Source organism: Perna viridis, chromosome 4, assembly GCF_037379345.1.
Source record: "Perna viridis isolate PV_CMFRI_1.1 ecotype Kerala chromosome 4, ASM3737934v1, whole genome shotgun sequence".
Classification (NCBI taxonomy): Eukaryota; Metazoa; Mollusca; class Bivalvia; order Mytilida; family Mytilidae; genus Perna; species Perna viridis.
In genome coordinates, this window is record NC_142448.1 from 18,697,772 (window position 1) to 18,841,950 (window position 144,179).

General features: G+C 33.3%; 7 protein-coding genes, 1 long non-coding RNA gene and 2 pseudogenes across 17 annotated transcripts in view; 3 read left to right on the forward strand and 7 right to left on the reverse strand.

Moving 5' to 3' along the window:
- The first annotated feature begins 22,817 nt into the window (after positions 1-22,817).
- Positions 22,818-35,849, forward strand: LOC148619169 (uncharacterized). 2 transcript variants are annotated; one of them, XM_088578786.1, is made up of 9 exons: positions 22,818-22,870; positions 23,877-24,470; positions 25,241-25,309; positions 25,946-26,124; positions 28,003-28,059; positions 28,597-28,737; positions 33,409-33,496; positions 34,780-34,892; positions 35,108-35,849. In XM_088578786.1, the coding sequence occupies exons 1-9, from the start codon at positions 22,828-22,830 to the stop codon at positions 35,612-35,614; spliced, it is 1,791 nt and encodes a 596-aa protein (XP_088434912.1). In that variant the 5' UTR covers positions 22,818-22,827; the 3' UTR covers positions 35,615-35,849. The 2 variants fall into 2 exon arrangements, with proteins under 2 accessions (XP_088434912.1, XP_088434913.1); XM_088578787.1 differs by having other exon boundaries at positions 28,612-28,737.
- A 7,262-nt stretch (positions 35,850-43,111) lies between these two features.
- On the reverse strand, positions 43,112-46,463 carry LOC148619170 (uncharacterized). The gene is made up of 3 exons (XR_015921303.1): positions 46,018-46,463; positions 44,410-44,612; positions 43,112-43,252 (listed from the first exon to the last, which is right to left on the reverse strand). It is a non-coding gene; the product is annotated as an uncharacterized LOC148619170 (long non-coding RNA).
- A 3,779-nt stretch (positions 46,464-50,242) lies between these two features.
- LOC148619171 (NADH dehydrogenase [ubiquinone] iron-sulfur protein 6, mitochondrial-like) lies at positions 50,243-59,205 on the reverse strand. 2 transcript variants are annotated; one of them, XM_088578792.1, is made up of 4 exons: positions 59,022-59,189; positions 53,143-53,196; positions 52,623-52,742; positions 50,243-50,437 (listed from the first exon to the last, which is right to left on the reverse strand). In XM_088578792.1, the coding sequence occupies exons 1-4, from the start codon at positions 59,145-59,147 to the stop codon at positions 50,312-50,314; spliced, it is 426 nt and encodes a 141-aa protein (XP_088434918.1). In that variant the 5' UTR covers positions 59,148-59,189; the 3' UTR covers positions 50,243-50,311. The 2 variants fall into 2 exon arrangements, with proteins under 2 accessions (XP_088434918.1, XP_088434919.1); XM_088578793.1 differs by lacking the exon at positions 53,143-53,196 and having other exon boundaries at positions 59,022-59,205.
- A 16-nt stretch (positions 59,206-59,221) lies between these two features.
- On the forward strand, positions 59,222-72,497 carry LOC148619172 (solute carrier family 15 member 4-like). Of its 2 annotated transcripts, none has more exons than XM_088578789.1 (12): positions 59,222-59,373; positions 63,605-63,693; positions 64,424-64,708; positions 65,637-65,735; positions 66,798-66,883; positions 67,104-67,243; positions 67,974-68,143; positions 68,999-69,165; positions 69,664-69,850; positions 70,185-70,385; positions 70,841-70,984; positions 71,257-72,497. In XM_088578789.1, the coding sequence occupies exons 2-12, from the start codon at positions 63,687-63,689 to the stop codon at positions 71,493-71,495; spliced, it is 1,725 nt and encodes a 574-aa protein (XP_088434915.1). In that variant the 5' UTR covers positions 59,222-59,373; positions 63,605-63,686; the 3' UTR covers positions 71,496-72,497. The 2 variants fall into 2 exon arrangements, with proteins under 2 accessions (XP_088434915.1, XP_088434916.1); XM_088578790.1 differs by having other exon boundaries at positions 59,248-59,306.
- Positions 72,498-72,721: 224 nt separating this feature from the next.
- Positions 72,722-85,887, reverse strand: LOC148619173 (solute carrier family 15 member 4-like). 3 transcript variants are annotated; one of them, XR_015921549.1, is made up of 11 exons: positions 85,637-85,887; positions 84,005-84,103; positions 83,491-83,561; positions 82,254-82,378; positions 81,013-81,176; positions 79,618-79,772; positions 79,206-79,401; positions 78,233-78,421; positions 76,800-76,943; positions 76,264-76,514; positions 74,095-74,233 (listed from the first exon to the last, which is right to left on the reverse strand). XR_015921549.1 is itself a non-coding variant. In XM_088578791.1 (10 exons), exons 1-10 carry the CDS (start codon positions 85,842-85,844, stop codon positions 73,998-74,000), a joined length of 1,587 nt encoding a protein of 528 aa, XP_088434917.1. In that variant the 5' UTR covers positions 85,845-85,885; the 3' UTR covers positions 72,722-73,997. The 3 variants fall into 3 exon arrangements, 1 of the variants encoding a protein (XP_088434917.1); XR_015921550.1 differs by having other exon boundaries at positions 74,134-74,233; positions 76,335-76,514; XM_088578791.1 differs by lacking the exon at positions 76,264-76,514 and having other exon boundaries at positions 72,722-74,233; positions 85,637-85,885.
- A 2,419-nt stretch (positions 85,888-88,306) lies between these two features.
- On the reverse strand, positions 88,307-89,477 carry LOC148619174 (uncharacterized; annotated as a pseudogene).
- A 13,387-nt stretch (positions 89,478-102,864) lies between these two features.
- On the reverse strand, positions 102,865-112,306 carry LOC148619175 (solute carrier family 15 member 4-like). 4 transcript variants are annotated; one of them, XM_088578795.1, is made up of 10 exons: positions 112,013-112,303; positions 111,585-111,683; positions 111,260-111,327; positions 110,238-110,377; positions 109,668-109,834; positions 109,166-109,341; positions 108,275-108,470; positions 107,294-107,446; positions 106,212-106,355; positions 102,865-104,911 (listed from the first exon to the last, which is right to left on the reverse strand). In XM_088578795.1, exons 1-10 carry the CDS (start codon positions 112,212-112,214, stop codon positions 104,766-104,768), a joined length of 1,491 nt encoding a protein of 496 aa, XP_088434921.1. In that variant the 5' UTR covers positions 112,215-112,303; the 3' UTR covers positions 102,865-104,765. The 4 variants fall into 4 exon arrangements, with proteins under 4 accessions (XP_088434921.1, XP_088434920.1, XP_088434924.1 ...); XM_088578794.1 differs by having other exon boundaries at positions 107,294-107,485; positions 112,013-112,300; XM_088578798.1 differs by lacking the exon at positions 107,294-107,446 and having other exon boundaries at positions 112,013-112,306.
- A 7,637-nt stretch (positions 112,307-119,943) lies between these two features.
- On the forward strand, positions 119,944-128,054 carry LOC148619176 (solute carrier family 15 member 4-like; annotated as a pseudogene). The gene is made up of 9 exons (XR_015921345.1): positions 119,944-120,038; positions 120,506-120,561; positions 120,716-120,855; positions 122,623-122,792; positions 123,181-123,377; positions 123,562-123,780; positions 125,969-126,119; positions 126,470-126,612; positions 127,795-128,054. The product of XR_015921345.1 is annotated as a solute carrier family 15 member 4-like (transcript).
- Positions 128,055-128,448: 394 nt separating this feature from the next.
- LOC148619177 (uncharacterized) lies at positions 128,449-131,650 on the reverse strand. The gene is made up of 3 exons (XM_088578800.1): positions 131,582-131,650; positions 129,762-129,900; positions 128,449-129,145 (listed from the first exon to the last, which is right to left on the reverse strand). Exons 1-3 carry the CDS (start codon positions 131,586-131,588, stop codon positions 128,497-128,499), a joined length of 795 nt encoding a protein of 264 aa, XP_088434926.1. The 5' UTR covers positions 131,589-131,650; the 3' UTR covers positions 128,449-128,496.
- Positions 131,651-139,677: 8,027 nt separating this feature from the next.
- The window catches only part of LOC148619178 (uncharacterized), an 8,319-nt gene continuing 3,817 nt past the window's right edge, over positions 139,678-144,179 (reverse strand). Inside the window, exons 2-3 of the mRNA XM_088578799.1 lie at positions 140,742-140,880; positions 139,678-140,356 (exon numbers count right to left, since the gene is read on the reverse strand). Coding sequence (XP_088434925.1) covers positions 139,708-140,356; positions 140,742-140,880 — 788 coding nt within the window. The 3' untranslated portion in view covers positions 139,678-139,707. The remainder of the gene's footprint in view (positions 140,357-140,741; positions 140,881-144,179) is intronic.

Consider the following 144,179-nt stretch of genomic DNA (forward strand, 5'->3'; position numbering starts at 1 on the left):
GCCACATGTTAATTTCTGTTTACTATGACATTTTAAACAAGATATCAAAAATAAAAATATGTAGGCTTTTCAACCATGAATCACATTTTGCATGATTCTTATGTGGAGTGCTACTTAATATACAGTTTATCAGGGGTTTAAAACAAAATTACCGAACTCGTAGACAAAAACTCCAGACAAAAGAAAAGAAGTCTATATAAAAAATGGCAACTCAAAGGCAAAAATTGGAAAGTTAAAACTGTAGTATTGAATTTTCTTTTTTTTTTTTTAATGTCTGTTTTGTAGTTGTTGTTCCAAATCTGACTATTTACTTATAATAATACAAACAAAATTTTCACACACAAAAAAAATTATACCTCAAATAGTCTAGATTGTATAACCACTATCAAATTTCGTTCCTTTGTTGGGTTACATGTATCAAGAAAAGCAAAGGCTGAATCTCTTACATGGATTCATGATTGCATATTCACTATTTTTGTATTTCTTTTTTAATATATTTCTGTGGTTTTTCTTTGCTTGCTTCATTTTCATCCCCCACTTTCATTTTTTTTTTAAATTTAACTTTTTTAACCATTATTTTCAATTACTGTGTATATAACTGCATTGATGTTTCAAATAAATGTCCTGCTAACGTTTTCAAAAATTACGTTTCTAAACCTTTTAAGATAAGCAAAGCAGAACAATTACTAAGTTCATCTTTCGGTTTCCTTCTAATATTGCCGAAGAAATTGATTGATATATCGGAAAGCTATTATTGTTCAAGTCATGAAGTGTACTTTTGAATAAATTCCATATCATTTTTTTTACAATCTACCTGTCCATATTTAACATTTACAAAACAATTAATTTTTATTCACAGAAGAACATTGATGTGTATCTATTTATATTTGTTTTATTTTTTATTTTACGATAAAATGTAGTACTGTTGAGTGTTTTCCACAAATAATGTCAGCAAATAAATCTGAAGCATAGAAAGAAATCTTGTAATTACTGATATAATCTTTCTATTTTGGTAGGATTTTTTCCTTAGTTTTCAGTTAGTACAGATTACAAATATTTGAATAAAAAACAAATTAGTTGCAAAGTGCGTTGAACTCTTCGAACGAAAACAAGTCCCCGAGGTATAGTGGAACGTTGTCGTATGTGTTAAATGACAGACCAATAAAAATCAAAGATTGAAGTCTTCAAAGTCACTAATCGTAAAATATTCACTGTCTCTGGCTTACTGTTAACATGCTCTAATATCGGGTGACTTCCCTTAAAATCTTGGTTTCCTTGATATGATTATGTACTTTTTCGTGACCTTGATGGCCCGAATGTTTTTAATCATCCGGAACCAGATTAAACAACTGGCAATTGATATATAGGATCCTGATAATATATATGTGACCTTTATATAGTCAATTGTAACGGACGCCTGTGTTTGAGTCCAAGAAGTCGCTAACAATATTAGCGACTTTTAAGAATACTCTTTACAGTTGCAAAAAAAAAAAATAAAATAAAAATTGAAATCTTCAAAGTCGCTAATCGTCAAATATTTTATGCCACTGATTTTGGCTTACTTTCAACATCCGAAATTGCACAAATGCGATATGCTCTTAAATCGGGTGACTTCCGTTGAATCTTGGTTCCGTTTTTATGATTACTCTTTCGTAACCGTGATGACCCGAATGTTTTCAATCAAAACAACTGGTTACCAGGAACCTGATTAAATTGGCAATGGGGCCCTAATGATGTATATGACCTACAGAGTCAATTGTAACGAACCCCTGTTTCTGAATGGGAAACTGGGTAATATTCAATGCTTATTGATCATTTCATCTTCTAATGTAAACTTCCCGTTCTCATATAAGCAAAAATAACATACGTAGAACACATGTGTATTATATTTAAGAGGTACATTTTGATCTCGTACAAAGCTACATGTAGATCTATGAAGCTATCACAGTAAACATGGCACCGATCAGCAGCTTAATGTGAACAGTAATTATATATAATTATGCAAATCATATGCGAATGTAAAGCACTGTAATTATGGGTGTAAGAAGTCGCTAAGAATATTAGAGACTTAATAAAAATAATCAAGAATAAGCACGCTTATAAGAAAATTCAATGGAAAAAGACCAATTATCGGGGACGGATTAAGGAAAAATATATATATAACACTATAGTAATCTGTCTTATGTCATAACCTGGTTTCCTTCTAAACGGATTCTCGTGATTACGCTCCCCCTTTCACAAAATCCTTGACCCCTCCTGATTACATATAACAGAGAAATACTAAAGCAAAATTCGGGGACAGAAAGTAACCGATCGCAGAAATTATTTAATTTCAAATAATAAATGAGGATTCCCCAATAAGATTTCTGCATGGGCAAGAATTATGGACAAGGTAAACGTCATCCACTTTCCTTTCATTACACAGATTGATATGAATAGTATCCAATACTAGCAAAAATAACCTTCCCTTTGTTTCGGAATTAAAATTTAGTTGTTCTATCTTCGCAATTCGTTTTAACGCACGACTAAATCTAATGACAGAACGATAATTGGCTAGTTATACAGTTCGACGATACACAAAGAGAAAAAAAACTGTGATTGTGTCAATAAAAATAAAGCATAGAAACATTTATGTACAAGTCTAACATTTAGATGACAGAGTTGAAAAGGTATTTTCTAAATGAAAAACATAAAATGTTTTGTGCGTTATTACGATGACGTTGCAATTTAATTCATATATATATATGTATGTTGACAAAAGAACCGATTTTTAGCCTTTCACACTTGTGAACCGGGGATACATTCGTTACCTAAGTTATTACACGGAAAATGTATCACATGAATGTATTTCTGGACTGCTTTCGATGCGCTTAGGCTGATCAGAATTACATTCTGGTGGTACAGTTTTCTTACACCTAAGTTATAACGTCGGTAACTGATAATACTTGTTATTGACTTAACAAATACGGACATTTGATTGTTTGGTTACCCGTCGGTACAAATCCCATTATCCCAGATGGCTGCTTAACGTCATGTGAGTATTGTTTGTACGTTGGTAATGACGTCAAAATGACATGACTGTTGCTTTTATTTTTTTTATAGACTTTTGAGCTCACTAATGTTTTCAGTTTTCTGAAGTCTTTTTTATTCATATGGAAAGTGTGCAGCTGCCCTACTTTCACAATGTCATACGCATTTTAGGAATGAAATCGGAACTTGACGTCATTGTCTGTTGACGTCATGATAACGTAACTTCAACCACCAATTAACAAAAAAAAATGTAAAACAGAATAACAACTATAAGAACCCACTTAATCTGAGGTTGGTACCAATCCTCGACCCAGTAAATAGGGTATGCTAGCATTAGAACATATAATTTCTGGTGTGCAATTTCGATGACATTGAAATTTAGTTCATTTCTAATGACAAAACAACATATCTTTTGGTCAATCGTTTAAGCCGGAGACAAATCCGTTTTGTACGTTTTAACCAGGTGCATTGAGATTGTCACACCCGAAAGTACTTTGGACAGCCGTCGCTTCAGTCTGAAAAGAAAAACTTTCAGGTGGCACAATTTCTATACATTCGGATAATAACGTTGGTACATGTAATATTCATTTCATATTTCTGGTTTATATCTGTTGTATTATTTATTTGATAATTTTTTTTAAAGGATTTGAACATTTCTTTTCTTACCTGGAAAACAAAGCATTTAAAAGATCACGTGGAAATTCACTTGAAATCAATATTTTCACTAGAGTAATGCAATGCTTTGAATTTCTGTTTGCTTAACAAAACTGGTTTAAGTTCTCATTTTCGAGTTTATACCATAGATAACCTCGAATACGCATAGTAAACATATTTCTGTATCTCTTGGCGTATAATATTAGATGTATATTTACTTCTTGGGCATGATTCTTCATGACTGCAAATATCATTAAAGAATCAATGTTTAGGTTTAGCTAAATTTTGCAGTCTACAGTCAAAAATGTCACTGTTTATTTTGTAGATACTTTAGCAATTGGTTTTAACGCTTCTCTTAAGAACTGGGGATTTTGTTTTCCCTTTTATCTAGATTTTTTGTGAATGTCATCCGTTTATTTTCTTTGTAAGCAATGAATAATTTCCATTTTATTGACTGTTTACCGGGATGTAATCTTGGATTATGTTCTAATCTTACAGATTGCGGGTATATTTTGTGATAATAGACTATTACGTATATCGTGGTAATGATGTACATTTTCGTAAAGAGTTGCAGTAATGTGACTTACTTGACTTAGTCTTCTCCGTTCCTTGTGGAGCATGGGTTGCAGCAATGTACTGCTACATAATTTTCATGTTTCTCTTATATCGCAGTATTAATTGATTAATCGTTAAAGAAAAAAGGTAAAAATTTTAAAGGAAATTTCAGTATCGAGCTCTCAAGTTTCAAATTATCGTGGTAAATAACACAAAGACTGAGTAAAGATTTTACTTGATGTAAACAAATTCTTTCGATGCAGGTCATTTTATCAGTAACTTGATATTTCAAAGAAACCCTGCAAGGTTCGTGAATAGTATAATATTCAACATGACCATTTTAAGGATTGTCAAAAGATATTACATAATTTGTTTAAGAACTACTTAGTTACAGCATTCCAATATTCATTGATTTAAGAAATATCAGGATAGAATAAGACGACATGAATTGCCAGCCTGAGGTAAAATAATGCTAAAATATAGTATCTGTGAATTATTTTGATTCTTATAGAACTAGTCTATCATATTTATGAAAAGACTGAGCCTCTGTGTTACACAAAATGGAGACTTTTGGGGAGCGAAATTGGGTGGAACAAATCTTTGATTTCATAACACGTCAAATTGAATGTTATGAACGGCAAACTATCTATATTGACTTTTTTATTTTTATGTCAATAAGTGGTAAATAGTTGCTTATCTAAATATACAGTGCAGGAAAGTACAGAAGTCCAATACTATAGTGGTTTTATGGTTGTGTCCGTGTTGCTCATTTGTGATTCATCGTTCTGTTTCCAAACATTGTTTTCATACTCTTCTATTTACTTTTATTTAATGATAACCGTGGTAGCCTATGGTATCACTAATTATTGACAGGTTAAGAATATCATTAAGTGAAGAAAACTTTCCCTATTTGATCAACTATTTCAATATTGTTTGGCAAAATTAAAAGGACTGTTCATGAAAGAATCGAAGAGACGGATGATTCTAATAAGCTGTACTGTGGTTTGAATTAAGTTAATAGAAAAAGAAACAATTTAAAACAAGAAATCCATCAGTTGACACTTATTTATTTCATCTTGACTAATCTTTTCTATCATTAGTAAACATGCTTTCTCTTGTGCAGACCTCGTCAATACTGTGGTTTCGTAAAGTAATATTTTAAAATCTTCCGTTATTTGTTAGTTACATGTGCTGCACGCATTCCCTTTGTGATGATGATGAAAATGTAATATTACTCTAATAAGGGCTCGCTTGAAGATAAATCAGTGCATAAAACACCACCGAGAATGACCGAAACAAGACCAAAAGGCAATTAACAACTACAAACATCTATCATTGAAATCTAACAAATTCTCGATCTGCTATAACCAAAATACATCCCCAATGCACCTATGCTGAACAGCTGGGTAAATTTCTAAAACTTATCTTCACTTTATACTGGTTACATGTATCTAAAGTCTGACTTACTTTATATACCATGCCGGAAGCTTAAAGTCTTTAGAGAAAGACATAACTTTAACATCTTGTGATGCAAATGGATTTTTTTAAAATCTTGAATAATACATTTAACGAATATACAGATTAGAATAGGTTATATCTGCTTTCACTACAGCGTAATTAAATTGTGACCAGCATTAGATTGATTCTTGATATATGCATTCCTAATTGTTTTGATTACACTGATTTCAAAGTACCCAATCAAGAATTGCCTTATACAAGAATTATAACAAAGTATTAATTTTACAAATAATTTGATTTTACTATGTTTACAGCAATTTCATTACACTGTTGGTTATGTGCTGTTGTGATTAAAAATCTTGATTTTTATTTAAATTTATTTAAATAAAATCAAATTAAATTCATTTCTTTAGAATACAAAATTAGACGCTACGCTAGGGAAGTGATCTATTTCAATCTCTGATTGCATCCGATTTGTGTTAGGTTTATGCTACACCAATAAAAGCACCAAAATAACATCGAAATAAACAAGTCTTATGAGTTCAATAAAAAACTCAAACTAGAAACTCAATACAATATATTTATAAAATTTCAAAATAACCCCTTTTTTGTCTGCTGAGTGCAATACTAAATCCCTTTTAAATTCCATTAGTTCGTTACTCGCAGTAATAAAGGGTGAATTCAAGAATTACTGTTATATAGCCTACTCTTTGAGTGTAGTAAATCAGATGCAAAATATCGAAAAATTTAAACTACTTACAGGATGGTTTCTCTTTTGATAAACTTACACTTCCACATGACAACCTTAAGCCAGAGCTGTGTGATCCTTTTCAGCAATGTTTCTATCCAAAATAGGGAACTAATATACTCGATTAGTATTAGGTCGAGAAAAGGTTTAATTTTCAACCATACTGATACTAACAAGAAGTACTCTGATAGTGATGTCGTTAAATGTTGGAAATTCTAGTAGATAATATTTTCGTTCAGTTTGTAGGACAGATGTTCAAGCAGACTATTGGAATAACCATGAGAACAGGTTATGTGACACTCTTGCCAGATATTTTTATTAATTCATATGGAACTCGGTTTTACCAAGGACTACCACGGAAAAAAGGAGGCTGTTAATCCTTCAATTTCTGAATCCGCTACATAGTTGACGTATTAAATCTGATAATCCTAATGCTCAAGATAATTTTATTTTGCCTATCAAATTGAACCTGAAATGTAAAGAGACAACTGATACATATTCTTCTGTTTCATTCATAACTATACAGCCAATAAATAGTGGACACAGGAAGTTAAAAATCGAAACTTTATCATAAACGTGATAATTTTTACTTTCTAAGGTAAACTTCCAAATTTTAAGTAGTATATAAACAAATCAGCTGTAACTGATTTGTACTTTGATTGTTTTTAGTAGAGTGAGTAAACCGTTTCCTCATCAAAGACCATACAAAGCACACGAAACTAAGACAGAGAATAATAATATAAATGGATCAAGAATTTAATTTGAAAATCGCATTAGATTCGGAAAATTCTAATATGATGTGTTTGGAAGCTCTTTAAACCACAGCCGTGGTAAAAAGTGATAAACATATGATGCTGGTATTTAAAAAGGGAACTGGTGTTACAGAGTAATTTCAAAACTCAGATATTGTGATATGGATAATGTTATAGGTATTAATAACGTTTTTAGTAAAAAACGATATTAAACAGTTAAAAAAGTTATTGTGTTTTTGAAAAAAATGTATCCGATTGGAAAAATAGAAGTTATTCCAAAATATTGGTAAAAACTACGTACTTATAAATTGTTTTAAAATAGCTATGGCACAGCACTTAATTTGATGAAGAATATTTTATAGAGATACTGATGTACGCTTGCAAAATTTCGTTGTGGTTTTGCGCCGTTGAAAATTGAAACGAGTAGATATGAAAATAATATGAAAATGTTGATGATAGAGTGGGTTTTATATGTAGTAATATGTTATAATCTACGTTGAAAGAGGAACCAAGATTCTAGCAGAAATGTAATCCAGGGGCAAAGACAAGACATGGAAATGAGACAAACACAACAAAGAAAAAAACTGAGAGCATGGACCATGTTCACCGGTAGGGTAAGCGTCCTCTGTTTATCTAGAAACACCCCCGAGCTCTTCATAAAATGTCAAGTCCCGGTTAGACAAAAGAGGAAAAGAAAACTATGACACGTTGAACTAATCAGTTTTCATGGTGCAGATGGATAATGGAAAACTATTCATTAAAGCTTTAAAATATGTTCACAATTTTAATGTTTTATCTGATAATGAAAAATTGAAGTAAGAATTTTATGATATGGTGCCAAGGCCTAATTTGATATTTTAAGTAGCAAAAATGCCTTTTTATATGTTTTAAATATTACTGTATTTTATTGTGATAAATGTATATATTTTTATATTTTTAAAGTCTCTCTTAATTCTTAATAGAATGGCACTTTTAATTGTTGTTATTATAATTGTATATTTGTCATGTTTTACATGTGGTGAGACATATATATGAATCTGAATCTATGGACATCAACATAGACGTACATGTATGACAGTTTTTTTACGGTCTATTTGCGGCGTCATAGATAAATTTTACCCAATTTTACCGACGCCACAATATAATTTTGCTACATAACGTCCGCCATTTCGTGCATCGCATAGGCTGCGTCTTTGAAGAAATATGAAGAAACTAGTCCTATCAAAATGGAAATAAATCTTGAAAACTGCATTTTATCATTGTTTTATCACGGACTGACCATTTTTGTCGCATTATTTTACCTTACATTGTTTTTCTTAAAGGACCATTTACTTATAGGATGTTGCAATTTTTGTTATCGTCATTGTTTTGATTGGTACTATTATTATTATTGTTATTATTATTATTCACAAATTCCCCCGTTATTTACTACAATATACTCTTTTTCAGCTCTCCAGGCCAAAAGCCTCATGAGCTATTGCTATCAATTTGCGTCGGCCGTCCGTCGTCGTCTTCTGTCGTCGTTAACATTTTCAAACGTCTTTTCCTGAGACAATTGCAATCAAATGGTATAAATGTTCCCTATGGTATCATCTATAGAACTGACTTAAGGATTTTTTTAATGTTACTCCTATTACCCTTTGGTTACTGTAATCGCATAATATCATAATATTGTTGAAATAAGGCCGATAATTTGGAAACGTAGCGATGTGCTAATTGGTGGTAAAACGACGCAAAATTTCCCGCATGACTGTTAAATAAATTTTGGAATTTGGAATATGATTTATATTTGATACAAAAACTCTTGTGGAAGGTATTATTAAAATGTGAATATTCTTAATTTGTTATTCAATTTCAACCTGTATAAATTAAGTGTGATCGTGAGCTGCAGCAGGCGTTGAAACAGACATCCATCGATCGATTTGATATACGTCACAACAACAATCAAAGGATATACCACGTCAATCTGGTCACCGGTTAACATCCAATCATGTTACTTTGTTTAATTCAATGAGCTAATTATAGTTTATGCATAACCTTAGCGCGTATTCAAGGCAAGTGAAAAACAAAATCGCTGACCAGATACATTCCACTAAACAAAATCAACACAGAGAACAGTTTGACAAGCATTATAGAATTTCAAGTTAAAAGTGGTAATCAAGACATTAACCTATGTTTGGGAAAGGATTATTTAAATAAAAAATCGACAAATAATACTTTATTCAATAAAAAAAGCAATAATTGTAGTACTGCTATAAAATCACAAATGTTTCAATCCACATCCGAGTTATAATCTATAAAACAATCACTTGGTCATCCGATGTAATATCTTTGCGAGGAATGGAGCAATTTATCCTTATCTGACTTCGATATGGAAAAGAGAGAGAGAGAAAAAAAAAACAGCTTAACTTAGATACATTTTCAATGTTCATACCATATCTTCTGCTGGTGAACTAAAATAAAACGCTAACGTAACTTCTAATGTTGAAAATTGTCACTGAACACTCAAGCACCCTATTACCGATTTCACTAACGTCATGAATTGCTATTTCATTTGCTGCCTGCCTAATAGCCAGTTTCAAGTTGGACGTTATGACGTTAAAAAATCTCCTGTTGTAAAAAAAGTAAACATAACATAAAGTGTAACATAAAGTAACTAAAATCATACAAAATAACAAAGCAAATGAGCAACTCGGACTCCACTAAAAATTGGGAGCATGGACCAGGTGCACCGGTAGGGAAAGGAAAGAGTTTTCAGCAATGTTTAGTTCAGGGCTGTAGCGAATTAAAAAAATGTAACTAGTACCCATCTAAATAAACAAAATGCTGACACGAATTTCTCCGTTGAAGCGATAAATGGGTTAATTATCAACAATAACAAGATCTCCTGGTTCCAGAGCTGAAAATCCATTTTCAGAAACACTGTTTGCGGTCTTACGAAATCAACAAATATGCCTTTGTTTGCGCCATCTGCAAAGTGTAAATGATTAATACCATTTATTGACGCTATCAAATTTAAAGTTGTATTTGGCTTTTCAATTAATCTTCCTACTTCAACACACCTTTCACCAGCCTGGTCGTAGTTTCTATGGGTATTTGTCAGTTTGAATACACTTCCATCAAAATATTTACATTTACATGGATCCATCTTGCTGATAAAATTTACAAATTCTTGATAGTAATTTACATATTTATGATTGTATTTTTCTCACATTTGTCAAGTTATTCTTTTAAAAGTAAATTTAATGGATACTGTTGAATGTTCAAGTTTATCTGCTATTTCACTACATGATGTTGATTGTTTTTCTTCCAAGACAGATTGTATAAAAACAAGATCACCATCGCTACGTTTTCTCTGTCTACCTGCGCCAGAGCCTTTTTTGGGTTGCAGTTCTAAATTTCCGTCTGCACAAACTTTAAACCAAACTGATCTAATGCAATTTTTGGACACTTTTAAAATCTTTTGCTTAAATTGGGACATACCCCACGTAGAATTCCCACTGTCACTGTATTCGCTCCATTTTTAATTAAATCATCAATAAGCAATTGTCTAAAGTCTAAGGACAGAGCAGATCTTTTTCGTTAAATTCTTCCAAACGGGTTTGTCCAACCTGAAGAATGACTCGACATTTCACTTGAACTGTAATCAAAATTAAGGATAACTGTGAGAATAAAAATAATAATGATTTAGCAGTGGTGGATTTGGTGGTTCCGTGAGTATGGCTCTCATTTGTATCGGCGTTTTTTTAATTGCGTGCAAAATGTGAACCAAAATAAGTACATAATACCCTTAAACCCTCTTTTTATGAAATCTCTGAATTTGCCACTGTATGTAGTAGAGAGCAGTGGTTTATTGGATATACCGGCTTAATATATAAATTATAATTAAAATTGATTCACAATAGCATTATGAGGTATCTGGACTGAAGTAGGAAAATTTGGTGTAGACAAAATATTTATTTTTTTACCTTTGTTTCATGGTTGGATTTCCAGAATGTTTATCAACTTTTCAAAGCCGGCCAGAATATTTGTTTTAAAAACTACTAACCCCTCCCCCGAGCCAAATGGTCGTCCCCTTAGCGTTAAAATTTTATTTATGTTTACCTTATGTGTAACATTATTTCTTCAGAACAGCCGCGTTTTTCGAACATGGGATTTAGGCGCTTAATAGTAAAGTATAATTGGGGTAGGGTAAAGTTAAAAGTTTTTCGTTATTATAGTTTGATTAGCTAGTTCAATTTCGTTTAATATTTGGCAAATCATTTTGAGATATAACTACATATTCAAGTACTACAACGCATCCGATGCATATTGGGCCCCGTGCAGGTCCGGGTGTTAGAAGAATAGGTCTGCAGCAGCGCAATGCTTGTCGTAAAAGGCGACTAAATAGTGCTCAGAACTCTAGCCGAGGACTAGGGCGCTCCGCGCACAGAGCAACTGGGATATGTGCCCCAGGTGGTTGAATGGGGTACCCCTGGCGTGTTACATGCTGGGGTTGTCAGGCTATAATACGGAAAACCTGACCGCAAACCATAGTGGTGCACCGTGTTGGGAAAGATGCCACGTTCCTCGCACGTTAAAAAAACCCTACTGTGGTATTCTCCCGGAGTAGGAACCATAGGGCTCCGCCACAGGAGGCTAAATTGCCCGACCCTACCCACCTCTCCCTATTTCCAGTGGCAATCAAAATTTGTCGATCCCATTGTCCTTGTGTCCCATCCCTCTTTCATTTCATCATCATTTCATGTTCATTTTGTCATCTTTTTTAATGTTCATCGTCTGAATATAGCTGAAATATTGCTGCTCAGACGTTTAACCCCAACAAACCAAACCAAACCGATGCATATTGGTAATTTAAGCAAATTTTAGCTAAACCTATGCCCTCTAACAAAGGGAACTCAACTTATCCGGTATACATGAACTTTCAATCACACGAACAATCAAATACCGTTATGAACATGGAAACGTCAGTAAAAATTGTGAAATCAGGGTTGAAATCCTTAGACGATTCTATGCATCGTTACTTTAAGAATAACAGAACTTTGAAGTTCTTTACGGTTGGCATCTTTGAAGAGTTCGAAGCTTCACCCAGTACTGTACAGCGCCTAATGATAATGAATGCTACAGCTAAACTTAAGACACCAAACTCAAAATTTGGACTGTACTGCAGAAAAAGGACAAGAGCTAAATAATCTTAAACGAAAATTATGCTGTGTTGGTAGTGAGAATTTCGACATGATTGACGATTGACCAGCAGGACGAGCAGTTCATGTATGAATCTCCTGCTTAAGTAATGCTAGATGAGCTTGAGGTAGGCATACATTCGGGTCCATTTTCGATTTCTTGTTTACGGCAGTATATTTGTTAGATGTCTCATGTTTTTCTTTTCCATTTTACTTGCTTCGAGTTTTTTGAAACAACAAAAGTGATAGCCGACCCTTAAATACTTTGAATGTTATATACAGGAAATACATACTGTACTGTTTATACATGTATGTAATTTTGTATCTCTTAGGTTGTATGTACAGAAAAACTAGACGGACCTGACGTATGAACATATGAATAAATTTAAATACATGTATCAAATTTGATGATGGTTTGATTTTTTCTCTTATATTTTCAGCATAAGGTCACCACTTGAAGAGAATAAGTTGACAGCGCTAGAATTTATGCAGATCAACTAAAGTACAAGTATGCAAATCATTTGATGGGAATAGACAAAAAAAAAAAGTGATGTACATGTCCTTTACGTGAGGGCCACAAGAGGTCATTTTGTGCTTAAGGAGATTGTAAAGGCCCAGATAATTGAAACAATATTGATAGCACCCGGCTGAGGAAAAATAACAGATGCTAATTTAAACTACAAAAGTAAAGAGAAAGACTTATCCAACTTTTTATCTGCTAAAAGACGAGCTGTTCATTCAATACCAAATACAAGGTGATTTGATCAATTCAAATCTGGATAAATACATGTTCATGACCAGAAGAGGCAGGGCACTACGTCAGCCTGCGATAAACAGTGACACGTTTATTTTACAGAAGCATTACAATAATAAAATTCCAAGTGACATCAAATCTGAACGAATGAAAATTCTAGAAAATTATTAACAATTTTAACAGGTAGTACAAGTCATGTAACACTTCAAACAGTCAAACAAGTAAAAATCAATTGATCCAACAAGAAGATTGCTGGAGGCTAAGGGTTTGAATTTCAAAATTCCGTAATTGGCTCTCCGCTCCAGAATTAGGACAGCAATTTCAAATGGTGAAAGAATCCCTATGATGATATATTCAGTATGTTACCACAGCCAATTACGGCTGCAAGCACCCAGACCCTGCTAGTAGTAGCGCCAGCAGCTATACTGTTGGATTGAAATATTTGTGTATACAAAAAATATTGATTTTTTATTAAATAAAGTATTATTTGTTGAAGTTTTTTCTGATAAAAAAAATTTCTTTTCCCAAACGTTTTAAAAAGTTCGTATCCTGATTGCCGCTTCGAACTCGAGATTCTCCATATGTATATTATTTGTCAAACTGACGTCTACATTAACTTTGTTTAATGGAGTGTAGATGGTTTTCCCTACTCTTAAATTTGTTTACAGTTATGGGTAGACTGTAATTAGCTCATTAATTCATTGAAATCAGGTTGTGCTTAACCTAAGTAATATGATTGGTTGTTAACCGGTGACCAGAATGACGTGGTACTTTTTCGGCATTCAACTGGGTTCTTGGATTGTTGTTGTGACGTATATCAAGTCGATCTTTGGATGGTTCCATTCATACGCCAACTTGCAAATGCATATTTTCTGTCTTAGACCAAAATATACAATTATTAACATGACTTGGTGGGAAATCTACACACTCTAAAATCTTAATCTTTTTGCCAAACTTGCAATTAATGATGTACTTTCCTAAACTATTGTAGTGAAATTGCTATGAATTTCAGGCTGGTATTTTTTCGCGTTGCTTAATGCCTCCTTTTTATTCTTTTAAATATAATTGTACGTCAGTCTATAAACACGTAGTTTGCTAAATTTTCTAATAATTTAATTACATGCTTCGCATTTTTGATTGATAAAATGGATGTCTTCAAAGCTTTTACATCTCTTTGTTTGAAATGTTCCCTACAATTGAAACAGACATATTACATTGTAAATTATCGAATAAAGATGATAAGATATTGTTTATGTTTTTGCAAATAAGGTCTATTTGACGCAAACATTCTTTCTTTCTGTCTGTGAATTAGACATTTAGATAAATCCATCTTCTCTCTGCTAGATTTACTTTGAATCTGAAATAAATTATTTCTTCTACGAGACAAAATACCCGATAACATCACTTAATACTTTGTACAATTTAGAATATTTATCTATTTTTATTACTACATTTAGATGTAACATGTGACGACGCAAAGATAGTAAAATTCCATCAATCAATTAAATGGAACATAAACAAAGCAAATATGTTTTGTATCCAAATGAAAACCAAATAACAAACAGAAATAAATATATGTATTTGTCACCTTCAGGCAGTAGAAACCTTCTTTATATTTGTAATGGTAAAGAGGCGCTCCTTAAAATAACATCGAGTTTTTTTTTCAAAAAATTCTGTGGGAAAACATTAACATAAAAGCTTTTGTGTCATATTTTCCATAACATCTTTTAATATTCATATCGCCTTTCTGTAATTTTTATGTTGAGTTTTTTTTTAAAAGCGGTCTGGTATTGTAAGTAATAATGGAAGCAGTATGTTCGTGTCCTTTATAGCCTTGGTTTAAATTTCCATGAAAATTATTTGTACCAATCCAAAACTGTACTGCTTCTTTTTTATTTTAATTATTTTTGCTATATCACATGACTTTGTTGTAGCGTGGATTGTTTTCCTATAGTTTTGTTTGCTTTTAAAAATTGCTTTTGAAAAAAAGAAAACTACGAAAGCCCATTAGTGCCAGGTCTTCACTTATATTTAAGTCGTTATAACGACTTCGTATCTCGTTTAAACGACTAGCTAACTTGTGTAAACGACTTAGTATCTCTTTATATAACGACATAACTGATGCTGTTAGCTATGTCGATAAAACGAGGTACTAAGTCGTTTAAACAAGTTAGCTATGTCGTTATAACGAGATACTCGTTTAAATGAGTTCGCTAAATCGAAGTCGTTTAAGCGAGATACTAAGTCGTTATAACGACTTAAATATAAGTGAACACCTTGCACTAATGGGCTTTCGTAGAAAACCGTAGTAATGACGGTTACCTTTATTAAATAATCATCAAAAAATAATCTTAAAGTACTTAATAAAATATCTCATTTCTGTAACTTTATTTCGAACAAACCTAATTACAATAAATAGAAAGATACTTAGTAAGAAGAATGTATACCTCTTGAGGAAGATAAACAAAATGTTCTTTGAATTATTGTTCCTGCTAATATAGATGAATGACACATTCTGTTTGGAGGTGATTACTGGTATGTTTTGAAAAATCAAAAAGTTAAAAAATAAGATGAATATTGATGGTTGTTTTATAAGCACATTGTTGTTAAATGAAATAAAGTGTACCCATTTTTGTTTGGTGCATTCAAATACTTTAAAATCGGTGTAATGAATTCGTTTTAATAATGGTTTTCACAAGTTAATTTTTCATGTATTTTTTTTTTTTTTTATTTTTTGATTTGGTTTGGAAAATAAAGAAAGGAATGTCAAGACACTATTATAAAGTTAAGGTTAAAGGTCAATGTCTCTTTTTCCGTTGGACAACAAATGTACAGTTCAGATATTATAGGTTTGTCGCAAATGAAAAATAATGGATACTTTTTCAGTAAAGGCCAAACTTTTTTATATTGCACTTCGTCAAAATTTGTTTGAACTTTGAAGTTTCAACTTCATTCTCAGGTTTAGCAAATAAAGAAAAAAACTCGAATTCTATTTTCATGTTTTCGCAATGTTGAAAATAGAATCACCAACTGAATGATATACAATTTTTTTTTACGTTTAGAACAACATCTAGATGCGAATGCATACTACTTTCTAAGGAAAATATCACAGTCTTTCAAATCGTGTATTATATATCGACAGAACCCGAAAAATAGTATTTAAATACAACTATGCAGTAAATACCAAATATGCAATTGTTACTAAAATATAATAGAGTAGTTTTTAATTAAAATGCGGTATCTCCACGGGTAGCTGAGACAATTGGCAAACTGGGAAAAACCCATTTACGATTTTTTATGAAATTTAGGAAATAAAATGATCAATTTGAAAAATTGAAAACCGTTTTGTTTTTAATTTTGGCCTCGGTAAGAAATTGAAAGTGGGCAAGGGTATTAAAATGTTTCAGCTTTATTTCTAAGGATAAATTGATTCATAAATAGGAGTATAATTATACCTGAAATTCATTAGGGATTTTATGCAGTGGATGCATGTGAGTCATCTCTGCCAACAGATAAGTGTTATTGATAAAATACAATAACTTTTCATCGATTCTGAAAGAAAGCTATTCTTCAAATCAGTAGAAAATAAGTGACTTGTTTTCATTGCCACTCACATATTCTTCAATTTCTTCTGTTATCAATATTTTTTATCAAATATTGTCATTTGTCATATCAAAAGTTGATGATGGTTTTTTTTTTTTTTATTTTTAATTCCTAATTTAGATAAAGATACCTATACGATGCATATACAAATTTATCATACCAATTTAATAATCCTATGTAGTGAACATTAACTTCGAAGAAGTATTATACAAATTATTGGATAAAACTGTGTATTTTGCGTTGGAAATTTAGATAAGCAAAATAGTTGTTAATTTGAATTTTATAGTTTTATTGTCAAGTACCGTATACCGAGTAATTTTCGAGGGGTGCTAATTAATGACGTATTTTGGCAGCCTCTCTAAAGGCACCAAAATAAATTCCGCCAAATATTTACTCTGGGTTTAAGTACTTGGTGCACCACTGATCATCCGCCAAAATTAAAAACTCCATAAGTTTTTATATACCGTTTAGCCTTAAATTGCAACATTTTACATCCGCCAAAATAACTCGCCATACGGTATTACCCTATTAAAACTTCAGGTATCTTTCTATTGTATGTGTCATTTTTGGTATTTGTTAGTACTAAATTTAGTGATCAACCACATAATTCACAATATATACGTACTTCTCGATTTATTCATATTTACGTGTCAGCATCAGTTTGTTTGTTTGTTGTTTGTTGGGGTTTAACGTCCGAGCAGCAATATTTCAGCTATATTCAGACGATGAACATGAAATTGATGATAAAATGAATATGAAATGATGATGAAATGAAAGAGGATGGGACACAAGGACAATGGGATCGACAAATTTTGATTGCCACTGGAAATAGGGAGAGGTGGGTAGGGTCGGGCAATTTAGCCTCCTGTGGCGGAGCCCTATGGTTCCTACTCCGGGAGAATACCACAGTAGGGTTCTTTAACGTGCGAGGAACGTGGCATCTTTCCCAACACGGTGCATCACTATGGTTTGCGGTCAGGTTTTCCGTATTATAGCCTGACAACCCCAGCATGTAACACGCCAGGGGTACCCCATTCCACCTCCTGGGGCACACATCCCAGTTGCTCTGTGGGCAGAGCGCCCTAGCCCCCGGCTAGAGTTCTGAGCACTATTTAGTCGCCTTTTACGACAAGCGTAGCGCTGCTGCAGGCCTATTCTTTTAACACCCGGACCTGCACGGGGAGTCAGCATCAGAAAATATTCATAACATTGTAACATTCTGTAAAAAATGTATCAATCTACGGACACTCAAAATATAAATATGCACCTATAGCATGTTTGAAATTACAAATAGCTCATCTATTTGTTTAACATTGTAAGATGGAGACATTCTTGTGTTCACCATTAACGTCAAAAGTAATTTTCACTGTACTATGTTATTGTATGAATAACATACTGATGAGAATAAAAAAGATAATTGTAGAGACAAAACCAAAATCTATTTCACATAACTATTTATAATAAAAGCCTAATAAAACGCATTATCCTATATTTTTTTCCAATAGATTGATTGGTTGGTTGAGGTTTTACGCCCTATATTGATGAATTTCGAACTTGAATGTTTGATAAATCGAAAAGCTTTGTACTAATCATACACATTAAGTCATATCTTTATTGTGCTAAATCACATGAGCATCAGTCACCGATAGCTATTCCAATTTACTTGGACACATAATTCTGACTCTGGGTTAACCAGTCGTTACTCTGCTATAGGGTAGGGGCACGCTACCACGATACCATTGAGGAATAGTTTCAAAAGAATGAAAATACACAATATCATTAAAACAACATTTCGCCTGTAGTTCTCAGTTTTGAAAACACAAATACGTCCTTCTTAAAACCATTTTAATCTGCAACCTACTTTTATTCCAATTTAAAGAAACATTCCTACTAAACTTGTATCCATGGTTATGAAGTTTGAATTCAAAAGAGATATTGAAATTGAAGTATAAAACACATTCAAGCGTTTTAATTTCTAGATACTCGTCTGAAAGAAAAGACTAGCTTAATAATGGTTGAAAGAATATTCAGTGCCAGATGTTCCTGTAATTTACCGTTACCATATCTAATGAATGCTACATTCAATATGAACATGTCTACGTGATTTATAATAACACATGGAAGATCACTGAAACTTCTTTTTTTTACATAAATTAGTCGAAAAAGTGGCGAGCAGCTGAGCTTGAAGGAATTAGACATTAGTCTTGCGAAAACAAGGAATAATTCTCTGCTAACTTTCATTTTTTTTTATTACTTTTTGTTCTATTGTGTATCTTATATCTTTATATTCGGTTAAAATATATTCACTAGTTGTATTATGATAGAAAATAATCTGTATTTCGCTATAACCACAAAGGCCTCAAGTAGTATAAAAAGGCAATGACATTATTAATGGCACATTTATACCTATATTTTATAAGTTTTATAAAGCCGCCAACAAAACAAAATATAATTTCCTCCTAACTTTGGAAGAGAAGATTTTTTTATATACAAAATATATCCCTTCACAATCATTCTGATTTGATGTAGTATGAGACTATGGCATCGTTAAAATTAAGCCATCATAAAACGATTTCTCCTTATAATCTAATGTGTATATGATTCAATCAAACATATTCTATTTACTTTTCCTTTTGGGAGTTTCAGATTGCTCCTCGACACGTGCCTGCTCTTCAAGGACTCAACACCTACACAGTACATCGTTACTGTATCGTACAAATGTATCTAATAATCCACGATGTTTTATACTTCTTTATTTTATCGAAGATTCAACTTGTTAGAAATTTTATTCAAAGTATGGGGCTTACACATTTTACACTAGAAACATTGGTCAATAAATATATTACTACTGCCATCGTTCTCTTATAAATTGTATTGTGATTCGAAGTACAAGCCATAAGTAACCCTACTGGATCTGACCTCTTCATATTTCTTGCTTTTAACTTAGTCAACCATATTATTATAATCAAATTTGAGGCATGGTGCCAAAAATCGCTATCATCTTTATGAAACACCCAATAGTGTCTTCGTGAAATATTGTAAAAAAATGAATTTAGGGTGTAATTCTAGTTCAATTGTTCAGACTTTTGTCAGTTCTATTGAATTTTAACAGGCTGATTAAAGTTGTTTGACATCTGATGTCGAGGGAAATTATAAACGGATTGTCGTTTCTCTTTCGAGAATGATGATGTCAACGATTTCTATTTGCACAGCTAGCTTAAGTTCACTGTCTTATTACAGAGACGTGTAAATTATACCATTCAAATAGTCTTTTTTAAGACTGCGTTTACGGAGTTTAACCAAATATTAATCAATAATTTGTCATGAATGTTTTTTCTGGATTCGTTAAAATGAAAAATATATGCTTACTTTTACTCCGAATTCTAATTGAAGCTTCAATAATCGTTCATAGTTTATAATTCCATTCGGTATTTCGCATAGCTTTATGAGCTTAATGGTCTAAGTTATACACATTTACAATACACATCCAACAGCAAGTCTGTATAATTTTAATTAATTTGGTATGAAGTCATACATAACTATAGGTAGGAAAAAAAAGAAGATCAAACAAAACCTGATTGAATTTAATTTGAATAGACAGCATATAACAAAATAAAATTTATTTTGAATTTTATATGCATTAATTAATGTGATGCATGTTTTGTTTTCCTTTGTAATGTTTCAATTTAAATGTACGTGTAGTATAGGAAGTATTTATACTGTTGTAATATGATTATTCGGTGTTAACTTGGAGTGGGAGATGGGCCTTGTTATGATTATTTATATAATAATTGTAGACTTTTAACAATAAGAGTCAGAGCTATTTATTATTCAAATAATGACTCTCTTCATCCTGCACTATGTTGTTATGAGGTATGTCTCGACAGACGGAGACATGCAACACTTCCTGTAAATAAGCCGCTTTGCGTCTGCATTTATAATTCAAACAATCACTTCCGAATTATGTATGTCGTTTTAAACAAACTAGTTGGTACGATTTAATGTTTTGACCCTTTTCGTAGATATACACAGGAAAAATCATTTCACGTGATTTTCTAATGAATTTCACATGATTTTCATCTGAATTGAGCAAATAAACTTCGTGATAAATTTCACGTTAAATTCAGGTGAATCGAGTCTTCACATGAAATTCACTTGAATTGATAACATGAAAGTCATGTTAAGTGAATTTCACGTGAAAATCACGTTAATTTCATGTGAAATTCACATGAATTCACGTGAAGCTCGATTAACATGAACTTCACATGAAAAATATTTGCCAGTGTAAGACATTGTTTATTAGGACAATACATTTTACGGGTTTCTATGTACCATGTGTGTGTGTGTGTGTGTGTGTGTGATGGAAAGGGACAAGTAAATGTATTTAGAATTTTAATCCAAACCGAAACGACACAAAATAATAATATAAAAACTATAGAGATAAAAACTATACTCAACGACAAATAAAACGACATGTGCGCCAGCATCTGAAATTAAATTTTTTCAGCGATATAAACCTTACTACGAACAACAGGAATAAGAATGTTGACTGAGTCTTTACATGGAAAGAGAGTTCCTAAAGAAACCAAAACAATGATTTTGAATTAAAATGTTAAAAAGTAATACAACGTTTTCTTTATATATCATATAAGAGTGACTGTAATCCATGTCTTTGAAATTCAGATGCATATATGAGTTTTTTTAAATTGTATCTAAGATTTATGGCTTTACTTTTCTCATCTGGCATTTGCGGAAGTATATATAAATAAGGCATGAAAGCAGCCTATGGAATATTAATAATTATATCATCATTAAAGGACTTATTACCGATTCTAAATTGCGTAACATTAGGTTTTCAATACAACAGCAACAGTCTTCCTTACAGCATTGCCTTTGCAAAAGGAGAGTCTGTTTAAGGGTAATCAAGGGAACAAAAATTCGATCGATAATCAAAAGAGTATATTCCAAGGATAAAGACTATACAAGAAAAAAGACACACACAGCAAAGAACATGAAATAACTAAAACAACACGTACACAAGAAAGTAAATGAGCAAACGGGGCGAGACTAAACCAGGTGCACCGGTAGGGTAAGCGTCCTCTGCTTTTGTAGAAGCATCCGTCAAGTTGCTCATTAAGAGTCACGTCTGGGGTAGACGAACGTAGAAATGAAAACTGAAACACGGTGAACAAATCGATTATCATGGTCAGACTGATACTATAACCTTGGTTCCCTTGATTACTCTTTTCTACCATCACCAATCTTATTCAAATTAAACATTTAGTCACTCCATCTAACAACACTCCATTTTACTTTCTGTTCTGATAACCTTTCTGATCAGTCAATCAAATTTCATCTCCAATAATTTTGAAAGTATTAATCGAAGCGAAAAACCCGAGGATTCTGTAAAGGTCAACTAAACTGAAAGTAGAATGGAGTGTTGCAATGACTGAATGAAACAATAGCTTTGATTTAAATTATGCCATCACTGATCAGTTGATGATAGGTTAAACCGAGTTTTATAGCGCAATAAACCTCCAGTTTCCACTGCAGTTAATCATTTCTGGTATATAACAATACAAACAGACAGCATAAAATCAGAATAAAATTAAGAAATTAAATTTTATAAACGAAGTATGAAAATATAAACATTAACCGAATGGGCACTACCATCCTTGTGTAGTTTGACTAGTTCACTTGATAAATATACTCTGTTATCACACCAAAATAAACACAAGTTTGTTTATCGTGAGTATATGTACTTATTTAATACAATGTTAATCTTAACTGATTGTTGGTAATTTTCAATTGACGATTTAACAACATTATCACGTTTTCTTGTGAGCTGTATATAAAATGTAATTAATTTTAAAAAGTAGAAGGGTTACATGGGTAAATAAATAGATGCTATATCTTAATTTCAATATTTGTAATTTCTAATCAGAGAAATTTACATTACCAAGAATACATTTTAAATTGGAGCAGCAAAAATTTCCTATTATTTTCATTTTCTTGGACGGACAAACTCATAAATTCTCCTTACGTGTCCTCTTTGGCAAATCATAACAACGAAATTTCAAGCCTTTCCTAATGGACGCCCATAGAGGTTTTCTTTCTTTTTTTCTGAATTTTGGTAAGTTAATGCTAACCACTTTTTTTAATCAAATATGAAAATACAAAATATATTTTTTTTTCAATCATACAGAAAATTTCTTGGCATGTATAACGAAATATTGCAACATTCATTATGATGCATGTAATACCTATTTATATTTCTGTTGTTATTTTGCTTTGTATATATCTATATTTTTCCCAATATTGAATACTACCTTTCCATTATAAAGAATTTTGTATACTACTTTAAGTCACATCATTCAACTAATGTTACTCTGTTGAAACCAAATTGCTTTTCATCTTATATACTGCCTCAATTGCATTTCTATTTTTTTAAATGTATATTAATTGTTGTATGATTTATATATGAAAGCATGTTTGTGTTTCTGTAGTTGAACTGATATATTGTTTCGTTAATTAGATGATAAGCTTATAATTTTCCAGCATTTTCGTTTTTGTATGTGTATCTACATGTAGCTCAAGGGCTATATTCAAATGCATATATATATATATTCCTTTCGATATTTACAGTCAAGCCTTAAAAACATGATGACTAGTATTTAGCTCGACAATAAGATACAAATTCTGTATGATTAAATATGGTTTTAATATATGCTATATACAATACTTTGGATACTTTGCGACCTAGTAAAATCCGCCAATGTGTCCTCCCCTTTCTCTGGAAAACATATACACTCTATGAAATGCAGGTTTTTTAGTGTACAACACGAGCCAGCATTTATGTAACTTCAAATAATTTATAGTCATATCTTAGAATTTGATTAGAGTGCAAAAATTTAAATAGTACAAAATTATGTCTCAGAGAAGTTGATTTCCATCAGAAAATTCTAACATTTGAAAATAAAATACAAAAGTAACAAGCATATATTGAAAATGTCGATATGCAGTACAGGTGTTCTGAGGAGTAACCTTTCATCCGCGGCATTAAAATTAAATACAATTAAATACAATTCTATGTATTTTGAGGTTTATCCATGGATTTATTTGATATTTTTACATTACAGCGTGTCTTCATCTGACACTGGGACTTACATTGTCACCATCTTATTCAGTCATTTCTGATTTTACTCGTCATGATACCCATGATCTGGATTCAGAAACGAGGAAAACTCTGTATATGAATGCATCAAAGAATGAAATTCTATCGACAAAGTATGCGGTTATAAGTAGTTTTTTATCTTCTACGCAAACAGTGATGATACTAAATGACCATTCAAAGTCAAAAGTTTTGGTTGATTCAACCGCTTATGCTCCTAATTTGAACTCTTCAAGACTGCGTACAGGCGAAATGTTGTCCACCCCTTCCACCACACCAAGTTACGCAAGCTATGTCCACCGTTCAAATAATTTAAAATCCTATGAAATTATGGATACAACAGCATCACTGCCTATAAACCCAACTTCTTCTAGTATTTATGCAACAGAAGGGAGAAGTCATAGTAAAGACTTCGGTTTGTTTTCTACGAGTTTAACGACACAGCAATCGTCGCAATGGCTTGGACCACCTCAAACGTCTGCCTTCCCAACAATATTTTCCCCTTCTTTTTATCATACAACGAAGGGACGTCACTCTGGACACAGGCTAACTTTATCAAAATGTAAGAATTTTATTAAAATTAAATTTAATGTTCTTGCTAAACTAAGATATCACGGATATAGTTCATAACGTATCACATTTTCAAGATTATATGTAAAAGCTTTTTAATGCAATAACAAAATGCAAAGAGAATGTCTTGAGAATTATTAAAATTCTTCTAACGATTTTTGCTAGTAAACCTTATATTAGAAATTCTTAATACGATCTTTCAGAAATGTCATGCATTAATCATGATTCGATTACAAACTTATCAACGGTGCACAGAGGACATATTTGGAGCAAGATGCGTTGATTGGTTCCTTTCAACATAATGCCTTTATTTTGCTAAATTAGATATAATTTCAAGTGGATAATCTTTATCAATTACCATTGTCATGATATCAAACACTGAACATGATAAACCGTTTTTTTTTCCAAACGTATGTACATGTAACTACTAACTGAAAAGTAAGTTTCAGTCTTTAAACTATTTGTCAGTAATATTGAAAGAGATGAAGCATTGTAATCAATTAGCAGTGAACAAAATACTCTAAATGTACCATGTGTAGTAGTTTTTCATTAGATGCTTCGGTGAAGTTTGTAATTCTATATTTTCCAGCGTTTTTATTGCTTTCATTTACCTTGATGTTTTTTTTTCCATGTATTTAAAACTGCTTAAGGTCTACGTTACATTATTTTATGTTCTTAAAGACTTCGGTTGATTTTTGAAATTTTGTTAGAAGGGCAAATAATGTTAAAGTAGTAAAATTGTCTGTGATAATTCCGTTTCAGATGAGCCTGATTGTAATAAAGTCATAAATCAGATTCCAAGCAGCGTACATATAACAGAACACGATTTTGGTACGTTATCTAACTCTATAACATGTTGTTTTTTAATTATTAACAGTTAAATGTGATGTGCGTTTAACTATGTTTCATGTAAATCGTTATGGGATGTCAGAATATAAATAACATGTATTTCAACATATCATAGTTCTTTGGTTACAGATAGCATACCGATAACTACATTATCAACATCACGGGGTAAACTGTCTACATACACTTCACATGCATTTACGCAGGTTTTCAACAGGAAAGTCTTGATAGTGTCAACTTAATAAAGTAATATGAATAAGTATTCTAAATTAACAGTTATTCAAATTCATAAACAACGGAAAGAGCACAAATGGGAAGTTATCACTATCGTCATTAAATTTATAAGTTTAGCAAAAATGGAAAATTTGTGATGCAAATGTGGGAAAATAAGTTTTATCATGTAGTCTGATAATTTCGAGACAATTCTCTGGGTGTATAGTCGCTTCATATGTTTAAATAGAATCAGTGGTGGTTGATTAAACTCAAATGAGGTTATTTAAATTACGTGTTTATCAATATATGCAGCAAAAATACAATTATATGAAACCATGATTCCAGCCAGTCAACCACACATTTTTCATTACTGCAAATTGAGTTAAATCTCAATTTCTTATATTCTAGACAAATTATTGTTTACAACATTGCATGGTACTTCAGTCAACATAAGCATCGGTGCAATTTACCCAGAGAAATTGTCATCCAGTTTGATCAGACACTTTAGACTGTATTCACCAAACAACTATACCACTGACTTAATACTAAACAAAGCTGTAGATATAGAACAGATTTATCTTATCCACGTGAGTACAGTGGAAAACGTGATTTTATCTTCAAATGATATACAATATACAATATCGTGTTCACAAGGTGTGAACAATAAAACGCTATAACCGAGTTTACCAACTGTGGACAGTAAAACATCCATGTGTAAACAGTACTGATTGTCTGGAAAACCTTGTTTTATTTCTATACACACATATTTACAAACCACATGATATACATTTCTTTTGAACTCATTCAGAACAGAAAATGTAAATCTGCGTTTCTTATCGAGTCTGCTACACTAGGAAAACCTAGGTTGACACATAATGTCATTAATTATTCAGGTTACAACCGCCAATCATCACTTTACTTCCAGATTTAAAATTGACATGAACAAAATGCAGATTGGCGATTCAGATAAACATTTCACATTTTGAACAGAAACGGACGGTTTTGTTATCATTTTCTCATTTAATGTAAATAAAGTAAAAACCTGAGACACTATGTAGCATAAAAAATTGTTTAGCCAGATATGATAAACCAAATAAACCAAATGTTTTTGATCAGGTGTGAATAGTATAACGCTAAATTTAAACCTGTCTCGCTCAGACCTAATGAATCGAATTAGTAACGAAGTAACAGTCGAGCATGTGTTTTAACAGGGTTATTTCATGGCTAACGTCATAAAAGTTAAGTAATTCAAAAATGGTCGGCAAAAATATTCGAATAAAGGTTACTTAAGTCGCGACAAAGTGTCAGTTCACCACAGGTTAAATGCACTAAGTTAATTTAGTTCAACCAGTTCGCCAGGTAAACAGTTTGTTACCAAATCATTTCTTTTATCTCTAAAACAGTTAATAAACAAGTTTCGAAAAATGTACACGCGGTTCAAAAAAATGATTAGTCAGTAGAAAAATTTGTGTCTTTTTTCTGTAAAGCATTGGTCTCTTCCCTGGCTTTAATAATTTTACGTTTGAAACTTGTTTCTTTGTAGAAATGACAGAAATATCAGTTTAAAGTTATAAACTTAATTTGTTCTCCTTTAATCTTTACAAATTCGTTGTTATTATCGCACATAGGTAAGTAACCTAAAACTACAAAATAATGGCTTCGATTTGTATTATCTTCGTAGAAACTTTATGTGTCAAAAATTATGAAGAGGGCGCGATTTATTTGTTTGTTTTTTTTTCCCGTAATATAGCAAGGAAAAGGTAAACCGGTGAGCGCCAACTTTCTTTTGTCAAGAAAAAAAATGCAACAAAAGAAATATTGGCACAAACTAGGCTGCATAACACCAATATTTCAAGTCAACACTCAAAGGCTCTATTGCGGCCGTCTAGATTGATATCACGTGTCAATCATGAGGAAATTTTGGTCAATCCTCATACAAGACGCTTGTTTATGCTTTCATTTTTCGATCGGATCGGATACAGTTTCGGGTACATACTAGTAAATATAAATATAAATCAAAAGCATTTCCAAAAGCATAAATACTTTACTTATTCGGTGACTTTTGGCTGCATTACACCCAGAATTGAATAACAATACGCTCAAAAGAAAACATGCACCAGTCTTTTTCTAAGTTGGTTTAAATTGGTGTCAAATTTACAACTCTTAAGCATTCTTATTTTTGTAATTATATTGAGTAATGTAGTCGTGAGAAATATTAATTTATGGAATCCGACTTTCTTTCTCTATATTTTGTGTCATATGAATTATTTTTCCAGACAAAATGCACACAAAGCATTTACCGTTTTCGTGGTAATTTGGGCTATGTTGCTAGTTCGTGTATAATATAATAAACTTTTTGTCTCCTGTTCAGCTGTTTATATAGAATAATAAGAACATTAAGGATAATAAATGTCCCAGGTTAAAAACATAAATGAATTATAATTTTATCTAATTTATTTTTATAGGATATAGTCGTAAACATAATAAGAATTCAGATCAAATGCCGCGATCATGGAACAATGGTGAGTTCGACTTGTACAGTGTATCCTAAGGTGTTACATTGTAATTATATGTCAGAACAGTAGCAAATTATTTTAACATAAAATTATTTAAAAAGGGAGGGGCGATGAGTAAATAACAGTGTCTACATTACCGATCTGCTTTAAAGTGCACTCACCAAGATACTTGGATGTGTATATACATTCAATATAAATAAATCTTCAGATTCAAAATATATGTTTGTTGAATTATCATTACATATTGTAACTAAGCTAATATTAGTTCTTGGTATCATTCTTATATATACAGAAATGATATACACATCGACACATCCTTTGGTAATCTAAAAATCAAAGATTTAATATCAGCATTATGTCAAGAGATTTTGAGTTCTCGAAATTAAAGCATAGAGATATCAATTCAATGGTTGTTTGTTCATTACAAACATCGTTTTTGATAAAGACTTTTTTCTATGATTAAATAGCTATTGATGAAGGCGTGCTTAATATTGAATTTCAACACTTGTTAATGACAAATGCAGTCTTAATTTCTGGTGTTAGAAACACTTTTTGCAGCCTTTAACAACATATATGAACATAACAGTTGAAGACATTGATGATAACGGTCCTTCATTTGAAAATGCTGACAAAACTACATGTGTCATACCAGTGTATTCTGCTGGGGCTTCAGAAGAATTTGTCGTTTGTATATTTGATTATACTAGATTATTAATCTTAATACATGCTAAAATTGGTTTAAACCTTAGTTGTTTACATACTAAATTTGTGAACTTATGGACAGATACAACAAGTAGCAACAACAAAAAACCTAGGTACTTATAATTGTCAACTACGATATACTTCCTACTATATACTGTTGTGGTTGTTAGTCTTAAAACAAACTGAGCATCTCTAGTTCCGCATGGTGTCAATAGTGATAATACCTGTAAAACATCTAATGTGGAAATTTCACCCTTTATTTCTTTATAATGAAAAGTACTGAACTTAAATATGTCTTTTTATGATACTTGATAACCTGTTACTAGTGTTTTGCTGTTAAATATTTATTTTAACTCCCAGTAGGCGACCTGTTACAATCTCGAGTAAGCCATTCGCACCAGATTTTGAATAAGTAACTTGCACAGTTATTTATCGTATATAACTGCTTAACTCGGATGAATAAATGTCATTGTATACTAGACATACAACATCTATTAGACCCATCTTTATTATCCGAGTTATTAGACTCACCTTTGTTATTCCTTTTAATGAAACACGATGCAAATGCTTTTTCCTGACATGTGCGCATGTACTAATATTGATAGCAACTGTCATTATCGTTTTTGTTGTTCTCACCCTTGTCTATATGTATCTCTTGTTGAAATATACAAAACGTGGTTGTTTCCTGACAAATTTCTTCGAATATTTCTATTAGACTAAGTAAATTTTATACTAAGTATTGCTTTTTTTCTATTTTAGGTGTTTCCCTTTTTAACTAACATCGTCGAAGGTCACGTGAGCTATTGCTATCACTTGGTGTCCGTCGTCGTCGTTAACAATTTTTGAAAACTCTTCTCCTCTGACACTACTTAACCAATTGAAACAAACTTTGGTATGAATGTTCCTTTGGGATATCGTGCATAGAACTGATGTGGGGATTTTTGATTATCCGAAAAACATGGCCGCCGTTACTAAAAATAGAACATAGGGTTTAGACAGTAGTTTTTAACATATATCTCCAAAACCGTTAGGTTTAGCCAAATTCTGACGACGGTAATGATGAGATCTATCTGTAGTCAAATCAATCTATTAAGCCATGTTGGATTTTTTTTAGGTATTTTGGCCTTTTTCGACGTTTTTTTGTTTGTTTGCTTGGTTTTTTTTTTTGCTATTTTTAATATTATTTCTTTAAAAAATCTTCTCCTCTGACAGTACTTAACCAATTGGAACCAAACTTGGTATGAGTGTTCCTTTTGGTATCCTACATAGAACTGATGTGGGGATTTTTTATCCGTGGAAAAACATGGCCGCCGTTACTAAAAATAGAACATAAGAGTCAGACAGTAGTTTTTCGCATATATCTCCAAGATCGTTAGGTTTAGCCAATTTTTTTCAATTGCTGAAATAACCCTTATTATAAGGTCTTCAAAAGTCTTCCGCGATCAAAGTTGTCTGGTAGTTCCTTGTAAGAGTTATTGCCCTTGAAAGACGATAAATGACGATTTTTTTTTCACAGTTTTCAGCCAATATCTTGAAAACTTTTATAGACAGAAAGAAAGTTGCTGACCTATTGCTTCACTCTTTGAGGCTGACATTATGGCTGATCTGATCCGAAAGAAAGAATTTCGTTTAGTAGATCCTTTAATCTCAGTTTCCGCTATATAGATGACGTATTATCTTTAAACAATCCTAATTTTGGGAATAAATCGCATCTACCCCAAAGAACTTGAGATAAAAAAAAATACTACAGACATGGTGAAGTCAGACTCATATCTTAACCTACACTTAGAAATCAATGGTAAAGGAAAACTATTGACCAAACATTACGACATACGTGATAACTTTTCATTCAGAATTTTACCTTTCATCTGTGGCAACATACCTTCAGCACCTGCGTATGGAGTGTTCATATCGTACGTTATGCCAGAGCTTGACGAGACTACGCAGACTTTTAGTATCGGGCTATAATTCTAACAAATAGGCTTCTGGAACTGGGTTATGTTGCTACAAGATTGAAGTCATTACTACAGAGGTTTTATGGTCGTCATCATGAAATCCATCTGCGCCATGAAAACTGATTTGTGCAACGTGTTATAGTTTCCCTTTCCTCTTTCGTCTACCCCAGACTTAACTTTTTATGAAAAACTCGGCAGATATTTCTAGAAAAGCAGAGGACGCTTACCCTGGTCCGTTCTTCCAGTTTTTAGTGGAGTCAGAGTTGCTCATTTGCTTTTGTTGCTTTGTGTGTATGATTTTGGTTGCTTTGTGTTTTTTGTTGTTTGCGTCTGTTTTCTATGTCTGGTCTTTGTCCCTTGATAGCATTCTTTTGATTACCGCTATAACCTTGGTTCCCTTGATTACTCTTTCAGTCGTTGAAATGATCCTTATCATAACTTCTACCAAAGTCTTCTTGAGTCAAAATTGTAGGACAACTCCTTGTTAAATTTATTGCCCTTGAAAGACAAACTTTAACGAGGTGAACGATTCAGGCTCCTGGGAGCCTCTTGTTTTAGTAATTTGATTCCTTTTTTTATGTCTCCTTTGCTTTTATACGTACTTTTTATGAATTTCTGTTAATTTCTAACCTTTGGTTTTAAATATCAAGACACAATTAAAATGGAATATATTGGAGGTTTGCTCACCGTTTTTAGTAGGTTTTGTCCATAAAAATTGCCATGATCATTTTCAGTTGCATCATTTTAGTGTATAGCAATCTGGCATTTTGAGAAATTCTGGCACCGGTATTATTCAAACATCGATTGATTTCCGTTCTATCTTTGATTTTTGTACTTTCCTGTACTGTATTAACTGGTACATCTCGGTTTAGTACGTGAGAAGGTATTTTGATACCGATAATTAAAACAGTAGTACCCAACATGACTATTGTACACCGTTTATATGCCAAAATTAACATTTTAGTTCATGTTAAGGCATTTTTTTCATGGGTAGGGGTGGCAATTTTCCACCTAACTTGACTTGGAAAAGTTCAAATATTTATTACGTAGGCTTATTTTGAAGCTAAGACACTATTTTAATGTACCGTATCACAAAAAAGCTTGTTTAAATTACGGTAATTTAATAAAAAGACAATATCGGGTGATATAAAAGAAAATTCTGAAATTCTGAAAATTCTCATTTTTCCGATTTTATAGTAATTGTCACACCAAGAGCAAAATCTTAGCGCCTTAATTGATCAGATATGTTGGGTACATCATTTCAGTATGCTCTGAATGAGAACTCTGTTTGGTACTGAGACCAGTTTTCTAGGGGTAGGGGTAATATTTTTAAAATTTTGGGAAAATCCTTTCTTAAAAATTATTTTTTCGTGGTTTATGTATATAGAAAATTAAATTATCTATCGAATGATACCAAATGTGAGACGTTATAGTCGAGAAGGGTCGAATTTATGTGACTTTTTACCGAAAAATCGAAAATTCCATCTTTTGCATTTTTTGATACATTCTGACCACGAAATTCGCCATTTTTTACATAAGCATTATTACTCTAGGGGGTTTGACATTGAAAAATATGTCAATTTAAGCGATTTTTTTCGGCGGGGTAGGGGTACATTTTTTTTTTCATTTTACCGCAAATCCTATATGTTACTGCAACTTTCTTGGTACCATTGTAAAGCTGGAACATTGGGCTATACGATGATACCTTAATGTGTTTAGCTTGTTCTCACATGCTATTCCAGGAAGGCTTAGACGCTCAAACAATTGAGTCATAAAAATCTGGGCTTTTTGGGGTACAAATATAGGCTTATACTGAAAAAGAGTCCGAGAATATTCTTTGGTGACAAATTGATTTGGCAATGGGAGGTATAAATTTGCCTAAAAATCACCATAAAGTTGATGAGTGGGGGTGCACGGTGGACCGTGTTGGCTATCTTTCTTTCTTGAGTAGCTATCTACATTTATGTTAGATTGTTGTCTAAATGCTGGAATTTTTCATCGACAACATATTTGCCCAGTGCGGAGGACGTCTTTTTCGGCATTCCAATGAGATGAAATTGTTCTCAGCTACTCGTTGACCTATTCATTCACTCTTATGAGGCTGATTTTATTGCTAATCTTATCCAAAAGAATGAACATCGTTTAGTCAGACATGATCTCAGTTCCCACTACAAATATGTTGTCTTTAAACGATCCGAAAAGAGGGATTGTATACATCGCATCTATCCAAAAAACATGAGATAAAGGACGCTACAGACACTATGAAGTATCCTCACATCTCATCCTAGAGATTAATGGAATAGAAAAACTCGTGACTAAACCTTCAAGGGTTGTTTTAATTTTTGTTCCAAATACCTCAGCGACCCCTTATGGAAAAGATTTGAAATTCGTATGCAGCTACAATATATTGGGTTGTACTGTGTGCAAGCTTTAAGGCTTGATTGCGCCTCAACTTTATACATGATGTGTTTACAGTTTATTTGTTGCTTTCATAATTTCGTAATTAAAGTATCGTCCCAAAATTCTCAGCAACACTCATTTTAACGATTTGCAATTTGATATGCAGCTTCCGTTTGAATACTTATAATACTTTCATGCTCGGTCGCCTTACAACTTTGTTTGTTCTTTGGTTTCTATACATTATTTGGGATATGCCTCGGATAGTTCTAGTTTTTTTTTATTATTATCATTATTCCAGGGTAATTTGACGTTGTCGCCTCGTTCCATCCATGCAGTCGATGGAGATCTCCTTAATTCCAACATCATTTCTTACTCCTTTATCCACGGTATGTTTAAATCAAAACTGAAAATCAGTTTTGAAAATATACTTTAAATTAATGAAAATAATGAAACGTTTTAGTATTTTAATATTTCCCTAAAGCACGTGAATTAAAAATTAAAAATGTGTGTCAGATACATCCCAAGTCAGATAAGAAATTGTAACTCGCAATTTAAGAACTTCTAGGATGACGGTTTTAAGATTATGACTACTAAATTGTTATTATCACATATCCGAACGATAATGGAAAAATACTTAATCAGTACAGATCTACGTCAATATAAATGGCTTTTTGTACTTTTGAAATATATACGAGGGGCATACAACTCACGTGTATATTATATTAGTTTCGCTGTACATTCGACGTTTTGCTGAATGTCTACTACCATAACATACATATGTAATGTTTATACATTGCTATAGTTTTATTATATATTTTATGAAATTAATGATCATTTTCACAAGTTTCGTTCAACAGATTAATATTTGATTTTTTCATCATTTTTTAATCACCGAAGAATGGTTCCTGGTTCTTTTGGTGCATAGCTTTGCTTGCTGAATAATGATTTGCTCTCAGAGGGATTTAGAATAAAAATATGATTCACAGCGGTAAAATTTAGCAGAGATAAGAAATAAAATTATACATTAAATCAAATTAGATTATCCTACTGCTGTTAAAGCTGTAGTGCTGCAGATCTACTCTTATTCGAATAATTCACTTTCGGTACATGATATGGGTACGAGTTCGGAGTGACATGCAGGAATTAACATTGAAGTTGTTGCAAACTTGCTTTAATGAACCCACCAAAAATTCATACTTCGTCGTCTGAGCACTCGCCAAAGCATCCCTTCTTTTTTATACAAATATGTTTTGAGGTGTCTTTTTAAGTGTTTATACAAATGTGTTTTGAAATGTCCTTTGAAGTGTTTATTGCGTTTAGGTATAATTTTAGATATCTCCATTACAATTTAAACTGGTCATGACTTGTTAAAGAAAGTATTTTACCTCTTTAAAATCATGATAAATCATTTTTATTGTTCCCTTTGGGATTGTGTAGGTTTCAGCACATCTGATATTGGCCTTATTACAAGATTTTAAAAGCTTTCATACAGCTGATCTGGAAATATTTAGGTACGTCTAATTGATATCGTCTTTGGAGTATACCATCACAATTGTATTCCAATTTATTCTTTGTTCCCTGAAAAGCATAATTCTTGAAGCCTATGTCTTGTTTTGAAGACGTACTCTCGCGACTTTGAATGTATGTGTTTGCTTTGCTTTTATTGTAGGCGAGCCAGTAAATTATCAACAATACTTTAAGATTGACAACAAAAGTGGGAATGTGAATAAAACATCCAACATAACGGCCGATGATCCTCATGATTTTGTCATGATTGTGCAGGTTTGTTAAGTAACACTGAATATTGAAACTTGTTTAAAATTTTGTCAAAACCTTTAATTACAATCTAAGAACAATTATAATATTAAACCACAATCTTCGGGTTAAAACATTTTCAAATTTTCTTGAAACATGCATGATTTGACTTTGGTCTTGCAATATTAAAAGTAACCCAAATATGAAAAAAAATTGATGTTACTTATATTTTCTATTCACAGGCTACGGAGACATCTTCGAGTGGTCGCAGTAAAGTTGCTGTCTTGACGGTTTCAATTGCCCCACCTTATGAAAGTCCAAAATCCAACATTTATCGAGCGAATAAAACTGTCATTACCATGCTACAAGTTCTCAGTGTTATCGTTATTTTGGGGTTCACTTTAGGATTTCTTTACGTTATACACCATCGTAATAAACAGTGTAAAGTGGAAAGTAAAAACGAGAACTTAGAATTACAGAAAATCGACGATATCGAGGAATACATGATAGCAACTTCAACAAACCAAGTGACAACACATATTCAGACATGTGCACCAAACTGTCCAGAGTCTACAATTTTACAAAAACCAAGTCTTCTTAGTGCACCATCCCCAGCTCCAAAAAATACTCCAATACAATCACCTGTGTCTCCAAGAAAGGTCCAATTCGTCCTTCCAGAAAAGACATACAGAATGATATATGGCAAACGAGCAAGAAACGTCATGAGGAAATCCGAATTTAAAAAGTGACCATTGAATATGGTGTTAAAAAAAGTTTGCAAGGATAATTTTTAGTTTTTTTGGTTAAAACCCATTTTATTTAACGCGTATAATGACACTTTTGTGGTTTTGTTCATCCCGTATATCCCCTACTAATTTATTTCTCATACATGATTTGTATTTCTGCATTATCAGTCTGTAAAATCTAGCGTTAATGAAATGCTGTAGTAAAAATGTTTTGAACTTATTAAAGAGAAGTAACTCAGATTCCGTTGTTGGCATACTATACTATGACTGGCAGTTATCTATTTAACAAGAAAAACAAAACAATCAATTCTGATCAGTAAGGAAAAAGAAGTTTATTACAATAAAATAATGGGGAAAATGAATTAGTTTAAATGTATGCGGTGGTTAATAAGTAGTTATAGTAAGATAAATAGAGGAGAAAAAACTTTGAATAATTTCGCGTAACTATAAAAGAATAAAAGACAAAATAAAATGATGTTCCATGATATGCTCGTCCCAGTAATGGAGTAACAGTGTGACATGTGAAAAACAGATACCATTAAAAAATATGGAAAAGTCTCATAACTCTAAAACTAAAGATAAAATTATCCACAAAGAATATACAGACCATCAGACAATGATTATAGCAAACATTTGTGTATAAAGTTTGAAGTTAATTATGCAAGGGTTTCTCATGCTATGGTGCAATATGTGAAACAAATCTACAAAAAACTTGAAAAGTTCCCATAACTCAAATAAGTTGCTTCGCAGAGCGAAACTAGATACATGTACGTCCGTTTTTTTTTTTTTTTTTCAGTCAATTTTGACCGAGTTTAAATGTATAACACGGGATTATATTTTGATTACAAGGAAAGGGTCAAAAAGCTTAAATACTTGCAATAAGACTTTTAAAAGATAACATGAACAGACAAACAGATGTGTTAATAAAGTGTTTTACAATAAATCCTAGAACTTGTTTAAGTAGGGTATTATAAATAAAAATTAAAAACCTAGAAATAAAATGAACAATATCACAGCATTGTGTGAATGGGTTTCTAAGTTCAAGTCCAAAAACAGGAAATTGTGCCATATGTATATGAATTAAGTCCGATAACTAAAATAAAACGTACACCAATCCCTTACCATGAGCTAACACTTAATCAAAGAGGTCAGACACATAATTTTGTCAAGCAATGGTATGTGGCATGATAATTTTGATAGTATTACCAAAAAGGCTTACAACCGTTTGAATATGATATGGGAACTTCGCTTTTAGTAGAGAGATATACTTTGGAAAAATTATATATGTCCTTCGTGCGACCTATCCTTGAGTGATATGGAATTGACAAAACCAATCATCGGTTGGTCAACTCGAAAATGTGCAGTTAGATGCTGCTAGAATTGTCTCCTGCGGTACAAAAACTACCTCCTTAATTAGACAGGCTATACGATATGATGGGTTGGGAGAAATTGTCGAAAAGGAGGGAAAAATCACGTTAATTTTATTTCATATAATTCTGAACATGGAAACTCCGGAATATTTACAAAACTTGATCCCGGATATGATCCAGGAACGTCACTCCTATAATACTGGCTAGACTCAAAATGTTATTGGAACACGCACAGATACAAACTTTTGATTATTTTTGTCGTCTAGAATTGAGTTTTGGAATTCAGTTCCACTCGCAATCAAATCATCAAGTTCTCTAAATATGTTTAATATTTACTTACGTCGTATTAATGTAAAGTGCCCTTCGTATCATTACTGTGGCTGTAGACAATACTAAGATTACAATGCAGTTCTTTAAAAAACACTTATTTGTAATTGAGTGGCGTCTCCTTTTAGTATTTATGGTGCAGTCGAATCTGATGAACATTATTAATCAATTGTAATATATACATTGTTTAAGAAATGAAACTATTAACCAAATTGATGTTCCTGTTGTAAAAGATTTGCATTTGCTGTTATTTGGCTCACAAAATTTAGACGATTATCAAATCAGGAATCGTTTTCTCACTACTAAAGTTAATATTGGAAAGCATAATATTTACTAATTAAAATTGCAAATGTGAAACAATGAAATATGTAAAAAAAATCATTTTGGTTTTTGGTTTTGGTTTTTGTTTTTGTTTTGTTTTGTTATGTTTTTGTTTTTGGTTTTGTTTTCTTTTGTTTTTTTTTATTATTATTATTTCGTTTTGTTTGTTTGATTGTATGTTTGTTTGGGTTTTTGTTGTTGTTGTTGTTTTTTTGTGTTTTTTTTTTTTTTTTTTTTTTGTTTTGTTTTGTTTTTTTTTTTTTTTTTTGTTCTTCATTTATATATTTTTGTGTTATTTCATTATTGGTAGTTTTTCTTTTTCCTTTATTACAACTTTTCTTACCTAATTTCAATTCTTTGATAATTGTTCTTCATAACATTGTCTAATTTTATCTTACAAAAAAATAACATTTATCAACCTTTATGTCATATTTTATTGTTTAAGTCCTTTATTTATCGAGCATTGTACAAGTAAACGAAGTCGGTAGAACATGAAAAGGAGATGTCCTGAAAAAGCTTGAACAATATTGTTGCGAAATTCTATTGATTTTTTTTCCGTAAATTGTATATTCTATATTGTATTTTCAAAAGTGTGTGTGTTTTTTTTTCAATAAAATGTGTTTAAACTAAATATAACTGACTTTTTATTCAATAAAGTTTTATTACTTGATGAATTTTAAATAAAAATCCTTTCACAAACGATTGTGTTTTAAATCAAATATATAATACATGTTTTGATTGACACTTCGAACTCGATATTTTTTATTGTTTGTAAATTTAATCAGCGATTGTGTATACCAACGTTAATTTCCCTACCCTAAAATACATTAAGTCATTTCTATAAAGTTATGTGTAGATTAGCTCACTGATGGTGTGTTTAAAGTGGGTAATTTGATTAGTTGTTAGCCGGTGATCAGACTGTCGTAGAACACATCCTGACATTCGGTTGGGTTCTTTGATTGATCCCCGTTGTGCATTGTTAGTTTAGACATATTTTATTTCAAATAAATACATCAATTATAATCAATACAACATTAATACATCATAAAGATTGGGATACAAGTTTAAGCTTATGTTAATCCGTCTCCTATCATCTGACAAATATAAGCACATTAAAGGAGACATGACACAATTTTTTTTGTCAATTTTGGGTTTATTTGATTTATTACACCTAATCTATATCATAAAAAAACGTCCCTTGTAGTCACTTACGTCGTTTAATTAAGGATAAATTGATTCCAAACCGACGATGGCCCAAGCCATACGAATTTCAATTAGCCGTGACCATGTTACGTCATCGTTTTATATATATTTATAGACATTTTTCGATGACGGACAAGTCATATACATATTACAATGCTTCTCTCTTGAAGGTGTACTTGCATGTGTTGAACTTGCCCATTTCACTTCATGTAGGTTAGCTTGGTAAAATTTGTTGCTCTAATTCTGGACACTCAGTTTTTTGGGTTTTTTTTTTTTTTTTTTTTTTGGTTTGTTTTTTGTTGTTTTTATAACTCCACATACATTAAAAAGGTGCCTTCCTTTAGTAGTTATAATATTACTTTCATAAAAAATTTCATAACACTTGATCAACTGTAACTCAAGTCCTCGCGCGAAAACCAACTGAATATGGACGACGACGACTCGCACATCGCCGTCAGCACCATGCCAATATACATGTACGATCGCAATTTTTTACGTTGACACTATTATATTAAATATATACATATATATCGGCAAATTCCGGGTTTGGACATGCTCCATTTCCAATTCCCCAAAAAGCCTGTCAATTACTCTTCCTTAGGACCAAATTAGTAGTGTGTGATTTGCTAAGAATTTACATCTATAAGGTCTTTGTTCTTACATTCGTCCTAGTTAAAACATACTCTAGCAAAAGAGAATAAAACTGCATGATGGATAAATTTCTCAGTTACAGTCATGTACTCAAATGAAAACATTCGAAATTCTTATGAAACAAAATTACAATACCGGTATACGAAGGGCTTTAAGGCTAAATCCATCCATACTGGCTCACAGCTAACACTTCAAAATCAATATTTCATCTAAATCTTGTATCAAACAATATCATCAACTTCTAAATAGTTATATACATTTGTAACCTGAAAAATGTTTCCTTGGACAAAAACTGTATACTACATACTTCTTTTGCAGCTGTATACAATATATCCAGTAGAACTGCCACTATTATTTGGTTTCAGAACCAACATAACCTGCATATACATTCAGCACTTCACAACACTGTCATTAACCTTTCTTTATAATCTCTATTTTATTAAATCCTGTAAATCTTCTTCACAATTTAACCAAATTTACTTATTTTTACGCGTACAATTTTTAAGTATGAAGGAGACTAAATTAATTTTTTATGTATATGTACAAATTTTACTTGATTGGCACGAAGTCATAAACAGAAAATGGTTAAATTAAAAATCATATAAAGAGATGTCAGTACATGCCGTCCGCCATGTACATATATAGCAAAACTAAAAATCGTTGGAGCTCCTTCGGAATATACTTACATGTACAATATACTTTTACGTGTACATAATCTCTATATGTATAATGTAGAGTCCCCGAAACTTCACGTTACAGTAATGGGCAGCTAATGGAACTACCCCAACTTAACAGATTCCTCAATGCCATGTGTTTTGCAACAAAGCGTCAAAAAGTTCATATGCATGATATACGCCTACGTGTATGGAGCATAAACACATAAAAGATATGTAGAAGGAAGGTCCTATTTAACCTTGGACATGTACATTGTACTTTTACGTGTACATAATCTCTATATGTATAATGTAGAGTCCTCGAAACTTCACGTTAACAGTAATGGGCAGCTAATGGAACTACCCCAACTTAACAGATTATACGCGTACTTGTATGGAACATAAACTCATAAAAGATATGTAAAAGGAAGGTCCTATTTAACCTTGGACCCGAAGTTTTTCCTCCAGCAAAATGTGAAGAAATATGGACCATATTCAACTTAATAAAATGCAATTTTGAAGAAGAAGACAAAGCCAGACTTTTTTCTATCCTATATGGAAACAGAGTTAGAAACACTGGTTGTTTATATTTATAATTGATTGTTAACACACATGCCGGGAGTGTGTTCTTGGTCGTGGATAATCCCTTTTTAGGATTCGGCGCTGAAGATATTTTTTTTTGTTTTGACCAACACCGTCAAAACAAAAAAAAACATATCCAGCGCCGAATCCCAAAAGGGATTAGGCCGTGGACTAAGTCTATTACATGTTTAATCTTTGTAGATTTGGTTTTCATTGTATTCTGATTTGGTGTCACTATGACTTATTTCGTTTCAAAATTTAAACAAAAATGAAAATAAATCCCTACCTTCCGACTCTACAAAATTTTAGAATGGTAATCGGAAACACAACGTTATTTTTTGCACTGGCAAGTGTTGATTTTATCCCAAATAGTATTTCGCTGTGTCAAAGATTCAGCAAATACTGTAGGCTGTACAGCGTGCAGATCACAAATTGGATCCCTAGATCACGGATCGACATTAAATCACCTGTGATGCTTTTGATAAATTTAAAGAATGAACGTGGTCACATGAAAACTAATTTCCCCGAATACACCATGACCTACATTCACGGGTATGACTTGTAAACGATTTGATGCTTTACACCATCCGTGTGGGACCCTAAATGATAGCCAATGACTTTAAGAAACCCCTCAGTCCGGTCATGTATTACAAATACCACTATAAGTGCAAACCGGGTCTAACACTATTAAGTATATATGTTAGCACGAAAACGAGAATTAAACAAAGTATAGGATCAGTCAGCTGATGGTCAGCGTCACTCATACCGTGCAATTGAATGGCTAGCACTGTGTTACGAAAGATTTTGGGGGATTTTAGTGGTTTATATCTAAAAAGACGGTCAAAAAATTATCTGCTCGAAGCCACGACATCCTAGCTTTATAACGCAGGAAATGAAGGGTGTTACGGATATACGGAAAGTGCTATCATTTTCAACTTTATTGTTATAGAGTTATTTAATAAGATTGCACCTTTAAGAATAATTCAGGATTTTGTTCTGTTGTAAGAGCATCAGATCCTTTTAGAAGGACATTACAGTGACTTTTCTACAACCATGACACTCTTTTGTTACCAATCTGCTGAACAATACAATGGATTGACAAAGCTGTTGGGACATTTAAACTGACCAGTTGCTATTGAAAGAGATGATGAATACTCACCTATGAATCTTTTCATAGCTAGCTCTTAGTTATTTAAATCTGAAGCAGCTACCTGAGATATTCTATTTTTCATTGGTGAGGGGAGTTCAAATTTAATCAATTGGAATAGTATATTAAAGTATTTGATAAATCTTAACTGCATTGCACAGAAGTCTTATACATTATTACAATCAAAGTGCTGAGGCACTGAGTCAAGGAAGACCTCATAAATATTCATGTAACCTAATTGCAAGCTAAAAAAAACGATAAAAATAGTCATTTTAAAGAAAACCATCTGTTTTTATGAAATGCATATCAATACCGCTTGTTTATTAATGAATTTATGGATCTTCTTTTCTTTTATTGTTTTTGTATTTCTGGCTGTGTATGTCCTCAAATTTCTTGACACTTTACACCTAAACTAGCATTTCTTCAAAAATATGATCTCCACTGTGAATCACTGACTATCAATATTATATGAATTTTCAAAGTAAGAAAAAAATCCACACTTTGAAATTTTGGGTTGGAGATGCATGAAATAGAAATGAATCCTGTGGACTAGGGGAGCCAGGTTGACCAAGGACCTAATTTAAAGGGAGAAATGAGCAAAACAACTTCTCCTTGTTTGTGCTCTCTTTGACAGTGATTTGTAATAGATTAAATGAACAAATATGTCAATATTGTTAGTTTTCAAACAGAATTTACTACACCTTGTCCTTATCATTGTTGTCTAATTAGGCTCTGAGTTGAAAATGTCAAAACTATACACTTTTTTACCATAAATAATTACCTTTCTCTAGGATTTTTTCAATTCAAACAAGGATACAAGGATACAAACTCTTGTTATCAAAACTATTATGCAGTTTAAAAATCTTTACACTAAAACAACTTTGGTTGTTCCATGTATATTTTAGCAGTTTAAGATTTCAATCCAGATGGAAAGTCAATGATAATGAGATGTAGTGAATACAGGAAATATTTTGTCTTTCTTCATAACAAATGCACTTTGAATATAAATCCATCCTTTCTACTTTCCAGAACAAAAAGGTTACTAGTGAACCCATATCCCATGAGTACCACTTTTTATGATGAATCATTATTTTATACCTGTCTGCCTTCAATAATGTATGTGCATTTCTTTCATTTTTTTCGGAATGATTGTTTCACCAATATGTATTATATTAAAATACAAGTTACTCTTATGTTTTGACAACAAATAAGTGCAACGAAATCAGACTTCATATTTGTAGTTTTTATGAAGAGATGTTGACATGTACCAGCACTTGAGAATCATGAACTTTGTTTCATGCCTAAATTGTGTCCCAGCACAAAAATAGTTCATTTTGCTTTTGCTTTCTTCTCGCCACATCTAGTGAAACTTTAAAATGGATTACCACTGAAAAGAAATCAAGGAAAAGATGATAACAGTGCCTTTGATAATTGCAAAATATTACAATATGTAAATGCATGAAAATATACATGTATTTTAGCCACATCCTATAGAAGTACAGAAACCTCCTCTTGATGAGAAATATTCTTACATGTACATATAATTGTGTGCAAAATCAGGCTAAAATAGAGGTTGGGTGGTTATCATTGTCCCAAGTTTTTACTGGTTTTTAAGCCACCTAGTCAGTACTGGTTGATTGAAATTTTGCAAACAGTATTTCTGTAGCATTATAATTTCTGTCCTACATTATAAAAAAATACAATAAATATATATATTTTAGTGTTCTGAAATGTTATTCTTAAAATATCTCTATCAGCTGTCTTAATTAAGAAAAAATAAATACTCCTTTCACTAAAATAATTCAAATTGATCTTAAATAAAACATAACAAACTTTACAAAAATATAGTACAGTGTACTTCATTAGCACATCTTTGTTTCAATAACTGTTAATAACAGGTAACATAAGTAAGAGTAGAATAGGTTACTTTTCACCTGACTGACAGGTGGTCAATGTTAAAACAACATCTCCTCATAACCAGGAAGATCATTAAAGTGGTTTGAAGTGGTGAGTTTAAAACAATAAATCAAAGCCATTTCATGTACTAGACAAAACTTCTAAATACAGAAACTGGAAAGTTTACTAATGATATTACTTTAGGGCTTCTCCCATGTGTGGTTTCTAGTTACCTGATGATTTATAATGATGTGTGGATCCCCCATTTCAAAATATCTGGATCCATCCCTGTATGTTGATTAATTTATGAGTAATTAATGTTACACTGTAAAGTAAATAACAAATTTGATACATGTACATGTATTATTATATTACAAATATCATAATTTCATATATGAAATCTCTAATTAATACTGTACTGCATATGCCAGTAACCACATTTAGAGAACATGCACATGTATTTTTGAAGTTTTCAGTATAAATTTCCTGTTCACAGACATACAAATGTAAACTGCAAATTTTGCTAAGATATATGACAACTGTTCTACACTAGCAATGTTTACAGTAGACCTATCACCAGTTCTGAAAATTTTAAATCATTGTGTACATTGGAACTATATGAACAAACTTATGTATACCTTCACTTACCTATACATTGTAAATGTATGAATGACCTTGAAAATCAGCTCATAGGAAAGGTCTGCGTTTGGGTGTCTTGATATCCATCATATTTTCAATCCACTTTCATGAACATTGAATTTCTAACCTAATTGACTGTGTCCTTCATGTGTCATGAAAATCCTGTATCTAACTTTAAGATCTGCATTCTAAATGTATATCTTGACAATGCACTAAAAAAAACATATTGATAATTATGACTTACATGTATATGGATATAATACACATGTACATTCCATACTGAATATTACATGCCAAAGTCTATATCACATGCGGTATCAACACAAAACTCCTATGTCAACCCACTTAAGGCTATTGGTCGCCGGGTGATATAAGTCGAGGATTTTGATACCCCATCAGATACAGATTTTGGCATGTCATGTTCATCAAATATGTATTTTAATTATACTTCAAGTGTGTTCTGTGTAGGGTGTAATATACGGTATGCAATATAGGTCTAGGAGTATGATATAGGGTATGCAATGTAGGTCTAGAGATGTGATATATGGTACCGGTATGCCATATAGGTCTAGGGGTGTGATATATGGTATGCCATATATCCGGTAGGTCTAAGGGTGTGGTATATGGTATGCCATATAGGTCTAGGGGAGTGATATAGGGTATGCCATATATATATGTAGGTCTAGGGGAGTGATATGCAGTATATGATGTGCAAATTATGTATGACTAAGGGTGCAATCTAGTCCAGCGGTGTGATATAGGGTATGCGATATGCATGGTCTAAGGGTGTGATATACAGTATGCCATATAGGTCTAGGGGTACGTGAAATAGGTCTAGGCTTGCGATTTAGGGTATGCAATATACCCGGTAAGTCTAGGGGTGTGATATAGGGTATTTAAATCACAGGTCAGCCACAATGATAATGATTGAAAATTTGAGAATGGGGCAATTTCTAATACAATAAAAATGTAATCAAATTTTTTTAACGTATTTAGGAAAATTTTCAGTAGTTATGTAATAAGCGGGGACTCTTTATGCTCTAATAGTTTGTTTGGCTACATGTAAATACCTAATTTTTACTAGATATCCCTCTTTTTGATAGATCAACATCAACTACTGAATGTAATAAAGATGCCACATGGCTTCATTTCATCCCAATCTAATTCAGATTAGATTTTAATTGCTCCTCCTTTTTCCTTTGTCGCATGACTTCATGTGACCTAGAAAAAAGGGGGAGCAATTAAGATCTAATTTTAATTACATTGCCTTTCATTCTTACCTTTGAAGCAGACATTGCTTATGTTTCTGCTTTCGAAATCATATTAATTTAACAATTCCATGATTCGAATGTTTATTTTCTAGTTTAAATACTTCATATTGTTTGCTACATGTACATTTGTATGTTTATTCATGTACATGTACACATTGCATGCATTTTGGACCCATCTGGCAGAGGCGGATCCGCACATTTTGAAAATGCTAGGGGTGCTAGGTCATTATTGCCATTTTTGTCAATTTTACACATGAAAATTATAATTTTCCCATAAAAAGGAGGGATGCCAACTCCGCCCTCCCCGTACCCTCACTGTAATCAAAAACATTAAAACTATACTTACGTTTTTTGTACATTGTACATCACCAAAAAGGTACATTGCAGCCCCGAAAATCCGTTATTAGAAGCTCCCGACATGCGCAATAGATTTTTACAGTCATGATACAGTAGTCTACATTTAACTCCTTGGTAAGACTGACAAACAATTAACACGTTCAAACCTACAAGGCCCATCTTGTAATGGTAGACATTAACAATATACGAACAACTGAAAGAGTGTACATTGCATAGAAAAAATCCGCCATTAAAAACTTCCGACATCTTCTTGTGAATGTTTGACCGGGTCGCTCGAATAACCAAAAACCTCGGTGTTAACCGAAAACCAGATTGAAAATCTCAAAACCTCAAAAAAAAACGCACGTTTTTGGGTGGTATAATTGTTCACTGTGTTATTTAAACACACTTGCAAATAAGTTTTTTTATTAGTATTCCAGTACTTTCTAGATATCTAACGAAAGTCTGTAATTATCACTATGGCGTCAATACTTTGAAATTAGTCACTTGTCCTTCCGACGCCATATTGTTTTCGCTTATTGGAGGTACCGTGTTTGACCTGCGTCAGATCAGTTAGAAAAAATAGTCCTTCTCGCTAAGACAAACTTTCAAATAGTTTAAAATAAGCACATAATCATAGAAATATTGCAGTTCCAACAAATATTACAAAAGCTTTGATGTCATAATACTTCCATCTCTTACGAAAAACAAAGCATCACATATTGATCGGCGGCGGAGCGATATACTAACGTAAATTTTCAAGGTGGAAGTGGGGTAAAGAGAACAGACCGCGGAATATTTAGGCAGATCCATGTGGCAATATCCACTTCCCGTTGATTCCCCCTTGCCGACGATCTCTACGTCAAGTTCAGGCTATAAATAGCCTTCCTTGACAAAAATGAGATCTCAATCAATATTTATTCCCTTCTTCATAAAACTGGTGGTGCCCTTTTAGTGGAAAGTATGTGATTCATACTATAGTTAAGTAACACGTATTATACAAAATGAAAACAGTTTGAGGTTCAAGTGAATTACATTTTTTGAAATAGTGCTATGTGTTTATTTTATTCAATTTTGAGTATGAGTAAGCTTAAGAGTGAATTAATTGCTTCATTAATTGTGAAGGATTTTCATTTGATGTTCCCGATTAACTGCACTGGTTTTCATAGTTTGGGATTAAGTATCATGTTAATAATAACTTTCATTTGCGTTATAGTTTGGGATTTAGTGCATTGAGTTTGATTGAAATTATGATTTGGGATTATAAGTGCAATGATTTTCAATAAAATTAAGATTTGGAATAAGTGTTATTTACATTGAAACTTCTTTGGATTAAGTGCAGTTCATTGAATTCATAGCTTTGGATTTAAATGCTGTTTTCCTTGAAACTTTTGTGGATTATTAAAGTGCAATGATTTTCATTAAAAATATAATAGTTTGGGATTTAGCGCATTTTATAAAGTGCAATGATTTTCATTACAGTAAAATGTAGTTTTGGATCTTGTGCAATGGTTATTTTTAAATTAAAGATTTGTATCATTTGTTTTTGTTTGTTTTTTTTTCATTGGAAGTACAGCTTTGGATTACGAGCAGTGATATACATGTATTAAACTGGAATTTTATGGAGAATATTTCTTAGTTTTAGTTTCATTGTAATTGTTGTTCTGGATTAAGTGCTATGATTTACAGCTCTGATTTGAGTGTTTCATGTGAAAAATGATTTTATTGGAATTGTACTTACTGCTGAAGTGCATTAAATTTCATCAGAACTATATATACTTTTTGTACATGTATATTTTAAATAATATGAAAGCATGTGCAAGAAATTTATAAGAATCCGAACTTACTTTGAAGGAGTATATATCAATGCATATATTTAAAAACCAGTACTCAATGGATTCAGCTTTGAGATGGGACAATTCAAATAAAAAGTGGCATAACATTGTAACTTCAAGTTATTGTTCATTCCATGAAAGTGTTACTCTTTTACTTTAATTTGTCATTTCATATTTGCTATCCACTAGGGGACCTGTGGGTTTAAAGCTCTTTTTTCTAGGAAAAATATTAACAATATTCACAACCAATAGTTTTCCACATTAGTACTTTTCCTGTGTTAGCGAGTACATAAAAAAATACTAATTGTTAAAAACACATTAAATTCCCACGAAACACATTTTGAGTAATATCCACAAGCTGAGAAAATTCCATAGGATGTGAAACATAGCCAGTATTGGCAACCTTACAACTGACCAGGTAAATTTTCATGGGTGAGTGGCTACCTATTCATCAACTCACACAAAAGCAACTGGTCAGCTTAAATGTCCCAATAGCTTTGTCAATCCTTTGTTCAGCAGATTGGTAACAAAAGAGTGTCATGGTTATAGGAAAGTCAATGTAATATCAATCTGAAAACTCAAAGTTCGGAGAGTTTTAAGCCGGATTTCTGAGTACTTGTTGCATTCAAGTAAGAAATGATTGCTTGTCTCTACTTGGTCACAGGAACAGTTCGGACTGGCTACCAGGTTAGCCTGAATAAAATGATGCTCGTTAAGAGAGCTGCTGTTCATGCGCAACCCGGCATGCAAGATCTGACCGTCTACTACCAATGTATTAGTACGATATTATTAGATTCGTTAATACGCGATCTAAATATGCTCAGTGAACTCGAATTGAATGGCCACGAGGGGTGGGGGGGGGGGGTCATTCCACATCTTCATATAGAGTAAACGATAGGAAATAGTTCGAATAAAAAGACGTCCTTGTACGTAATTCGGATAAGTTGAATTACTGACGCGAAAAATGGCTGTTGAAGTCTGACCGCGCATTGGTACCAGGGTACTTATATACTTGGCGGTATCACCGTTCACCATTTAAAACATCATCACAAGTTTATGTTTTTGTCCTTCTATTGACGAGTTTTCCAATCCGTTTGTGCATTGTTGTGAAGTACATGTACAACTAATTCCATTCATTGCGAGGTACGATGTCTGATCACAGGGGCTTGCTTGCACTACCAACTATGCAACCCCACTAGTATAATAACCTTTATACTAGTGGGACTGCATAGTTGATAGTGGGTGCAAGCCCCTGTGGTCCGATTCCATGTCTACGTAGTTCACTTCACGCGACAATGGAACGGTCACATTAGAGGAAATAACAAAGGTTAACGAAACAAGCATTCTGGTAGGTTTTCTTCGGACTTAAACGTAACAATGTTTTTACTTGCAATTTTTCAACCAAATATGAAGTCTTATTAGTGAATTCATTTTGGTAGTCAAGGGCATTTCAAAAATCATATTCTGAAAGTGTGATCGAAAATATTTCGGAAATCTTACATGTTTGCAAACTGTCAATTATCAATGATTATTTTAACGAATCCATATATGTCTGGACCTTCATCTGTCAGCACATAAGTATTTTCAATACGTATATAAGCACTACGTTAAACTACTTTGTAACCTATTTCGAGGGATACAAATTTCATAAAGGTACCGACGATAGCATATACTGCTGAAAATGCCAAAACCGAACAAAAAATTACTCATTTTTTTCCATAATACGAGGTGTACATCTTCAAAATGTGTATAAATGTAGTGCAAAGTTTGAATAATACTGGACGGAAAAAAAGTCACAAAAAGTGACATAAAATGAAGAAGTTAAACATGCTTAAAATGTATAAAAAAAGTTGTCAAATTTCTCCATAATCAAAGGTGCACATCTTTAATATGTATATAAACACAGTGTTAAGTTTGAAGAATATTTTTTTATTCTATTTGTGGTACATATTACACTAAGTAGGTACCCACTACCGAGGGACAGACAGAGTACAGCAACTAGTAGACCTGCTTTCAATGTTGGTAAAGAACGTACAAATCATATGACCACTCAGTGTTAAGTTAAATACCAGCATTAGGTTCAGAGATAGTTGAGATATAAAATAAATACACAAGGTGTTGCCCATTTCATTATTTCAAAAGTTTGCAATATATTTATAGCTTGAATATCATAAGGATACTGAATAGTTTTTGAAGCATTTAAATTTAAGTACCTAAGTTTTTTAAATAAAAGACATATTGTCAGATATATAGTCTTTTCATATCAATTCAACAAAAATGTTAACATGGAGTGTTCATCTGAGTTATAAGCAAGCTTTTTTGGCAAATACCAGTTTTTCTGTAAAGAACAAAATTCAATACCAAGGAAACGTGTCCTACTTATCAATGATAACACTTAAATAAAGCATATCATTTATTTCTGCCAGCAAACAAAAACAATTTATATGTATAAGTACTACTACATTGTGGCTATGATTTCATCTCCTGTAGATATTGTTCGTATGTTATACTAGGTCCATGCTCAGCCTCCTTATAATACTTCTTCTGGATGAATCGACGGCCAGAATATCCACAAACACCAACTTCTGGTTTATCCTTAAACATAAAATACAAGAATCATCTTTATAGCATGGCATTTGTACAATGAACTCTCAAGATATCTAAAGGTTTTTCCTCTACATATTTATTAATTCTATTACAGGGTCTTGAAGGAAAAAAACTACATGCAACACAGCAATTTGTAAGACAAAATTCATAAAATGACTTCCCTTATCATGCAATAAAAAGCTTTGCCAAGTGCAGCATGATACGACTGCAGTGTTTGAACCTAAACAGTTTGGGAGAGTGTGGCCAAAATACTAGCTTTTGACACACTTGAGCATAAAGACCTACAATCCATTCGGACACATTAAATGGTTTGGGCACTATCTTGCACAAAATTTTTAGATTCAATCAAAAATTTTCAAAATCAGACCAAAAATAAAAAAGTTGATTTTTTCAGGTGTGGCCCCTTTGACCCCTTATGACTAGAAAACCGTAAGAGATAGCTGAAATTTGATAGATTTCTGGCAGGGATTTGTATGTGGATTAAAAAAAAGATTTTTCTTAAATCAGACCAAATATAAAAAAGCCAATTTTTTGGGGGTGTGGCCCCTTTGACCCCTTATAACTCCAAAACTGTAACAGAAATCTGAAACCTGATTGAAAAACACAGGCAGAGATTGTTATGAGATATCAAATAAAAAAAATTCTAAATTGGATTGAAAAATAAAAAAAGTTTTTATGGGTGTTACCAAACTTTGACACCTGTGAAACTTGAAACAGTCCAAAACACAAAAAGTCTATGATAAATTTGTTTATCAGAATTAAATAAGGAACACAATAAAAAAAATAATTAAAGTTTAAAAAAAAAACCCAAATATTCTACATGGGTTTTAATAAAGCATCTATTTTTACCCTTTTTGGCCCCTCATTCTTAAACTGTAGGGGCCAAAAAATCGCTATCTTCCTTTAGTAGTTCCTTCAGAACAATTGGTCATCAATAATGAAACTGAAGTTATCATGCAGAAACAAAGTGTCCCCAGACGACAATGAAGACAACGACTGCGCATAAAAATGAGTTCTCAGTGCTAGGCATACATATACATGAACAGATAAGCATGTGCATCATATTTGTATAAGAACTATTATTGACCATTTGTGTACATTACATACTCCATACCTACACATATTTCATTTATTTTTAATTATACATGTACAATATACATGTACTTTGTACTGATTTGAGGAAATTTTCACATCATATGTTTTTCCCAAAAATTATTTGTTGACGTACATCCTTATGTTGACAGCACCTCATCTCAGACAAACAGCCCTTCATAAAACTGAACAAAATTGCAGGACATTTAGGCAAAAATGCCAAAATTTTAAAACATTTAAACAAAAAATTAATATGAATTGGACATTTGAGCAAAAAAAAAAGATCAAACAGTATATCTCCCATTAGCCATACAGATATAATATGCACTCCTAACAGGCTGCTAACAACAGGCAGGGAAAGAAAGATTTAAGGAATTTATAGTTTATAAAAAAGTTTTCTGTTTAGTAATCAACAATGCGTATCATAAGGTAAAACTGACGTGAAGTCCTGAACAAAATATACCACTTCCTCTAAGGCCAAAAAAACCTATTCCAAACATTCCTTTCAGCCATTTATTAATAGATCTATCTATAAATGTTCAATGTACCTCTTTGTATTATTGTTTTAAAACTTAATCCAACTGTCTGAATTTTTTGCCACTGAAATAAGTACATGTAAGTGGATCCTACAGTATCTGATCTCAACTAACTGAAAAAAATTCATCAGAAGTTTCATAACCCTTTCTTAAAAATCTACATGTAATGCCCTCTGTTGAAATGTGTGTCCTTCATTGTAACATAACTTGACCATTGATGAAAATCACTGGAATGAGCACCCTCCTCTTATGGCAGTTGGCGGGCCCCATATTGGAAAATTCTATAATCCCCACTGAACACTACCATGAACTGGTCATTCCCAGTTGAATTACTCAAGAGGAAAACAAAAAAAAACAACACTTACTTTTATATATACTTTGTGAATTTATATAAAAATAACATAGGTTTTAACTCAAATGTCCTACGAAAAACGCAAGAACGGTTAATATTACATCACTCAAATTACCCTATCAGCATTTTTATTTGCATTCATTTATCATGTGCCCCCTTAAAATATGGCTATGCAAATAACTATACAGCTTACCAAGTTAATGTATACTTTAGGATGACCTAATGCCCCTTTACTGCTTGACCAAACATGGTTTGTTTCACACACTACTACAGGATCTTCAGCAACTAAGTCGATTGCAAATCGTGTATTGACCTTTAATTAAAATAAAAGGCAAAATTTTTATTACTATAATTCTATACAACTTACACTCTGAACGTTGCTTTTCATACATGTACATGTAGGTCCAACAGGCCTGAAGATTCAATTCAAACCAAACATTTATTTCATATAAAATCATTTTAAACACCTGCACATTTAGAAAGGCAGCATATGATCTAAAACTAAAATAAATTATGCTTATTACTGAAATTGGAACTGGTCCTTTTCAACTCGCTGTAAATAACAGCATTAGGTTCTGAGGTAGTTGAGATATATAAAATAAATGTACAGGGTGTTGCCCATTTCATTATTTCAAAAGTTTACAATATATCTATAGATTGAATATCATAGTTTATCCAAAATTATGCTTAAAAAATTGTAGGTGTTGTCTTACCAATTTCACCCTATCAACAAATCGAGCTCTCCTCCAATCACCTGCTTCCATTACCTGTGATGATAATAGACAATTTGAAATATAATGCTTCACAGTACACAGCTTGGCACAACTGTAGAGGTCCACCTCGAACAGCTGGGACAAGTATGGACACAACAAATCACACTTGATACTTCTTTGAATTTGTATTCGGATAAGCTATTTGACACAAGATATAATTTGACCAGAATCCAAGTGGCCCTTTTTTATGGCTCCTCATTCCTTAACGGTTCAGGTCTCATCCCCCATTGAAAATTATTCACAGCCTTTCTTTGGTGGTATGGCACCTTGTGGTACAATTTCAAAGAGATCTATTTACTCAAAGATAAGTTTTTGTCCTAACATCAGGAAAATGCAAGGCTCCTTTTTGATTCCTCACTCCTAAACCATTCAACTTTTAAACCCAATAATCATACCCTGTCTGACCTTTGTAGTATAGAATATTGTGGAGAAATGCATGCACCATAGACATCCATATGCTGTTACAGGAGTTACATATTAAATTCTATGGAATGCTCAGTTTAGCCCATAATTCTGAAATGGTTGAGGCTGTCACCCCCAAAATAAATCCAACATCACATTTATGAATGAGATGCTTCACAGGTGAACCCTAAATGATTAGTACATGTATATGTTTGACACAACATTCAAATTAGATTCAGCCCTTAATTTGTCTGTCATACAACGTTTCAAAAAGAACCAAACAATTCTACTCTTGTAATTGTCTGCGCGACATACATGTACACATACAGTTTATGTCTACGGACAATGACAACAATATATGATTATAACAGTATGATACTATTATCTACATTGAATTTTTTTTTTGTGGTTATACAAAAATATTTTCTCAGACAATCAGGTATCCAGTCTCCAGATATGCATGGAGATTACCTGAAGATCAAGAGTGTCAATAACACATGATAAAATGCTATGCAAGTTGCAGCTTGATATGACTGCAGAGGTCAAACCCTGAACAGTTGGGGAAAGTAAGACTTGATACAGCTATGAAATTTGATTCATGCACTTAATATTTTATACAGGAAAAGAAATTTTATCCCAGTGGCCCCTTATTCCTCGATAAGCACAACCCCACAAATAATTCCAGCCTTCCCCTAAGGGTATGAAGAGATTTCAAAGAGATCCATTTACTTAATGTTATAGTCAAGTAATTGTCCTGACATCATGAACATAAGTAGTAACATCCAAAATCAATGCAAGCTCTTTTGGTGGTATGGCACCTTGTGGTACAATACCAAAGAGATTCATTCGCTTTAAAGTCAAGTTAGTGTCCAGACATCATGAAAAAGCTGGTTCCTGGCCCCTTATTCCTAAATACTTGAGTAACAACCACAGCCTTTCTTTTGTATGAAACCTTGAGGTACAATTTCAAAAAATTCCATTCAGAATTGCTCAAGTGATTGTCCGGACTTCATGAAAATGCTTGTTTCTTGCCCTTTATTCCTAAACAGTTCAAGTCACAACCACAAAAATAATAATTCCACTCATATCCAGACTTTTCCTTTTGTGGTATGGCATCTTGTGGTATAATTTCATAAAGATCTATACACTCATATTTAAGTTATTTTCCAGACATGAAGTGTCTATGGATGATGATAGCATGATACATTGTACCTTTATACAACCACAATTTTTTTTTGTGGTAATATAAAAATTTGTGTCACATGGTGAAAATTTGATAGTCGAATATTTTGTATTTAAGAGCATTCTCCTCTCTAATTATTGACACAATTTTTATATACAGTTGGATATTTTTATGTGATCATTCAGAATAAAATTACATTCCTCATTTCAAGGCTTAATTTTAGTAGTTTTAGACTCACCTGACCAGTGTTTGATAATTTAGTCATGTTTATCCAAAATTTTAATTACAGTTTTAATTTTGCTGTTCACATTATGTTAAGTTGCAGTAGACAAAAGTTTCATCTGTTTTAATGAGAAGAAAATTTTCAAAAGGGTCTTCATCATTGGGGAAAACCTGTAAAAAACCATTCGAAAATTCAAAAATTGGAGAATCCCTTAACCAGTGCTTCTTGTAGATAATAAAAGTAAACTGTGAAGATGGTAACGTTAGAAAATTGTACTTTTGTTTGTCGTTCATGTATCATTATCAGTAACCATACTCAGCTGTAATAGAATTATCACATTAACCTATCACAACTTTTTTTGTTTTTAAAGATACAGGTAATTGAATATAATCTTCAGTTTCCCATTTTACAACTGCAGGGCGTTCGATTCAATTTATTAAGATCATTTCATCAAAAGGAAAAAATAAATAAATGGAAAGGTCAGGGAATCTTGTTCTCTGTCGCTTTATAATTTTATCCCTAAACTAGATAACAAAGTTTTTTATCTCTTTAATATAGGTCTCTGGTATGGTAAGGCTAGTGGTGCTCACTTACATAGGCAATGCCTGCTCCACATTAATGTACATGTATCAATTTTGATTTTCTAAATACTAGACATGAGACATAATACACATTTTGCATGTTTAATGTACAAGCTTAGCTTGTAGCTACCAGGGATTTAATCTGAGATTGCTCGGATTCCAACGGCTAATTTGCCAGACAAGCTGAGGCTGTGGGATGTCAGGGTTCGTCCCATATCAAAAACACAGGGTTTAGTGCATTAACTTTGATGTGCACTTCAAGACAAAAATTTTCTACTTTCTTGGCTCTTGAAAACTTAAGAGTGGGTATGAAATGAAAGTTAATAGTCAGCACTGTGAAGCAGTGTGAGCTCTACGGTTATTACATGCTCTACCTAAATTTCCCTTAACGTTCCCAACACTCCATGTACATGTAACAAAAAAAAAGTCATGCCCCAAAAGTAACAAAAAGTGACTGTCCTTACAGAGAAAATTCATCGCTTCCTTAAATTAAACAAATGAAAAATATAGGCAGGGCATAATCTAGGCGGCAAAATGGAGATTTAAGTTGCCAAGAATTTTTAAAACTAGTTAAAAGTCGCCAGCTTGTGTTCTTTTAAGAGAAGTGAAGTCACTGTGAAATTTCACCAAAGAGAGATAACTCTAGCCCTTTCGGGTAATAAATAACCAAAAATGACGGCAATTTTCGTAACAAAGAGAAAACTTGAATTAGAAGGAGTTCACTTAATTTTCATCAGTTCCAAGCAATCCAGGGAATATTTCACCCGTTCTAACGACTTGGATAATGGATAAAATCAACAGAACTTATTTGAATGAAACATATTCAACTTATCGAGTTCAAAATCAAAAACAATCACAAAAGGTAAGGTACATGTGTATTTTGTGTTCCTTGATTAAACACTTAATTTGATGACAACAATTAATTTATTTACTCAATGAGAGACTCTTACAATGATTTCAGTGGTTTCAAAAGACAATTAATAATTGGTAGGTTCAGCTTGAATAACAGTTATGTGTATGAGTGTGTGGGTTTGAAGTGACATTTTGTTTTGATCAGGCAAAAATAAAGATAATTAAGCTAACTATTATCACATATAAAAAAAATCAGGGAAATTTATTGGATAATAGACTACCATTATGGCATATCAACAAGCAGTCATTCCTTTATCAATTTAAATTATAACTATCATTTATTTGAAAATAATCCCACTAAACAATGTACATGTAAACATACATGTACATGCATGTCTGCACAGACTGATTTGTGCTTTGGATCAATTACAATACAAGTGTACTCATAATGTCAGAACAGAGATGATTTACAACAAGATACCTTTTTCTTTTTCAGGAAGAGACCACATGGAGGTGCAGACCATTCTTAGACTTTTAAGAACATGCTATTATAAGAAACAAGTTGTCAATGACAATCTGATTACTTACTACTTGTATATTCAATTAAAGTTACTTATTATACATGTACATGTACTTATTCATTTGCAAGTATAGAAAATGGAACTACAGTGTTAAACATATCTTATTTTCTTATTTATTACTTATTAGAATAAATGTCCTTGAGATACAACTTCAAATCAATGTGATAAAATATTCTAGCGGTGAAGAATGATTTCTCCCCATTCCACACTCACTTCTCCCTATCACTCCTGGAAGGGAAATCACTTCTCCTGTTCACTGAATCCTAGATTATGCCCTGTATAGGTTAAGATTACCTTTAGCAAAAATAAAACAACCTTTTCTGATAGTTTTCAAGTCTTTTTCTATTTTTTTTTACTTATTAAAAGAAGTGAATACATTTGTGCATGTACATGTATGATGTTTTTAAAAACTTTGTGAAAAATGTGGATGTAAATACATGTATCTCCACTGTTCCACTGTTACTGTTGTCAAGAACCTAACCCACCTAGGAAAAAATATAACTTTGATTGTATTATCCAAACAAAGTTTTTAAAGGCAATCATTTTCTTGTTTGGAATATGGAGCTGTCAGTTGCATCTGAATATAGTTTACATCAAATGATATGTGTAAAATATTCCCACCATCAGTGGAAAACTGTAATACATTTGTATTTCCAGTATCTACAAATTGATCTGACCAGCTTAAACTGAAAAGGATGTTGCTCGAGATGCCCTTAAGGGTTAAAAATTGTAAAGTATGGTGAAGTGCTATAAAGTTATTAACCATTTTGAAAGTCAGGGAAAGGGGGATAATGTTCATTGAAAAAAAATCCCCTCATTATTTAACAAGGCAGATTTTCAAATAAAAATATCGTTTTCGCTTGAAATGTAAATAAAAATATTGCACTTGTGAAACAATAATTTTCATCCGACCCCCCCTTTTGTAATGTCCTTTATTATTTTTAAGAGTCTTGCACAGATGGTATACGTATGGTAAAGCTCAAGGTGCTCACTGATTTAGGCAATGCCTACTCCATATTAGGAATAAGTATATAATTTATGGCAGTGGCTCCTCGTCCACGCATTCATGGACGGGCCTATTCAGGCTAATCGTCCACACATCTGGTTTGTGTCAAAAACATATCGAATCGTGACGGAAACGCCCAATTCGTTACAGAAATGTTGTTGAACTTACCTGCAAATGTACGACTATTAATGTCATCACAAACAGTGTTCATATTTAATCAGCTGAACAGTTTTCTGTTTGTGTTAATTATATACTAGTTTGATTGCATGTTTGATAGTGGAAGCAAGCCCCTGTGCTCGAAAATAGACGGTTTTTAAGTCAGACATAGAACAAGTCACAGAAGTCATGATGACTTGTGCCAAAGTCGCTGCATTGCATTTACCAGATGTTTAAAAAATAAAATCTTGGTCGAAAATTTAAATATCCTACGTATTAAAATACCCATGGAATGTTCTTAAAATCTTAGTTTCTACAAAGAAGGGCCAGAGTGAATGGATATGTTTCACATCTGCCATCTGGAATGACAGTATTATGATATAAGATGTGATGGACTGAATCATAAGCCAAAACAATCTTTGTCTTTGATGTGCAAACTTCGTTCAAAATTGTCTTTCAAGTTTGTTAAATGATGAACTTGTAAAGTTCAAGATCACGGAGTCAAATTTTGTGTAATTATGTTAAAATTAGCAGGGCACAAATTTCGTTCTAAGTGAAAAAAAAACATGTCAATACGACAATAGTGTTGCCTGATGTACTTACAAAGTTACAACAATAAATAACTGCTTTCTCTCGATTTTACAGAATTTTGATACTCTATCAAAATCACGTGTTTTTGAAATGGGACAAGCTCTGATGTCCCACGACCCCAGCTTGCCTGGCAAATCAGCCGTTGGAGCAATATCAGACTACCAGGGAATTTGAACGAACCTTCCAATGGCAATACGCATGTACATTTTTTTAATTATCCAGACGTTGTAAGAAAACAAAATACCTCGCCCGTATGTGTAATAGTATTCACATTCTGACCATCAAACTTGCCGACAGCTGATGAACTGTAAGAACAAGATTTCGGCAAAATTTTAGGCAATCGGACAATTGTCCTTCCAAGGGCAGCCATGTTTGTTTTCCTTCAAAATGCATGTAAAATCCGGACACGATCGGGAATGAGGTAATATCCGCAATTACATCGTACTTGCACTAAAAGTTGGCGGATCATGTGATGTAAACATATTGATCGGGTGTCAAATTAGAACATTTGTTAAAAAAATTGAACAAGGTAAAAAATCGCAATAACCAGTTGGAATAATCCAGCTCCCATATGCATCAATACAACGCGGACCAAGGTAAATCACTAAATGTTGAATGCTTAATTTCTATCGGGTCGACTTCAGCACTGAAAGTTTGAAAAAAAACATACCCTATAGACGTCCGCCTTGAATTTTTTAAAGTCTCAATTTCTTAACAAGTTTTAATATTCTTTCACTATTAAATTTAATTTATGTTCCAATATTCTAAGCATTTGGAATCTCAAATATATCCCTATACTAAAGCAAGCTAGATTATTTTTTTAAGTTGAGGCCATCCGCTTGGCCGTTTAAAAAATGCCTTATTTAATTGTACAAGATTGGCAAAATTATATGAATCTCACACATTCAAGAGATTTTTGCATGCACATATAGTGGTTGTTAGTCGTTTCTAATGATATTATTTATTTTGGATTTTCCTACTCGGTATCTCTTAGTGTAGCCGTGAGAGACCCGACAGGGACCCAGTCAGTAGTACCATAGACCTATACAGTGTACGGTTGTACGTCTTTAACGAATGAAAATTATTATTCAACTAAACGGTAAAATCGAGCAGCGGAAATTTAGACTATGAAAGTTCTAGATACAATCTGACATAAAGTTTACAAAATACATTCTCAAACTAATTTTACATTTTTTATTTGAAAATCACGTTGTATACATGTACCTCAATACTGTACATATATCCAGGGACTTTAAATGACATGATATTTGTACACTCCCTGATACATCTAAATATTTCATTAAGAACATTATTCAATAGTCAAATACATACATGTATATATTTTCATGCGAATACTATCTACTACATTTTAAATCATTTTCTCAGCGACAAATTTAATTTTTAGAATGAAGGGGGAAGATTGGATGACACATTGTATCTACGTCTTTTCTGGTATACATCAAATTTCTATTGATAAATTTCTATTAATTAGGTCAGGATACTGTCAATACACAATTATCTGTGTCTGAAAGACAAAGTATATATTGGAGATATATCTGACCCAAAATTAGTTTAATAATCGTTTACAAATAGATAAAAACTTTTTAAAAAGTTTGGTTAAGATTCACGCTTTATAGGTCCTCTCTTAGTATTATTTTATATAATTTTCAAAGGTCACGTTATCGAATTGATTTCGAATAATTCATTTTGAGATAATCTTTTCTCATTTAAGGATGGGCAATATAATATAAACTATAAGAATTTGTTTAAAAACCATGTACAAGGCATTTTATCAATATAAATAACTTTTGAACTTCGCACTTTTTCAAAAATGAACACTTATTATTTAAAATAAATGAATTGCTGTACATGTGCCGCATCAGCACATTAACAAATTAAGGAAAATGAAATTTTGGGAAAAAGCGCTACAAAGGCTAGAAACCACTAATTCCACTTCCCATAGGCTTCTATGCTAATTTCACAATATTCAATGGCTTCTCTGGACTTTACCTTAACTTTAACCTGCAGAGGACTATATATCAGCATGATTCTACATATGTCAGCTCACAATCCTTAGAATGGCATGTGGGGTTAGCAGACTTGCAGTGCAGTACTGGTCACCGGAAGTGAAGTGTCTATAAATAGCATGGGAAATCCCAGCGTTTTCACAAGATAGGGGTATATTTAGAAATCATTATGGAGATTAGGCTTCACATCACAAGAAGCAAAATGCACCTATAAAATGTACAGAAATGTTTTTCCTTTCAGAATCTGTTTAAATTTTTTAAATGAGATGAGAACTTTTTTCACAGCACTATGAGGAACAGGGGTAATTTCTGCGTAGGACTATTTTTGCGTACGTTCCAAATGCTTATTGGTTGAATTAGTGGTCTGTATCCCAAAGAGCGAAAGGGGTTCTTACTCTGTAACGATTGGTCAACGAACTGGGAACGAAATGCAATTTTGTTAAACGCTCAGCGAACGTACTTACGTCAAGAGAACGTAAAACGTCTAGTTAACACTAGTTCTGCGTTCGTTCTTTTTAAAATATTCGTTGTTTATAATAAGAAAAGTAATCCGTTATCCCGGTTACGTATGGCGTTTTATGTGGGATATACATGGTGTTGTACTTGTTTACACGTGGACTGGATCTTTATCTACAATTATTTTATACCAATTTTAAGCGCTAGCGATGTATAAATACTAATATAAAGGCCAATCCGAGTGTAAATGAGTATAACACCATTTCTAACATGAAATATTTCTATTCTTATACGACATAACTTACACTTTCTGCGCCTGAACCGCCCACATGCTGTGCTGGTTACGGTGTTATGAATTGTTTATACTCTGGAAAAGTGAGAGGTATAATTCCTGTTTAGCATAAACTTATCAATCAGATAACAAGCTATGATTTCTTCGCTGGTATGCATAGGGGTACTAAATAAAAGTGACCATTAAATAAATGAAGACATTTTAAATCCAGATGATCCACAGTCGCAAATATGAATTGTCTGTTGTTTTGTTTTTGTTTTTGTTTTGTTTTGTTTTGTTTTGTTTTGTTTTGTTTTTGTTTTGGTGTTTTATAGTAATGAGTAATGAAGGAATATAATCACTGTTAATTTCTTTCAAAAAATATGTATAGCAGGCGGAAATTGTGCTGTAAACTGATATTTACTTTTTTATCAGGACATTACACTTATAACGTTATTTTGTATCAATATCGTGCGTAACGGCTCTGCATTCGCTATAGCGCTCGTTTCATTCGTTAATAACCAGATCTTCAATGCGCTTATATATAACAAATCGTTAGCGATACGTATAAAACGTTCGGGTTTTTCTGTATTCGCTTTCATTGCAAAAAAATATTTCAGAATGCATATTCGTTTTTAGCTCGTTCAAAACATCGACTGGTGATTGGCAGATGACTTCTATACTTCTATTTATATGTTTACGGTCATTCATTGCCTTTTTGACTTCTTTAGAAATTATCTGGTCTGTTGCATGGTAAATTGTGCTAAATATAAATGCCTTGTAGCGCCTCTTTTTATTACAACTCTAAAAAAAATCTGCATACAAAACTATCTGAAACACACACACACATACATATATATATATATATAGAAAGGTCTGAAAAATTTCCAACGATGTTAGAACTGTCAAATTTGCGATGCAAATTTTTTGGGCGTTCCCTCCGCGGGACTCGAACTCATACCGCTGTGACATCTATGGCAACACCGCCTGCACGAACTCCAGCGCCCTAGACCACTCGACCAGCTAGGCTATATAAAATATAGCTTTCGCTGACCGGGTCATTCCTCCTCGTAGGATTAATCTAGGGCTGTAACTTAGTACACGATGTATGGTAGTACGGGACAGTTCATTTAGATGTTATTATGTAGGATAGAGGATCAAATTAATGATGCATGTCACAACAAATCAATATTATACAACGTCTCAGAATGTGACGACTCTATTCGCTACAATGTTCCATCGGATCAAATTGATACAGGGAAGATACGTAAACGTATAGAAAGGTCTGAAAAATTCCCAACGATGTTAGAACATGCGTTCCCTCCGCGGGACTCGAACTGCTGTGACATCTATGGTATGGTAGTACGGGACAGTTCATTTAGATGTTATTATGTAGGATAGAGGATCAAATTAATGATGCACGTCACAACACGTCCCGTACTACCATACATCGTATACTAAGTTACAGTCCTAGATTAATCCTACGAGGAGGAATGACCCGGCCAGCGAAAGCTATATTTTATATAGCCTAGCTGGTCGAGTGGTCTAGGGCGCTGGAATTAGTGTAGGCGGTGTTGCCATAGATGTCACAGCGGTACGAGTTCGAGTCCCGCGGAGGGAACGCCCGAAAAATTTGCATCGCAAAGTTGAATTTTTCAGACCTTTCTATACGTTTACATATCTTCCCTGTATCAATTTGATCCGATGGAACAGTGTAGCGAATAGAGTCGTCACATTCTGAGACGTTATATATATATAGTCGTATATTAGATGGTTTTGTCTTTAGCGGAAAAAAAGTGTTTCAAGAATATCGTGACATTATTTCGCCTACTTCCAAACTCATACATTGGCAAACGAAATACAAACTTAAATAAATCAACAGCCAAAAACATTTTAATGACTATATGAGCAGATAAGTTTAATTCTGATAGACCAATGTTGATACAATTTTAAAAGAACATATAATAAGATGGTAATTACGTTGCATACGAAGTTTATGCAAAATTGACCTCAAGAGTGAATATTTTATTTACTGTACGAGATATTTCCATTACATATGAACTTCTTCTTTAGAACCAAAAACGGACCAGAGTTTTGTAATATGTTACCATTAAGGAAGACGTAATAGTGGATTTTGTCAAACTGAACCCCAGAAATGTCGGGTATGTTGTTTTAAATCTCAGACTCGTGTTGAAAGTTATTTGACGGAGAATAAGTTATTTCTGTGTGCACGATCACAGGCACTCGAGGATTTTACCTTTTTTTATAAATGGGTTAAACATGCTCAATAAAACTGTTTATGTGGCCAATAAATAAAAATTACGAAAATATTCAAAAATAGTTAAAAAAAAAACCGTATAGATCCTTTTGTGTTAAGTTGATGAACATGATCAATATTATACACTTCCGCGTGGTAGGGCCTTGGTAGAACAAAAATATTTTTTGTCGCAGAAGTGTGTATTGAGCCGATCTAATTAAAATTATTTTTTTAATTACGCTACCCTCCATGCTCATGTCAGATCGTGTATTTTAATCAGATTGTACATGTATATTGAGCATGTTTCAGGCATGCTCATCGACTGTATCCAACAGTTAACACACAAGGGTCTATCTCGTCCTAGCCATACATATTAGTGGTAGCACTGTTTATAAGTGAAATAAATAAAAAAGACGATTTTTTTAATAGCAAAAAATGCTATTAATATCCTGGCCTCGAATGGTGTAGTAGTTGCTGACACCATACTGTGTTTGATTGCAGTATGGTCTACGATGTGTACTAAAGCAATAGAATCGACTTTTGGGTTATCACAAGCTTGTAAACTAATCTACTTCTATGTTATCTTTTATGTTGACACCCGCGGTACTTTAAAGCCGAATGCTTATCCTTCCCAGGTGAAATATATACGTCGGGTGACGAGGAGGAAACATCTCGACTTCTCTCCGGCCACAGTATGGTTAAGTCAGACATGGATAACCCAAAGGACGCTACTGTAACAGTGATTACTGAAAAGAAAAAAATGAGTAAAAGTAAAATTTTGGTTGTTGTCTGTATTCTTCTGTGTGAGTTATGTGAGAGATTGACATACTACAGTTGTGTTGCTAACCTGGTACTGTATTGTACGTCCAAGTTAGAGATGGTCACAAGTTCAGCCACCACAGTCAGTCTTGTATTTTCTGGTAAGTCTTTTTTTTTTTTAAAGTAATGTAACTTTGATATGAGCATCGATTTTGAATCGGAACCACAAAGCGAAATCTTATTTTGAACAGAAAGTTGTTTTTTTTTTGCATAATTGTACCATCCACAGCCCTTGTTTGTTTCATTCTTTCATGTTAATAATATATATATATTGGGGAAAAACTTCGACAAGTAACGGGACTAGTTTTATTTACTTAAAAAAATATGACATTCCAAATGTGACATCAGTTGATAGCAACAAAAATATGCGTGCTTGTTTTGAATTCGATATAAAGATATTTAACTTCAAACTTTATTTACACTTTTTATCTGTCCAATACAAGTACTTTCTTTACATGATAATACTTATTAAGGACTTCATGAAATGATTTTAGGACGAATTGAGCCCAATATGCTTCAATAACTTAATGAATACGACATGTTAAGATCCATTTTAAACGGACCATTCAAATACAAAAGTGTAATTGAACAGTCTTCAAGATGGGCCTAATAAGTGAACGGAAGTTTCTCAAAAAAATGAGTATAGTTTACTGGCTTTGTCCAATATTGGTGTTACATCACACGATGGGAACAGAACTAAGTGGAAATTAGGTGATTTAGAGATTGACTCGCCAATGAGCCGTTATCTGGTGCACTCAGGACACACGTCTGTGTTAGAAGAGTGCTTAGACTACAACTTTGGAATTCTACGGTGGAAATCAAAATACTTTATTCCTGTGACCACATCCATTCCAAATACAAAATATAGCCTTTTAGGTATTTTTGCACGAAAAACATGCATTAAAAGTATAAATAATATATCCACAGACCTTTATTATAGAAATCGCATTTCTATTATTTATTTCTATAATTGCATAAATATCAAAATAGGAATACCGCATCAATGTTTATGGTTTTGTTTTATTACAGGAACTGTGTTCATCATACCAGTGGTAGGCGGATACATAGCCGACACTATAGCGGGAAAATATAACACCATACTAGGTGCAGGATTGTTGTATATATTAGGTGAGATATACGAAGAAGTAGTCCGACCCAGAAATTTTGAAAGATGGAATACAAGGGGTCCAGAAAAGGGGATGTTTCAGGCTATTATTTGCTCATTTTTGCCCAAAATGTAGCACGAAATCCTCAAAAGTGAGATTCCAATACTCGAAACCCCCACCAAACCTCGGTATCTGCCGCTGCAGCCATATTTTATCAGAATTGCTTTATTATTTAATAAGGTAGCACTTGCTACAGTAACGATTGCAGAGATAGGGTAAATGGTGCTCCAAGAGAGACACTGAATAATATATAGCTAAAAAAAATCAAACCGAAGATAATATTATCTTGTCCATGTAATTATGTTTAATGTTTTCGTCGCTCTTTTCTAAGCAAATAAATGTCATCGTGATGGCTGTTTGATACATTTTGCGTATTATATATAATGTCGGCTGGGGGTCCCATACCGCGCTTATCAAATTGAAACCTTTCGCAAACCTGCTTTCTGTTCACTGATTTTTCACAAATTATCGTAGCATTCTCCTCAGAAAATACTTGTCACAGCCACTTGACATTTTGGCACAAGCATTATAGAAGTATGCTCCTTTGTGGGCTTTGACATACAAAGTAACAAAAGTAAATGAGCAACTCGGACTCCACTAAAAACTGGGAGTTTGGACCAGGTACACTGGTAGGATAAGCGTCCTCTGCTTTTCTAGAAACACCCGCCGAGTTGCTCATAAAAAGTCAAGTCCGGGGGAGAAGAAAGAGGAAAGGAAAACTATGACACGTTGAACGAATAAGTTTTCATGGTGCAGATGGATACACCGTAGCGATCCACGAGTTCATGATGACGACCATAAAACTTCCGTAGTGATGACTTCAATCTTTTAGCAACATAACCCTGTTCCAGACACACGTAAAACCATTTTGAAATGTCTTTAATTTTCGGACTTCTCATCAAACTCTGTAGAAAAAATGTTATTGCTACTATAACCCAAATTTGTTAAAAACTATGATCGGAGGAAGGAAAACAAAATTAGAAACTAAATTTCAAAAATGCATTTTTATTTTTTTACATTTTAGGTCTATTTTTACTACCAGCCTCAGCAATAGACTACAGTAAGTGGTTTGGGCAAGATGACGACGGCGCTAGTTATGACATGACCGTGGTATGTTTCACCTGTCTATATGTCTGTTACACTTCTTATATTAAATGTTCGTAATCAATTACTGTGAATCTTTAGTTAAGTTGATATTTTTTTTAATCAATTAAAAGAAATCTACAATTTAAATGGAAATAGTCCAAATTATCTTCTTCTTTTAAAATATAAAAGAAGCAGATTAGATTGACATCATTTATGCTTTCGCACAACACATCTTACTTGATAGGAAACAAGGAGAGAGTTTTTCTTTGGTGGTCTAGTCTTCATTGCCTTGGGAACTGGTGGGATTAAGGCTAATGTTGGTCCTTTTGGTGCTCAACAAGTCGATGATATGGGACCAGAAGCAGTACAGTCCTTCTTCAATTGGTAGATATTTGCATGGCATTTATATCAATGGCTTTTTATTATATATCTCTTAATTTTAAGTAGCAGTCTTTACAAATATCAGACAGGAGATGATTTATGCATACCAAAATCCACCGAATTTACTTTTAAGTTTTAATCTAGAAGCAGTAACAGACCACAATACCAGTATTAGTTTGTTTTCCGGTTATTGCACTTTCGAGATAAAAATTTAATACTTGATTGGTTATGAAATAGGCATTTTGCATAAGTTATCATTCGAGATTTGGCCTGATTTGGTTAAATAAAATGGCAGATGAATATATGGTTTTCTCAAAATACAGATCTGAATACAGAAATGACTATAGTTACGTAAAAATATGGCATGTGGGTTTGTCTACACCATGAATCACCTCTACCATAAACTGTGTCTGAATTTTATATGAACTGATACTTAAAAATACCATACTTGCTGTCATTGAATTCATTTTTTGGAAGCAAAATTGGGTCAGTTTTATTTTTTCACCTTATTGATATTATGCATGCTTGTTATTCAAAAAGAAATTCATAGCATGGAGTGCTTACATGTTTTGTTTCATTTCATTGTACATACATGTATTTATAGAATTGATTCCTTGTCAATTTGAAACAATTAAACTTTTCGTTGCACGTTTTATGTTAAAATTCTATCGTTTTGAAGTCTTATATCTAACATGTGAACATTTTATATTTGCATTAAACAATTTACACACAGGTTCTACTGGTTTATAAATGCTGGTGCACTGGTTGCTTACTCTGGTGTCGCTTACATCCAACAAAATATCAGTTTTGAAATTGGATTTTTGATTCCACTTATCAGCATGTTTGTCTCCCTTATTGTATTTGTTGTCGCCAAAAAACAGTATGTTATAACACAACCTGGTGGTAAGTCTAAAAAAGTTCAAGAACAAAAATAAGTTTTGTTAAGTAATGCATCACAATTATAAAGAGTTAACTTGATTACGTGTAACTTTAATGCCTGTGCCAAGTCATCACCATTGCGGTTACAACTTACCTGTTTTCACTTTGATATTGCCATTAGTGATATGGACTTTCCTTCTTTTGTTATTTCCTTTTGACTATTTCCTACATTTTTAATTTCGGTAATAAATTTTGTAAGTACCTTTTATTTCTCACCTCCTAATTCCTAACTGGTACTATAATTTTCAATTTATGAAAATACATTTTCCCTCAGTATTTTACTCACGTGGCAAAATAAACTGCCAATCATTTTTTTTTCAATACATAATACAGTGACACATGATTAACAAAATTGAATGCGTATCTCTTTGTCATTAAATGTGTACATATGGTATGAAAATCGGATATTTTCATGGATTTTTTTTGTATCGTTGAATTTCATTTGTTAACGTCATTAAACGTTTAAAATACAAAGTTATAAGTCCATTCTCTGAAACCAAGATCCAAAGTAGCCATTGTAAACTTAAAATTACATCGAAATAACAGAAACCAACTAATGACAGCATCCATCCAACTCGAGGCACCTATGCTTCCAACCCATTTCACAAAATTATAACTGCCAAAAAATATGTACTTCCAGTAGTTTCTGCGAGTTCAGCTTGAAAGTGAAGGACATTAAACCCAAATAATCTTGATTTGTAAATTTGCGCAATTTACTTATATTTTTTACGCCAATGATACATTTGTAATTAAAAAATTGACGGAAATGATGCGTTTGAAAATCTTACATTTATGGATTTCTACACTGTATTATTATAGGTAGTATAATACGAGATTCTGTTGGTGTATGCTGTGCCACGAAGTGTCAAGGGTTTAACAAAGCACGTGGTCCATATAGCAATGAGATGGTGGATGGTGTCATCTCTGTTCTCAGGATTCTACCAATCTTCTTACTAGTCATTATCTATTGGGCTATTTATTCACAGGTAAGTAATGCTTAGAGTTCTTCTTTTGTATTAGTATTTCACCTTTGTATGTTCTGAAATGCTTTTCCCTCACTTGAAGTAGACGTTACTGATTTGTTTATTAATCCCTTATTTATAACGTATTCAAAACATTCTATTCATAACTTCACTCAAGGTTTGAACACAAAAGTTCATATAAGAAAATGTTGCGAAATAAAAAGTCTGCCATCATTGGTCTTTCAACCTGTTTGAATTGATTTCTGTTTCTGCACCTTATCAGGAAAGTAAGCTACTATTATACGCGCTATAAGTGTGTCTTATTCCGAGATTAAGGCTAGATGGTGCATTCCTTGTGGATTTTAATTTAATTATCAATTCTTAACTACTTGGATAGTGGTCTCAGAAATTTTGTCCATATATTTACTTTGCAATACCATATATATTACATTTTTCGTATTATGTAACTTGGCAGATGCTAGCATGAGTATCATCTCAGTTGCTTTTTTTTTTGGTTTCCAGATGCAGTCCTCATTCTTCCTCCAGAGTGAACGAATGAGTGTTTACGTTGGTGATGCAAAGATGCCAGCAGCCTTATTAAATATATTTAATACAATCATTATTCTAATCCTTATTCCAATAATGGACCGACTTGTCTATCCTGCACTGGCAAAAATGAATATTTACCCAACTCACCTTCAGAGAATAGGTATGATAATTAGCGTACTCAAAATTAAAACCTAAATATTTTATAATAAATGCTTATTTTGATACCATATTCGTGAACAAATCAGTGTCTGATAGAGCAGTTTGAGCCTATGTAGTCGCATAATGTATTGCATTATCGGTATTAACCTGTTGGTGTATACAACAAAAATATTGATTCTGATATTCAGAGTTTTTGTAGGCAATGGAAATGTTTCTTCAAAACAATATGTGAGTTAAGTTAATAAATTTCAACGTTAACACAAAGCAATAAATGACAGAATTGAACTTTCTGTGCTTCTATGAATGAAATATTTGATTGACTCTTTTTACTTTAGGTGTTGGGTTTATTTTGGCAACCCTTTCTGTTGTCGTGGCTGGTATTTTAGAGATTTACAGAAAGCAAAACTTGGCTGAGACTGGGGGCGTAATCCAAGACCTTGCTGGGGATACATTCAATGCATCCACTATTTCATTCTTTGCTCAGATTCCGGAATTCGCCCTTGTCGGAGCCAGTGAAGTTTTCGCCAGTATATCTGGTTAGTAGTTTGTTTAAAATACTGTTTTGGTAAGCCAATATTTATGGATTAGTTATTCCAATGTACATGTACGTCATCTAGATATAATTATCAAACATTTACAAATACAGTCAGTATATATATGTCGGTCCCAGTAACCGACTTTTTCAAAGTCAAACTATATTTTTTATGCACTGCACAAGAAAAAGTATAAAAAGAGGAAACAAAGCTTTTATGTACTATACATGCTATATGTGTTGTATTAACCAGAATACATTTAGATGTGACCTATTCAACACTCTTGTGGTAAAATACTAAAATGCTGCATTGGTCGCTAAAAATGATAATGCTTTGTAACTATGAACTATCATTTCTAAATTAAAAAAAGACAAAAATTGGCATGTGATGCTACTACTATGTAGTGCGAATTAAAAAAATATATGGTTTAAATTACCTTTATTTCTTTTGATATTTAGGTTTAGAATTTGCGTATTCACAAGCACCCGACTTTATGCAGGGTTTGTGTATGGGTTTGTTTTTGATGATGTCAGGTCTTGGAAATTATGTCTCTGAAGCTATTCTGAAAATTGTGAGATCGGCGACAGGGTCGGAACCACCAGGTAAGAAACTGCCACTGCGTTTATACTGAAAAAGCCCACAACTCATACTACTTCATTTTGGACTATAGTTGTTTGAAATGAAATCGAAATGTCTTCTTTTTCCCACGCATTTTTCTTTTATGTAAGATGCATGTATGTACGTGCCCAAATTATCGAAAAATGTTTCTTTTTCTATTTTATCAAAAAACACATTGAACCGATTAGTACTACTTGACATGATATGAATGATATTTAACTTCGTTACCGTCACTTCAGTTACTTTTCTTCTTCAGATTCTTGGTTCCCGGATGAAATCAATGAGGGTAAAACAGAATATCTTTTTTTCATGCTTGGAATACTTATGTTCGTCGACTTCGTTATTTTTGTCTTCGTGGCAAAGGCTTACAAATACAAAAAGAAGGAGGAGGTTTATGAAACAAAACCAGCAATTGAACCATTATCCGAAAAACAAGGACTTCCCAGTTATGATAACATAAGTTATTCTGATGAAAACTATACAACAAAATTTTGAAGACTACATTTCCTACGGTTAAACAGTATAATTTCGATCTGTTAGTCATCACTATTAATTATATGTAGTAAAGTCAGACGATTGTATTATAGTAAAACTTTTGTGATAGCTACTGTTATATTGTACATGAAAAACAAATATGATATTTTTTATAACAAATTGCATTTTATGCCAATTAAGTTTCGTGTAACCAACTATTAAAAAAACGGTTTGGTTTCTTGGTGTCACAGCGTCGTAGTTGACGTAATATTCCATTTTTTTTATTTCTGTATTTCGAAGTTTTGTATATGATACCGAAGAATAATATTTATTTGTTTTATGTCTTTTGTCCAAACGTTCGGAGTCAGGTGCCATAACAGCGATCATTATAAACTTTAGTTGTATAAAAGATAGATGAAAAATGTATAAAAGATAGATGAATATTTTGTGAATATTTTTTTCTAGATCCCGACAGGATGGTTCTATAAAGCAGGCATCAATACATTTTCATATAATGAAGAAATTGAATCTTATGACATGCCAGTCTCCTGAATATTATGTCCAAAATCTGTCTGTTTCTCTTTCGCTAGCTTATAACCCTATAACCCTACCGATTTTCTAACAAATGACGTCATTTCATCTGAACCTATGAATTATTTATTAAACTTAGGTCCAATGTACAGTGTCAAGTTTATCAAGGTTATCGTTGTTATTATTTTAAAAAAAATGAAGCATTTCCTTCATTATATAAGCATATTAAATATACTGTTGAGAGACAAATTCTTCGATTAAACTATGTTCTGTCATACATTGAACTCCTCCTTTTTTTCCATGCATACAGTCATATCATGTCGAACTCAACAACAACGGGTAACAAATAAATCATGTTTACATAAGTTGGAAAACCAAAGCTAGTATAGAAATAATGACTGTAGATTTGTTTTAGTGATGTAATGTTCAGGAATGAAAGGTGGTATTTGTTATCTAGTTTGAATAAATAAGTGAAATAAATGTCGAAATCAATCTTCATATGTATATATGATCAAACAGGAAAATCATTTCAACTTTTTTTCGATTCAGTTATGAATTTTGAATTAAAAGTAAAGTTAAAGCTGCATTAGCGTTCATTTTCGTAAATTTTTGTTTCTGTTGAAATATACCTTAATTTGAATTATTTCTACTAAATTGTACTTTTCCTGTATAACTTCATTTGATATCCACAGATGAAATGCATTAAATACATGAAATAGGTGTCTATATATTTATTGTCTAGTAAGACAAAAAATCGACTTAGTTAAATCCGTATGCATGTGACTTCTTGTGACCTTAATCCGCGCATTTGCTGGAAGGGTCGCCTCTGTAGTAACGAATCTGATTGCAAAGCGAAAGTGATTATTCAACGGGAAGGAAGACCGACGGACTCAAGCAGTAAAAGAAAAACAGTTGGAATATAACGCAAAGATCCTTTTGAAATTTACCGATTGTGACATAATGTGGTTCAAATATGGTCATTATTTATTTGGAAACTAATCAAGAAGTAGATGAAATGAAATGAAACACGTCCTTACCTGTGTAGCCCTTATTGTTATATTTTTCACAAAGGTTAAAGTATTTTTAACCCAGGTGAATGTCCTGTCGGCGATCTGCGAAAGTAATGGAGAAAAATAATTAGATCAGCGATATCGATTTAAAAAACGTTGTTTTCACAATATTCTGTAGGTATTATCGACATTTATTGCTTCAATTGCATTACCACTAACTTATTTTATTGAATCAAGCAAAATTCAGTAGAATCAAAACTGGACAAATTGGCAGCTAAAGCAGCTTTAAATAATTGCAATGTCTTTTATACTGAACTGTACGTATTAATGCATTTATTGTCTACATATTTTATTCAAAATTACTTTTATATATATTGTTCTGGAAAGTGGGGGTTATGATTATTCATTCTCAGAATTTTCAAAGATAATGATTGGTTATCGTGTAAATCGAGATGCATGACTTATAAAACTCAAATCCATATACGGGTAAGTAAGAGTGAAATAGTTTCTTTATATTACGAGTTTTATGTCTGAATACAATATTTTTACTAATTTCGGTATTCTGTACACGTGTTACACAACTGATAAGTTCTACCAAAGTATGTTAAAGGAGTTACATTATTGTAATCCCATGGGAATTTCAGGGAATGAAGCCTCATGGTTTTAAGTGCCTTATATAATTTTGAGAAATAATGTATGATATACAGTTCGGGTCAGACAAGCCTGACTACTGGGTTGGTAAATACCCTTGGAGACCTATAGTCCACCAGCAGTGGCATCGACCCAGTGGTTTCTGAATACACAAAAAAGTCCAATGTTATGAAGAGCTAACTACGATTAAATTGTTCCTCATTATCATTTGTAACTACAGATGGAATGGGTTGGTCGCTTGTCAGTTCTCCTTCCTCACCTGAATCTTCGTTTTCAATCATAATATTTTCTTCATACTTATACAAGTATGAAATACCGATAAAACATAACGCTAACTACGATTAAATTGTTCCTCATTATCATTTGTAACTACAGATGGAATGGGTTGGTCGCTTGTCAGTTCTCCTTCCTCACCTGAATCTTCGTTTTCAATCATAATATTTTCTTCATACTTATACAAGTATGAAATACCGATAAAACATAGCAAGTTCACTATGCTGAGGAAAGATAAAAAAAAGAAGTAATACTCCCATTTTCCTTCATTCAAATTATTTGGAAACCAAGAATCTGAAAAAGAATACAAATATTTTACTTTGCCTGCCCCAAGCAGAAGTGGAGTATAAAGGCAGTAATTAACACCATGAAAACACCATGAAAACGGATTTATTCAACGGGTCATAGTTTTCCTTTCCTCGTTTGTCTACTCCGGACTTGACTTTTTATGAGCAACTCGGCGGATGTTTCTAGAAAAGCAGAGAACGCTTACCCTACCGGTGCACCTGGTCCATGCTCCCAGTTTTTAGTGGAGTCCGAGTTGCTCATTTACTTTTTTTACTTTGTATGTATGCTTTTAGTTACTTTATGTTCTTTGTTGTTTATGTCTGTTTTCCATGTCTGGTCTTTGTCCCTGGATTACATTCTTTTGATTACCGCTATAACCTTTGTTCCCTTGATTACTCTTTAATTCAATATATATGCAATGACCATACTATTAATTCATGCAAGGTATAGATGTTTTTATTTTAAAAAGTTTAGCTCCTCGAAATATTTGCTGCTGTTGTGTACCCTTTCGGTTATTGTTCACTGTGTGCTTACTTTACCCTGGTGTGACCTTTTTCATATAAACTCAAAGCTTTTTTCAAATTATATTTTTCTATCGTTTTTTTTTCTCTTAATTTTATCAAAGCATTATCTATCATTATTTTTGGTGCATTACATTTTATTTTTGAATCTTTTTTATTTTTTGTGCAACTTCCTTTTATCAAGGTAATTTAGAATCGCTTGGCTTTGTGATTTTGATAGACCAATGTAACGAAATACGTTCACTTCTGTTAGTTATTTGTACGACAAAATGCGTTATTTGACATGAAATGCAATATACAATCTTTAATCTGATTCTGCTTTTTAATCTATTCTTATCCTTGAAGGAATACAAATTACCTGTAAACTGTATTTTTTACGCCAAAAAGGTATAAATTCTCAATCTTGCGAACATAGAAAAGAGTAATCAAGGAAAGCAAGATTCTAGCGGAATGTAATCCAGGGACAAAGACCAGACATGGAAAACAGATAAACACAACAAAGAACATAAAATAACTAAAATCATACATACAAAGTAACAAAAGTTAATGAGCAACTCCACTAAAAACTAGGAGCTTGGACCAGGTGCACCGCTAGGGTAAAAAAGTAAACAGGAGAAACAAAAAGTAGTTTATCAAACGTAATAATTTATAAAAAAAAATCAAAATGTATACAAAATTCGTTTGAACAAAAAAAGCTGCACAAATGGAGTGCTACTTTTTAACCTTTATCAACACCAAATGATATATCAAACATTTTTATATCGCAAGGTTTCATTACATTTATTTGTATAAGACATATAGAATTATGATCAACTGTAGAAGCATTTGTCATCATCATTAAAAGAGAAATAAAGGGAACCAAGATTCTGGCGGATAAAACATAAAAAAAATTATTTTAGCCTATGCGGAATACATGTTTCAGATATAATTTTGACTTCTTATTCATACCAAATGTTTTAGATGCATACTAAATACACTAAGTATGTTAAGTATCACTCCAGCTAAGAATCGTGCATAATGTAATACGAGGTTGGAAAGTATACATACTTTTTTTGATATTTTGTTTAAAATTTCATAGTAAACAGAAAATTACATATGGATTGTCATAGAACCATTGTTCATAAGAGATAAAAATTGTATAGAATATACTGTAGAATTTAAAATTAAGGGAGATAAATCTGTAAATGACACTAAAATTCAGTTGAAATCATTGGATTTTTAATGTGAATTGTTTCCTAATAAAGCCCCGTGCAGGTCCGGGTGTTAAAAGAATAGGCCTGCAGCAGCGCTTAGCTTGTAAAAGGCGACTAAATAGTGCTCAGAACCCTAGCCGGGGGCTAGGGCACTCTGCCCACAGAGCAACTGGGATGTGTGCCCCAGGTGGTGGAATGGGGTATCCCTGGCGTGTTACATGCTGGGGTTGTCAGGCTATAATACGGAAAACCTGACCACAAACCATAGTGGTACACCGTGTTGGGAAAAATGCCACGTTCCTCGCACGTTAAAGAACCTTACTGTGGTATTCTCCCTGGAGTAGGAACCATAGAGCTCCGCCACAGGAGGCTAAATTGCCCGACCCTACCCACCTCTCCCTATTTCCAGTGGCAATCAAAATTTGTCGAAAATTGTCCTTGTGTCCCATCCCTCTTTCATTTCATCATCATTTCATGTTCATTTTGTCATCAATTTCATGTTCATTGTCTGAATATAGCTGAAATATTGCTGCTCGGACGTTAAACCCCAACAAACAAACAAACAAACATTTCCTAATAATAGACGGATTGGAACGAATGATTATACATTTCATCATATAGACCTAAAAAGCAACTTAATAAAAAAATGAAAATCATTTGTTTTCGGAGATGTATCACACATTACAGAATTTTTTCATGATTCTACAAAGACTGATACTTAATATGTGATTTATCGCTATGAACGACTAATATATTTTTACTCTGTACTTTACAGGTACATTTGTATTTGTTCACACGTCTCGGAGATAACAAGAGCATGCTTCTAGCTAAAATGACATGTAAAATATCCCTTCTTGCCTTTTTTGTTGCAATTAACTGCAACTTTTATAATAATAATAATCGCCGCCGCTAACAGTGTACCAAAACCTTCTGTTGAAATGAATAATCCCATCATCACCCCTTTCATATCTGCTGGCGCTTCTGAGTGAGCAAATTCCAGTCCTGCATATTTAAGAGAAACAAGACAATGTTTTGTGAAATTATGTCCAACAGAAGGACTTTTAAATAAGGAAAACATTGATCATTTTGATAGGCCTTACTAAATAGTTTACTTTCAAAAGTATTAACACTTTCTTTTTTTAACATCTATGTTACTAAGAAATGGCAAAATTTGATGCTGGAATGAAGTGAGACACAAAAAAGGTCAATTAGATATTTTAGTTATTAAAAATAAACAACATATAAAAGAAAACGTATATTGAAATTCATTCTTTAAGTACACAAATATATATCATAATGATTTTTCTCAAAGGCTAAAATAAAAAAAATGCTTCATTCTTATCCATTTCGGTCGTTAGTGTTGTATGATGTAACAATCTTTTTTTTTTACCAAACTGCTGTTTAATTTTTGTCTGTCCTGATCTATATGTCAAGAGTGTTAGGTGGACTTGATTATTTGGGAGTTCATTAATGTAAAGTAGTACAAAAGAAACAGAAGATGTGATCGTCGCTAAAACTGTTTGCTAAAACTTTTGCAAGAAAAAAGTTTTAAGATTTAATTTTAGTGGAAAAGAGTAAAGCTAGATTAGTAAAATGGGGTTTCTGTCGAAATGTTTGCCCATAAATGCATAATTAAAGAAGAGCATAAAAACAAATTTGCAAATGTTATCAAGAAACATCCTACACGGTATTCGACATTATTTCCTAAAAGAATTAGACTAACTTAAGACATAAAGTGATTAAGAGTGTGTGTGTGTGTGTGTGTGTGTGTGTGTGTGTGTGTGTGTGTTTATTGCACAGAAGACGGAGTTTTGAACTCCACTATGAAATCAAAACTCAAGAAAGTTTTTAAAGTTTTAAGGGGGAAAATTTAATTTTTCCCAATTTTTTATATTATTTTTGTTGATTGTGTTTATGTTGTTTCTGTTGTTGTTTTCGAAATACTTTAGTATCCTTTTTAAAGTATTGACCACTATTATTCATCTGAACACAATAGATAATAAAGACAGAGTGTCATCGACGTCCAATATATGTAGATCCTGTCAAAACATAAATGATTCATATTCTTGCTGTCGGAAGTGATGTATGCAGTTAGGATGTGATTGTTTTAACTTGTAACGCAGACGCACACCATGTGTTGTAGAAAGTTTTGCACATTTAATCTGGACGCGACTTCAGCGATAAAACAACATAAAGGAGCATCATCAATTAAATTAATGCTATTTTAACACAGATAGTTCCGTCCCGCAAAGCCTTAACTCATATCAATGAATTAAATCCTGAGATTTTACCTCCGATACTAGTAAATACTTCGCTCATCCCAATCAAAGCAAACTGGGGTACTTGTACAAAGACAGACAAAGTTGAAGCATTGTATTGCCTGTTGAACAGTGACTGATCAATAGATAAATACATCTTGCGGTATTTTTCAACAATGCCGGCTACCAAAACCGATATTGCTGCAAATATCATACCAATACCTTAAAAATATATACAAAATCAGCTTTTGAAAATTAATATAGAAATACGACAATACCATTAATAGTAATAATCAATAATCCTAATTTGGGAAGGGAAATATAAATTAGTACACGAACTAGCAAAATCAACGATTAACCGGAAACAAATTGAATTAGGCACTATTTTCCTGACTGGATATAAGTATTTCAAAGTAAAACTGATATTTAAATTAGGTTTTATGGCAAGCCAAACCTTTCAACTCAAAAGTGGCCATAAAGATTCCCGCGCACATTTGTTTTATGCACACAATAGTCGAAAAAGATAACACATTAGTAAACTGTGACTGGTGTAGTAAAAACAGATCTGTAGTCATTTTGTCATTTGTTATGGGATAATTTACGATGAGATCTTGATATCGATAGGAGAATTTTTTAAAAAGGCGATCAATGCGCATTTTCGTGTATCCTTGATTAATCAATCGGGTGACAAGATCACGATGGCGTTTCATTAGTGTTGCATTAGCTTAAGCATATCTTACCAACTGTGAAAGTAATTGTTATGATAAATAAAATATTACATCATTGACAGCGGTCTTGTATTTCTTTGTCTGATTTTCTTTGGTATAAATATGTCAAATGCAAAACATACCAAGACATAAATCACTTGTTTGTACAAATGTAAAAGAAACTCTAAAATATATGAAATATTCTCTTTTGTCGAGTCTATTTAATGTTTAGGAATTGACGTTTTGAGAAAACAAAATGAGATTAATTTAAACGGAATGTAAACCCAACGAAATTTTACCTATTTTTCGTAGAAGTGACGGTGCTATGTTACGTTTTGATAATAAAGGATAGACCACTATTTCCATGACTGGTATTAGTAATAAGATGATGATTGGGTTAAAGAACAAACTGACTGTAACAGAATTGTAAGTGTCAATACCATCACTATATCCAAGATCCAGTCTTTCAGCTTGTAGCAAAAATGTTGTTTGCATCTAGAATCAAATACGAAGTATATTTTGAAACTGAAGAGGTATAGAAATATTATCTACCAAACACTGAGTTACATAATTAATATTTCCTTTACTTTTAAATAAATGAATGTATTATGTCCGTTCAAGACAGTTTAAAAGCCATTTTTTTATTTTAATGTACAACTATAGAACAGATTTCGCAAAGTTCGTGCAAGTTTAACATACTCTTAACCAAACCTGAGCATATACTGTCCAGTACATAAAAATGAATCCAAATATAGGGAAAACCTTCACTAGTCGTCGTGTTCGGGAAAGTGCCTCGTTATTGTAATTCGTCCGCCGCACACATCTAGTATACAGGCACACTTTGATGGCCATTATAAGAAGACTGCCTTAAAAGAGAGATCATTAATCAACTTTCACACATGAAACATTATTTAAAACACAATTTTATCGCTTGAACACTGCATTTAATTGCATTTAGTCTGCAATCACGGCTGTGCTTTAGAAGAAATAGATCCTGCATGTCCATTGCGACAATATGATGTTAATTTCCAGACTTTATAGCTTATCGGATCCGAAAGAAAGAACTTCGTTTAGCTAGATCCTTTAATCTCAGTTTCCGCTTATAGATGACGTATTATCGTTGAACATTCTTATTTTCGGATATTTGAAAAAATATATACCCAAAAAGAACTTGAGAAAAGGATACTACAGACACTTTGACGTCGGCCTTATATCTTGACCTACACTTAGAGATCGATGGTAAAGGAAAACTATTGACCAAACTAAACGACAAACGCGATCATTTTTCATTCAGAATTGTCAACTTTCCTTTCATTTGTGGCAAGATACCTTGAGCACCTGCGTATGGAGTATTCACATCACAGCTGATACGTTATGCCAGAGCTTGCCGTGATTACTCAGACTTTTTGTATCGCGCTAGACTTCTTACAATTAGACTTTTGGATCAGGGTTATATTGCTACAAGATTGAAGTCTTCACTACAGAAGTTTTATGGTCGCTATCATTAACTCGTGGATTGTTACGGTGTATCCATTTGCACCATGAAAACTTGTTTGTTAAACGTGTCTTAGTTTCCCTATCCTCTACTCCGGACGACTTTTTGACGCTTACCCTACCGGTGCACATGGTTCATGCTCCCAGTTTTTAGTGGAATCCGAGTTGTCCATTTTTATTTGTTACTTTGTATGTAATATTTTGGTTATTTCATTTTCTTTGTTGTGTTTGTCTGTCTACCATGTCTGGTCTTTGTCCTGGATTACATTCCTTTGATTTCCACTAGAATCTTCGTTCCCTTAATTACTCTTCCATAAATTTAATGTAAAATTATCAAATATCATTTTGAAGAAAGACTGGCGACAGAATACTTCAAACCTAACTTAGTTGACCATTATTCTTTTTTAAAAAGTTCAAAACTATACATATATGTATTGAACAGTTCTTTACAAATATTCGAATAACAAATCCCATATTTTGCTTGATTAAAAATCAATAATGTTAATACCTTTTTTGAAATAAACACATAGACCTTAATTAAACTGAAAATTACAAAAACAAAGCATAGCACGGATTACGTCAAATACGACAAAATAAAATAACAAAAAATACCTTCAGGCTCAACCGTTGTGTAGTAGTTTCTTCCAAGTACTAGAACAAATTGTGCAATTACCATGACTCCAAAGGCTATCATAATCCCCAGAACTATATACTGGCATTGTAAAAATACTACAACAAACACTATCAATGCACCTACGTTCTTACACCAGTATAACCTAAAATTGGACGTGTTTTTTACATTTTCAAACATTGTCATTAATTTTATTCATGTGAGCTTAAAAATACCAAGTACTACCTATAATTTAAAAGGGGGAAATAGTTGAAACGGACAAACAAAAGGAAACATATACATCTAGAGTAGTATAAAACGTCAATAATATAAGTTTCTGTGAAAAAATATTAATTGTTACTTAAAATTATAAATGATATCTCATTCAAAAAAACGTGAATAATTTACTTTGTGCTTATTCTTGATTCTAGGGATACTTACTAAAACACGCGTTTCACCTTTAAGGATAAGAATGTTTAAATCAGCATGTCACGACTTTTATGGAATCGGTTAAGGTGAGAAAGGTGCTGTTTTCTACCACGAAACACGACTGAGTCGTCAAAAAAGCAGGAAACAGAGACGATCTACATACACAAAGTAGACCCCAGAATGAAATATACATATAATAACATATAAAAACTGAAGATTAGACAAAACGACAGCACTGAACAAATCACTTCCATGATGTACTCCAACAAATATTATGGAGTGATACCAGGTTCTCCAGAAGAGTAAGCATGTCAAGCTTTGCCAGCGGAACACGTCACACTGCGAGTCAGGAAAATGCGGTGGATTTTCAAGCCTGAATTATAAATGAAGACCTCTTGTCTCAACTGTGATATGGAAGTTTTACATTGGTCAATCAAATTGTTATGATGACCATGAAATTCAGTACTGATGTTGACAACAAAGGCTAAAAATACTTGTTCTAAGGTCAGTTCACAGTGTCCTCGCTAAGAAAGTTTGTGAACAAATCACATGTACGACACTAATGGATCAACTGTAGAATTTATAATCCATAGGCTGGAGAAGTTGGTATAATGTAACTTAGAAAGGGGAAATTAACCATTCGAAAGCCAAAACCATCACGTTTGTTTTAAATTTTCGATTTTAAACGTCCTCTATGTATAGGTTTAACTACGTTTAACTACGTTTTAACATTTTCTTTTGCATTTATATCAAGTAAATAAAAAAGGATTTATAACCTAAACAAAATGACAATAATAATTTATGTGTCTTTTACCAGCTAAATATTTTCTTGTCAGGAACTTGTTGTCTAGCCAATAAGTTTCCAATGTTTGCATTTATTCCTCCATTACCAACACTTATGCAAGCAAGTGAACTGTACAAATATATCATTCTTGTATGCTGAAACAAAGACAACATCGTGATAAATTCCTACCACTTGTTCCATTTCCAGAAAAACAAAGACAAAAAAAAACAACAGCATACACCAACCGAAGCCTTCCATATTAGAGTAAAATACTAATCTAAAGAAACAAATGAAAATCGAATTATCTTACAAAGTATAATCAAAAACCAAAAATAGCAAAACAAAATTAGATTTATGGTTTGAAAACAAGATAATTTAAGAATTTATCTTTGTAGACAACAAAAGATTTTCACTTTCAGAAGGATATATGCATTATTCGTATGCTTGAAACAATGCAAGAAAAACTTTCGATGGGAAATAATCTACCGATATTGAATGTGATCAAAAACCTTTATCTCTTAAGTCATTTTCCAATTTTACCTAACTTGACCTTTAAAACAGCACTGCAAAAAGCAGACACTGTCCATCCTTCCTGGACACCTGAGTTCTCTGGTTTTTAGTGGGTTTCTTCCGTTTTATTTTACCAGATGTACCTTTTGATTCCTTTTGTCCCGTACTAGCATACATCGTGTAAGAAGTTACAACCCTAGATTAATCTTACGAGGTGGAATGACCCGGCCAGTGAAACCTGTATTTTTATAGCCCAGCTAGCCGAGTGGTCTAGCTTTATGCAGGAGGTGTTGCCATAGATGTCACAGCGGTACGAGTTTGATTCCCGCGGAGGGAACAACTAAAAATTTGCTTCGCCAAATTTGACAGTTCTTACATCATTAGGAATTTTTCAGACCCTTCTATGCTTACATTATCTACTCTGTATCAATTTGATCCGATGGAGCAGTGTAGCGAATAGTTGTAACATTCTGAGACGTTTGTGTCATATATATGTAACTTACCAGCTGAATTAATTCAAAACATTTAATGAATTTTTCAACAAAGAAATTTTTTTTTCTGGTTGTTCCAATGTGACATTACAAAACTTTAATCTTGTTTATAGTTTATTTTTGAATATGATACTTTTTTTTCCATTTTTATGCAATTGTTTTTAATCTGGTATTGATATGTTTTGGCTATTCACTGACCCTTTTTGTCAATGTTTAACACCATACACATTCACTCTTAATTCATATTAAAATAGCAAATTACATACCTTATGAAGTACGTAACTATTTCCAAATGTACCTCTATAGTCTGCTGATGCGACAGCATGTAGAAATAAACCTTAATACAAAGATTTGATATATTGGCAGACATTCATTTACATATAAAAATGCCACTTCCGAAAAATTAAGCAACTGTGCTTGTTTAAATTAGGGAGAAGATATACATGTATTATTTTTGTCAATTTTACAAGAGTTATAATGTACTAATCTTTTTGTCATTATTGTTTTCCTAATTCATCAGAATTAATAATATCGTCAGAATATACCGAAGGCGGGTGATTCAAAAACGTCAAAACTCTAAAACATGGCTTGAACGTAAACACAGGGAACAAAGATGATCTACATACACAATGAAGCAAACCGAACAAAATAGATTACGCAAAAAACTGAAGATAAGGAAACAAGATGTCACATAAAAAAAACTGCAGCACTAGTTTTGCGATAGTTTTTCAAATGATAGCTTTTATCATGTACAAAATACCAAAATTAATCATACCATACCAATGATGTACAGGAATCCTGAACCATAGATAGTATTATATTCTCCAGCCACAGTGTCTGCAACTACTCCACCAACTATTGTCAAAATATACCCTAACCCTTCAACACGTTCACAAGTATGGAAATGTATAATACATAAATACAAATAAAACAATCTCTGACAACATATGTAGGAACGTAAGAAGTTTAACTAAAATATTGAACAGTAGAACAGTGTTGCAGTTGTTTAGAGTAAATTACTAGTTGAATTTTGACAGTTTTAAATTTTCATTTACTTTTGTCCTTCTTTTAACAAAGTTCATTTTTTTTCATTTTACGTCATTAACTTTAGTTTTCTTTAATGTTCCATAAAACTTTCTTTTCTGTATATTTCATTAATTCATTCATTATTCATTAGAATAATTTATTGGAAGAGTGAACAACAAAAATATGTCATGAGTGCCGAAGTACTCCTAGATTTAACTTGTTCCGCGCACGAGTTAAATCTTACTGCGTTCTTGGCATGAGTGATCATATTTTGATTATTGATTATTCACGATAACCGATTGATTATCCTATTTATTATATAGATTTCCTCCATTATTGGTTGCCATTCTAAACATATATTTTGTGAACGACGGATTGATATCAAAGTTGTGACGTTTTGGCGAGAGAAAGTCCGAGAGTGAAATTACCGACTTAACATCAAAATATTGACTTAAAATTGTAAGGGCACAATTATAAACAAAGGAACAACAACATTACTGATCATTAATCCGATCCATAATCAAGTCAAGTCAAGTCTAAATCTGACAAAACAGATATTACACCACATAAGCAGCTGGTACCGCAATGGTCCTGACTTGGTACAGGCATTTCAAACGAAATGTCGGGTTAAATCTAAGTTTTACAGCGCGCTAAACCGCCCTCTTCCATTGCGGCGTTACTATACTAGTGGTGATTAAAAAAGTATTTGCATGTTATTGTCATAATCGGTAAATTAGCGGTCACATCAGCACAAAGAACAATTTACAAAAAATAATCATTACTCATTGTTTTAGAAGAAATTGAGTATTTTTCAACTAAGGACTGATAACAAAAAAGGTTTGGTATGAGACCTTTTGAGATGCATTTCCTCATACCCCTGATTCAGGTCTCCTTTATCTCGTGCTCTGGTGGATATATTGAAAGTAACCATTTACCAAATGAAGGGTTATTGATGACAATACATTATCAATACATATATATCTGTATGAAATTTTAAGGCTATAGCATCTTTAAAATTTTTAATATTTACCAGATTCTGAAAATCAAGATTGGGCGTCAGTTGCTTCTTAGAAACCTGCTAGTTACACAGAAAGTTGTATCGTTATTGAATGAAACAATCATTCCTCTACATCAATCGAAGATTTCTTGATGACGATCGCCGAACTTTTAGGTAATGTTTTTAATAAATATTGCAGATACAAAACTCTTAGCGTTTTTTTTTGTAATCATAAACTTATGTTTAAATGCGTGTAGTGCTAAAGGCTTTCTGTGCCACGGGCAGATTTTGGGTCGATTAAGTCATACAACGTTTAGTGCCACGGAGCCGATGGTTTTTTTAGAATGCGTAATACAATCGACAATTGTGCAACGTTTTGAATGCTTTACCTGCAAATACGAGAGAAACAGTGGCAGCATCAGTTGACGTCATTCCAAGTTGGCCTTTGCTTAATACTATAAGATTAAGATATACGGTGTAATACACCAAGCGTTCTAAACATTGGTATAAAAGTATACATCCAACAGCAGTGCGGTTGAAATTTCTTTGGTTTAACCCATCCGCTCTGATTCGTACTACGATTTCATCGTCTTCCATTTTCAAATCCTAAATAATAAGACTGAGTCATCTTCTAAAATTACATATATGTATAATAAGTAACATGTTCTGATTACTTACATCCGTGTATAGAAACATTACGTGTGTAGAAGTGAAATAAAAATGTATTCATTCATATTTATAGGTAGTAAATAAGTTATAACTACTTACTTTTCCTGACTTAAACTGGACACAATATGCCATCAGACGCAATTTATATTCAATTGCGTCAATTAACATTTTTAAAACACACTACTAATTTTTTTAGGGAGGTATTTGTTACTTTTTTGGGGTTAAATTATATACATTTTTTCATGCAATGCTTTTGATTACGTAAATTTGAATATCTATTCCCGTTATTTTCTATCAAGCTCAATCTGCTTCCAGGTAGGAACCACATACTAAGGGTGTACAAGAGATGAAGCCATCTTCTCATTCTTCTCTAAAATAAAATGCAAAATCTATGTGGCGATATTCTGTAACAGTACAAGGATTTATTAAGCTTCATTTCAATCTATGAGCGGTAACAATACTGAGAAGTGCAATTAAGATGTTTCAAAACAACAAGATACATAAACTTATATACAAATTCCTAGCATACCACAGTCTCACCAAAAACAGTAAGTTGTAGTCGATTGAAAAACAATTTACTTAACGTTAAAGGGAACCATAGCAGTTTCAAAGTAGCTGCTTTCAAAAGCTATTTTGTGTATTATAAGTCTGGTACTCCCCCAATAGCTGTGTCAAATAGACAAATACCATATCATACATCCATAAAGACTTTAATATGACAAAAAATAGAAAGCAACACATTCACGCGTATTTTTGTTTTGTTTTGTTTAGTTTTTTTTTCTGTTTTCTCAATGTGACTATTTACTAAAATATTATTAGTATAGTAAAGTGTAAATAATGTTAGAATGCAACATCATGTTGAATGTGTTCATTACACAATGTCCGTTGATTCTTCAACCGTTCATACGTATGTTTTTATTAGAATAAAATATATTAATTATCTGAAATATGCAAATTGGATAGATGAGTTTAAGAAGAACTCTGCAATTAATGGAAACGGTGTCGTGTACAGTAGCTTAATTATATAACTTCCCATCTAAACATGAATTCTCAATTCTTACTTACAGCATTGCATTTGATATATCCTTGACAAACTGTGAGATACTGCATATTATTACATTTCTAACCCAGTGTCACCTTTATTCTAGACAACAGGAAAGTAACACCCGCCGAGTTAGCAAAAGAAACAAATAATTACCGATGTGGTCGTCGCAAAATACCTCTTTAGAAAAAAAATTAATATTTAGTTTTAGTGGAAAAGTGCACTTAAACATATATCGAGTGTTAAGCTAGATTAGTAAAATGATGTTTCATAGTTTTCCTTTCCTCGTTTGTCTACCCCGGACTTGACTTTTTATGAGCAACTCGGCGGGTGTTTCTAGAAAAGCAGAGGACGCTTACCCTACCGGTGCACCTGGTCCATGCTCCCAGTTTTTAGTGGAGTCCGAGCTGCTCATTTACTTTTGTTACTTTGTATGTATGATTTTAGTAACTTTATGTTCTTTGTTGTGAATGTCTGTTTTCCATGTCTGGTCTTTGTCCCTGGATTACATTCTTTTGATTACCGCTATAACCTTGGTTCCCTTGATTACTCTTTGTAATGAAACGTTTGTCCTTAACTTGTTTTATTACCGAAGAGTATAAAACAAATTTCCCAATGGTATGAGACCAATTTTAGCCATAAAATCATAAAGATTTTCTTCTGTTTATTGCACAAAAGACGGATTTTTTATCTCTACTATGAAATCAACACTAAAGAAAGTTGTTTAAGTTTTAAGGGGAAAAAAATTTTCCCCTTTTTTATATCATTATTATTGATTTTGTTGATGTTGTTGCTGCTGCTGTTGTAGCTGAAATATCTTTTTTTAAGTATTGAACACTATTATTCCTTCGAACAAAAAAATACTAGGGACAGAGCGTCACCGACGTCCAATAATATTAGATTATTTAATATTTTTTCAACGAGATGAGCATGAGAAACTCCCTCTCGCTGAATAAAAATGTAAGGTATTAGTTTTCTTTTATTTTCAGTTTTCCTAATCTAAATATGTAAGTTTTATAAGCGCTGCAATATTTTCTTTCGGAACTATTTTTCGGTGGCGTGCTACGTGACGTCACGTATGTTGTGCAGCTGTGATACAAATCATTTGAAAAAACATTCGGTCAATATGACGGTCGCGTTTAAAATATGTGGAATAACTGGGATTTATTCATTCTAATCGGGTAATCATTTTCCATTGTAGACTAGAAAATAATGACACAAATTAGCCATTATTTCATACAAATTATGTAAGAAAACTTTCAATTTTCCACTTTTTGGTCGGGCGGTAAAATCACACGTACCTGTGTACATATAATTTTCAAAATAATTATAATCAAAGGTTGAAATTTTATTTTATACATTTTATACAATTCAAACATGACCAATGGATTTTTCTTGGAGGTGATAAAACTTTTCTGGGCCTGGGATCCGTAAAGTTAAAATTGAAGTTGCCACCGTTGTTAACTGTTCCCGCAGGGAATAACATTCTTGATCCAGGCATGGAGGGGGAGGCATTTGTGGTATTTGAGGTTGAAATATGCTCACATTTGCTAGAAGAGTCATTTGAAGTGGCGGATCTTGAGCCAATAGATTTTGCATTTCGGTTCCCACCTTCCAGAACATCAGCTATTTCTTTCTGTTTCTTAAGGCTAATCTTCTGATATGATAGTACTGACTGAATGTTTTTGTTTCCTGTATGTTGTTGGACAACAGTTAACGGAAGTCTTTCCTCGATACGTCGAGTTACTGCTGTTCTGTGTCCCGATTGATTGGTCAATTTCTTGTCACCATAATTTATTGTTTTTGGACGCATGGTTAGCACCCAATTAAAATGGTCTGTCGTCATTCAGTGTCTCTAGTGGTCGTTCGTCTCGGTACTGAAATAAAAAAATGTATGTTGATTATGTGTATACATTTATTGGTAAAATGGTATTTGTCTGAAAGGTGAAATTTGGGTGATAAGTTACCGAGTTTTTTTTTCTCTCTTTTTAAATTGTTATCATTTTGTTTCTATACATATATGAAGAAGACTGGAAATTACATGTCTTTCCTGAGAACCGACAGTGTGTTGAAGTTTAATTTATTCCTTAACACCTGATGGTTTTTGGATTGGATGTCAGTTTTTTTTTCGTCAGATTGTTACTTACCTTTTCATATGCAGTTATATGGCATTTCTTGGGATTAGGTGTATTCGCCCATGCTTTTGGTGCGTAGGCTCTGATGTCTTGGCAGTTTGTCCCTGTTTTGGTTTTTGTTAGGCGCTCGTTATATGTCAAGTGCTTGCCATTTTCGGTGGTGACTAGTTTCACATTCCCCCACTTGAGTTGTCGATGTTCGTGGCATCCTCTGAGTCCGAAGTTTCTTGTGTTTAAGTACCAAACTAAAGTTATAAGACCTTGTGGATTGCCCATCGACATTGCCCCCTTGTCAATTAACTTTTCCTCATCAGACAAGTCCACTTGATCGGATACATTTAGCCTGTTGCCATGTCCCAACTCTTTTAGATATTGTTTCTTTAATTTCAAAGTTATAAATTATATAACGGATAGTTATTTGATTTTAGGTCGCGGTTTATTATAGATTTATAGCCATCAAGAGTGCTTGGTTGATACTCTGCTGATTCACCATCTTTAGTTTTGTCTTTTCGAATTCCAATATAAAATTCTTCCAAATATTCATTTAATTTTTGAGGTGCTAGTAGGAAAATTTCTGTTGTGTATTGTTTTACATTCTCGATGAAACTCTTGAAATCATTAACACAACCGGCCATTTTTCTTTTTGTAATTTGATTTTCTCTTTGCTTTTTGAACATGTCTCTTTCTGTTTCATTATAAGTGACACATCTTTTGGCAAATAAAGTGTCGGCTTTATTGTTTGGTTTTGTTGATACTTTTTCTGGTAAGGGGTTTTGTGCTATGTCCATCAAAATGTTTTGAAAATCAGGTGGTAGGTTATTTATATGTGTTCCTGTATGGTGGGTTTCTTGGTGCCTTGAATGTTCATCAGGGGCTTCAGAACGGACATTTGCAGGCACAGGTGGCTGAATATTTGAGTTTTTTTTTTCTGTTGTTTTAAATAACCAATAATTTATTTAAGGGACTGCCATTTGAAACGTTGCTACATTTTCCATGTAATAACTGTCATCATTTAGTGCATCAAGAAGGTCAATATCGGAATCAGCCAAAATTCCAAGTCCTGAAGAATCCATCTTGTTGAAATTTTGGACAAACAGACAGAAAACCCGACAGTTAATCATTTTTTTCTTATTTTTTTTATATTTAATTAGTTAAAAGAACGAAGAAGTAATTTCCGTTTGTTTATAAAAATAATACACGACATAAAGAAACGTAAATATTGATCGTTTCCGGGTCGATTAGCATTGCAACGGCGTAAACATTGACCTTCCTCTGAACCGCTCTCCGATTGGTGATTTGGGCCTCCGAAGTGACCATAAAGGTTTCCGCGTAAATTAATTAATTAATCTGGTGACAAGATCACGATGGCGTTTAATTAGTATAGCATTAGCTTAGTTTCAACATATTTATTCAAGTATATAAGCACAAGCAAATACAGTATACACATTTACATACAAACTCATGGTAGGATTCGGAAAGAAGCTAAATAGCTTATACAAAGTTTCGTGTCCTTAGAGTGAACTTGCAAGAGTATTCTTATAAATAAGATGCATGTGGAATGCTTTTCTTAACTGACTAGTAAATAAGACAAACGGATAGATAAACAAAAATGGAATTACAAAATTAGTGAAGAGATGGAGTACATGGAAGTCAAGCATTCATAAACCTGTTACTTTTGATAATAAACTTCTGAACTTTAAGAAAACTTCTACATTTTGTTCAGTATTTAGAATATTTGAGCAATACAACAATACATTTACAGTAAAAGTTACATCAAGTGCCATAGAAAATATGATTTTATTTCGTAATAAAGTATATTTAGGACAAAAGAGCAAGTTGATTCGACATGACTACAGGTGCAGTAGGGGGACTTTACAAGGTTACGACTGAACAGATGTTCGTTAAGTGAAGCACTGTTCATTCGCAATCTGGTATGTAATATTTGCCCTAGTCGTGTACCAATAAATTAAAGATTCGGGCATTTTATCAACTGTTCCTGAACCCTATTTCTAAAAATGTTAGTGGAGCTAGAAACTCTGAGGAAGTTTATTCCACAGTTTAACTGTTACTGGCCGAAAATATTCAGAGTAGAAGTTAGTTCTCGTGCGAATTTCTAAAATATTTTGTGATTGTCTAATATATGTCCATGCAAGGAATCAACTGACTTTGGAATTAACGAATTCATTATCTTATCATATCTTATCAACTGTGAAAGTAATATTACATCATTGACAGCGGTCTTGTATTTCTTTGTCTGATTTTCTTTGGTACAAATATGTCAAAGGCAAAACATACCAAGACATAAATCACTTGTTTGTATAAATGTAAATTAGTGCAGCGGACGGCTAAGGGTATACGGCTATATTATATGTCAATGGAAAGATAAATTAACGTAGTTTTTTCAATATCACTCTTTTTTTAACTGCAAAGTGGTAAAGTTTTCTGCTATTCTGTATTAATTAGAGGAGGGGTCAAAGATCAATCGACCCCAATACACTTTGATAAGTAATTTAAGTGAAATCGTTAACTGTAGATATCGGAAGACAAGCACCATGTAAAGATCACATGTATAGAATTTCAAAAATGTAAAAAAAGATTTTTTTCCGACAAAGGTTGATTATTCAATCACTGAACAAAATGTCCCTAAAATTGGTTGCATTTTAGTGCATTTGTTCAATGATTAAGAGATAATAAGACACCGTAAAATATTACAATGTATATCAAAATATTCTGTACTGAACAACAAATAAAATAAACACAACGTTCTCGATTCGGCAACAGAAAAGCCTAGCGACACCAGGTTCTCCGGAAGGGTAAACATGTCACGCTTTGCCAGCGGAACCCGTCACATTGCTAGAAAATGCGGTGGATTATCAATCAGGTAAGCATGAAATATAATTGAAGATATCTTGTCTCAAATGTGATATAGAAGTTCAATATCGGTCAATCAAATTGTTATGATGACCATGAAATTCAATAGTGAATTTCATATACAATACTCCTTTTTCGAAAGTCAATTTACAGTGTCCTTGCAATAGTGAATTTCATATACAATACTCCTTTTTCGAAAGTCAATTTACAGTATCCTTGCAAAGAAAGTTTGTGAACAAATCACATATGCAACAGTAACGAATCAGCTGTAGCGCGTATAATCCATAGGCTGGAGATATTAAATTGTCACGTAGAAACGGAAAGTATACATTGCAGTGTTTGCAAAGTATCGAAAGGATTAATAATCCAAATAAGATGACAATATCAATTTATGTGTCTTTTATCAGCTAAATATTTTCCTGTCTTTCAGATGTTTAGGTTGCCTAGACAATAAGTTTCCAATATTTGCGTTTTTTCCTCCATTACCAACACTAATGCAAGCAAGCGAATGTAAAAGTATATCATTCTTGTATTCTGAAACAAAGGAACAGCGTGATATATATCTACCGTTTTTTCCCAATAAACAGAAAAAAATAAAACAACATACAGCGACAGAAGCCTTCCACATTAGAAACAATTTTTTTTTAAAATGGAAAAAAAATCAAAACATAAGAAAAGGACTAAATCAGAAAAAAAGAAAACAGCAAATTATATACTAATCTATAGATAACACATGAAAAGCTGAACACAACCTTTAGAATCATCTCACAGAGGAGTATAATAAAAAAAATGTAAAAAATGCAAAACAAAAATAAGATCTAGGATTTTAAAACGAGAATTTTTCGACAACGAAATATTTAAACGGTAAGAAAGATATTTGTATTAGTCAAATCTTGAAAAAAAAATGTAAAAATAACTTTTACTGCGGATTAGACAATATCAGGGGTTGTTGTTTTATGTACAATAAATTCTGCACAATACCATATGGTGATATATTTTTTCAATTTATCGCTTCGCGAAATATTTACATAAGATAACTGTCCTGACTATATGCGTATTATCATAAAGTTCAACATTAAACCAAGAGAGGGGTTTCGATAAAGATGTTGAAATTATTTAATTTTCTAATTTATCCACAAAGATGTTAGCATATGAAGGAGCCATTTTCGCTCCCTTAGCTGTACCATTGATTTGGATGTAGTGCTCATCGTTGAAAGTGAAGTTGTACAGTTCAAAACTTAAGTGATTACATTTACTAGGCAGTCAGTGGGAGGGCCAAAAATATCTCGTGATTCCCAAGCTTTTCTACAAGCTTCTATACCGTCATTGTGTGGGTTCGGCGAATTTACTCATCTGACAATACCACCAATAAACGTCTAGATGAACTCCGTGGTCATTTGTGATCACGTGGCTACAAATCAACAGACATAGGTCGGGAATTTGAACGTGCTAACAACATCAGCCGTGATGATCCAACAAAAAGAACAAAAGGGTTCCTTTTGTGCTTACTTACCATCCAGCTATACGGAAACTCTCACAGCTACTTCATTCGAATTGGGAAGTCATTCAAAAACATCCTAAGCTCTCCAAACTCTTTTCGGGGACCCGGTCCTGGCATTCCGTAGACATAGGTTTCTAAGAGATGCCCTAGTAAGAGCAGAGATTTCATCTCGGCCCAAACAAAATACAACGGGTCAGTGTCAACTATGTGGAGATAAAAGATGTAAGACTTGTACCAAAATACTGCACACCCAAACGTTTAAAAGCTACTACACTGGAAAGGAATTTACCATTTATTGCAACGTGACTTGCAAAACCGAAAAGACCATATACCTTCTCCAGTGCCGATGTGGTAAGCAGTACGTTGGCGAAACAGAATAACCTTTTCAACAGGCGTATGAATGGTCATCGCAGTAACTACAAATGTTAAATAGACCTCCATCTTAGATCTGCCGGACACACCCAGGAGGATCTCCATAACATTGTTGTTATGATCACAGAACATAATAACAACTGATCAAAATGTAAAAGAGTGTCTCGGAAAGCTTTTGGATGCCAAAATTACAAACAACTTCTGCAGATGGAATAAACGAGAAAAAAAATAATTCATTTTTAGGTCTTGGTCTAAGGCTAGTTTTGTTTGTTTGTTGAGGTTTAACGTCCGAGCAGCAATATTTCAGCTATATTCAGACAATGAACATGAAATGGATGATAAAATGAACATGAAATGAAAAGAAGGGATGGGTCACAAGGATAATAGGGTCGACAAATTTTGATTGCCACTGGAAAAAGGGGGGATGGGTAAGGTCGGGCAATTTAGCCTCCTGTGGCGGAGCGCAAAAGTTCCTACTCCTATCGAATACCACAGTAGGGTTCTTTAACGTGCGAGGAACGTGGCATCTTTCCCAACACGGTGCACCACTATGGTTTGCGGTCAGGTTTTCCTTATTATAGCCTGACAACCCCAGCATGCAACACGCCAGGGGTACCCCATTCCACCACCTGGGGCACACATCCCAGTTGCTCTGTGGGCAGAGCGCCTAGCCCCGGCTAGGTTTCTGAGCACTATTTAGTCGCCTTATACGACAAGCTTAGCGCTGCTGCAGGCCTATTCTTTTAACACCCGGGCCTGCACGGGGCTCTAAGGCTAGTACAGCACTACATGCTATACACCAATACGCCAGACTACTATATGTTGACTATTCTTAATTGTTTTCCACAATTAATTTATTTCTATTTTTTTTTAATATAAAAACACCCTTTTCATTCAGATTCCTTATCATTTGCTTATGTGTGCCTTTGATAAAGGTACACTCACACACAGCGTGCGAGATTGAGCTTCCGAATCTATGTTTTGATCTTGAACTTTATCATTTTTATGCTGAAGAAGGATATTCAATGTAAATTTTACCATCATTTTGGTTATATTAAACATATTTAGACGTTTATATATTTATATATATATATATATATATATATATATAAACGTCTCAGAATGTGACGACTCTATTCACTACACTGCTCCATCGGATCAAATTGATACAGGGAAGATATGTAAACGTATAGAAAGGTCTGAAAAATTCCCAACGATGTTAGAACTGTCAAATTTGCGATGCAAATTTTTTGGGCGTTCCCTCTGCGGGACTCGAACTGCTGTGACATCTATGGCAACACCGCCTACATAAAGTCCAGCGCCCTAGACCACTCGGCCAGCTAGGCTATATAAAAATATAGCTTTCGCTGGCCGGGTCATTCCTCCTCGTAGGATTAATCTAGGGCTGTAACTTAGTACACGATGTATGGTATATATATATATATATATAACGTCTCAGAATGTGACGACTCTATTCGCTACACTGCTCCATCGGATCAAATTGATACAGGGAAGATAACGTAAGGTCTCACTAACCACTTCCGGGTCAAATGGCCACCTCCCTATGTAGTACCAAAAAAACACTTACCCTAGACATATGCATTGTAAGTGCATTATGTGTGTGTATTATGATTAAAAGTAGTCAAAATGAAGCTGAGAATGTGTACTTTAAAATCATATATGTAATTAACTACAAAAATGTATGAATATTGTTTACATGTGTGAGTAATTTGCCTCCATGCTGTCAGTTAGCAGAACAGGTTAAAATGTGGATTTTCAGTATTATTTATTCAAATAAATCTTGTGAAGAATTTCTACTTTCATCGTACCATAAGCACAATGATTTTGGAAGCCTTGTTTTCCAAGCTTCGCAACGGTATGCAACTTTAAGATGTCATTTGTCCTGGGAATTCACAGTGAGACTTTGAAAATTACTTTTTTAACATGTAAAGTAATGGAAACGTTAGAAGTGCTTAGTGAGAGCTAAACTTATAGAAGGGTCTGAAAAATTCCCAACGATGTTAGAACTGTCAAATTTGCGATGCAAATTTTTGGTCGTTCCCTCCGCGAGACTCGAACTCGTACCGCTGTGACATCTATGGCAACACCACCTGCACTAAATCCAGCGCCCTAGACCACTCGGCCAGCTAGGCTATAAAAATATAGCTTTCGCTGGCCAGGTCATTCCTCCCCGTAGGATTAATCTAGGGCTGTAACTTAGTACACGATGTATGGTAGTACGGGACAGTTCATCTAGGTGTTATTATGTAGGATAAAGGATCAAATTAATGATGCATGTCACAACAAATCAATATTATACAACGTATTAGAATATGACGACTCTATTCGGTACACTGCTCCATCGGATCAAATTGATACAAGGAAGATAACGTAAACTTATAGAAGGGTCTGAAAAATTCCCAACGATGTTAGAACTGTCAAATTTGCGATGCAAATTTTTGGTCGTTCTCTCCGCGGGACTCGAACTCGTACCGCTGTGACATCTATGGCAACACCGCCTGCACTAAATCCAGCTCCCCAGACCACTCGGCCAGCTAGGCTATAAAAATATAGCTTTCGCTGGCCGGGTCATTCCTCCTCGTAGGATTAATCTTAATGAACAGTCCCGTACTACCATATATCGTGTACTAAGTTACAGCCCTAGATTAATCCTACGAGGAGGAATGACCCGGCCAGCGAAAGCTATATTTTTATATAGCCTAGCTGGCCGAGTGGACTAGGGCACTGGATTTAGTGCAGGCGGTGTTGCCATAGATGTCACAGCGGTACGAGTTCGAGTCCCGCGGAGGGAACGATCAAAAATTTGCATCGCAAATTTGACAGTTCTAACATCGTTGGGAATTTTTCAGACCCTTCTATATATATATATATATATATATATATAAACGTCTAAATATGTTTAACATCATCAGAAGATGGTAAAATTTAAATTGAATATTTCGGATAACAGACATCCTCCCTCAGCACAAAACTTAACGAGCATGAAACTCACAAAGTTGAAGCTCAAAACAGATTCAGAAGCTGAATCGCGTACGCTGTGGGTGATTGTACTCTTATCAAAGGCTCACATAAGCAACTGATGAGGAGCCTGAATGAAAATAACAAAGAGGGTTTTTTTATCAAAGTTACAATTAACTGTGGAAAACAATTGCCATTTTTTGCGACGTAACTTACAAAACCGAAAACACCATATACCTTCTCCAGTGCCGATGTGGTATGCAATACTTGGCGAAACAGAACAACCTTTCAACAGGCGTATGAATGGTCATCGCAGTGACTACAAATGCAAACCAGACCTCCCTCTAAGTCGCCATCTTAGATCTGCCGGACACACCCAGGAGGATCTCCACAACATTGTTGTGACGATCATAGAACATAATAAAAACTGGTCAAAATGTAAAAGAGTATCTCGGGAAAGCTTTTGGATGAAGAAATTGCAAACAACTTCTCCAGATGGAATTAACGAGAAGAAATAATTCATTTTTAGGTCTTGGTCTAAGGCTGGTACAGCACTACTTGCTATACATCAATACGCCGTACTACTATATTTGGACTTTTTATTTTTTTAAATTGTTTTTCACAGTTAATTGTAACTTTGATAAAAAGACCCTCTTTGTTATTTTCATTCAGGGTACTCATCAGTTGCTTATGTGAGCCTTTGATAAAGGTACAATTACCCACAGCGTACGCGATTCAGCTTCTGAATCTGTTTTGATCTTAAACTTTGTGAGTTTTATGCTCATTAAGTTTTGTGAGTTTTATGCTCATGTAGTTTTATGAGTTTTATGCTGAGGAAGGATATCTGTTATCCGAAATATTCAATTTAAATTTTACCATCTTTTGGTGATGTTAAACATATTTAGACGTTTATTTAATTTATTGTTATGTTTCGCATCGTTTTTAACGGCCCATCACCCCGTAAGAGTGATTGTTGACTATTATTTAGACGATTAATTATAAACATATACAATATAGGTACATTGTCGAAAATTATTGAAGATATGTGATGAGGCGACGGAACGGGTAGGAAATGCGAGGCTCCGCTGAGCTATATCCCCCGTTCCAAGCCGAATACACATATCTTCAATAATTTTCGACTATGCACCTATGTTGTTTTTATCCTGTTATATTAATAGTTTTGTGTGTGTGTACATTTTTAAAATAAAATTTTAAAATGCATATCCCCTGAGGAGCTCCGATCGTTAAACTGAAAAAAATTAATACGCATGGCGCATGACTCAGTAAACATTGAAATTCAATCCGCACCATATAATCCGTCAAAGCTGTTTGAAGAAAATAAGCAATGTATCAAAATTTATTTAATTCCAAGAGACAAATAAGTAAAATGAACAATAAATACAAGTCGATTTTAAGAACATTAAAATTTTGAATTTCGCGAGGAAGCTGGAAGCTGACATGTTTCTGTTTGGTATATGGCAGTAGAGTTTAGGGGTGAAATTTGTGCACTAGTTTCTTTTGGATTTGAAATATTTGTTTGAGATTTTTGAAGAAGATGAGGCAGTTGTATGGGCAGATCTATAATGTAGTGTTCCTCTGATTCATTATCTTGGGGTTTAGGCAATAATAAATCCAAGACCATAACAGTTTCCTGGTCATTTGTCTCTTCAAGAGTTTTATCATATTGTAATGTTTCAATTTCTTTAAGTGGGGACCAGTTTATGTTAAATTGTGACGGACACTGGCTCCGAGTCCGACATGACTGAAATTACAGGGGAAGTCGTCTGCAAACTGATAATGAATCAAATCTGAACGAGATTTGGGATTTGCCATATACATGACGGTGAAAAAAATACAAAAAAAAATCATTATTTGGTTTACATAAAATCTTTTATTTCATTCAGGTGAAAACGAAACAAAACAGCAAAAAAAAGATTAACCGGATAAGCAATCGCAATTTGTTTATATCGCATCTATGGTGGCGGCTATGATTAATTTACGCATACCAGAAAAAAGTAGTTCCGCCGATCACGCGAGTGGGAGGAACCAGAAAGTCGATAACCTGCTAATGTACGGATATAGCAAAAAAATAACCGTATACCTTTATTCGTTTAACAAATAACCTCATTGCAGGATAAATACCATACTTCGTATACTAAGGTACAGCCTAGCTGGTCTAGGGTGCAGGCGGTGTTGCCACAGATGTCACATATAATTATTTTAAACAAAACTGATATGTACCTACTTTCCTTTCAGGAAAGATAATTGTTTCGTTGTTGTTTCAGTGTGATATTTTGTTTATTGTTTATTATTGAATATGATACCTTTTTTAGTTTTTAATGCAATTATTTTAATCCGATATGGAAATGTTTAGGCTATACATTATACCCATTTTGTCACTGTTTAAAAATATAAACATTCACTATCAATTTATCATATAAGATGAGCAAATTACACACCTAAAGAAGTACATAACTATTTCCAACCGTACTTTAGATAGCATAATATTCTTCACCAACTATTGTCGAAATATACCCTAATCCTTCAACACGTTCACAAGTATAGAAATGTATAATACGAAAATACAAATATTCAAAAGTATTGCAATTTTAGGTATAGTGTACACGTGCTTCTCATCAGAAGTTTTATAATAACATACTTAGGAACGTAAAAAGAAGTATAACTAGAATATTTAACAGCAAAACAGTGTTGCAGTTGTTTGCAGTGAAATATCAGTATATTAATCCCAAATATTTTTAATTGGAAACCCTCCTGGTATGACTCATAGAAACTTTATTTTTAAATAAAATTGCAAATAAATGTAGCCCGCTGGTGATATCAAAACTAAATTTGGTTATATTCTACTACAGAAACCTATGGGAAAATTTCCTGCCAGAATTTGTACATTATATCCTGTCATAAAATATTGAAAAATACTGAAAGGATACTTAATGGGCAAAAGTGAATAACCAACATTCACGATTATCCCATATATTATACAGCTTTTCTCTATTATTTGTTGCTATTTTCAACATTAATATTTACTTTTGTGAACGGCATATTGATATGCGTGTGGTGACGTCTTGGTGGGAAAAATCAAAGTGTGAAATTAAAGTGTGAATTATGTAAATTTTTTACGCTGGGAACATTCGGTAAATCACTGCTATCTATATAATAATTCAATTTTAAGAATAGAAATCCTGCTGTAGGCCTCACAGAAACTATTCGAAAATGAAAGTGCAAAATGAATGTTGCCCACTGGAGATATTACAACTGAGAATTTGGTTATGTTCTACTACAAAAAAAGTATGGGAAAATTTCCCGCGAGAATTTTTACAATATTACCAGTCCACTACAAGTAGCAGATCCAAGAACATAAACACAGGAATAGTTGGTTTTAGGACATAACAACTGTATTTAAACAGTTTCATTTGTTATCTTTTATTATGATGAACCACTCCCTACTTGGTTTTTAAGCAGAACCATACTTGAATCCTAATACACAAGTATATGTAGCAAACCTAAGAACTGTGATAAATAAAGCGGTCTCAATTTAAGCTTAAGCGGAAATCATGCTTAAGTAGAGCGAGAGTCAATTTCCTTTTTAGAAATCTGCGAGTTACACAGGAAGTTACACAGGAAGTTGTATCGTTATGAAATGAAGCAATCGTAACTACATCAATCGATGATTTCCTGATGACGATCGTAGAACTTGTTAGATAATGTTTCTTATATTTTGTATAAATGCTGCAGATACAAAATCTTGCTATTAACGGTGAACTATAAAACTCTTGTTTAAATACGTGTAGTGCTTAGTAATTTAACGTTTTGGTATGAATGTTTTACATGCAAACACATCAGAAACAGTGGCAGCATCATTTGACGTCATTCCAACCTGGCATTTGCTTAGTACTATATACTATAGATAAAATATACGGTGTAATACACAAAATGTTCTAAACATTGGTACAAAAGAATACATCCAACGGCAGTGCGATTGGAATTTGTTCGGGTAAACACATCTGACGCTTCTGTATTTTTTCAAGTATTTTGTTTTATTATATTTCACTTTATAAATGATTATTTTAATTCTTAAAAAAAAAGAAAGAAATAATCTTATAGACCCGCCTCCACATCTTCAGATCTACAACGGGAATTTGAACACATATTCCTTAAGAAGTTGACCGATAAATTTACGTGATCAGTATGCGGATTTCACTTCAGAAGAATATGAGAATATATTAATATTGATAAGTTATGAAATAATCACTACATTCCATTCAAGGCACAAACCTGTACATAACTCTACTTATAAGGCAACCCTTACGCTTCTTCCGAACATAGAATTGTAACATGGCGACAACTCATGTAATTCAATCATGGTCATGGAATGAAACTAGGTGCTGAAATTTATGATTGGTTTTTGAAGCGAAGCCACTGTCCTTTGAGTTCTTAATTTTTTAATTTTGTTTTTTTTTGTTGTTGTTGTTGTTTTTTTAATTTTGTTTTTGTTTTTGTTTTTGTTTTTAGTTTTTTTTTGGTTTTTTTTTTTTTGTAGTTTTTTTTTTTTTTTTTTTTTTTTAGTTTTTCCGCTGATCAATAAATACTTTCAAATGTACATTTGCATTTGCGATTAATAGATTGTAGTGCGATGTTATTTGTGTGTTTTTAATTTGTCGCTTAAGAAGATTACATTCCCATATCTCCCGTTTTCATTTTTAGTGAAACTACTGATTTCTATATTATTGTCTTTGAAGACAAGATCGAAGTAAGTAACTAAAAGCGGGAAATGTGCAAGTTCAAATTAGTGATATATACACTTCGAATCCTAATTACTCACACAACATAAAATTGGATATATTTTTTCCCACACGGTAGATGAATGCAAGACTAATGATATAGACAAGGAATCGGGTAAAAGTTTGACCAAAACTTCTACATTACGCTTGATTCATAGTTGGACGAGTTATTGTGATTAAAACTACCCTAAAAGTGGCGTGAATTAGATGTGGATAATTAAGATTATAAAAGACCTACACACGTGTCTTTCTGCCAGTTGCCTTATCTTTTGTAACAGTATACATTTTTTGATTTTTTAATCATGTACAAATGTAAAAAAAAACAGCTACATGACAAGCTGAAGTCAGTTTTACGTGATCTTTGTACCAATGACTTTTCAAAAAAGCATGCTTATCTAGTATTAGGTAGAGAAAGAACTTTTTAAAACCATACAGAATCTCACAAAAAAGTAAGGCGAGTCTTTTCTTTTAAATATTGGAACAACAATAGAATTTTTAATAATCGACCTTAACCATGGTGTACCTAGCCCCAATTAAGTAATTTTTCCGCCAGTCGCCGATTCTTACCAAAACAAACGAAAAATAGTTGTGAAATAAAAAAAATTATACAATAAAGCAACCGGAAATATTGCTTTTAGATGGTTTTATGGGGACGACCATTAGATTCTTAGGGGGTGGGGCTGGCAATTTTTTTCAGGTCAAAAATTTTATATCCAACCTGGTGAAAGTCAGATTATATATTTTTATTATAACCTCATCATGATATGAGTCTAATTTTTTTTTATGAAAAATTAAATTTGCATATCCAGGTTACTGAAATATGCGCTTTGGGTTCTATTTCAAAGCATGAGTTACTTTTTATGGTTATTATTAAAGGCGCTATTAAATGAAGTTCATTCTCTATAATACCAGGCATAGTTTCTACTATGTCCGATAGGTGGCATTACTGGACCAGAAATATGTCCCAAATTTAGCGGGAAATGTTGCGAGGGACTTTTTAGGGGACAGATTCGCATATCGATGTATATGAATGAAAAATCTACAATTATAGCAATATTCAACTATAATACGTTGGCTGAGATTACCCCCCCCCCATCCCCCCCCACCACCCCACCAATCTCAACCAAAATATGATTTTCAGGTACCCAATACTTCTCATTTACGATTCTTTTGTCTCCAAAAAATAAACTGAAGCATTTTTGTATTTTTTTTTACATTAATATAGTGTCTTTTTTTGGAAAAACAACGATGTATAATGTTTTTAAGTCGGGATTTTAACTGAGTATGGGGAATAGAAGTATACAGTGTTGAAAAATCATAGGTTTTAATGCTATTATATTCAGATAATAGTCTAGAACTGATTGTCTCCAAAAGATCTTTTGTATTTTTTAGGATCCACATTGAATTAGTACCACTACGGGAGTAACAAGTGTTGTGGTAGGACTGTAGACCCTCTTTGACAGTTGTGAGTATTGAAGTTAAAAGTTTTGAAAGAGGTTTGGTGGTACATTTTACAGATCCAGCTATGAAACGTTGTTTGTATGGATTCTTGTGAAGTTTAGGAATCCAGTACATAGACGGTAAATCATAATCATCGTCCTTGGTAGAGAGACCGAAAGAGGATAGCTCAGATTTATGGTTTTCCACAATCTCTTCTTTGGAAAGAGTGGTAGCAGTGTAGGTCTTATCACTGCTATTATTTTCTACGTCTACCTCTGATAATAAACATTGGATATAAAACGTTTTGCAGACAAAAACAATGTTGTTTTGGGCTTTGTCTGCTGGTACGACAACATATTTGTCATGTATAGTAGACAATGTTTTTGCTACATCGGGGTCTTTGAAAACTGATGTAGCCTTGGCACTCATTGACCTACTTAAAACTTTCATTCGTTTCAAAATTAAAGACCTCACGGCCTTCAACCACTCTGAGAGAGAATCAATGTCTACTTGTTCTCGTTTTATCCATTTTCTTGCATAGTCCTCGACGGCATCCATAAGAACTTTAAAGTTATAATTCCAATTTATGGAGCGTGGTTCACGGTACTTGGGACCTTTAGAAAGGATATTACGCAGAGATTCGTTTTCGATAATGGTTAAATCTCCCGTAACGACGTGACCAGGAGGACCATATTTGAATGGAGAGGTTTTGCAAGAACAGTCAGGTGGTTTAGCCTTGAAGTCCTCAATCTCGAGGTTCTGCAATAGCCTTTTATAATTGAAAATTTTGGATGCGATGGGTGAAGTGTAGGAATATGAAATAATTGGTATGGATTTGTCTTTGAAATATGGGGGAATTTTGTTGGCAACGTTTTTGTGATGGAGGATGTTAGCCAAATTAATTGCATCTCTACCTTTGTTGACAAACGGTAGTGGATGAAATGATCGTTTTTCTTCATCTTGACTTTTCACACAAACTGGTTTAAAGAGTCTGTGGAAACCAATATCCAAAATGATGGCAACAAGTCTGTATAATGATGAAGTGGGGTCAGAAACAGGAGTGTCAAGACTTGTTTTGTAAAGGGAGTGTAGTAGAGTGAGAGGTATAGAATAAAGTTTGGTTCTAATTTATGAAGCTTTGGCGAGTGTAGCGAGGCAAATTTTTCGTAAAGGTTTTGCGGAGGTCAGAATATTTATTTTCTAGCAATTTGCAAAGTCAGATTATTTATTTTCTGGTATGATGAGGCCAGATTATTTATTTCCTGAATAATCATAGAGAAATTTTTAAAATCTGCCAGACCCCCCCCCCCCCTAAGAATCTAATGGTCATCCCCTAAATCTGTTCTATATGTGTGGTATGGATATAACTTATATTTCAGAATACCTTAATAAAAACATTTGGTCTCAGTTAAATCATTTTGATCAAAAAAAGTTAAAATATTCATTATTTCTAATTAGACACAAGACAAATAGTCGACTATACTGAAATGAACGTTATTATGCTTACGCCAATCAAATAGTTCGAAAATAAAAATTAAGAATACAATACATATCGAAGAATTATCTTAATAATATATATGATTTCTTATATCATGATTTAAACAAGACTACAGTAGTATTTCAGATTAAGATTTGATGCGTGGTGGTGTAAACAGAGATATTGGATTGATTATGTCCGTGTCTCTATCATCAGGATGATGATCATTGAGTTCAATCTGGTATGTTCATTCCCTGTCTGTATCGGTAGTATTTGGAGGAAATCACAAAGAAAACAACGTTAACAGTCATTAACGCAGAGAAGAGGTAAAATAAATATTCTAGCTTTCCATGATTTATATCGTCTGGAAACCAAGAATCTGAAAAAGAACATTTTACTGCATTTAAATCGATATAGTTAGTATTGCACAGCAACAAGCAAGTCATCTGAGAATGATGTCAAATTCATAATTGAACTATTACTTAAAAATTAGCCCCGTGCAGGTCCGGGTGTCAAAAGAATAGGCCTGCAGCAGCGCAAAGCTTGTCGTAAAAGGCCACTAAATAGTGCTCAGAACCCTAGCCGGGGAATGGGGTACCCCTGGCGTGTTACAGGCTGGGGTTGTCAGGCTATAATACAGAAAAAACCTGACCGCAAACCATAGTGGTGCACCGTGTTGGGAAAGATGCCACGTTCCTTGCACGTTAAAGAACCTTACTGTGGTATTCTCCTGGAGTAGGAACCACAGGGCTCCGCCACAGGAGGCTAAATTGCCCGACCCCACCTACCTCTCCCTATCTCCAGTGGCAATCAAAATTTGTCGACCCCATTGTCCTTGTGTCCCATCCCTTTTTCATTTCATCATTGTTTCATGTTCATTTTATCATCAATTTCATGTTCATCGTCTGAATATAGCTGAAATATTGCTGCTCGGACGTTAAACCCCAACAAACAAAACAAACAAACTTGAAAATTAAGCTTATACATTGGGTCTTATACGAAAGTAAAATAATATATATGACAACACATATTTTCAGCCTAAAAGCCTTAACTAAGTTAACTGATCACGCCAAAGTACTTTAACCCCGCCGAATTTTTTGCGCCTGTCCCAATTCAGAAATGTCTGGCCTATGTCTTGTTCCGTTTTCACCTTAAGTTTATATTTTTATGTTTCCTGAGTATGTAGGAGCAACTCTTTTGATGTATTTGTGTATAATGATGGTTTGGACCAACAGCAGCCTGCCCTGTGGTATTAAGATTTCCTCGTCGTTCATTGAAGACCAATGGGTGACCTTGGGCTAACATTTTCATCCCGGTGGGGTTAGTGTCTCTTTGACGTATACACCATACCTATTCTCGTTATATTATATTGTGATGCTACTGAGGTCAACGAATAAGTTAAGCTTATCTCCATTACACTGTTGACTTTTACTCTGATGATAATCAGTATCGTGTACATTTGGAAGAAACCAAATGTTGTTATTCTTTTGTACAAATCCGACACTCTGTATTCAAAATAACAGTTCGTACAGATTGTACTGTATCTTTTTTTTTTCATTTTGTATTAACGGGAATAGAGTTTGTTGGGAAAAAATACATGAAATGACATAACATTGACTTCCCTTTTACATATTTAATACCCTTTGCAATTGTTCAAACATCATGAGAACTTTGTGTACCTTCCAAATCAAACCCAGTTGCTGCACGCATTATTACAATAATAGCAACTGCTAGAAATGATCCAAACCCGTGCGTTGACAAGAACAAACCCATACACATGCCTTTCATGCACTTTGGGGCCTCCAAGTATGCAAATTCTAGACCTGGAAAAAAATGATATTTCAGCATAGCAAAATACATGGATAGGCGTTGCAAATCTATGAGGTGTGAACAAACGAAGAGAAGAAAAATAAATGAAGAATCATGACGTATTGAATGATATTACTAAAGGTAATAAATATATGTATATTCATTGCTATCGTAGAGTTTTTAGATAATGATGAAAATCCAGAAATATAACTAATGCAGTTTTAAAAGTTTGTATTAAATTTAAAAGTGAATGTCGTACATATTGGAATGCATTTAAAACACGAACTAATTGTAGTGCGGGTTTTTTATTGGTCCACTAAGCACAAAAGATTTGAGTAAATATGCCTGTTTTCTGTCACAATTTTTTCTGTGTGTATTATTTGTATCATGGTTTTTCGATGTTGTCATTTTCATTTAATTAGCTGTTTACCAAGAACTGGTTTGTACTGTTGATTTACTGTGTCATTAAAACGCAATAATGCTGACTTCCTTAATTTCGTCGTAGCGCGATGTGGGGACGTATAAACGTTTTGTGCCCGTCAGTGTTACACGGATTTAAATCAAATATACCCTAAACATTACGGTCATAATCTCTCGGGTGCATTCTATCAATAATGATAGCCTAATACAACGAGAGTTCTCCGCTATGAAATTTGAGATTTCTTCAAAATTTGTTTTGAAAACACCCTTATCCCACCGGATTGGATAAAAAATTAAGCCAAATGTTACAATGGTGAAACTCTAAGACAAAATCGCACGGAGGGGATGGAACACTGTTTTTAATCTTTTTTTTTATCTATAGTGTTATAGTAAATAGTGAATTAGTTTATACAAAATATTTTATGTTAAAATCTTATGTAGGGCTTTTTTCTACGCTTGATTCTATCATACTTCTCATAAAAAAATAATATTATGATAGAAATAAAACAGAACGGTCAGGCATGAATCTTACCTGCAATGCATGTAAAAACTTCACTTATTCCGATTAGCGAAAATTGTGGAATTTGTGCAAAAACAGATAAACTAGATGCATTAAATAATACATTAAGGATAGTTTGTTGAACTTTTTCATCATCGTTCTTTCTGTACGTTTCGATTATACCAGCTACAAAAACGGACAAAGTCACAAATATCATACCAATACCTTAAAAATATAAATAAAACTTGTATTATTTACATTTTAACCAGAGATAGAACCAATTTTAAAGATGCTTAAGTATAAGAATTAAAATAAACATCGTTACATGCGTTTAATAACATCGTTTATTCAGAAATTTTCTCAAGAATCACATTGAGAAAATTTGCTTAAATTGTATAACAGAAAAATACATTTTTTATTTGATCTAAATTTAACACTCATTTTTTTTTTAAGTGTTTCCCTTCTTGTATTGTTTTTGTTTTGTAAAAATGAAGAAAAAAAAACAGCTCTTATTCTGAAAAGAGCCACCATAATTTCATTGACATATTTTAAAGGCGGCCATACAGTCTTAATCTTTAAGTAATATAAAACAAATAACTAATGAGGACAAAAATCATTCGATGAAAACCAATCACGCTGATTTTCATATTTATTGGCAAATGGATGAAATTTGGTTTTTAAGGTAAAAATTAAATGGCGAGTGAAAAATATTATTTTATTTCGAGAAAATTTAAGAAGGTGTTTTTCTTAAACATTTGAATGATGTTTGGTTTTTATGGTAAAATGACAAGGCGAGTGGAGATTTTGTTTTGGAAAGATTCAAAAGTGGCTGTTTTCATGGTAACTGATTTTTCCGCCAACATTTCAAGATGCTTCAAATAAATGAAATTTGTTTTTTTTTTCTTGGGGGGGGGGGAGGAAACATTTAGTTTTTTAGTTTGTTTGGAGTCTCATATGAGACCGGGTTTGGGAGCCCTTCATGGTCCTTCAGATCATGATCCTCTCCTGTTTTACCTATTCTGATAAGAAGTGACGGTGCGTTGTTTCTTTTTCGTAATGCAGGATATATGCATAGCTCCATTACAGGTATTAGAATCACAACAAAAATACTGCTGAAGGCCACCAAGAATGAAACTGGGATATCAGAACCAATTGTATTGTCTAGTCTCAGGTTCATGTTCTCAGCCTGTATAAAGTATGTCGTTTGCATCTGAAAATAATATTTATTTTGGTGTGTATTGTACAAGCTTTATTGAACAATTCAATGCGTTATTTTGTGTCTGATTTTGTACATTGAGGAGACGATATAACTGAATATATCAAATACACCTATCTCTTTACAGCTTACATAATTCTAATGAGACATCTTATAAACAAACAAAATAGTTTGACTCATAGTTGTATAAATCTGTCTTTTGAAGACAGCTGTTATTTCCAAGGACCTGCATTTATAAGCATTTTTACAACAGTAAAATAGGTAAAATAGACTCACATACGTGTAAGCTATGTGCAGTTGTTCTGTTAAGCCATACATACAATTATTCTTATGTTCATTATCTGTGCATGTACATTGTATGATTTTGTTTTACATTTCATATTATGAGGGAAAGACCTCGCTAGTTCGATAAGGTGTATTTTATCTTTATTGTCACCACATTTGAACAACATAATAATTATCATTGAACTGTATGATAAAACTATCCCACTTTCCTTTGTTTAATTATAAATTTAATTAAATTAAAGCCTTTTTAAAATGTACAGTCAATAATATAACGTATAAATTATTTAATAATAACAGTGATGTCAAAAAATATGAAAGTCGACCACTAATAAAATATATCACTTTCTGAAGCTGTAACTACGGACAATGCACGAGCAATAAAGAGCATCAGATTCACGGTATACCTGTGAATACACTGTCCAGTATAAAAGAATAAAACCAAATGTCGGTATAATTTTCACCAAACCTCTTGCGCGGCACAGGGCTTCTTCGGTATAATGTTTTCCGCGGTCTTTACTGATACAAATACCACGAAAACTTGTGACAAAACAGATACATACTGCCTCATACAGGACACTTCCTGTAAAATTTTATTTGTGATTAATTCAATTTATGTTCTTTGTTGTGTGCGTTTGTTTTCCCTGTCTGGTCTTTGTCCCTGGATTACATTATTTTGATTTCCGCTAAAATCTTGGTTCCTTGATTTCTCTTGAACTCTCTCACAATATTGATTTCAATGATTTGTTTCAAAACATATGGCATGACATTTGTTTTACTACGACCCTCACAGTGATAATATTGTAAGATGCACGAATGAGATTTCTTCCATAAAAACAATGTTTGCTTGTTTTTGAAGGTTTTATGCAAGATTTAAAGACATTGGATCACTATATTATTTGTTCAAACCTGTAGATTCAGAAGAAATGTATCTCTGCCTTCCGATAAAAAAAAATATTTGTCCACCAATCATTACTATACAAGCCATTAATAGACCCAGTCCAAACAATTCGTCTTGTATATAGGCCACAACTGTTGCAACTAGTAGAGCACTTATATTCCTCACCCAGTGCAAACTAGAACATTTTATTGAAATCATAAAATTACGTTGTTGCAAATACGTTTTAAGTTTAGTAATACTTGAACAATTGAACTTTAATAAGAATTATTCTTCTTTTTAATGTCAATCATTTGTAGAATGTATTTGAATGTCTGCCAATGGTGCAAACTTTTTTATCATTTACCTCAGATGTCAATTCCAAGCAGTTGCCACTTTAACAGATACGATCTAAGTCAGCTCTTCCAATCTCCCTCGGCAGTTCATGGATGGGTCTTGGTTGTTTCTATCCAAGATTTGCATTCTTGTTTTGCCCTTTTTGCCGGTTTTGCTCATTTTGCACTTTGGATATGTTATATATGTATTGTATTCGGTAATACTTAATACAGTTAAAATTCATTATTGATATTGGAAATAATTACCTGCTGAAAAAACTTTGCACAGCTCGTGGGCCTACATTCTCAACCTGTTCCGCACCTAGCGGTCCAATATTCGCATTAATACCACCAGTACCAATGCTTATGCAGACGAGTGATACATAAAACAGTATTCTTTTAGAGTCCTAAAATAAAATATATATATATGTAAGAATAATATGAATCAAATGAAAACAAAAAATCAAATGGGAAATTTCATACAATCTTTTAGAATATTGCATATGGTTCAATTCCAACATTTCCAACCTAGTAGTCAGACTTGTCTGACCCCGAATAATATCACATTTTATCTACCCTATTTACGAAATCTTGCAGTATTCCAAATTTAAAAATACGTAAAACACCGAGGCTTCATTCCTTCCATTGCATGTGGTAGAACCTCTCGGTGATGAATTTGGCTTCCTCTTTCGATAGATTTGGTTATGAGTACTTCTTGTATACAACTAAAATTATGATTATGATATTCCTACATATTTGATTTTAATGCTGCTGATGACAGGTTAATCCTTGAAACACGTGTACAGCATATCGAAATTTACAATATATAAAACAGGCATTTTGTATTTAAGAACCACTGGGTCGATACTACTGCTGGTGGACCTGAGGTCCCCAAGGGTATTCACCAACCCAGTAGTCAGACTTGTCTGACCCCGAATAATATTACATTTTATCTACCCTATTTACGAAATCTTGCAGTATTCCAAATTTAAAAATACGTAAAACACCGAGGCTTCATTCCTTGCATTGCATGTGGTAGAACCTCTGGGTGATGAATTTGGCTTCCTCTGTCGATAGATTTGGTTATAAGTACTTTTTGTATGCAATTAAAATTTTGATTATGATATTCCTACATATTTGATTTTAATGCTGCTGATGAGAGGTTATTCCTTGAAACACGTGTACAGCATATTGAAATTTACAATTTAAAAAAGTATTTTTGTATTTTTAATCATATCATTTTTGCTTATTGAACAGGCTGAAATGTAATGCGCTGGTGAGATGCTTACCGTTGAGATAATACTGGAGTTAAAGAGTTGTCCATAATCAGCCCCAGCAAGATTATGAAGACAGATTCCTGTTGATTAAAACAAAATATTTATTATTTTGATAACAATACTAGTCCTCTTCTTAGTGTCTTGTAAAAAGAAATCCTTAAAAATCGTTGGAAAACTTTACACTTAGAAGCTGTTTATCTTATATCTTTTCAATGAATGGCAGTTACACATGTGGTGAACACTTACACATAAATTAGCAAACATAATTCTAGTAAAAGATAAGTGTATAAAATTAAGTTTTCTATCTGCTATTGGCAAGGATTTTTTATGGACAAACCTATTAAATAAATGACTCCAGAACCGAAGATAGTATAGTACTTTCCAGCAACAGTATCTGCCACTATACCACCTACTATTGTAAGTATATATCCTGAACCTAAAATAACATAAAGCTAAGTGATTTAACGTGAGTGCAATCAATAGATCGTTGTCCACACATGTGTACATATTTGTGTTTGTAAATACACTTTCTATAGCCTTAAATCATATGTTGTTTGTGTGAATATTTTGTTACTATGACATTAATAGCCGTGATTTCCTATCCTGTATTTATAACTCTTAATAAAATATATATATATATATATATAATGTTGTTTTCTTTTCATATATATATATATCAAGCAGCCATTACTATCTACTGTTAAAACAATATTTGTCCGTATAATTGTTAAAAAGGGGGACAGTAAAACTAGCGATAACAAATACCTGTAAAAAGTAATGATATGACAACTCCATAAATTCGTGATATGTCTAGTCTTGACTTGGTTAAAAGAAGCAGATTGAAGTAAACGGTGAAATAAACAAATCGTTCACAACTCTGGAAAACTAAAATACACCCTACTGCAAGTCGGTCCAATTCTCTGTCGGTACCGTTTCTACGAGGAAGAAGAGGTTGGTTTTCACTCATCTTGTTCTATAACAATGCTCATCCTGAGTTGTTCCTTTTCAACATTCATTATACTCGAGAATTATTTATAACTAGTTTGAGGATATCCTTTGTTTTTATCCAATAATAAAGGTTGATTTCAAGGAGAACACAATTAAGTTACATCCTTAATAATAGAAATTTCTATTTTCTAGAAATGAATTAACATTAGACATAGACACTTTCATTTTTATGGTACAGTGAACGTAAATCGAACATTTTCAAATATCATAACATTCTTCGAAAAAAGAGACAGGTTCCGGTAGAAAACTAACTGTGTCGCTTGTTAAGATTAAAATATGCAGTAGTACATAACATGACCAAAGGCATTGAAAAACATCTTATGGAAAAAGCTGTTCTAAAACTTCTGTGCAAAATTTTAAACTTCTTATATCAATAATTATAACTATTTGGACTTTATATCAGGACGAGATTTTTTTATAATTTGAAAGAAATGTGAAATCTCGTGTTGGTAAAAAAGCTGCAGAAAGTAACCAGATGATGTAGGTAAGATGGGAAAAATTGTCTATAGCAAGGGTTCCGCTGGTAACATCGTCAATAAACGTTCTCACGTGCGATTCCAAGTGCACGGTGAGACCAATATCGCATTTGAGAGTCTATATGGAAATAAGACACCCGGTTTCACTGGTTAAATAAATTTTGACCGATCACTCATCTTGCGAGATTTTGCCCTTCTGTCTCTACCGATAACACTTTCATTTTTGCTCACCTGGCAGTAGTTCATGTGAACTATTGGCATCACTTGACGCCGTCGTCGTCGTCGTCTGTCCTCGTCGTTAACAGTTCTTCAAACGTCTTCTCCTCTGAAACTACTAAATGGATTTGGATTAAACTTCCGGTGATTGTTTCTTAGAGTATCCTTCACAAAATTTCGATCTGTCAAAAAACATGGCCGCCGTTACTAAAAATAGAACATAGGAGCCAGACAGCTGTTTTAGCATATATCTCCAAAACCGTTAGGCTTAACCAAATTATGACAGGGTAAAAGTGTTCATCATGATGAGATCTATCTGTAATTTTGGTGAAAATCTGTTGACCCTTGTTGGAGTTTTTGCCCTTTTTGGACGTTTTCTACTGTTTTTGATGTTATTACTTTCAAAACTCTCCTCCTCAGAATCTACCGTACACAATTTAATGAAAGTTTGTATTACTATTTTTAGGGTATCCTGCACAAAATGACCGTATGGATTTTTGATTAATGAGAAAACATGGACGCTGTAAAATTAGAACAAAGGGGTCGAAATACAGTTTTTTGCAAAAAACTCAAAGACGGTGAATTTAGCAAAATTCCGATAAGAGTAATATTGTTTACCATCAGCAGACGGACCTTTGCCGAAATTTTCAAAATAATTTGTTGCCTGTTGTAGGATTTATGGTCCCTGAGACAGATTTTTTTTGTCGTTTTTCATGTGTACAACCCTCTTAAACCAATGGTAACAAAACCTCCGCCCAAATTTGTTTTCAGAGGTTCTAAAAACACTATGAAGACATTTCCAAAATTTTATAGTGCCTTAGGTACTTTTTGAACTTACCGCATTCATCAATATATGCTCTTTTTTAGCAATGTTTTGTCAAACATAGTAACAAAGCATGACACCTTTACTTTCATAAGGGAATGGTTTGTTAGGTGGGCAATTCAGGCTCTTCGAGGGCCTCTTTTATTCAACGAAACAACTGAAATACGCTACAATACAAAGTATTCTACACGTTCTGATGATTAAAAAAATATGAAGTGTGTTTTTATAATAATGTTGTTTACGAGATACCGCCCTTCTGAGCTCAGGAAAAATTTGTTAGTGTTTAACATCAAGCCCTTCATAAAAAAGAACGACATTGTTGCGCTTCTAATTTAACATCTACAGGAAAACTGTTTCAACGAAAAATAATGTTGAGCTTCAATCCTACACATGCTTTTGATTGATATGGTTTCTAAACCAACCTCTCGGTGGTACAACTGGCAGGTTTTACTCAACATTGTACTACACAGAATAATAGGATCCTGACCCCTCACATATTGTGTGATTCTGTCAAAATGAGCACTTCAAAGACGTCCATCAATAAAAAATATCCGGGAAACAGACTCTTGCAAAGAAAACTTAATTCATCCCTTAAGAATTAGGGCTGAATATTTAAGAATACATTTATATCATTATTGTATGCTACTGATATGTACCATCGTATCTAAATAATAAATTTAAACTTCTCGTGGAATGAGATACATTTTGTTTTAAATTGTTCTGTGTACCAAGATTTCTGATCTTATTTTATTAAACTTCCCTACTGGACATAGGAACTGATAATGCATCAAGAAATAATTGATTTTTTGGGGTAAATTTATCTCTCATGTTATGATATGACGATCAATGTAATATTTTTTTTCCTAATACCTTCTGCTTTTTTCCATTAAAAGTATTAACTACGTGTGTGCTTACCAATATATATTATATGTAAACCTATAGTTAAATATGACCTCGACGTAAAGGGGTCTGTGAGGACCTGTAATTCACATTCTGGTAGTCTGAGTCTTAAATACTGCATATGTACATGTCAAACAAATATCATCTATGCATTATTTTTTTAATGTTCTTCCCACTAAATTTAACAAAAATCCTCTAATATTCATATATTACCCTCAACTGTGCCCATACTACCGTTTTGTGGCTTATCTACACAATAAAATCACACATTGTAAATAAAATACAACACGCGTTGGGATTGCTTCGCTACTTTACTCTATATTCCATTCAAAACTGTTTAAGCATTGAACATCATTTTTAAGTGGTTTGAGGTCAAAGGCGGATAATTCATTTCTGACATAGCCGAGACATGACCCAAAAGTGAAAGGATCCTGCAGTATTTTCAGACAAAACAGTTTCAATTTAGAAGATACATGTACATATATGTTCTTTCCAAACTTTTTGAGATACCATGTGGTTGCAAAGATCAATTTGAAAGTTACTTAGCATTCATTTTCCTTTCAAATATGCATTGTAGGACACAGGACCATTTAATATGTCAACGAAATTAAAGAGAATAAACCTACTACAAATTATTAAGTAGAGTGAACTAGCTAACACTGAATTTACCTTATTTTAATTAAAAACTACCTAAGCTGTAAGAAGAATCCATTGGCACTACTGTTAGAGTTTAAATCGACTTGTAAGCTTTCCCAAGAGTTATTCGTTGCATATTTGAGTGATAATTCAATATTACACTGGATTCCAAATTTAGATACATTAGATACGTGAATAAAAAATATTAAGCAAGATGATATTATAAATTAATTTTAACGTTTTAAATTATTGTAAATAACCACACATTACTAACTGTTCAGTAGTTACCAGATAATTTCTTGCCTCCTTCGGAGGATGACATATATATGTGTTGTGATTACCAATTGGGTCAATTCGTTCTTATTTTAGGTAGTTATAAAACTTTTTTAACAATATGTATTGAAAAATCATTATGATAAACAAAAAACAGCTCAAGCTGTAAAATATTGACTATTTTCATGAAATTTCATCAAAGTTATCCATAAATATGTTTTCAGTTAAGATATGTTTATGTTTATAAAGAAATCGAAAGTGCTCTGACATAAGATGCTATTTGTTATTATTCTCTTCTTACTTTCATTTCTTATGCTGGTCAAACGATTGGACAAATCAAAGCATATTCTAGTTTTGTCATTGAGTATACATAAAGAAAGTAAATTTGTATGTTTAAACTTTTTATATAAAGGATAAAAATAAAAGGCACAAATCATTCTGATATACCACTTTTTATCTTTCAAACTATTTGTTTTTTTAAGTTTTCCTTGGAAATTTCATCAATGAATTCTCTTCCTATGCAAGATTGTTTTCTAGTGTTTTCTTTTTCTTAAATACTTAGAGCAAAAAGGTAATACATGTAGTCTGAATCAAACATCCGCAATAATTAATCTGTGTTTTTCAAAGACCTTCCTTCTACAACTTTCCTTCTCCGAAATGATACAATAAATACAAAAACAAAAATCAACTCTGCAATATGATTTCTTTAGTTCAAACACATTGGTAAGTAACAATAAACAACGGGATACCCGTCTAATATATCATTTCTTTACCATTCGTTTTACGTGTAGAATTAAATGTATTATACTTCACTTAATACGTTGATTGATTGTTGGGAGTTTAACGCCCGAGCAGCAATATTTCAGCTACATTTAGGCAATGAACATGAAATGGATAATAAAATGAACATGAAATGGATGATAAAATGAACATGAAATAATGATCATGATGAAATGAAAAAAGAGATGGGACACAAGGATAATGGGGTCGACAAATTTTGATCGCCACTAGAAAAAGGGAGGTATGGGTACGGTCGGGCAACTTAGCCTCCTGTGGCGGTTCCTGCTCCTGTGGAATACCACAGCAGGGTTCTTTAACGTGTCAGGAACGTGACATCTTTCCAAACACGGTGCACCACTGGTTTGCGGTCAGGTTTTCCGTATTATAGCCTATCAACCCCAGCATATAACATGCCAGGGGTACCCCATTCCACCACCAGAACCCAGTTGCTCTGAGGACAGAGCGCCCTAACCCCCGGCTAGTGTTTTGAGCACTATTTAATCACCTTTTACGACAAGCTTAGCGCTGCTGCAGGCCTATTCTTTTGACAACCGGACTTGCACGGGGATCACTTAATACGGTTTATCGTCGCTATTTTAGATAAACCAATTTAACGAAAGCTAACGTTATGGAAATTCGCGTCTCTTCCGGATTGATTCCAAACCCCTACATTTATACGTCACAAAGCGTGACGTCATTAAGCGTTTCATTGATTCAAATCACAACCGATTTGGGTACGGACTGCACAAAGAATTTAATCGATAACATGGAAAGTGACGTGCTGAGACTAAAACTACTTCTACCAAATACACACATCGTTTGGATTGACTTACTCATGAGGCGATACTGGCATAATGCGCTCAGAAATGCCGTCTAGGAAGATGGGAGATACATTATCCGGCATACGAATATCCGGGCATCAGAAGGGGATCTCTATAGATGGGACGGAACCCATTTGTCCGATTTAGGAAATTCAATATATCTGAATAACATTCAAGGAAACTCGAATCATTCCTGTCGGTCCCAGTTCCAATAGAATAAGTTTGAACTCATAAACAATAAATATAATGCAAGTTCAACAGGAACTGACAACAAAATGACAAGGCGTTATAATGTTAGAACTCAAAAACAAAAAAAAATGTCAATTCTTGAAATAAAATGTACGTAATCTTTGCATTAAAATAGATAATCATAGTAACAGCATATTGATATGTTCTGCAATAAATAAAATGCCTGTGAACATACACGGGGGAGGATATGACAGGGCGTGTATAGACACGCCCTCGTGGCGAAACCTGGCAAGGTATGGGTCAGGATTTCCAGTATTGTACGTCGGATCAAAATTTTGTACATTCTTGCGTTACCGCAAGAAGTCGGGGTAAACTACCTCATGCCAACCATGAATGCTCGGCTCTTTTCTGTTACCAGTTTGGGCTTCCCTAAATATTAATATATTATTAGCTATTACACTATAAAAAAAATTTGCTATCTGTTTGCTAACATTAATCTTGCTGTATTCCTTTTATTACTGCACCAGAAGGTGATGGCATGCGACCTGGCGTAGTGGATCTCTTGACCTTTATTTCTCTCTTGCCGTTTTGTCTACCAAGAGGAAACAGCATCCATTGATACCAATGGTGCTCAGACTTGCCCTATGTTGCATCGGTATTTCTGATTATCTTGACAGGTTCCGTCAAATCAACATTATACTGTCATTCATCTGTCATTCAGCCTCTATTAGTTGCCCATATTTAACGAGGTCTTTAATTAATGTTAACATCGAATCCTACAGGGGCATCTGAGTATATCCATGTATTTCGTTAGATTTAAATTTACCGTTGTGGTTTTTGTTTTATGGTTTTGTTTTTGTGTGTTTGTTTTGTTTTGTTTCTTATTTTATTTTTGTCTGTATTTGTGTGGTCTTTGTTTGTTTTCTTAAGGACTGTCGCTCATTTAAAACTTCATTTAAACTTTCATTTGTGGCAACATTCCTTCAACTCCTGTGTATGGAGTGTTCATATCACAACTCATACGCTATGCCAGAGCTTGCCGTAACTACACAGACTTTCTGTATCGCGATAGAAATCTAACAAATAGGCTTCTGGAACCGGGTTATGTTGCTACAAGATTGAAGTCATCACTACAAAAGTTTTATGGCCGTCATCATGAACTTGTGGATCGTTACGGTGTATCTATCTGCGTCATGAAAACTCATTTATTCAACATGTCATAGTTTTCCTTCCCTCTTTCGTCTACCCCATTCTTGACTTTTTATGAGCAACTTAGCGGGTGTTTCTAGAAAAAGAGGACGTTTACCGTTGCACCTGGTCCATGTTTCCAGTTTTTAGTTGAGTCCGAGTTGCTCATTTGCTTTGGTTGCTTTGTGTGTGTGATTTTAGTTGCTGTGTGTTCTTTGTTGTGTGTGTCTGTTTTCCATGTTTGGTCTTTGTCCCTGGACTGCATTCTTTTGATTACCGCTATAACCTTGGTTCCCATGATTACTCTTCGACATTTCCCTTTTTACTTCTTGCGAGTGGGATCAATTTTTATTAATCATTCATTTTATGCATAAAAACAAGCTGATGTACGATAATGATAACACATTCTGAAGAATCAGATATCTTTTCTCCCGAACTTATTCTTTAGCTTAATGAAAAGTTTGTTTCCTTTGAAGATAGTTTTCCCCAATTTTACTAGCTGATACTTGTTTTTTTTTTTTTTTTTTTTTTTTGTTAATAGGCAAACAATATTAAAAACATGTCTTATGACAAGAGAAATTTCTTTACATAAAACCATTAGATTAAATATGAAAGTGTTCAGATTAATTTACTGGTCACGAAATCTTTAGTAACTTGTCTATGAACTAACTTTATATATTAGTGCAATGTGAGAGAGTAAACAAGGTACCCATATATTACAGCGGAAATCAAAAGAATGTTATCTAGATATTAAGACTACACAAGGAAAACAGACACACACAACAAAGAACACGAAAATACAAAATATTACACAAAGGAACAAAAAAAAGTGAAAACAAATCATTAAAATTTCAATTAAGATTCAATTCTTTGTTTGAGGCGCTTACCATGGCGGTGCACCTGGTCCATTCTCCCAGTTTTAGTGGAGTCTAATGGGATGAGGCAACTCTATCGTCTTACATTATTATGTAGATACATAGCATGCACGGCGAGGATCAACGAGAACGAAAACGGGGGTGTTTTTATCAAAAATTAGGAATGAATTAAATGTGGGAAACAATTAAGAAAAGTTTTTGATAAAACACCCCTGTCCTCGTTCTCATTCAGATTCCTTATCATTTTCTTATGTGTTTTATATATACATATATATATATATATATGCTTCGAAATAGATCAGAATAGATATACGACCTTATACGTGTTATTGATATCTTTTTTAAACATTAGGTATAGGTGCAACAGTATCTTATGATATACAGCGTACCTGTAAAATACCATAAGCTGACAAAAATTGTTTATCTCATCTGTATAAAAATAACTTATTGCTATACTGATAATAATCTTACAATTGATAAATCTTAATGTTTTTGTTAGATGCATTGTAATGAAATATACACAATAACAGATGGATCGAGATGAAATCAAACAACCAATATTAGCGGAATATAAGGTTCAAACGAATATTGAAGATGCTGATGAAGGTGAATAACTAAAATGTAATCAAGAGTTGTATTTCATTTTATTTTATTTTATTTTATTTTATTTTTTGTATTTAATGAAGGTAAACACAAAACTACTTAAATAATAATCACAAATCGGAGGTATATATCACATCATATTACAAAGTAAATAATAAACCGAAAAATGAAAGCAGCCACTTTGTTCCTTACTTGGTACGGTGATTTCAATGTGAAAAGGTAGGTCAAACCAAGCTCTAAGGATAGCCAAACCTCCCACCTCAAAAGTGGTCATAAGGGTTCCGATGTAGGAAAAAATGTAAACAAAAAATAGTCATCGTAAGTCATTTGGCGTACTATACGCGTGTAATGATAAATTTGGTTATTAATTATTTATACTTATAAGAATATTTTGGCGTGACTGTTCAAAAGTTAAGAGTGAAAATTTTATGTTTGGTAAATTCAATTTTACAAATTCTCAACCCTTTTAGGTCTTGTAGCTGTCGACTACGAAGCATGGTTTGGACATGGAAATGGAATTTCTGTGGTCAGTTGATAACTATTATCACTGTTAGTTATTTATCATATTTATATTTATGCAAATATCATGCAAAATGAGGTCAAAGATTTTTTTTGTCACATAAGATATTTCAAATTGCACAAATTACATATAAACATTGATTATTTTACTTACATTTCAGAAAACACGTCGTGGCTTCTTTTTATCATCGCTGGTTTTGATAGCCATTGGCACTGGAGGTATTAAAACAAAAGTTGGGCCTTTTGGAGCGCAACAAGTAGAATACCTTGGTAAAAATGCAGTTCAATCTTTCTTTAACTGGTATGCTAAGTAGCAAATAGGAAAGAAATTTTGTAGGCACTATTTTGTTGAAGTTTTTTGAACCAATAATTTAATTGACAATGGTCATTCCTTGCTTTTTTTATTTTTGAATGCAAATATCTGTGCTACAATAACAATGTATAATAAAAGGTTAAAATCATAAACCGTTAAGGTACCCGGTTTTAATTGAAACTTGAAATAAGTACCTTTTCAAAAGGTCGTTCACAAATCATACTGCCACAGTGTGCACAATATTTCAATTATATAGATGCCATGTATGTTTTATGAAACAGTGGCTTCATGATTATATGAGTAAACATGTGAATTCTTAAAGTAAAAGTTATCGGTAGATTATATCCGATAACTTAATATACTTTGGCGTACTGTTAACATCAGCTTACTCGTCATCATATGATTATTTCAGATAGCGATGAACTTTGAAAAGGACTGTCACGATTATATATTTAGATAGCCCAGTTACTCAATGACCAGCTGTTACCCGTCTTTTTTGTCAGATAAGCCATCAACTATCGTCGGTGCAAGGCCATGAGAAAGTAAACTTTAATATCAATAAAAAGCTCTATTGAATAGTTTGTCAATCTTTAAAACTGAAAAATGATAGAACTTTTATATATTTTTTCTTATATGGACGTTTTGTTGATTTTTTAAAGATACGCATTATTGCATCAAGTTTTCCATCATAACCCTGTAATGGTGGTGCCATCATAATCCTGCAATGTTTGTGTCATCTTAGGTCTGCAGTGGTGGTACCATCATAGCCATGTAGTGCTAATGCTATCTTAGGCCTGACACTGTAAATTTTAATAAAATAATTATTTCATCATGTTTATCATTCCATCATATACTAAAAAAGCTTGATTACCAGAATTTTTCCTTGGGACGCAGGAATACCAGGAAAAAAAATTAATACAAAACTAAATGACTAAACTGTGAGCAGAACGACAACCATTAAACATGAAAAAGCAGTTTAAAAGACATAATGATAATGACAGTCATATATAGTTAAAATTAAATTGAAACGGCAAAATATATTTTAACATTAACGAGTAAATGACAAGTTTGTAAACAATATTATTATGAATAAAGTTGTTGATAATCTCTTTATCTGCCTGTTATCTGTTAAGATTGTAAAACATACTTACATAGTTATAAATTACCAACATAATTTGACAATTCAGTGGTTATTACGGAGTATTCGTAATGAAAGTAATATTCTGCACATCATCGATAATTATTACCACAAATATATGAGCTTGATTATTTAACTGACCATTCTGTTCCTTTTTTAGTCATTAGAAGTGTATTTTATTGTGGTATCGTTTTCTTTGAAATGCTGATACTGTAATCGTTCATAATCATTGCTGCATGTGGCATGATAGTTTACAAGAGAAATATTATCATAATTTAATTTTGAACGTGATGTCATCTTTGAATGGCCTTTAATTCTACATAAATACATTTATTTTCTACCACGCAGTGATATCAAAACTACAATTTTTAACATAAACCTACGATTTCAACTACAATATATACTGATTTAAATTATCAAATTTTGTTTTGTTTAATTGAACATAACAAATATATGATGCATACACGCTTCGAGTGATCTCTACATCATAATTGTGGAAGTTATACCTCCATATACATGAAAATTATATTTATTGGCTAGACTGAACACATTTTAGATCGAAAATTTCAATAACAAGGATTTAGTTACTCCTTTATGTATACCACTTTATAATTTAGGTTTTATTGGTTTATAAACGTTGGAGCTATCATAGCATACTCAGGTGTTGCAGCTGTACAACAGGATGTAGGGTTTGATGTTGGATTCCTGATTTCATTAATCAGCATGATTTTGGCACAAATTCTGTTTGTTTTCAACAAGTCTAACTATGTTAATAACATGTCAGAAGGTAAATGAAAGACAAAATTATGTGTCGGTAAATCTTGAATTTGATAGTGCTTATTATAACTATAAAACTTTTATGAAAAGATAATAGTCGACTTCCGAGTTATGTTTGTTCCGAAAATTTCGTCATTTTAGAACTTACTTGCGCCAAGTGACTTCTGAAAATTTTGCTTATGTACATTTCATATATACATTCTCATTTGCTTTTGTTGCTTTGTATGTATAATTTTAGTTACTTTATGCTCTTTGTTGTGTATGTCCGTTTTCCATGTCTGGTCGTTGTCCCTGGATTAAATTATTTTGATTACCGCTATAACCTAGGTTCCCTTGATTACTCTTTCAAAAATGGGACGTATAACCGTATTATCATATCATTTCACATATTTTTTTAGGAAGTATTCTGAAAGACTCAGTTGGAGTCTGCTTTGCAACTAAATGTCAAGGGTTTGATAGAACTTGAAGAGAAAATGGAGGGCAATACAACAATGAACTGGTCGATGGTGTCAAGGTTGTTTTTATAATATTGCCGGTTTTCTTCCTTGTTATCATGTATTGGGCAATATACTCACAGATACATATAAAACTGTAAGTTAAGGCCGTTCAGGGACTGTAATTTGTGTCAGTTTTTTTTCACAAATTTGATCAATTAAATAACTAAGACTTTTTAAGCGTTAATTAAACCAAGATTTCTTGGATCCTTTATAGTTACATATTTCTTCATTTTTAATTTTGAATGTATATTTTCAATGATCGACGTTTTCGTACAATTTCAGATGAGTACATCATTCTATCTTCAAGGAGAGCGTATGAACATAAAGGTCGGTTCTGGACATGTTCCAGTCGCTGTGCTTACTCTGTTTGATACAATTATCATTATAATACTAATACCAATAATGGAATCCCTTGTCTATCCATTATTAGAAAGGATGAATAGGTCTCCGTCACATCTACAGAGAATAGGTATAATTATTAGAAAGGATGAATAGGTCTCCGTCACATCTACACAGAATAGGTATAATGTCAAATAAACAATATGATGCTCTCTTACTTTGTTCCAATTTTGGGGTTTTTTTTGTTTTTTTTTTTTTTGGTTTTGTTTTTTTTTTTTTGTTTTTTTTTATTTGATTTTCTTTTTTTTTCTTTTGTTGTTGTTCTATTATTATTATTATTATTATTATTATTATTATTAAAAACTTGCATCCCAGATGGTTGCTAAGTCCAATTGCTATTCGCATTAAATGAATCATACTTGTTCCAGACCTTATGATTGGACAGTCCGGACTACATGCGTATTTAATTATAGTTTAAAGTGAACTGAGTGTGAAATTCCGTGTCAAATATTTCATATAAAGTTTACACTCCAATTTTTTAATCATTGTTTTATTTGTATAAAAAGGAATCCCAGTGTGGTGTTTTAAAAAAAAAGATTAACAAAATATAAGAGTACATTGAACCCTAATTTTGATAACTTTTTCATAAATAGATAATGAAGGTAATTTATATTTGGACTTTGATGTAAAAAATACAGTATTTATATTTGCTCTTCTGTAACTTTTTTAATTATGTGTCTTTGTTTCAAATGTAAAGCAATTTACCGTATAAGATTATCAGTCAATATATAGCTTGCATAATGTCGAAAACCCCAGGTTCATATAGATATACTAGTACTCATATGTTCTAGGCCTCTCGGGGACTGTCCAAATACTAATATTGTCTTAAAATATAAACAAAAAGAATATGAATAGAATTCTCATGATCCGGGAAAAGACAAGTGTATACATAATATATATTATTTTTATTTTACAAAAACCCACCGAATATACTTTTATTTTTAGTTCAAAACACAGTTACAGAACACATAACCAGTCTTTGTCAATCGGGAGTTCCGATATAAAAATTGTGTAGATTATGTGTGAAATTGGCACTTTGTAAGAGTGATCCCTCTTGGTTTGGTTTATTTTAATGGGAGATGAATGTATGATTTCTCAAAATTACAGACCAGTGTTACGTGAAAATATATCATATGTAGACTGAAAAAGCATCGTTTGTTTTGTGGGTTTTTACACCATAAATCACATATACCGAAGGAATTTGATATGGGCTGGTACGTAAAAGAAGACGCAAAAGCTAGAAGCTAAAGAATAAGTGGTAAACTCAGATTCTACTTACAACCGGGAATATGGATCGAATAATATCAACAGGGTACGCTTTCTTTGTTTTTCTAGAAATACCCGCTTTAAATATGATATTAAACCAAAAAAAAGAAAACTCGTGGAGATGGCAACACAGCAACGATCAATGCGATTATGACGTTGACCGTTAAACTTTTAAAGTGATAAATTTAGTCTTGTAGCGACATGTTCTCGTTTCAAGAGTTTATTTGTAAGAAGTAAAGCACAAATAATCATGCAGCATCGATCGGCTGTGGCTTCACGTATGAGCTGTGACATATAAACTCCTTACACATGGTTGAAGAAATTTTGCCAAAGAAAAATGGAACATTGAAAGTTTTCAATGAGGTGTTATATCATTTATCACAAAGTTTGGGTTATGAGTCCTTCGATGATCTATAAAAGTCGGTCGAGATATGAAGCAGACCGCTTAATGTGTGTAGTGCGTTTTTATAACTTCAGGTCCTTTGAGGAAAAACTTTTGAACATGCAAAAATGCTAGAACGCCAATTCAAATAGCTACAACTGGTGGAGAAAAAGAACCTAGCTAGCCAAATGAAGGTTGTTATGAAATCTTCCTCATAAGAGTGAGGGAACAGACAGACGACCAGGGGGCACAATAAGTCATCATTGGTAGTGTGACTGTCTGTGGACAAATATGCTGTCAATACAAAATTCCAACACTTGCCAACTTATTTGGTGTATTAACAAGAAAATTTAGATTATTTCAAACGAAATAAGAATTATTCTTGCCAGTTGATATATATTTATTTATGGGTGCTATCCTTTTTTAATGACAGCGATTTCTGATATTTCTGAATTGCCGACATAGAACTAGTGCGAAGTGTTGAAAAATCGAAGGTCGTGATGTTTGATATTGTTGTATTTGAATAATTGTCCAGAAAAACCGAGATTTGGTTTTTTTTTTTAGAATCCGCATAAAAGTTATACCAATTCGCGGAAAAACATGTGTCACAATACGACAGAAAACTAGTTTTGGCCACTGAAGGAATGGATACGAGTTATCAGGAAGGAAAACATATCAATAATAAACCAGAATCTGGCAGGAGATCAGTTCAATGCATCAACACTTACAGTTTTTGCTCAGAATCCCCAATATGGTTTAATAGGTGCAAGCGAAGTTTTCACAGGTATTTCAGGTAATTTAAATTTAAGATTTTACAAACCTCTATCGTCTATTTTGAGAGTGTTTTGTTCTTTATTCTCATCGTTACGTTATTGGTATGGTTTTGTTTTATCTTTTCTATCCCTTTACACATCATTTCAAGTGTGCAATATGTGTGATGTGGCCATGTATTTACGCATGAAATTATGTTCATGGATGATTCTGGTATATTATTAAAACAGATTTAAATACAAAAGGAGTCATTTGAATGTTTACTGCTCGATGATGTAGAAGATTTCAGCACATTAAGACTATCGCTGATTTTAAAACAATGCAAGGTTGCTTGAACTTCATGATAATCAGTATGTTTATATTTTTCAAAAGGACTAGAATTTGCCTATTCCCAGGCTCCAGATTTTATGCAAGGTGTATGTATGGGGTCTTCCTGGCAACATCAGGTGTCGGTAATTACGTTGCAGAACTGATACTAGAAATTGTAATCGCAGCAACCGGGTCAGAACCCCCTAGTATGTAATAATGATTATGATATATTTTATATAACAGGTCATGATAGAATAACGAACATACCGTTCGATATATCATGCCATGAGCAATACACGTTTGAGAACACACAAACTGACAGAGATAAAAATGTCAAAAATAAGAAAATAATAAAATTGACTATTTTTAAATTCGATTTGGACTGATTGTTTGTATTACAATTGTATGCATAATCGTTCTTCTTCTAGAAACACCCGCCAATTCGCTCATAAAAAGGCAAGTTCTGGGTAGACGAAAGAGAAAAGGAAAACTATGACACGCTGAACAAATCAGTTTTTTTCATGGTGCAGATGGATACATCGTAACGATCCACGAGTTCATGATGACGAACATGAAACTTTTGTTGTTATGACTAATCTTGTAGTAATGTTACCCTGGTCCAGAAGCTTAATTGTAAGAAGTATTGTCTATTCTTAGAACTTAGTTTTCGCAAAAAGATATGTTCAACCCTAATCGTATCTCTACAAAAACACCAATTCATTTTGTAGTATTGCACTACATTGAATCTTGCCTATTTAGAACTACTACTTGAATTGTAGTGACAGATTATTTCTAATGCTGGTAGTTTTTATGGCATTGCCATTATTTAATATGTTCTGAGCTTCCTTTCAGTAACCACGAGCATTATTTAAGTGGCTATTTCATTTTGTCTTTATTTTGTGGATGTTGAGGTATTTAATGGAGAGAATTGGGTGCATTATTGAGTTAAAATTGTGTGTTTGTGTAATGTTTCAGTTATTTTTTTACCTTACATAAATAGTTGGGAGGTTAAGGCCTTATAATACTAGTGAAACCCTACTGCATATTTCATGCGCCCAAAAGGAACAATTAATTAAACACTGTAATAATTTCGTCATTTGAGTTTTGAAAAAAAACATACATTATCTGTACCTAGAGAAAGGTATTGTTACCTGAATTTACCATTTTTCTCGAAATATCAGTATTTAATTTAAATCTTTAATCTACCTTTCAGTTGTTGATAGGGATCTCGTATGTAAAGATTAAGATACACATTTGGCTGTTATAACAAAGGAAAGGCTTACTGAACAAATTTAAGCAATTATTGTATTTGTTGTGGAGCTTAACCAGTTAAAATTTGATAATACTAAGCATTTCAATTCTTTTATCAAAATTGTTTCATATTTTAGACTCTTGATTTCCAGACGAAATAAATGATGGTAAAATGGAGTATCTATTTTTCCTACTGGCAGTTTTAATGGCACTGGATTTCGGCGTTTATTTCGTTGTTGCATACTTTTATAAGTACGGCGACTCCGATCATAAATCGAAGCCAACTGACGTAGGTAAAAAAACTGGTGTTATTAATGTTAGCGTTGAAATACCGGTATCAGATGATACAAATGCTAGATTTAATACCGACAATCAAAATGTTACAACAGGAATATAATCTTAATATAACAATTCAATATTTTTGTGTTAGTTTTTTTTTCAGATTAAATCTCTTTGCAATCCTGGAAGACCCCTTGGCTTATTCAATTCAATAAGATCAGAACTCGTGCACAATCGACAATAATAATCTTCTTTAGAAAAAATGTTTTGCTATGCCGTCACCAAACTTAAATGTGTGATGTTCAGCTTCATATATCTACTAAATGCATTAACATTTTGTAAAATTATAAAATGTATATCGCTTTAAAGTAACCTATGAGTTAAGAAGTGACCATTGATCGTACAAACACACACATAACAATAAAGTGATTTCCTACAAAACTATTGACATATACTAATTTTCCTTATGGTTCCATGTTTTTCACAAGGTACAAACAATAAAAGCAAATGGCTTAATTTTTGGATAAAACATAAGTCTCGTGAATTTATTTGTCACTAAACTATGCTCTAAAATTATTGTAATAATGGCCAAGTGTTGTCAGAGTGGGTGAATCTGTATTCAGTAAATTAACTGCGGGTGTAACCCAATCAGACTTCATGGTTCTCGTCGCAAACCAGGCATATCTAAACACAAAATGGGCAGATTCAAGCTGAGGCAAAATCTCTTTCATAAATTTCAGCTGTTGGTTTGGATCAGTGCTGTGGGGGCAGGAAAATTCTGTTAGCCATATTGGTCTACGAAATTTTTGCCATGCCTGACGCAAAAAATTCATGACGTAGGAGGCGTCGCAATTATACTTGTGAACGGCAACGTGGTCGACCCGACAACCCTTGCAGTGATGGAAGAATTGTACTAACCAATTTAAATTTGTAACAGCTGGACTGACGAGAATTTTACCAGCTCCATGTGGTTCAATATCATTCTTCCAATGTTCAGCAGCAGCTGCAGGGGTCATGTTTGCTTGGCTGTGATGGTCGGGTTCATTATAGCCTAATAGATACTTGGCATTGGATGGTATACTTTCTAAAGTAATAGGTCCATCCCAGCGTTTCAAACCCCACACCATAGGTACAAATTGGTGGTTGCCATATGGGCCTGTGCAGTTATGTTTATCGTGTAACTTGTCAGCAGTCTTGAACCAATTATACCTACAAATTAAATCTTTGTCAAATCAAAATATTTTCTATTATGGAAGATAAGCTATTACATTGACTTTCCATTTAAAATTAAATCTCTTCTTATTGGGAAAAATATTAAAAGTGTTGGATTCTATATGTACAGATGTAAACATGTATTATGGTATTTTTTTTTTATTATTTTTTTAGCCAATCTAGATTTACCACAGTTAAATTATCTGGACTACAGAGGTGCCACAAAATAGAGGACAAATTGCATATAGTAACTGTCAAAATCATAGGTTCTTTTCAGTTTAGGTAGATCATACCTATTACGCGACGAATGTTTTGTCGAGAATCTTAAAATTCATATGGAAATGTATTTTAATAATAAATAGATTATGATATGATGTAAAATGTTATGTTTAAATCAAATTGAATATTTGATTACGTGGAAATATAAAAGGCAAAATGACTAACATTTGTAGTAAAAGAGCTATAAGACTTTTCTAAAGAGAGAACAAAAATCTGAGAACAAAAGAAAAAGACAATAACAAGGCGTTTTATTCGGAACTGAGAAAAAAAAGTACTTAGTATATGCAATCGGACAACAACGAATATGAATGCAGTAAGACAAAAGTTTACCAACCACCAATGAATGTGAGTTAAGGCCTGCTCGTCTCCACAATGATAGTGTCTACCATTGCTTGTGGCCACTCCTTTCTTCATTGAACCATGGACCACGCCTACAGCCAGTAGACATAGCAAATACAGATACCAGCACAAAACTGCAAGATAAAAAACAAGAACACACATCCTTCCGACTTAAAATAATGATAATTAGTTCCGTAATAAATGTTAAAAATGATGACAATTAGTGGTCTTAATTCAATGTGGATCCTGAAAAATTCGAAAGATATTTTGAAGACCCTCAATTCAAGATTATTATCAGAATATAATAGCATTAAAACCTATGATTTTTCAACACTGTATACTTCTATTCCCCCATACTCAGTAAAAATCCCGACTCAAAAACATTATACATCGTTATTTCTCCAAAAAAGATAGTACACCTAGATACAAATATATAGTTCTTGGTAGAGATTCCTCTCATACTTTGTAAAAAATAATTCCATATCACCTTCCAAGTATACAAAATGCTGAAATTTTTTATCGACAACATGCGGTGGATGCGTTTTTTTTTTTTTCAACAAACGTTCGATATTCCAATGGGAACAAATTGTGCTCCTCTACTCGCTGACCTATTCCTTCACTCTTTTGCGGCTGACTTAATAGCTGATCTGATCCGAAAGGAAGAACATCGTTTAGCTATATCTTTTAATCTCAGCTATATAGATGACGTATTATCGTTAAACAATCCAAGTTTCGAGTATTTTATACCTTGGATCTACCCTAAAGAACTTTTCATTCAGAATTTTCAACTTTCCTTTCATCTTTGGCAACTTCCCTTCGGCACCTGCGTATCACAACAATGTGTTATGTCAGAGATTGCCATAATACGCATACTTTTTGTATCGCGTTAGTCTTCTTACAATTCGGCTGCTGGAACAGGTTTATGTTGCTACAAGATTGGAGTCATCACTACAGAAGTTTTATGGTCGTAATCAACTCGTGGATCGTTTCGGTGTATCTATCTGCACCATGAGAACTGATTTGCTCAAGGTGTCATAGTTTATATTTCCTCTTTCCTCTACCCCGGACTTGACTTTTTATGAGCAACTCGGCGGGTGTTTCTAGAAAAACAGAGGCCGCTTACCCTACCGGTGCACCTGGTTCCTGCTCCCAGTTTTCAGTAGAGTCCGAGTTGCGCATTTACTTTTGTTACTTTGTTTGTATTATTTTAGTTACTTTGTTATTTGTCGTGCTAGTCTGTTTTCCATGCCTGGTCTTTGTCCTTGGATTGCATTCTTTTGATTTCCGCTAGAATCTTAGTTCCCTTGATTACTCTAATTAACTTACATATTAACTCAGTGACAAGCGCTAGAGATTTTGCTTTCACATTGTCTCTTAAAATTTTGGTGCTGTTAGTCGTTAGTTGTAAAGACAATGATTACTGCGAATACTGACATGTATCCACTGATCTCTGATTTTGAATACCGACATAAATGTATGGCCCGATTTCTGAGGAAACATACGTTAATAAGCTACAAAGTTGTACAAAAAATAGACAGTCGTTCAAAATATCATCTTCAACCATGTTTTTTATGGAATGTCTACATTAATAACTTAACTGATTGGTCTTATTTGCAAAATTTGTATTCCGAAAGAAAATATACTCTCACCCTAAAATGAGTATTTTTCGACATTATCATGTCCTAAAAGTCTTTAAAAAAACGTTTGACAAAAACGAAGACTAATTAGGTTTAAAGTTCAATAAAATGGAGTGGTTTGAATATTCAGGTATTTCCAAAACGTTTTGGTTAGGCTATCTTTCTTATTATCCCTTACCTCGCATTGCTTTGTATGGAACTAATGTCAGATATAATGTATATAATAAAACTGACCCTACCTGTTATCTGTTCTGTTATGACATAATATGGTGTCAAGTGGTCTCATTCTACTTTACCGTTCGTAGCATTCCAGAAAGTCAAGTGACAGTAGCAATTGTATAAGTCTTTCAGAATTGTTCTAATTGTCTTTACATAAACGATAATCGTTAAATGCTCGAGATAAAAGAGACAACAGATACAATTTGTTCTGCATCTGTGGACCTACATTTCGAATTTGACAACAGTGTTTATCTCAGATTTATGATGAAAGATGACTTTGATTTTAAAATTGAAATTTTCTCTACCTGTGCAGCAATATACCTTCATTTTTTTATATATCAGTCCTTGGATGAAAAAGTCTCAATTTCGTCTAAAATAATGTTCTTTGTGCTAATATGACCGCTTCGATATGATAGCGTGCAAATGCTATTTAATCATCACTGGTATATTCACGCCGAAATGAAGGTTTAGCGCGCTGTAAAACCTAGCTACAAGATTGAAGTTATCACTACGGAAGTTTTATGGCCGTCATCATTAACTTGTAGATCGTTACGGTGTATTCATCTGCACCTTGAGATCCGATTTGGTCAACGTGTCAAAGTTTTACTTTCCTCTTCCTTCTACCCCGGACCTGATTTTCTATGAGAAATGCGGCGGGTGTTTCTAGAAAAGCAGAGGACGCTTGCCCTACCAGTGCACCTGGTCCATGCCCCCAGTTGTCAGAAGTCCGAGTTGCTCATATACTTTTGTTACTTTGTATGTATTATTTTGGCTATTTTATGTTCTCTGTTCTTTGTTTTGTGTGTCTGTGTTCCTTGTCTGGTCTCTGTCTCTGGATTATATTCCTTTGATTTCCGCTAGAATCTTGGTTGCTCTTTTACCCACTATTTCGTTTGAAATGCCTGTATCACGACAGAAACATTGCGGTATCAGCTGCTTCGGGGTGTAATATCTGTTTTGTCAGATTTTTTTGGAATTGACTTGATTATTGATCGGATTATTGTTCGGTAATTTTGTTGTTACCCTTATTCATCTTATACATATGGTGTTTATATTTCTCAATTGTTTCGCTAAAGCAAGTACTAAATACTCTGATTCCTTGAACGCCATTAATATCTACGTAACAGACTCCTAAATCAGGGGTATGAGGAAATGCATCTTAAAGGTCTCTCACCAAATTCTACATTGGCTGAAAAATACTCCATTTCTTCTAAAACAATGAATAATGATTGCTTTTGTAAATTATTTCTATGCTGATGTGACCTCTGATTTACCGATTATGATACAATATCATTAAAATGCTATTTAGTCACAACGCTATGTTCACGCCGCAATGGAAGAGGGAAATTTGGTATTGTAAAATCTATATCCCACTATTTCATTTGAAATGCCTGTACCAAGTCATTGTGGTAACAGCTGTACCGATGGTGTAATATCTTTTTTTGTCTGTTTGTTTGTTTGTTGGGGTTTAACGTCCGAGCAGCAATATTACAGCTATATTCAGACAATGAACATGAAATGGATGATAAAATGAACATGAAATGAAAAAAAAAGGATGGGTCACAAGGATAATAGGATCGACAAATTTTTGATTGCCACTGGAAAAAATGGGGGTGGGTAAGGTCAGGCAATTTAGCCTCCTGTGGCGGAGCGCAAAGGTTCCTACTCCGGGAGAATACCACAGCAGGGTTCTTTAACGTGCGTGAAACGTGGCATCTTTCCCAACACGGTGCACCACTATGGTTTGCGGTCAGGTTTTCCGTATTATAGCCTGACAACCCCAGCATGCAACACACCAGGGGTACCCCATTCCACCACCTGGGGCACACATCTCAGTTGCTCTATGGGCAGAGCGCCTAGGCCCCGGCTAGGTTTCTGAGCACTATTTAGTCGCCTTATACGACAAGCTTAGCGCTGCTGCAGGCCAATTCTTTTAACACCCGGACCTGCACGGGGCTCTTTTTTTTTTTTTTTTTTTTGTCAGATTTGGTTTTGACTCTACTTGGTTATGGATCGGATTAATGTTCGGTAATTCAGTTGTTACCCTTATTCACTGAGTACTGATGGGTGGGTAAGTGGGTATTATAACCTTCTGATGGGTGGTTGGGTGTTATAACTTACTGATGGGTGGGTGGGTGTTATAAGTTTCATATATAAACCAATCGAAATGTACTCCTATTGCTGAACACCTTCTGAACTTAATAGTCTATGTGAAAAGATGGTAAGAAAAAAATCCCGTTTGATATTCAGTTTGATATTCAAATCCATTCTATATTGAATATATAACCCGAAAACGAATGTCAAACGAATATCGAACAGCAAAGAAATCCTATTTGATATTCAGTTTGATATTCAAATCCATTCTATATTCAATATATAAACCGAAAACGAATGTCAAACGAATATCAAACAGAAAAAGATAACCGTTTGATATTCCTTTGATATTCATTTAATGTTTACATTCTTAAAAGTAGCCAGAAAAGAATATCAAACGGTAAAGTTTTATCGCGTGATATTCAGTTTGATATTGAAAAGTTTGAATGTCGAATATCGAATATCGAACATCGAACATCCAACGTACTTGATTTCTGTGAAAATGCTAATACCTTGAATTATTGGGGAACATATTGAAACGACGCTCTAGTTGGACGGATTGTGATTAAGTGGCAGTCTCTGTAAGAATCAGGCAGTGGGTAAAACATGGTATGATAAAACCAACTATTTTGCGAGTGTAATATGATTATTTGCACCATCAGAATCAAGGGGAAAATGTCCATATCATTTTGAGTTATAGTTTTATTGAAATGCACTGAACATGAGCCGATAACTCTTTCAAAAACCTATTTTTTGTAACATTTTACAGAAAAATTTCAGAGCAAAATCAGTGATGCAGAGATCAAATAATGATCTTTTCAAATAGAATAAGCATTTATGAGTGAAATTATATTGTGAGAATTTTCGACATGCTTGTTTCTGTTTTTCTCACTTTGCCTGATTCTTACAAAACGAACGCTGAAATGTTATGCAATCCAATATCAGCTGGAATGGAAGTGGTCAGATAAATTAAATACTAACAAAACAAAGGTTTAAAAATTAAACGGATGGAAAATGTGATTTTCAATATACGTGTGCCTCATAATTTAAGCTTCTTGAGTGTATAAAAATTGCAGAAGGACATTCAAAAATGGATGGGGAAAAATTTTGAGTTTTTCATCAATTAAAAAAACTATTCAAAAAAATTTATTGCAATTGCTGAATGGGATTTTGAGTTTAATGCCATTTTTAAACCTATAAAGTTCATTAACTCATAAAGGAAGAATTGGAAATTCATATAAATCAAAAGAAGCAATTCACCGAGTTTCACGAAAATTGTTGGCAGCATTTTCTAGTTACTGTGCGAAGTGACGGATGGACTCTAGTGTACCAAAATACAATGTTTATGTACCTCTCGTGGCAAAGACGAGTTTATAAAAGGGTGTAGGCGATTGGTATGTTCTTAGAGATAACTTAAATTTACATTAAGATGAGCTCAGTGGAAGGAAACAATATTTGCAAAAGTTAAGAAAAAGTGCAGGAAACTAATGTTGAACAGACACTCTGATCAAAAAACATTATACATGCACAATGTACATGTGTACCTTCAATGGGTGAAACACTAACACACTTACCTTACCAGTGATGGTGCATAGTCATGGTACATCTAATTCCAAACACTGATTTACTGAAAAGAAAATCCGTATATACCGCTTCCAAATGATTAACAGGGCTTCAATATACAATAAAATAGACTAGTAATAAATGTAAGTAATAAAATATCACAAACTTTCATAATGCTAAACACATTTAGAATAATAAATAACTTGCATATTTTTTTCGTTACATCCTCTTCTTCTCAGGCAATAGCGACATTAATTTCCCACAATATTGGGGTAGTCTATCATATAGATGACCGATGATTTATAAAAAAATATAGAAGTCACCTTTTTATATCCCTTTTACTTAAATACGCTCTCCTCCGAATATTGCTTTACAACATACAGTAAGGGCATTGCGGGGTACATACATTTCATCCATATTTTAAATTGCTACTGTGATCATTACATACGGTTTCGCTTACAGACATGATTTTTCATAAAAAAGCTATCGACTAAAGTATTGAAACAAAACTTTGCCATTAAAATAACCTCTCTTCCGAATACTGCTTAACGACATAGAGAAAGAGATGGTACCGTGGTCGTACTATTTATCCGTGTTTCAAAAAAGTTGCCACTGTGAAAATTATATAAAAGTGTTTCGCTTACTGAAGTACATAAATGATTTTTCATGAACAAAGGTTAGCCATGGGCGTTAAGAAATCCCTTAGTCGGCCATGATCACATATTAAAAATCCCACATATGATCGCAAAGTATTGAGTATGTATTCTTAGCATGAAAACGGCAATTACACGAGGTATAGGAACAGTCAGCTGATCGTCAGTGTCCCTCATATCGTACGTTTGATTGGTTTACTGCATTTATAAAGATTTTGGGGGATTTTTGTGGTTCATATACACAGAGACCGTCAAATTATATCCTCGAAGCTATGTTGTCCTAGCTTTATAATGAACTAAATGTTTTCAAAAGGACAGTTATCATCAGCTTTCTTGGGACTGCCCAACCCTTTGGAATGAACATCAAAACCACATTATTTAGTCACCATAACCCTATTTTCAACTGCTTATCGTTTTAGCAATTTTCATCTTGAAGTTGAAACATATCTAATAAGATCAATTTTGACGGGCATCTCGTCTCTGTGGAAGGAATTGATAGTTTTATCTTCAATGCTTTTAGCCCCTGACAAAGGCTCTAAGGTCGAAAATTTGGTCTTACATTTATCAATTTGTCTTTACGTTTTATTCATATTTTATTTGCAATTAGTTTCTTTTTTCCGACGCAGTCGGTATAGTTTCGCTTTTTACCCATTGACCTTAAAGACGCTCTTCTATGGGAACGGAAATCACATGATCGGAGTTCTTTTTCCCGATTGGCCAAATACTGATGCGATTTTTTTTTCAGTTGCAGGTTTTTTTTGTTTTTTTTTTTTTTTGTGGACTCCAAATCAATCAGCAACGAGACAGACATGCAAATATACGGGGCGAAATTTGCAACATGAAAATAATTGGCATTTTTATATTTGAAAGTTTCTTACTATTATACATTTTCATTAGGAAGCAAATATCTGATAAATAAATTTTGTGTCAATTACTTTTGCAAGATATCATCCTACAACTTCTACCCAAATAAAGACAGTTATACTCATATTGTGTTTAGGTTACAGACCACCAATTCAACCAATAAGCATTTGGAACGTAGGCAAAAATAGTCCTACACAGAAATTACCCCTGTTCCTCATAGTGCTGTGAAAAAAAGTTCTCATCTTATATAAAAAAATTAAACAGTTTCTGAAAGGAAAAAACATTTCTGTACATTTTATAGATGCATTTTGCTACGTGTGATGTGAAGCCTAATCTCCATAATGGTTTCTAAATGTACCCCTATCGTGTGAAAACACTGGGATTTCCCATGCTATTTATAGACCCTTCACTTCCGGTTACCAGTACTGCACTGCTAGTCTGCTAACCCCACATGCCATTCTGAGGATTGTGAGCTGACATATGTAGAATCATGCTGATATATAGTCCTCTGCAGGTTAAAGTTAAGGTAAAGTCCAGAGAAGCGATTGAATATTGTGAAATTAGCATAGAAACCTATGGGAAGTGGAATTAGTGGTTTCTAGCCTTTATGTTATTCTTTGTCTAAGTTTTGAAGATAGAAGCCACAACCCAAAATGTTTTTTTCTCCTATCAAGGGGCATAACTAAAGTTACTTCAACCTTAATTTGTACTTGTACCTGTATAAACAGCATAAATTGTCCATTCTGACACTTTGAGTTGTTATATAGATTGTTTTTGTATCTCATAGAGATATTACATGAAACGTCATGCAAAAATAAGTATTATATGGCCACGTTTATGCTCCCGAAACTACTGTTTACTTTCGTTCGTCCGTTCAACGCCATTTCGCAAGATAACTCAAAAACGCTTGCACCATTTGAATTGAAACTTTTGGAAAATGTATTTATCTATAGTGGTAAGCTCCCTTTAGTTTTTGGAAAATTCGTATTCTTTGCGATTTTGGGTTACATTTTTTTTTTCATAACAAGTGTGGACACAGACTGGTATTGCCCGAGGGGTAAGTATGGACGCAGACTGGTATCGCCAAAAGAGCAAATTTGAGAATACAAACGTTTTGTCTTGAAAAAGTAACCAATGGAACCAAGATTCTTTCGGAAATCAGGAAATCAAAGGAATGTAATCCAGGGACAAAGACCAGACATGGAAAACAAACACAACAATGAACATCGATTAACTAAAATAATACATAAAAAGTAACAAACGTAAATGAGAAACTCGGAGTCCACTCCACGGAGATATTTTTTGTTTTTACCACCATCCTCAAACAAAAACTTACTCATGCGCCGAATTCCAAAAGGGATTCGGCTATGGACTAAGTCTATTACATGTTTAGTCTTTGCATATTTAGTTTTCATTGTATCTTTATGACTTACTTCATTTCAAAAGTATCAAATGAAAATAAAAATTCCTACCTACCGACCCTACAAAATTTTAGAATAGTGCTCGGAAACATAACATTTTTTTTCGGCCTTGGAAATTTCTCATCAATTGACTGACATGCACCGAAGTCTGTCTTACATGCACTGGAAAGATTTTATCCCAAAATAAGGTATTTTGCTGGGTCAAAGATTCAACAAATGCTGCTGTAGGCTATACAACGCTGTATATGGCGTGCATATTACAAATCAAATCACTAGGTAACCGATCGACATTAGATCACATGAAAATGCATTAATTTTCTATCAATGAATTTAATGAATGAACGTGGTCACATGACAAATAATTTCCCCGAATACACAATGACCCCCATTCACGGATTTGACTATGCCCGGGGACTGTGTAAACGCCTTGATGCTTTACATCGTCCGTGAGAGACCCCAAACGATAGCCAAGGACGTTAAGAAACACCTCAGTCCGTCATGTATTACACATATGAGAGCAAACAGGGTCTATCAGTATTGAGTATACATGTTAACACGATAACGAAAATTAGACCAAGTATAGGAACAGTCAGCTTATTGTCAATGTCACTCGTATCGTGCAAATAATTAGCTAACCCTGTGCAACGAAAGATTTTTTGGTGATTGTTGTGGGTTATATCAACAAAGACAGTCGAATTATCTCCTAGAAGGAACGCTGTTCTAGCTTTATAATGCACGAATGAAGTATGTAATGGATATACGAAAAGTGCTATCATTTTCAACTTTATTGTTATAGTATTATTTAACAAAGAGGGGGTCAAGTCTTTGCACAATAATCCAAAATCGCTTGCACTAATTCAAATTTAACTTTGAGAATGTGTTTTTATGTGCTTTCTTAATTTTTTGTATGAAAAATTCTCTTATTTTTCATTTAAACACTTACAGCTACTTGATACGCCAGAATTTTCGTGATATTTGATCCAAATCAGCATTGTAAAAGTAATCCTATTTTTTTTTAAGTATTAGACTTTTAGATATATTTTCAGCTATATATATAATTCTTCATACACGTGCATGTTTTTATGAAGGATTGATAAGGAAAATATACTTGGCAGCCTAGGTACTCGGTGATAAATTTTATATTTATTGTTTTGCCCAAGTGTCAATAGAGAAATATCTCATGTGCGGAGGCATCATCTGTGTCTCCCAGACAACAAGATGTTTCTAGAGTAGTACTTCTTCAATTATTTTGTCTTAACAATTGTGTTCATGTGGAGAGCGTGGGCAGCATATACATTGTACAAAGTAGATATCTAAATTTTTGTTACCAAAAGTTTACTAACAAAGTATCGTAAAAGGAGAAGATTTTAGTCTAAAGTTATGGTATTAGCCCATCTGTATCTTTGTCAAAGATTAGGTAAAAGTTAGCTAAAATGCGTTACACTGAAATACAACACAGGTGACGAGAAATGTTTTTATTTATCATAGAACTATGCTCTGAAATTATTGTAATAATGGCCAAGTGTTGTAAGAGTGGGTGAATCTATATTCAGTAAATTTACTGCGGGTGTCACCCAAGCAGATTTGGTATGTCTAGTAGCAAACCAGGCATATCTAAACACAAAATGGGCGGATTCAAGCTGAGGCAGAATCTCTTTCATAAATTTCAGCTGTAGATTTGGATCGGTGCTATGGGGACAAGAAAATTCTGTCAGCCATATTGGTCTACGGAATTTTTGCCATGCTTGACGCAAGAAATTCATGACGGTGGATGCATGGCAATCATACTTGTGAACGGCAATGTGATCGACCCGACAACCCTTGCAGTGATGAAAAAATTGTGTCAACCAATTCAAATTTGTAACGGCTGGACTGACGAGAATTTTACCAGCTCCATGTGGTTCGATATCATTCTTCCAATGTTGAGCGGCGATTGCAGGGGTCATGTTGGATTGTTTATGATGGTCGGGTTCATTGTAGCCCAATAAATACTTTGCACTGGACGGTATATTATCTAAAGTCACGGGTCCGTCCCAGCGTTTCAAACCCCACACCATAGGTACAAATTGATGGTTGCTGTACGGGCCTGTGCAGTTATGTTTATCGTGTAACTTGTCTGCAGTCTTGAACCAATTATACCTTCAAATTAAATCTTTGTCAATTAAAATAACCTTTTCAGTTTAGTTAAAATTATCGTTCTAAATGTTTTACGACATTATAATAAAAATTGTCTTCAGGCTATAAACGTGTAATTTATATCAAGTAATACCACATTTACAAAAACTTGTTAACAGAGGTGACAAAAAATAGATGCAACTTAAAAGTACGATGAATTTGAATAATAATTATATACCGTTTAGGAACTCATTTGAAAACAGTAAAACGACTGATTGAAATGAAAATAAGAGTACAAAAACTAAGTTAACATAACAATTATCAGGATCTGTTTGAATTAGGAATAAAAAATGGTTTATATGAAATCGGATAAAATCGGATATAAATGCAATTCGGCCAGGATACCTACCACCAATGAATGTGAGTTAATGCCTGTTCATCTCCACAGTGATAGTGTCTACCATTACTCGTGGCCACACCTTTCTTCATTGAACCATGGACCACGCCTACAGCTACTAGACATAACAAATACGGATACCAGCACAAAGCTGTAACATATAAACAAAACAATATGTTTCTTCAGTCTTTGTTTTGTTGTAAGTTTTATATAATGATAAGAATGTCTACTAACAGTAAACAATATAGACAGTTATTCTGTGCTTGTAATTATGAATGAAAATCAAAGAATTCAACATCGTTTCTTGTTCTACATCTCGAAATAAACAATGGTGATAAGCTTACAAAGATGAACGCAACAAGATACAGGAAGGACTTCAGGGTTTTTTTGTTTTTTTTAGCAAAAAGTGACACTCAGGATCTGACCAGAAGTGCGGTCATCGACCACAGTAACTGTTTTTATTTTTTTAAATTGATTGCATGTTTTTTCTCTCTCACCCTCATCACATTTTAACAAGTTTACATGTTGCTCTTTATGTTGAACTCGCTCCAAATTCAAACCTTTTGACTTCTACTTTTTCATTATTTTAGCATACATTTTAAAGAGGATGAATTCATTTCCGGTTTTCAAGAATTCTTGATAACATTTTGATTTATTTTGCTTTTAAAGTTGAAGTTGACCCGGTTTGCATTCATATGTAGTATTTGTAATTCATGCTGGACTGGGTTTTTTTTAACGTCCTTGGCTATCATTTGGGGTCTCTCGCAGACGCTGTAAAGCATCGAAGTGTTTACACAGTCCCCGGGCATAGTCATACCCGTGAATGTGGGTCATGGTGTAGTCGGGAAAATTAAAGTAGTCATGTGACCACGTTCATTCATTCATTCATTCATTCATTAAATGTGTTACGGTCGAAATCGGAATTTTCCCATTCTGGAATGGGACGCGTCCTGAATTGGAATAACGCGAGATTCCACGTTATTCCGTTTCAGGTTACAGACCACCAATTCAACCAATGAGCATTTGGAACGTAGGCAAAAATAGTCCTACGCAGAAATTACCCCTGTTCCTCATAGTGCTGTGAAAAAAGTTCTCATCTTATTTAAACAATTTAAACAGTTTCTGAAAGGAAAAACATTTCTGTACATTTTATAGGTGCATTTTGCTTCTTGTGATGTGAAGCCTAATCTCCATAATGATTTTTAAATATACCCCTATCTTGTGAAAACACTGGGATTTCCCATGCTATTTATAGACCCTTCACTTCCGGTGACCAGTACTGCACTGCAAGTCTGCTAACCCCACATGCCATTCTGAGGATTGTGAGCTGACATATGTAGAATCATGCTGATATATAGTCCTCTGCAGGTTAAAGTTAAGGTAAAGTCCAGAGAAGCCATTGAATATTGTGAAATTAGCATAGAAGCCTATGGAAAGTGGAATTAGTGGTTTTTAGCCTTAATTCAGGCCGTCCGATTCCGGAATGGGACAATCTAGTTTATTAGATAAATAACGGTATTTCAAGTTCCTAGGCGGTATTTATTTGAATATAACAGACGCAGCAAAAGGTCTCAGTCTTGTATTCTTTGCCTGATAGACTTCTATAGTATACCTTAAATTTTCATGATTTTTTTAAAAAATAGACAAGGAGTTGCAGCTTTTGACCATGTTTTTCAATTACGGAAAAGTCAAAAATAATTTTTAGGTTCATTCTAGAAAAAAAGGCACAAACTTTGGTACACCAGGACTGGTCAAACTAAAAATAGAGCTTTTCTACTTTCACTTTTATTTTGAGCTCATAAAATAGACACCTTTTCTGAAGCATTATTTTTCATTAAAATACTGTTTTTTCCTCAAAAACAAGTTTTTTTTTTGTGTCATAGCTTGGTATTTACCCTGTACTTTTGATGAAAAATGATAGTCATTTGCCAAGAAACAAAAACAGTAAAATGCAAAAAGGAAGTGCACTATATTTTCAGCCTCCATGTTTTGACATAAATCCGCTCAGGAATATGTTATACAAGACTGATACCTATTACTAAAACTTTTAGATATCTTTAAATGTTGTTGCTTTTCTATAACTTGGTTCAATTTCCAACTTAAAGACAAAATATCTCTGTCCTCCTGCTTTCCTGTGAATTTTTGTTCCAATTTTCACATAGGTACCCATTAACAGTATTAAGTCAAATATCTCAAATTTTGCAAAAAAGACAAGTTTTGATAAAAAAAAATTTAGTTACCTTTTTAAACATTAAAGGTAGTCTGTATTGATAAGACAAATGCCTTAATTATTCTATGAATACCAAATTGTTTCAAAATCTCAATTTTTTTGGCCCATATTCATAAAAGTCCAGTTCGCCCCCTTCCAGAAACTGGAAGGTGGTCTGGAGTCTCACGGAGTCAAAGAATATGTAATATATGTAAAAAAGGGGTGGGAGATGAATTTCACATATTCTTCCAGTGAAATAATCCAACGGTTAAGTATTTAAGATCTCGTTACATCCCAGATTACTACTCAAAGCAACCGAATATGAGTAAATTTGGTGGGTTATTGTCTATCTGTAATGTTCAATTATACAAAAGAGTGTGTGCTTTTTTACGAAAAATTGCTAATATCATATGAAAATGAATGTGTTAAAATATAAATGTGAATCTGTATGTATTCACATATTTAATGATACTGACTGTTTTGTGTATTTTGTCGGTGTATTTGTCTTATTTACATGTATGTACATGTTTGTATTTGTTTTTTGTTGTCCACTTGTACACCTACTGTGTCTGAGGCTATCAATAAAATCTTGTTTTGTTAAATCTTGTCTTAAATGGTCATGATGACGGATGATATAGCTACACAGAGAGAGAGAGAGAGAGAATCGGACTGTTTTACTCATTATTGCGTATAAGGAAATCTAAGAAATGCCTCTCATTGTTCAATATCAAATTCATTTGTTTATTTATCACTTATAAATTAGCCTCTGTCCCGCTGATACTTCTTTTAAGAATAGTCCTTTTTGATCATGAGCTAAATCGGGAACTAAATACAAAAGCAAGTACCGAGATAAGAGGAAAAATATAAAGTTATACTGAGTCTGTTCCAGACGTCCCAATAAAAACTGAAATTTTCTACTACATGATTGCTTGCATTTTATTGATAATTGCTGTCGTTGAACCTAATCCTGGGCCTTCGTCTACATCCAGTTGTAGCACAGAACCATTAAATACAAGCTCCACCAGCTTAAACCTAAGTTATTCGCAAATCCTGAATAATTCCGTATTTTTTTCACTTGAACGTGCAAAGCATAAAACCAAAACTTGAGCAAATATCAATTGAATATAACGACTTCAATAGCCTCTCATTTACGGAAAGCTGATTAAAACAGACTGTATCTGATAATGAAATATTGATAAAAGGATACCAACTATTCCGCAAAGATGGTATTGCATCTAGTT

What these genes read in the sequence shown, in the direction of transcription:
- LOC148619169 (XM_088578786.1), top strand. Translation starts at nt 22,828, where the DNA reads ATGGACGCCCATAGAGGTTTTCTTTCTTTTTTTCTGAATTTTG. An exon ending in CAGGCTAACTTTATCAAAAT is followed by an intron (nt 24,471 to 25,240) that starts GTAAGAATTTTA and finishes ATTCCGTTTCAG; the next exon opens with ATGAGCCTGATTGTAATAAA. An exon ending in AACAGATTTATCTTATCCAC is followed by an intron (nt 26,125 to 28,002) that starts GTGAGTACAGTG and finishes TTATTTTTATAG; the next exon opens with GATATAGTCGTAAACATAAT.
- LOC148619171 (XM_088578792.1), bottom strand. Translation starts at nt 59,147, where the DNA reads ATGGCTGCCCTTGGAAGGACAATTGTCCGATTGCCTAAAATTTTGCCG. An exon ending in CTATTACACATACGGGCGAG is followed by an intron (nt 53,197 to 59,021) that starts GTATTTTGTTTT and finishes TTATCATCACAG; the next exon opens with GTAATGGAAGCAGGTGATTG. An exon ending in CTAAAGTATACATTAACTTG is followed by an intron (nt 50,438 to 52,622) that starts GTAAGCTGTATA and finishes TTTATGTTTAAG; the next exon opens with GATAAACCAGAAGTTGGTGT.
- LOC148619172 (XM_088578789.1), top strand. An exon ending in ATTGGGCTATTTATTCACAG is followed by an intron (nt 69,166 to 69,663) that starts GTAAGTAATGCT and finishes TTTGGTTTCCAG; the next exon opens with ATGCAGTCCTCATTCTTCCT. An exon ending in AGTTTTCGCCAGTATATCTG is followed by an intron (nt 70,386 to 70,840) that starts GTTAGTAGTTTG and finishes TTTGATATTTAG; the next exon opens with GTTTAGAATTTGCGTATTCA.
- LOC148619173 (XM_088578791.1), bottom strand. Translation starts at nt 85,844, where the DNA reads ATGGAAGACGATGAAATCGTAGTACGAATCAGAGCGGATGGGTTAAAC. An exon ending in GTCACTTCTACGAAAAATAG is followed by an intron (nt 78,422 to 79,205) that starts GTAAAATTTCGT and finishes TATATTTTTAAG; the next exon opens with GTATTGGTATGATATTTGCA. An exon ending in AGTATTTACTAGTATCGGAG is followed by an intron (nt 76,944 to 78,232) that starts GTAAAATCTCAG and finishes TTAAATATGCAG; the next exon opens with GACTGGAATTTGCTCACTCA.
- LOC148619175 (XM_088578794.1), bottom strand. Translation starts at nt 112,214, where the DNA reads ATGAGTGAAAACCAACCTCTTCTTCCTCGTAGAAACGGTACCGACAGA. An exon ending in GTCACTTCTTATCAGAATAG is followed by an intron (nt 107,486 to 108,274) that starts GTAAAACAGGAG and finishes TATATTTTTAAG; the next exon opens with GTATTGGTATGATATTTGTG. An exon ending in AGTTTTTACATGCATTGCAG is followed by an intron (nt 106,356 to 107,293) that starts GTAAGATTCATG and finishes ATTTTTTTCCAG; the next exon opens with GTCTAGAATTTGCATACTTG.
- LOC148619177 (XM_088578800.1), bottom strand. An exon ending in TTAACTCACATTCATTGGTG is followed by an intron (nt 129,146 to 129,761) that starts GTTGGTAAACTT and finishes TTTAATTTGTAG; the next exon opens with GTATAATTGGTTCAAGACTG.